Source organism: Lactuca sativa, chromosome 8, assembly GCF_002870075.4.
Source record: "Lactuca sativa cultivar Salinas chromosome 8, Lsat_Salinas_v11, whole genome shotgun sequence".
Taxonomy (NCBI): Eukaryota; Viridiplantae; Streptophyta; class Magnoliopsida; order Asterales; family Asteraceae; genus Lactuca; species Lactuca sativa.
Genome location: NC_056630.2, coordinates 98,296,523 through 98,440,701, shown reverse-complemented (window position 1 = coordinate 98,440,701; position 144,179 = coordinate 98,296,523). Strand labels below are relative to the sequence as shown.

Genomic DNA, 144,179 nt, shown 5'->3' with positions numbered 1-144,179 from the left:
AAAGTTAGTTTATAAACATACGCATGCTTTAATTACTTTAATTCATATGTTCTTATTTTGACAATAATATCTATAAGAATGATAAGTGATCATAACTTCTCAAAATTTGGAAATATTTCGTACGGATATGAAACTAAAGTTTCTAAATGGAGATTTGAAAGTATAAATCTATATAGTTTGTCTGAAGGCCATGGGAAAGAGCAAAAATGTGTAAATTTATGAAATTGATATATGACTTAAAGCAATCTTTAAGAGAATGATATCAACGGTTTGAACATGTAATGTTAGAGTAAGGATTCAAAATCAATGAATATGATGGAATAGATCCATAAAAATGACATTTTAAAGTGTCATTCCGTGTTGTGGCATAGTATCATCATGGATATACGAATCATATGATATCTTAACAATTTTACATATAGATGGTTAAAGTAAGAAATTATATGGACAAAACGATCCAAGGAGAATTGTATATGGTATACTTATTATTACAATGGTCAATGTTATAGTGAATTCATCAATACAAGTATATTACAAGTATATATGTTTATTTATCATATTATGTTAGAAAAAATTCTAGAGAGAAATGTAACATCCTGTTTCGAGAAGTTTCTTATTTTGGGATTGTGGACAATAAATGGATCAAATAAAAGCTTTGGGCTTCAAGGGAATAGGGTTTAGACCCTATTGGATGTCGATAATATTGGTTATGTGATCTAAGCCCTTGGTTTGTGTCTTGGAGTCAAAGGGTAAAATAGGAAAAGTGATGGTTCAAACTCCTTTCATAAATTAAAGATTTTAGTTTAGTGTGTTTTAAGTCAAATGTAATTAGATAGAGTTGTGGGGCTCCTCAATATATTTTCATGCATATAAAGATCGTCAAAAACGAAGTTGAAACGAAGAAGTTATGATTGTTTGAAATTGGAGTGAAATTTGGTGAAAACCCGTTCTCACGAGGTGATAAATAATTCCCACGGCGTGAGGAACATGTTCTCACGAGGTGAGAAGTAATTCTCACGACGTGAAAACTATGCATCCCAAACCCACGATTTTTAAGGGTTTTCAAGGTATTTAAAGGTAAGGAACTAAAGATTCATGCTTTTGAGTATGTTCTTAGCCTCCATCATATCTAGAACCTCTTGGAAGAAACCCTAGCCTCCATTTTCAAAATTTAAGCCTCCCATCTCCTCTCTCATCCATTTTTGGAGTTTTTGGTGGTTTTGGAGCAATGTTTCTTGTAAGATTGATCCTTGAAGCTTGGAAATTGAAAATCTTAACTTTCATCTACCTTTTAGACCTTTGTAAGTTATAAAGTTCTAAGCTTTATTGCATTTCATCTTGGATCTGAGCGGATTTGGTGTTTTGGTCCATTTTTATGAGTTTTGAGTGAGAGTTGGGAATAAAGTTTGCAACTTTATTACTATCCTTGGTCCCAAGAATGTTGTATGCTTCAGATCTGGATTCCAACACCTTTTGACTAGTTTTGAATATTTTCTTGGGCCTCACGGACTAGGAAAGTTTTGATCTTTTGCCTTCCCTTTCATCCATGCAATTTATCTTGGTCATTTAGGTCATTTTGGTGTATTAAAGTTTAGATCTTGAAAGCTTGAGACATTATTATGGATAAACTTTATACATCTAAACATCATGTTGATTTAGATATGAAGGTTTGAGCCTTGGACTTAATGGATTTAGAAAGATGCATCATTGGCCTCTTTGAGACTTAAATACTAGATCTTGGTTGTTTGGACCATCCTAATAGATAAAGCTAGAAACTTTATCCATTATGAAGCTATGTAGGAACTAGATCTGAGTTTATGGGCCTTGGGCTGAAGAAATTAAGCACTTCATGAAGATGTTAGCCTTCTGACCAGAAGTCACGACATGATATAGGATGTCTCACGACGTAACGGTGCCAAGAATCGCAATTGTTTTGTCATTGCATTCTCACGACGTGACGTTGACTTTGACTAAGCTAATCGTTGACTTTTTGACTAGTTTGACTATTGGTCAAACTTGGGTAGAATTGAGTATCTGACTAAGAATTTAGTCTCGGTTTGGTTTTAGGAAGCTTGGGTTGGCTGTATTGTTGCTGAGGTAGCTGTTGAGTTTCTGTTGAGTGGTTCAGGTGAGTTTTCCTCACTGTACTCGTGTGTCGAAGACACCAATGTTGACCCATTAAGTTGTATGATGTATCATGGCATATAGGATGTTGTTATGCTGTAGTGATTTGTTAGATTGATAGATTTACTTGATTATTTGTTTGGTGGTTATATGTTTATATGTTCCATACGTCAACATAGTGAGGTTGGGTTGAGGCGATACTGCTTTGTGTAGAAGCCAACAAACTCGGGAGCAAACCAAACATAAGTTGATGACTTTATGATGTAGCTCGGGAGTAATCCAAACATAAGTTGAGGGCTGGGAGGGCAATCTAGACTTATGATGTGGGTTCGGGAGCAATCCATACATAAGTTGAGGATTGAGAGGGCAATCTAGACTTATGATGTGGGCTCAGAGGTAATGCATTTCGATAACTGTGGACCCAACATGCATGTTTGTATATTAACTGTTGTTTGGGGTATTTGGGTGGGGGGGGGGGGGGGGGGGGGACTCACTAAGCTTTGTGCTTACGGTTTTCTGTTTAAATGTTTCCAAGTACTTTTAGTTTCAAAAGGAGTAGTCCGACTTGATGGCACTGCATCCCCTGAATATTTATTCCACAATGATTGTTTATGATTTTAGTCTAATGTTTAGAATATTTTTACTCTCATTGTATTTTGGGATAATGAACGAATGGTTTTGACTTATTTAAAAATAAAAATTTTACTAAGTATTTTTGGAATATTATAGGAAATCAATAGTGATTTATATATGGAGTGTTTGTTTATATGTAATTTTATATTATGATAATAAACTATATTTATAAAGAAAAAACTTGTATCTTGGTTTCTAATTTAATCTCAATAAATAATAAAAGTATCATTAGACAGAGAGGATGGATAAAAAGGTTACAAATCATCAATTAAAATTTCTTTGAATGCAAAATTTTAAAAGAAAAATGTTTTGGGTACCTTTAGATGCTCCCATCATCGTCAATCTAAAAACTGAAAACAGTAATTAATAGTCACTACATAGAAATTTACAAAAAAACAAGAATATTCAATGTCACAACGTATCTTCTATGACATGATTAGATACATAGAATATGAACTTTCAACAACTATTCGTATATTTTACCATCCGAATTAGATGTTAACCGTTTTGAGACCAAAAGGTGAAAAAAGATGATGAACCAGAACCATCATTCCATACGGCATCCGAATAATTTTTATATGATAACTTTTTTAGATCTCAACTATTTCTAGAAATCCATTTAATAATAAAAATATTTAATTTTTTAGATCTTGATTTTAAGCAATGCGTTAATGTACAACTAAACAAGCACAAACACAATAGACTTTTAGCAATTTTACGTTTGAATTTTTGGATCTGATTTTTGAATGCTTTTGTTGTATTTATGATTAGAATGTAATCTATAGTTGTTATCTATCAAAGAATTAGCATTATTCAACATTTATTCTAGAGATATAGCTAATATTATGATACAAAATAATCAGAGAACATACAAAAATCAAACTATCCAAGCGATATGGAGTCTATCAAGTACTATATATCAATTAATTAATTTACTAAAATCTTTGAAATAAAGAAACCATATATAAAAGTAGTTGAAGAAAAACGAGAGGGAAACTTAACTTAAAGGCAACGGAGACCCTGCAACAAACCTATAGGTACATGAGGGACACCTCGAATCTAAAACGAAAACAACACCCCTCGTTCTTTCCATTAAAAGGAACCCTTCACCTCTCTCCATCTCCACCTCCACCTCCACCACCACCACCACCCTGTGTTCTCCACCATGCAAGCCAGCGCCGGCCTAGTCGCCGGATCTCACAACCGGAACGAGCTCGTAGTCATCCATGGCCACGAAGAACACAAGCCTTTGAAGGATTTGACTGGTCAAGTCTGTGAGATATGTGGTGACGAGATCGGCGTCACAGTCGCCGGAGATTTGTTTGTAGCATGTAACGAGTGTGGTTTTCCGGTGTGTCGACCATGCTACGAGTATGAGAGAAGAGAAGGTAGCCAGAACTGCCCTCAATGCAAAACCCGATACAAACGTCTCAAAGGTTTGACTTTGACCTCAAAAAACTCAAAATCTTATCCAGGTTTGTTTTTCTTACGAATGGATTAAGTATTAAATATTAATTATACATTTATAGGAAGTCCTAGGGTTGAAGGAGACGACGATGAGGAAGATGTGGATGACATTGAACATGAATTCAATATTGATGATGATCAAAACAAGAACAACACTATTGCAGAAGCAATGCTTCAAGGAAAGATGAGTTATGGTCGAGGACATGAAGATGATGACAATGCTCAATATCCACCTGTCATTGCTGGCCGTTCGAAACCCGTAAGGAACAACTTTTGATTTTATAAAGATCGAGACAGATAAGATTGTGTCTAGCTGATATAATGTTAGTAAGAAATGTTGAATCATGGAATCTCCCTCTAGTCTCTAATATATACAAAGACAGAGTAGACTGTGTTTAGCTGATGTGGGACACTAACAAGCGACGGAAACTAACTAGATTAAGTGCCATGGATGTAGGTAAGTGGCGAGTTCCCAATATCGAGCCAACCTCATGGAGAGCAAACGTTGTCCTCACTTCATAAACGTGTGCATCCTTATTCGGCTCATGAGCTTGGTACATTTTTTAACTTTTTTTTATGTCATTTGAAAGAATTAATAGTTATGAAATAATAATTGGATGAATTCCTTTCATAGGAAGTGGAAGATGGGATGAAAAGAAAGATGGAGGGTGGAAAGAAAGAATGGATGACTGGAAAATGCAGCAAGGAAATCTTGGTACTGAAGTTGATGATTCAGCTGATCCTGATATGGCCATGTATGTTTAATTTTGTCCTCAATGTAATAAAGTTTCAAACTTTTATCTGACTCATATAAAATTCAATCTTTTCATATGATACAGGTTAGATGAAGCAAGACAACCACTTTCAAGGAAAGTACCGATTGCATCCAGCAAGATCAATCCTTACAGAATGGTGATTGTGGCTCGTCTTTTTATCTTGGCAATCTTTCTTCGTTACAGAATCATGAACCCTGTGCATGATGCATTCGGGTTATGGTTGACATCTGTTATCTGTGAGATCTGGTTCGCTTTCTCATGGATCCTCGATCAGTTCCCGAAATGGTTCCCAATCGATCGTGAAACTTATCTAGATCGCCTTTCTCTCAGGTAGTGATCATGATCACAGACTAATAACTGGCTCTGATACCACGTTCAAATTTGTGAGCTCATTGGTTTTGTGATGCACAGGTATGAGAGGGAAGGTGAGCCGAATATGTTATGTCCGGTGGATATATTTGTGAGTACAGTGGATCCATTGAAGGAGCCTCCACTTGTTACAGCTAACACCGTTTTATCGATTCTAGCTATGGACTACCCGGTTGATAAAATCTCATGTTACATATCTGATGATGGGGCTTCGATGCTTACCTTCGAATCACTATCGGAAACCGCGGAATTCGCACGAAAATGGGTTCCGTTTTGTAAGAAATTTACCATTGAGCCGCGAGCTCCTGAAATGTACTTTTCGGATAAAATCGATTACCTTAAGGATAAAGTTCAACCCACGTTTGTCAAGGAAAGACGCGCCATGAAGGTATTTATTATTTAATATTTTTTCTATGATGTTTTAGTGTAATCAGGCTCTGATACCATGTTAAAAATTGTTTTTTTTTAGAGAGAATATGAAGAATTTAAGGTACGAGTTAATGCGCTTGTAGCGAAAGCTATAAAAGTACCTGCGGAAGGTTGGATCATGCAAGATGGGACACCGTGGCCGGGGAATAACACGAAAGATCACCCGGGAATGATTCAAGTGTTTCTTGGTCAAAGTGGAGGGACTGATGTCGAAGGAAACGAACTTCCTCGTCTTGTTTATGTTTCTCGTGAAAAGAGACCTGGTTTTCAACATCACAAGAAAGCCGGTGCCATGAATGCCCTGGTAATGATCACATCAGCTTGACACAGTCTCATCTGACTATTCATCTTGTAGTCTACCCTTTTTTAAGGGCTATTTTGAAGAGAAATATAATTGTAACGAATATGTGATTGTTGTGGGTGTTTTTTGGATTTACAGGTGAGAGTTTCCGCGGTTTTGACGAATGCTCCTTTTATGCTGAACTTGGATTGTGATCATTACTTAAACAATAGCAAGGCTGCACGAGAGGCGATGTGTTTCTTGATGGATCCACAAATAGGAAGAAAGGTTTGCTACGTTCAGTTTCCACAAAGGTTCGATGGCATAGACAGGCACGATCGATATGCCAATAGGAACACCGTCTTCTTCGATGTAAACATACAAAAACTATTAGTTTTTATTTAATGATATTGAAATTTGGTGTTTAATCGATGTATGTTTTTGTCTTTTTTCAGATTAACATGAAGGGTTTAGATGGAATTCAAGGCCCGGTATATGTCGGAACAGGATGTGTGTTCAGAAGACAAGCATTATACGGGTATGACCCACCAAAGGGTCCCAAGAGGCCGAAAATGGTGAGTTGTGACTGCTGCCCTTGTTTTGGACGCCGTAAGAAGCTTCCCAAGTATGAAAAACATGGACCGGGTGGCGATTTGGAAAACATCCAAGGATACGATGATGATAAAGAACTTTTGAAATCTCAAATGAACTTTGAAAAGAAGTTTGGACAATCGGCTATCTTTGTCACCTCCACTTTAATGGTGGATGGTGGAGTTCCACCATCTTCAAGCCCCGCATCGCTTCTCAAAGAAGCCATTCATGTCATCAGTTGTGGGTATGAAGACAAAACCGAATGGGGTTTGGAGGTAAAAACACATTATTTGTATGTTAGTTGATTGAATCTCATATTCAACTCCTCTCACAAATTCCCTTTATCATATAGTTGGGCTGGATTTATGGGTCGATCACGGAAGACATTCTAACAGGATTCAAGATGCATTGTCGTGGATGGAGGTCGATATACTGTATGCCAAAACGACCCGCTTTCAAAGGATCGGCTCCGATCAATCTCTCGGATCGTCTAAATCAAGTACTCCGGTGGGCCCTCGGCTCAGTCGAGATCTTTTTCAGTCGGCACAGCCCCGTTTGGTATGGCTACAAAGGCGGTAACCTAAAATGGCTCGAGCGGTTATCCTATGTCAACACCACCGTCTACCCCTTCACCTCCCTCCCCCTTCTCGCATACTGCACCCTCCCCGCCGTCTGCCTCCTCACCGGAAAGTTCATTATGCCGGAGATTAGCACCTTAGCAAGTCTCTTCTTCATTTCTCTTTTTCTCTCCATTTTCACCACTGGAATCCTCGAGCTCCGGTGGAGCGGTGTCAGCATTGAGGAGTGGTGGAGGAACGAGCAATTTTGGGTGATTGGTGGTGTATCGGCTCATTTGTTTGCGGTTGTACAAGGTTTGTTAAAGATTTTGGCGGGAATAGATACGAATTTCACAGTGACATCGAAAGCTTCGGATGATGAGGATTTCGGGGAGTTGTACGCATTTAAATGGACAACTTTACTCATTCCTCCGACTACTATTTTGATCATTAACATGGTTGGGGTTGTGGCGGGGATTTCTGATGCGATTAACAACGGGTACCAATCGTGGGGCCCACTATTCGGGAAGTTGTTCTTTGCGTTTTGGGTGATTGTTCATCTTTACCCGTTTCTTAAAGGTCTCATGGGAAAGCAGAATAGAACCCCGACTATTGTGGTTATATGGTCTATTCTTCTTGCTTCTATCTTCTCGTTGCTTTGGGTCAGGATTGACCCGTTTGTGTTGAAAACTAAAGGACCCGATGTCAAGCAATGTGGACTCAATTGCTGAACATGAACATGAAATACCTCCTCCTTCAAGTGAAAAGTTTTGTTCATTGTACTCGATGAAAAAAGTTTGTTTCTGTTAAGATTGTAATCTAATGCCGATCAAAGAAAGTTTGTTTCTATTGAGAGTGCTTTCTGATGATATATTTTGAATTTCTGTGTTGTGACGTTTAAGCATACAACAAAGTTTAAATTCTAGAGTAAATTACACATTTCATCCATATGTTTGGTTTGTGGCACTATGGTCCTTAAAGCATGGTATCATTGCATGTTTGGTCCCCCGACAGTAACTTTTTTTTTTTTTTTGAGTTTTGATTTTCCTTTGTTTTTACTTTAATCTTAGATTTGAACTTTTATGGGTTAGTTAAAATGTGTTTTTTTAATAGGATTTTTTTTGAAGATGAGATGAAGAATATGAAGAAGACAAGGACATATTTGTCATTTAACATAGACATAAGAGATACCGTGTTGACAAAAGCTCTAATTTACTCTAACTTGTAATTTCTTTTTTGCATTTCTTTTCTAGTAAAGATGTTAAAAATGACAATAAGAAGAGGAATAAAGCTAGAACCATTGCATTACCATTGATATGGATACATAAACCGGTAACATTTTTTTGCTATAATTACCCCCAACACCTCTCCTAAAGTGATGGGAGAAAAAGAAGCACTCACACACACACACAAAAGAAAACTGTACACACACTATATGTTGTCGTTGACGTATTTTCTTTTTTTTCTTAAGAATATAAAGTGAAGTTAGTGTAGAACATGGATGGAGTCATTTATGGGCGAAATCATAGACTCTTCAAATCTTGTTTCAACTGTATGAGATGTGTCCTAAGGGTGTATTCCTCTACCTGTATATATCCAAAAAAAATCAACATCAAGATAATCCAAACATTTCTACAAAAGTCTTATTCTTGTTACATTGTAGCTGCTAAAACTCGAACTCTTGACCTATTTCACAGAAATACAAGAGGCCCATACTTAGGTCCCCATGTTTGTGGGACAAAAGACATTATGTTTGTGGCATTTATAACAACCATGTTCATTAATAAGCTTCTTAATGGGCAAGTGGTCCACAATCTCTAAAAGCATGAAAACGAATTACCTAATTTGCTAACCTAACTAATTTCTATACACACTACATAATTACGTTTCTAAGAATAGAAAGATCGCATTTTTTATACAACCGAAAATGTAGAATGTTGCCAAAAGTTTCAATACGCAACTACACGCGTGAACGCTATTATTGTATAAATGAGAAGAAAGAAAATTACCCAATTAAAAGAGACATATCATAGTCATATGGCACATCACATCACACAGACACATACCATATGCTTTAATTGCATATGGCATGATGGAGGACCACTAGGCTACCTAAACTTCCTGCCCATAACTTAAACATAGAATGTTACTGTTATGCTTTACTAAAAAGTGGTGGGACTAATATGTAAATATGTTGTTCATTTAGAGTTTTAATAAACTTTTTTGACCATTTAAAATGTAAATATTTATTTACCTGCAGAGAAGATGCACAAGTTAATAAAGCTTCACATTGATCAAGAAGAGCTCTTTCTTGTGCTGCTACAGTTGCAAGTTCAGAAACCACCCAATTTGTCCCCTCCAACTGTAACAAAAGGAATTTATTTATTCACTTTTTATATAAACTTCAAGTAATAAAAAATATAGAACTTACTCTTGATAGTGTAGATTGTAAGGAGGATCCAATCGACTGCATTACTTGAATAGCTGAATAAACCGCTGACTTCACACTTTGTATATTTGCCTTGTAAATTGTAAAAACAAGTGTTATTACTTATTATTAGTTTAATATTAATATTAATACTAATATATAGGTTATTCGATTTTGTCTATGTGGACGCCACGTAGGCATCAAAAACATACCGTTGCCCATCCGGTAACAGGAAGGCGTAAAGTACTTGCTTTTAGATCTTCAATAGCACCATGTAATGCAAAGTTATGGTCTCTTTCAATTGAACACCATTGATTTAAGTAACCAGTTTGAGTCATTAAAATCAAGTAAAGCTTTAACTGCAGTTTCATCTGGTTGATGTTAACCCTCTTTGCAGTTACTGAATCTTGAAGTCGTGACGTTGTTCTCTGTGCATTAAGTAAAGATCTCTGCATCACAAAATACGATAATATCAATATCGGTTTTCAGAATACTATTTTAATTTTTAACTAATATTTACAAAACAGACAAATGAAAGAACCAAACCTCTTACCTCAGCCGTTAGTTTCTGAGAATTTAAGGTGGCTTCCGCGCCGGCGTTAACGAAACGCCACTGGACTTGCCGGTTGTAAAGTAGGCGTAGATTATGAGCGTCTTCTATTCGATTTGCAACCTTTTTCCCCTTTTTAATGTCGGCGATAAATGTGAGAACAGAGACTGTATTCGAATTGCGTAATTGGGGGGAAGGAGTAGGAGTAGATGACGTCACGCCGCGACTAGGACTGGCGCCTCTAGCGGCGGTGGGTGGTGGTGGTGGTGGTGGAGAAATTAAAACCCTTGTTCGCGATGGACTGACACCTCGTGAAATGATACCAGATGACTTATTTGGCGACTGAGATCGAATTGAGTTTTTTTCGGAAAAAAGATTGGATATTCTTTGTGGATTATAGGAAAGCGACGATGGTTTTCTTGAATTTCCGTTTGTGGATTTTGGAGTTACGGGTTCATGATCGGGTGGGTCGATGTTTTTGGTTAAAACATTAGAAGACCCGGTTCTGTTAGGCCATCTATGGTGATCAAATCGATCGAAAGGTTTAGAATTTTCTAAGTGATCGATGGTGTTTTTGCCTTTGAGAGGACTTCTATTTCTCTCCGGCGTAGCTTTCCGGTATGTCGGTTGTGGTGGTGTTACAGTCGGTTTATGGCCGACATTTGACGAAGGCTTCAATGTCCGATCAAACATGGCTTGAGGAGGAGGCTTCTCTTTCTTACTAATCGGCATTGAAAATGCTGTTGATTGGAAAGCAACATTTAGGCTTCGCATTCTTGAAGGCCATAACGACTCCGGCAATTTACTACTACCAGTCGCCTTTCTTGCGGCGAGTTCGGTGTAAATAGATGTATCGTGAACTGGGGTGGAGGGGGACGGCGGCGACGGTGGTGTTGCTGCCGCTGGCGGTTGTCTGCGTCCGGCGGATACAGCTCTCTTTGAAATCGGCGCTGACGTTGAAGTTGTGACTGTTGTTTTGGTGTTTGGAGAAGGAAAACGCCGTGGTGTAGGTGATTTGTACCTTGAATTAACGTCCCGATGAATTCTTCCATTGTTTTTGATCTTTCGGGTGTCTGATGCTTGATTTGATTCACATACGTCCATCCACTCTATTCGAATTCAACCACATTGATGTCTTCTATCACACGAACAACACATTTGCCAAAAATAATCCACGAATTTCTTGAAAAGACGATGGAATTTGCTTTCTTCTTCTTCTTCTTCTGTTCTATCCTTTCACTGTCATTATTAAACAGAAGATAATATGATGAAAAAAGAAAAAAAGTGATAAAAAGTACACATCTTTACAGGCACACAGATCTGAAAATGCGAAACCTTTTGTAACTTGGAGCCAAAATAAAGCAAATGGATATCTTTGAATCATAATAACAAACTAAATATGATCATAAACAACTAAACATCATCAAGAAAATTGCACTTTAAGAATATTACACTTACACTTACACTTACTCTTACAGCTCATAAAAAAAAGGGAAAAGTGCGTTTGTTTGATTGGAGGAATGCAACCCATTTAACTCGAATACTGGAAACAGTAGGAAGAAAGGGAAGGCGATAGGTACAAGAGATGAGATGGAGGGGTGCGTAGGATAAGATTATGAGAAGAATCCTGCTAAAAAACACAAAAACTGCCACCTGTTGTCTCTTTCACGGATTTGCCATGGTCGACAGGACTGAAAGGAAAAGGAGTTGCAGAGTAATGGCGGAAATTCACACAATATAATCTTGAAAACATTGATGAACAAAAATACAATCCCACCAGATTGTCTAATACTTTATATTTATTCTTTGTTTGTCTACATCTGAGTAAAGATTATTTAATACAATCAACATTTTGGATTTTTAAACTTTAGAAGCTTACTTTTTACATTTACAGTCAAAGGTTAACTGTAAATATTAGATTATGGTCAATAATAAGCATGTAATGATGGGATTATGGAAGCATCCATGGAGGACCATGTGCCAAACAGGATCATTGTCCCTCCTTGTGATTAATTCACTGAATCCGTTCACACAGACACAAAACATATACTATTTATCAATATAAAACTCAACCTAATTAACTAAAGGCTAAAAGATATTTAGGTAAAGATCTCATTATTACATAATGAAATGCATATTGAGATTGATTAAGCTGAAATGAAACAACATGAACACCTTTTAACCAAATACCACTTAATGATAGATGTATGAACCCTATATCATACATATTCAAAACTCAGAAGCTACATATATGATACTCTTTTGATACTTATCATAGTTATTGACTTTGTTCAAAAGATCAATATATTTATATCAATTTGATACTTTTAAGAACCAAGGAAGAAACCTCATACAAATTACAAAAATCCCAATTTTCTATAATATAACAGTAAATAATTCAGAGAACCATACATGATGTAGTGGCTGGATTCCACAGATTTCTGTCTGAAATATCAGGAACTGTGTCGAAGTAAGAGATATCAATATAAAATATACTATCATTCTACATCATATATTTTTCTATAAACTAAAACAGATCTGCATAGAGATTGATTCTATTCTTTTTCATCTCGATGCTCTCGGATACCGTAGACATGAAAATAAATATTCAATAAAAACTGATTAAACTTCTAACTCCTGATTCACCATTAATGACATTAAATTTGACCTCGAAACTGAAAGTTGACGGTGAATTAGTTAATCTAGTCAACAATTTAAACGATACTAAACGTAATTTGAAATTTTCACCGGATGCACACAAATTAAACACAGGATAGAGTGAAAAATAATCTGACCGGTGATCAATTAGACTAGATGACCGGAGATTGCTGAGAGGGCTGAATATTCCGGCGACGCAGCCGTTAAGTTTTGAATATTGAATCAGTCAATATCAGGAATTCGAAAAGCGGGAGAGAGAAAGAGAGACGGCTTCTAGTTATAAACAGGTAATCGTTCGGTTGAAGGAGAAGAGATGAGTATTTTGTCACATTTTACTAATGACCAAAATAACATTTAATATTTTTTAATTAAAATATTAATATTTTTAGTGAAATTGTAGCATACAAAATCTGATCCGGAAAAGCTTGTAGGTATAATCTGGCATGACCCTGGCCAAAAAGAAAAGAAAATACATCTTATTTTTAATATTAAAAGCTTACAAACATAAATTTAATATGTAACTTATATATTACAAATACTTTGAAGATAGTTAAAAAAAATATATATATATATATATTATAAGCATTGTAGATTTGTAGTTGTAGTATTTTGTGTGCATAGAGTAAAATGCCCGTAAAATATAGCCGTTAACATAATCAATAATAAAGTTTGAAATTTATTAAATAACAAAAAAAACCCATGAACACAAATAACCAAATCATTTCTCAATTCCAATTTTCAGGGATTCTGTTTCTCATCATATAACAACAACGGTTCTTTGTGACTAAGAAATCAATCACGTTTGATTTGAACATATAAGTGTCATAGCTTTGTGCATCTCCTATGTTTTTATATGCCGATATCACATTGTTAGATCTCCACTTCTCATACATTTGACCAATTTTAAGATAATTTTGACCCAAAAGGCCAAAACAAACAATAGTTTTTCACTTACCATTTATTTTCGAGAAGCATCCATATACAGACATAAACTAATTTAAAAACAAATAAACCCTAAAAGCCTTGTATATAATGGTTAAAAAACCTTCAAAGTTTGTATAACGATTAGACCATGTTAATGAGAAAATTTTACTTGATGAATAAGACACCTCCATCTTTCAACATAAGAATTAATTTTATTTGGTTCATATAAAAAGATATGTTATACATCAGCTTCTTATAATTAGGAAATTGGAATACAACATGCTAACAAAAACCCCAATTAGGACCACTAGAACCAAGCACGATGTATCGATTACAATTCTCTCGATATGTCTCTGCCTTGTGGGGCTCAAGATCTGTTCATTCATTCGCCAATTTATACTTTTCTGAAAATTACACTATATTAGAAAAGAGAAAAGAAATTAGCAGTTTTTATATTTTTAAGTTAGATACTAAAATTTAGGGGGTGTTTGGATTAGATTTTTAGCTTATTGTTTATAGTTTATTTGTGGTGGGAATAAGCAATAAGCATGGGGAAGGATGCTTATTAAAATTAGCTTATTTAGCCTAATAAGCTGAATTTTATCCAAACACCTAAATTAGCTTATTGTAGGAATAAGCAATAAGCACCTCTTTTTTTCCTATCGAAACACCCCCTTAGATTTTCATCCTAAACACAATACATTGGATTTTCTAAAATTTGAAACCTACATAGTCCCCCCCCCCCCCCCCCCCCCCTCTCCCTTGGGTCTCGCGTCGGATTTTATAATTTTTTGAAAAAATATACAGTTCGTCTTTAGTTTAAATGTCAAATTATGTGTTTAATCTATATTTTTAAAACATAACTCAGATTATATATATATATATATATATATATATATATATATATATATATATATATATATATATATATATATATATATATATATATATATATATATATATATATAGAAGTGAGATCGGTTATGAACTCATAGTTTCCCGAGAACTTAAAGTGGACCGTTAGATCAAAAGTAATTCATTAAGGACATGATTGTTATCTTACCAATCTCATTTTTTTAGAACGACAATCCTATCTACACCTAAACTACTCTTAATTTCACCTATGTTTCTAATGAGACTTGAACCCTCAACCTCTATAATGGAGGGCAACACCCGATACCACCGGGCTAGAAGCCCTTTGGTTATCAATCTCATTTAATATTTAATTTTTTGTGTTACTGAAAATATTAATAGAAATGTCTAAAAATTTACATAATAAATCAAATTTTCGGATTATTTTAAAAATAGTATTTTTCGATTTTTTTTAAAAAAGTGCAGATTTTTAAGGAAAAATATTTTTTTTTAAACAAACTATAATTTTTTTAAAAGCATTAAAAAATCAATAAAAAAACTAAAATATTTAAAAAATACAATAATTTTTAACCAAAAAAACCAACATTTTAGATACATATGTGCATATTTTTTACAAATGCATATATGCATATTTCATATACTGGAATATTTGTAATGAAATCATATGAAAACTCAATTTATTTACTAATCTATAAACAAAATAGAATAAGTATTCTATTCGATACAAAATAAAATATAAAAAACAAAAAAAAATGATACAATTTTTCAAAGCATTTTCATGTCTATGTCAATATTTCCATATTTTCTTCAATTTATCATTTTCCACCTCTTCAATATTCAACACAATTTCTACCAAATATACAAAATAAATTAAAATAATAATAATAATAATAATTTATTGATGCAAAAACAATACCAAAAATACATATGTGATTTACATATGATTAACATATGAATCACATGCGATTCACATATGAATCACATTTACAAATGACATTATATGTGAATTACATAAGACTTTTCATATGAATCACATTTGATTCATATGTGAATCACTTGTGATTTACATGTGAACAAAAATTAGAAAAAAAAATGGTTTGTAGTTTATATCTATTGAAAGCAATTTATTTCGTGTGAAATGAATCCAAAATCAAATCGGAAACTAAGAGCTAACTGTCACACCCCAAAATCGGAACGGCGGAAACGTTCTGGGGCGGAGGATATCATGTAATGTATCACAACAATGCAAAGTAGTAAACAAACAACAACATCATCCATTGCATTAATAGTATAATTTTAGTTACACGTGTGTTCTTTCATAGTATAAGACAACAAAATGCACAATAAAAATAAAAGACGAGTCTGAACTGCTCCATCTTCACAAAACCTGGTCGTCGTACCTGTCTATTTGTGACCTGAGAATACAAGTTATTTTGAAAGCAAGTATCAGCCAAAAAGCTGGTGAATTCATAAGTATTAATGTGTCTTTGATTTGTAAAACTTGTAATGAAAGTCTTGACATTGTTTTGAAAGAAAGTTCGTACAAGTGTGGAAATGTTTGTAAGTAAAGGAAAGCGTTTGAAAAACCCTAGAAATCCCTATGATTTCTATTAGTATAGATGAAATCTTCTACCAAGACCTAAGTGTTTTGAAAGTAACAAAGATGGTTTTTCCCTTGTATGACTACTATTAACAATATATATATATATATATATATATATATATATATATATATATATATATATATATATATATATTCTACCTCATCATTCATGTGAATGTAACACAAAATAAAAGTAATAGGAAAAATATAGCCATGTAAGTGTTTATCCTTTTGTATTAGGATCAACCCGACATCGCGACTACCGAAATAGTAATAACCTTAGACGTCTGTAGATGTTCATTTTCCTCTGTAGCATATAGCAGGGCGTAGGACTGGTTAGTCCCGTAAAGGTACCCTGATATAAGTATTAACCGTAGGCATCCGTAGATGTTCATTACCTCTGTTGCTAACAGTTGGGTGCCGGAATGGTTAGTCCCGTCTAGTAAGTAAGTAGTCTTCTCACGAGACCCGCTGTAGGTAAGTAATAATATGATTGGTAGTCCCTATTCTACATTTGGAACTAAAGGTGACTTCCGCAACGAATCGCTAGGTCGAAATACATATTTATTACCAAATCATATAGGCCCAAACTATACATATAATAGCTTACTAGGGATATATGAACGTATACCTTTGCTACCCAAAGGTACTGAACTGACTGACTAGAACTATTATGTTCATATATGTAAGTGTATTCAAGTAAGTGTATCCCTTCATATATCATTTAGTATAGACTCATGAATGAACTAACTCTGGTGTATTCCTTGTACTTGGAATAGTAAGTAGTATCTCCTAACTATACCTATAATAGTTACTAGTAAGGTACAAGTATACTGAAGGTATACCTTTGCTAGCCAAAGGTATTGAACTGACTGAGGGTACTTTTATGTCTATATATGTATACATTATATATAACTAATAGTTGAATGACCTTCGGACGGGTACTCGATACCCTACCAGACCACATCCCAACGAGGAAAAGGAAATAAAGCGGGATAGCCTTCCTAAGTCCTTCAAGCATTACTTATATAACCATACATATACAGGCATGTATTTGATAATATAAAAGCATAAAAGGAGTTTTATAAAGCCTTTGAAAAAGATTAATATCTAAGAAAAGTTCGACTTGATGTTGGTTTATAAAGCGGTTTGATAAAGAGTTTTGAACATATAAAACCTTTAATGAAACATTTGAAGAAATTTGTTTAGTAAAACAACTAACGTATAGTAAATCTTATCGCATGTTAGTTATTAATCACATGTGATTGATATAATAACTAGCATGATTCAACCTGTATTCTCCCCCATAAACTATTTAAAGTCATTTAGAAACATTTAAAAGGTTAATTCAAGGGGTATGAACTCACCTGTAGCAAGTGGTTTGAATGAACTGAAGATGTAGGATTACTAGGTGTCAAGTGAAGTCTTGAACACACTCTATGATCCTAGTTATTATATAATAGACATATGTGTAATCTAATTAGTCAATTAATAACTAATTAATCAAGTTAAGACACTCTAGGACATGGGAACACTTTGTTTCAAGTGTTAAAGATCACAAGGGTTGCAACCAAGTGTTGTAGGGCATGGCTAGTGAGTGTAGGGTTCAAGGAAAACTCCCTAAGGGAGTTTACGGTTTTGTGGTCACAACTAAAAGAGTTTACGGCCGTAAACCCTTGAGTTTACAGCCGAAAGCTCCTACTCTTTTGACCATTTGTTGGTTTGAAGTCTAAAAAGTCCCTATAAGCTTTTCTACTTGAAGTATAAGCCTATGGAAGAAGTTAGGGCACCAATTCAATCCTAATTGGAGTTTACGGTCCCTAAACCATTTTCATTTGAGTTTACTACCGTAAACTCAAAAGGTTTATGGTATTTTGGGGTTTTTTCAAGTCCTTAGCTCAACAAAGAATGGATCCATGCTAGCTTCTACGGCATAGGAAGGAAAATGGGGCATTTATACTTACTTTGGGGTGTTTACGGTTTTGGGAGCTCCCCACACCGTAAACACATATAAAAGATGGATTTTTGTGTCTTTTTATGTGTTAAAAACATCAAGGAAGGATCTAGGCATGTCCCTAAGGCATTGTGAAGGACTAAGGCACCCTTTGGCACCTTTACTTGGTGTTTACGGTTCAAGGACTTCTTGAGCTGTGAACACCTTGTTCTTGGTGTTCTTGGGACATTTTCTTGATGCTTGGAAAGGTAATAAGCTGTACAATACACTAGGGTAGAAGCACTTACTATTTAGAAGCTTGAAAATGTGCTAAGGACCCAAGAACACTAGTGTGTGTTCTTGGTGTTCTTGGTGTTTTGGAAATCTAAACAAAACACGAAATTTGATGGATGAAAAGATGTATAATCACTAGTTGTTATGATATAACAACAAATCAAGCCAAGATGTACTTACGTTTTCGGGAAATCGAGTGAAAGACGGGATGGTAGTTGAGAGTGTTTAGAGTTTGCTCTTGAGATTGCAAGTAAGAAGTGAGGTGCTTTGGGGAGTAAACTCTTGCTTAAGGCATGAGTTTACGGTTTTGGAAGAATTTACGGCCCAAACATAAAAGTTTGGCCGTGAATTTCTTAACTACGTGGTACTTGCGGTTTTGGAATTTCAAGACTCGAGACGGCACTTCCTTTCACCCGTTCGGTTAAAGAATAATTATTATTATAATCAAACGAACGTTAAATTTACTTTTAAATAAATAAAAATAAACTTGACTTATAATTTGAAGTGATTGACTTTAGGGTTTGACCAAACGAAAATTTTCGGGTTATCACACTAACCAAATCAAACTATTTCGTTATGTTGTGAAAAGGAGTTTAGTTTGTGGACACCACCTAAGCATAACCATACCAACCTGATGGTGTTAGGTGTTTTCAATTCAGAATTAGATGAACTTAATAAATAGAATTAAACAATAAACTAATGAAATTAAACGCAATGGAAGCACAAGTATATATAGAAAATTCAAACTATGAAAACCTAGAGTGGAATAATGATAATCAAAGAATGACACAAAGCAATTTAATAATACACATCACAAACATATATACAAATCAAAGATGTCAAACATATGTTTATAATGATTCATCACAAAGGCAATTTGTCATATTAACATTGCAATAATTTTAAACGAATGAAAAACAAAAATAAACCTTATCGGCACACTTCTTCCATAAATTGATTTAGCGTCATCGGAAAATCTGACTGGAAATCGAAACTTACGCTCGCAATTGCTAACATCCAAATATTGAATTGCATCATTGAAGGATCATAATAAAGATTAATCTCGACATTTCATCTCAATATTCATCAATGAACGTAAAAAAAGTCGATGAAGGAGCGGTTATTCATTACAGATCTAGGAGGCAGTGTGGTGTAGTTTTAGGGGAGGCGATAGTCGTGTACGTATCGAAGGAGGCAATAATGGTGCTTTAAGTGGAGATCGGTGGACTTGATGATTTGGCATTTTTTTAGTTAAAAAAATAATAAAGCTTGGGGCCCACCCATCTCTCTCTATCTCTCTCACTCTCTCTCTTTCTCTCTCATACCAGATCTGAACACAACTTGGGTGTTTGGGTATGTTTATAATCATGGTATGCAACTTTTATTGAATCATTGCTACAATGATATCCTAATTCCTAAATACATATAGAAGAGATGAATATTGTATCTAGCTTTTCACCAAAAGAAACTACAAAAATCTACAATTATTGTTCATATCCAACACTACCATTGCAGATACTAGTAAAAGAAACCAAAAACCTGCAAAAAAAAAAACAAACAACGATCGACTGTCTGCTTCTCTCTTTCTCTCTCTCTCTCTCGCTCTCTCTCTCTCTCTCTCCTCCCTCCCTCTCCAACAATAGATTTCTTCACAATGGTTCTTAAGAACAAACACAAGTGTGTTTGGATTTTTGGTTCATCTTTTCTGTAACCACACAAACATACACACAAACACCACCGCCACATTCACCACCATCACTGGAAACTCACAACTCCCTCCATAGATCCCTCATGGTTAATTTTGGTTCCCTAATCATCATATGAACAATATGGTAACAGAAATTGACATGCTTTTGAGCCATATATCTTGCAGTATATTCTCAATTTCATATCATTATCCTCCATGGTGAAGTCCAACGCAACTTTCACCGAGAAAAGAGGTTGAGGCAGCGAGGCTACAATTTTTAATTTGGCTTTGGTTGCAGGTTGCATTACACTTTTACTCTCTGTCATTTGGGGGTTGAGGAAACCTCGAGTTCTATTTTCTAGTTCAAGAAACCCTAACTCGATCATTAAATCCAATAATAAAGCCCTTCTCTCTCTCTATCTTGTTCTCTTTCCCATCATTGTTTTCAACTCCAACAACCACCACCTATTACTACCTGCACCTCTTATAAGGCCGCAAGCACCATTAGTCACCACCCAAACCAAAAAGAAACCAAAATCTAAAACCCTAACCCAAATGAACACAAAATCTAAAGATTGATACTAGAACCAAACCCAAACTAGAATCTAAAACCCAAACCATAATATGAAATTGATACTAGAACCAAACCATAATATGACAATAGAGCAAACATCTGAGAAGGTAAAAAGGGTGGGATTTTATTCGATGGACACACATCTTCATATTCAAGTTTGGATATGAGTGGATCGATGGGGATGCAAAGAATAAGATTTTCATATATGAGACGATGAGGTGTGGCTTTAGGCGGCGTTCAGTCGTGATGTCAGAGACGGTGATGCAACGCTTAGTGGTGTTCGATAGCCTTCAGTAGTGATGTGACTTTCAATTGGTGTTATTATTCCATTATTTATAGATTTCGGGTTATTCTAGGAGACGTAAATTTACGGTTTTAGATGGGATATATGAGGGTAGAGAGCAAAGGGTGGTGGTATGTAATGGTGGTGTGTAGTGTTCTAGGAGTTGTGTGAGTATGAGAGAAAGAGATGATGGTTGAGGTTGGTGTTCCTGGAAATGGGTGTCAAATTTTATAACTATTAGGTGTAATTTTGAGAATAATAACAAAGTCCTTTTAGGGTATCCCTCAAGAGCTAAACGACTTAGATTTGATATATATATATATATATATATATATATATATATATATATATAAAGAAGGAGGGAGAGAGAAAGAGAGAGAGAGAGAGAGAGAGAGAGAGAGAGGTAGTTTATTAATTTATCATAGCTTGGTAAATTAATTAGAAACTAGTTATAACAAATTTAGTATTAATTGGAACTAATTAGAATTATTTTGGTATTCATTAAAAGTATATTGACTAAATTGTAGTTATTCAAAAGTTGAATAGTTGGAACATTCTGACACCCATGCTATGGTTGGACAAAAATTCCTTAGGATAATCCTATGAATTTTCGTCCATAGGGTATGGATAAGCATGATATTTGAATTTGGATTAAATTGGATTATTTAATTATTCAAACATCTTTTATCTACAAGTAACCTCCAGCTATAAATACCCCCTCCTGGCTCCCAGAATTTTTGTCCCTTGCTCCAAGCCTTCTCAAGTTCAAGATTTTGACTCTCCTTCACTTTCTCCTATTTTCTAGTAATTATCCTTTTGGGTGTGATTCTTTATAGACATTAAACTTTAGGTACTAGTTATTCCAAGAGCATAAAGGAATTTAATTTTCAACAAAGGTATCTTCAAGTTAGATGTACACTTTCCTTGGAACAAATTTTGTTGTTTCTGATGCCTATGTATTTACTATTTATTTGGATTAGTAAAAACCTAATAGTTATGTGTGTGAGAGAGAAAGAGATGATGGTTGAGGTTGGTGTTGTTGGAAATGGGTGTCTAATTCTATAAGTAATTGGTGTAATTTTGAGAATAATAACAAAGTCTTTTTAGGGTTGCTCTCAAGAGCTAAAGGACTTAGATTTGATATATATATATATATATATATATATATATATATATATATATATATATATATATATATATATATATACAGGGAAATGATCAAATGAGAACGCCTAAAAGGTTGAGAACGCGAGAACAAGTATATTCATTTGTGATTTCATTATTCATTTGTGGAGAAATAATAATTTTTAACGCAAAATCAACATGAATATGCTTTTTCTCTTCAATTGAAATTAAAGGCGTGAAAATTTATCATTTCTCCACAACTGCATACATGGAATCACAAATGAATATATTTTGTTCTCGTGTTCTCAACCTTTTTGGTGTTCTCATTTATATATATATATATATATATATATATATATATATATATATATATATATATATATATATATATATATATATATATATATATATATATATATATATATATATATATATATATATAGAGAGAGAGAGAGAGAGAGAGAGAGAGAGAGAGAGAGAAAGAAAGAGGTAGATTCAAATGTTTCTCATATATATCGTGTGCTAAAATGCACCAATAAGAATTTAGTAATAATTATATATATATATATATATATATATATATATATATATATATATATATATATATATATATTAAATATTATCCATACTTATAACTTAATTTTATGGAAACTAATTAAATTCGTCATTAATGTCAACAATAATATTATTTCATAATGATTTCGTATATAGAAGAATAAGAGTGTATTACAGCAAAATGAGAGTGTATTCTAGTAGAATACACTCCTATTCTTGATATTCTATACAGCTTTATTGTATTTTAAGTAAGTTCTGAAACAAAAAACGAACTCATATATAAAAACCTATATGCGAATTCATTCTGAAAGAATGTTATTGCTCACATTAATGATGGATTTAATTAGTTTTCATAAAAAAGAATTATAATTATGGATATCATTTAATATACACAAACTATAGAAATTACTTAATATCTATATTTATTTAATTAAATAATTATTTACTTTACTAAATTTCTATAGGTGCATTGTAGCACACAATAAATGTAAAAAACAAAATAAAGAAGGGGAGAGAGAGAGAGAGAGAGAGAGAGAGAGAGAGAGAGGTAGTTTATTAATTTATCATAGAATGATAAATTAATTAGAAACTAGTTATAATTAATTTAGTATTAACTGGAATTAATTAGAATTATTTTGGTATGAATTAAAAGTATATGGACTGAATTGTAGTTATTCAAAACCTGAATAGTTGGAACCTTCTAACACCCTTTGCTAGGGTTGGACGAAAATTTTCTAGGATAATCCTATGAATTTCGTCCATAGGGTATGGATAAGCATGATATTTGAATTTGGATTAAACTGGATTATTTAATTATTCAAACATGTTTTATCTACAAGTAATGTCCAGCTATAAATACCCCGTCCTGGCTCCCAGAATTTTCGTCGCTTGCTCCACGCCTTCTCAAGTTCGAGATTTTAACTCTCCCCCACTTTCTCCTATTTTCTAGTAATTAGTCTTTTAGGTGTGATTCTTTAGAGGCATTATACTTTAGGTACTAGTTCTTCCAATAGCATAAAGGAACTTAAATTTCGACAAAGGTATCTTCAAGTTTGATCTACACTTTCCTTGGAACAAATTTTGTTGTTTCCGATGCCTATGTATTTACTATTTATTAGGATTAGTAAAAACCTAATAGTTGTGTGTGTGAGAGAGAAAGAGATGATGATTGAGGTTGGTGTTGCTGGAAATGGGTATCTAATTTTATAACTAATTGGTGTAATTTTGAGAATAATAACAAAGTCCTTTTAGGGTTGCCCTCAAGAGGTAAACGACTTAGATTTGATATATATATATATATATATATATATATATATATATATATATATATATATATATATATATATATATATATATAAAGAGGGAGAGAGAGTTTATTAATTTATCATTGCTTGATAAATAAATTAGAAAATAGTTATAATTAATTTAGTATTAACTGGAATTAATTATAATTATTTTGGTATTAATTAAAAGTATGTGGATTGAATTGTAGTTATTCAAAAGTTGAATAGTTGGAACATTCTAACACCCTTGCTAGGGTTAGACGAAAATTCCCTAGGATAATCCTATGAATTTTCGTCCATAGGGTACGGATGAGCATAATATTTGAATTTGGATTAAATTGGATTATTTAATTATTCAAACATGTTTTATCTACAAGTAGCCTCCAACTATAAATACCCCCTCCTGGCTCCCAGAATTTTCGTCCCTTTGCTCCAAGCCTTCTCAAGTTCGAGATTTTGACTCTCCATCACTTTCTCCTATTTTCTAGTAATTAGTCTTTTAGGTGTGATTCTTTAGAGACATTCTACTTTAGGTACCAGTTCTTCCAAGAGCATAAAAGAATTCAAATTTCAACAAAGGTATCTTCAAGTTAGATCTACACTTTCCTTGGAACAAATTTTGTTGTTTCCGATACCTGTGTATTTACTATTTATTAGGATTACTAAAAACCTAATAGTGGTAACAGAGCCTTAGTCTATGATATTTGCATTATAGTTTGAATTTCTTAAAGTTTAGAAGCTTAACTTCAAAGGTTTTCAAGAACATCAAATCCCACTAGAATTTTCGATCAACCCTGCTTTTAGGAGTTTTGTAAAATTTAAACTTGTTAAGGATTTTAATTTTTTATCTGATTTAGTTTCATAAGTTATCGGATTTGAAAGATTCACATAATAATTAGATTAATTCATATTTGGTAAGTTTGAATTTAATTCATACTAGATTTAGTTAAAAGGTCAAATTATATATATATATATATATATATATATATATATATATATATATATATATATATATATATAAGGATATAATTGGTTCAAATTTAATTAATTAAAAGTTAATTTATATTAAACCTTGTAATTTAAATTTTTTTAAAATACACCTTACATAAATATTATAATTGTTTATATGTAGTATATGTAAAACTAAAATATTAAATACATTGTTAGTCTAATCAAGATTATGCCTCACTCATGAGACCATGCTATAACCAACATATAAGGAAACGTCTTATAAAATAACCATTGAATGACTGACATTTTCACCCAACACTTTTTTATGTGGTTAATTATCATTAGCAAGAAGGGTTTGATACGATGATGTCGATAAAAGCATAACATATAAAGTACTAAAACAAAATTCTCGTTATAGTAATATTAGGAAATATGAATAGTTGCTAATTTGTGAAAACCACACATTCTTCCTTATTTTCTATTTACAGAGCGTATGTGGGTAATCGTGTAACATCCCAAAAACCATGATAAATTTTTTTATTTTTAAAAGGTATTTTCATAAAACTCATAAGATAATCAAACATTGTTTTCAAGACAAAACCATAGAAATTAGAGTATCAAAATAATCTCTCAAAACATAAATCAGCAAGAGGATGTGTACGATCACGCCTTCGACTGTCCCGACCATCTGAAGTACTTGAAAACATTTAAACCCATAATTGTACGTAAGTCTAAGCTTAGTGGGTTCCCCCAAAATATCTCACACAATAATACACATACAATGCACGCACATACATTTAAACCCATAATTGTACGTAAGTCTAAGCTATACCGCCTACTCTGATATATATATATATATATATATATATATATATATATATATATATATATATATATATATATATATATAAAATTAGCTTTAAATTAAATCATTAAGAGTTAATTTAATTTAATATGCTTAAATCGTGTAATTTTAAATTGTTTAAAATACACCATACATATCATTATAATTGTTTATATATAGTATATGCATAACTAAAATATTAAATACATTGTTAGTCTAATTAGGAGTATGTCTCATTCCTGAGACCATGCTATAAGCGAGGTATATGGAAACGGCATATAAAATGACCGTTGAATGAATGACATTTTCACCCACCACTTTTTTGTGTGGTTAATTGTCATTAGCTAGAAGGGTTTAATAGGATGCTGTCATGATAAAAGTATAACGTATAAAGTACTAAAACAAAATTCACGTCTTAGGTATATTAGGAAATGTGAATTGTTGCTAATTTATGAAAACCACACATTATTCCTTATTGTCTTTTTACAAAGCATGTTTGTGTAATCGTGTAACATCCCAAAAACCACAATAAAAATTTTCATTTTTAAAATACATTTTCATAAAACTCATAAGATAATCAAACACTGTTTTCAAGACAAAACCATAGAAATCAGAGTATCAAAATAATCTATCAAAACATAAATCAGCAGGAGGATGTGTACGATCACGCATTTGTCTTCCCGGTCATCTGAAATACCTGAAAACATTTAAATCCACAACTGTAAGTCAAAGCTTAGTGAGTTCCCTCAAAATACCTCACACAATAATACACATACAATGCATGCACACCAGACCTACAACATAGGGTTAGACTGTCTCCTGTGCCTACATCATAAAGTTGGAGACTGAAAATCGACTTCTCTTCTTGGAATGCAAGCAGTGGTCAATTTTAGGGCTTAAAATAACATATTTATATGTGTAGAAATCCAAGAGTCATGTGTAACCCTAATCCACACATATAAGCTTATGATCCATGCATTTGATTTGGACTAACACTTCATGGACTATCCATAAGCTTAACCCATCACAAATCAATTATGGATCATTAGCCCAATCTATATGTATCAATTTAATTAGTCTCTTTTAATCATTAAATTATTTCTAAATTAATTCTTGATCAATACTAATTAAATAATATGATTCCTCAATTAATATATTATACTTATAATATATTAATAAATCATAAATAACCTCTTACTCAAATATTCATCTATCAAATTGTTCTGGTGAAGGCAAACTGAAATGGATCATGCTACTATCGGGTCAAGTACATATCAATTATAGTTATAGGCTTAGACACCTCATCTAACACGTAGGGGACATCACCGCTTCGCACATACATAGGAGTCTGCCATGCGTACCTTGTGTACGCCCAACATACTCAAGTCTGGTACATGGATATATATATATATATATATATATATATATATATACATATATATATATATATATATATATATATATATATACATATATATATATATATATATATATATCGACATATCTTGTGTTGTGTTGAGGTGGTCCTGCTTTGTGCAGTATCCCAAGATACCAGGCAAACTGGCGTAGCGCTGAAAGCCAGGTGCAAACCACCTTTATGTTGCAGGCGAGTAAGGCGAACCAGTCATGGACTAAAGGATAATGTCTATATGCTTGTATGTATATTGTGGTGTGTGGTATTTTGGAGGAACTCACTAAGATTTAACTCATAATTGTGGATTAAATGTTGCAGATACTTTTATAGACCGTGAGAATGCGAAAGCATGACTATACACACACATTGGCAGCTTTCGTTATTTGTGATTTCGCACTTCTAAACATACTCTGATTTTGGAATGTAAATTTTTGGAACAAATGTTTTTTATGATGTTGCTTAACAAATGGATTCGCTTATATGAGTTACAAAATTGAAAATTTTATCGTGGGAATTGGGACATTACAACAACCCTCTACCTCCCCTGAAGAATTGACATCAAGATTACTCATTATGCTTTACAATCATAACACTTGTATTTTGACATATAATCAGATACATAAGCTAGTGATGGATGCTTGGAAGTAGTAAGGAAATTTAGAAGATTTTGGTTTTGTAATAATATTTACTTTACTTTAGTTATGTTTTGGATTAATTGTAACAAGTTGCTTAACTAACCTTGTTTTGGGACTCTGGGACCTAAACTTCGCAACATTAATATTTTCAACTTGAATTTTTATTATTAAAATGGCTATTCATATATGTAAACGAATCAAACGTTTAACAAACCGTTCGTGAATCATTCGTTTATGTTTTTTATTGACAAATGAATGAAGATGAACAAGATTTTTTTGTTCATTTAGATAAACGAACAAATATGAACAATAGTCTCATTCTTTATTGAACACATTAATGATTGTTTATGTTCGTTTGTGTTTGTAAGTTTTCTTATTTCTCTAATCATTTCTAGCAATGTCTATTTAATGATTTTTTTTTATAAATGTTCATTTACGTTAACTTTTGTTTATTCTTGATTTGGATGTTTATTGTTCATTTACTTATGGTTCTTGATTTGAATGTTTTTACTCATGTATTTCTGTTTTTGTTTACATACATTTGTTTATGTTCATTTGTTCTCTTTTGTTTATGTTTCTTCATTTACGACCTTTTATGTTAATTCGTTTATATTCATTTAGCATCTCAATGAATATAAACGAACTAACAGCAACAAAGAAATTTGTTACATGAACAAGAAAACTCGTTCATTTATGTTTTCGTATTGGTTCATTTGTTCAATTAACTTAAACGTTCATGTTCATTAGATTTGTTAACAACCATACTTATTCAATATGTCCAAAGTGAGGAGTGTTAGAATTGTTTTTTCATCTTTGTAAAGTACTTTTTTATTCTACAACCCTACTATATTAAAATTTCTTTTCGTTTAAAACAAAATATATTACTTGTATTTAAATTTAATTAGTTTTATCATGAATAATAAGTGAAATAAATAACATATATTGAAGAGTGAATTCTATGTTTATCTTATGTTGTGCCGACTGCCGATGAATGTTTCCCATCATCACAAGCAAAGAAACTATGTGGAGGCTTGGGGATAGATTAGTTGACCATCCACAAACGAGGGGGATTTGTCTCGATTGGTCCCTAAAGTGTTCCGAAATTTGAATGGGTCCAAATGTGGCTTTACATGCCTAACTTTTTTTAAGAAAACAATGGCTTTTGGTCTTTTGCTTTTTCTTGCTTGCTTGCAAGGCTGTATGTTATGGTCCACCATTATCATCCCATATTCCCGTTGTCCATGCATCTCTCATTTATTACAACTTAAAATCGCAATTTTATATGATAATTCTTTAACATGTTCAATTGATAGGTATAACAAGTTTATAGTCTTATAATCAATCTTTAAAAATTTAAAATTTATTTTAATTTATATGTTACAACTTACAAATACAATAACCATATATATAATATCCAAAAGACTCTACGAAAGCTTTCTATATTATAATTGGAATATACAACTAGCTATTAATAACTATTATAGTTGGAATATATAACTAGATGCTATAAGATAATTCTTAAATATCTTATGTTCAATTGTTCATAGTTTATTTTTGAAAATAATATGACATTTTTTAGATGGCACACTTTGTTTTTGAGCTTAGACGTGTTACGGGAGTAAACCAATAAACCATATCCAATGCATAAAAGCCCTAATTTAGAAAGATGGGCTAAGAAAAAAGGGGGAAAAGAAATTAGTAATGATATATCTTCTATTGAAATTAATAAAAATTATGTATGTTACAAGATCCACCGTGAAAACTGACACGTGCAACTTCTGCAATAAAGTTGACAAATAAATATTTGCCCAACAAAATATATGATCAATTTATGAATGATTGTGTGGAATCATATATCGAAAAATATGTGTTGGATAATATTTCTAATGATACACTTATAGATTCTTTTCATAACATTAAAACTCGTCGAAAACAGTTATAATATACTGACTAGTATTTTTAAGATTACATTTGATTTTTTGTATTATTGTTAAACCGACCTTATAACCAAACATTTTTTACTCTTTTAAGTTGGACAAAAAAATGGGTTTGAATCATGAATTCACCACACGGCACAAACCTTTCCTACATAACCCTAAATGGTGTATTATGTTCATTTAATGACGATTTTCTAGAGTTTAACCCTATATAACATTATTACAAAGAAATTATAAATTGGTAATAACTGATAAATACCCTTAAGTTGATGATGGAAAGTTAAGATATATAATAAGAGTGGCATAGAAAACTAAACCTTAATTGCAAAGAAAAGAACTCACTAATGGCCTTGTGGTTTTAGACTTTAGAGTCGCGCATGGAAGGTTTATGTCACCACATGTGGGACGTAAATAAGGTAAAAACTGATATTTCTTTGATGAGATAGTATAATGTAATATATTGAATGTATACAGAGACTTTTCAATATACTATTTGGACGTTTCCTGATACTTGCCATGAGAAATACAAACTGTTCTCAGCCATAAATTCTTGGAATCATTGTCGAACCTTGACGACCGAAGAAAGCCAAAGATATGTATTTTGGAGAGTATCTTTATTATTTCATAGCCAAAATCATGTAATGATAAGTATGTCACTTTCTAAAAAAAAAAAGAAAAAAAAAATACAATTTAATTGTTTACAGTTTTAAACTTTTAATACTTGTCCGTTACTTAAATCGTCTTTAATCACTTTTGTTTCAAAATCCTTTCATCATGACATTTTTTGTTTATGTATTCTTTTTCTATCAATTTGTTTAATTATAGAAAAACATATTTATAAAAAAACCATTAAAATACAATAATCAGTAAAGAACTTTTGTCACATCTCATAGGCTAATATGCTATGTATCTTCAATATTGTTGATATCTCAAATTGAAACATCATTTATTGAATTATGGAGTTTTGTCCTACTTCTCTATTGTTCCCAAAAAAAATGTATTATACGTTGAAGATCACAAAACTAAATGCTATGTATTTATATTGTTTCTAAATACTTCCCACGAACAAAAATCTAATAATGAATTAATCTTTGGTTTGAATATAATTGTTTCTATCAAATTATTTAATTTATATACTTATTTGTTGCTTCAAAATTACGTCCTTATAGGCAATTACGGGGAAAATATTTATTTAGATAATAATAATAATAATAATAATAATAATAATAATAATAATAATAATATCTAAAGATTCATGATTGAAATTGCGGATTTACAACGACTTGTAAAAATCTTATTTAAACTATTATTATTTTTATTTTTTATAACAACGAATTATTCTAAAGCAGAGGAAATTATTTTGATTTGACTAAGTCGATATTTGATTTTCTCTAATACTCATGAACGTCAGACGCTATCCTCAAATACCAAACGATATTTAAATGTCTTAAACATACCCAAAGGTAGTGTAAAATATGTGTTTATTATTATTTTTTATTTTATAATGGCGCAAATATATTAACAAGTAGCTCCACCAAAGGACTAGATAAAAATTATTTACATAAGAGTTAAACCTAAAATAGGATTATACAACCAACTATCCTAATGCATTTTGTATTTTAGTCTCTTATTACCAATCCAAAAGAAAGACATCGGTACAATATCACATAAAATGTCTTTTTTTTCTTCAATTTAGCTTTTCATAAAAGGAAGGTGTTCCGATATTTCCACAAAGTTCAAAATGTTGTGATAACTAACGCATCAAGACACTTCTTTTGCAAAACATCTAAAGAAGTCATTTCCACAAAGTTCAAAATGTTGTGATAACTAACGCATCAAGACACTTCTTTTGCAAAACATCTAAAGAAGTCATTTCGGACGAAGAGACAAAACTAGAAACGGAGGACACCGCAGGGCATGAGACGTTTCACCAAACACCTATCTAAATCCACAAAAGATATAATTGGGCGATAAGTAGTAAATGTGTGATCTATACTCTCCCGAATTCCGTCACACAAAAAGGAAAATAATATAATGAAAACCAATATCTTTATTGCGAAGATTTAGCCACGTGAAAATCTGATTTAAAGAAAAAGTGCTACTGGAAGACATTTACTTTAATGGGCCTGAAATTGTTCCATCTAGTAGGAACTCCATTAGTTGTCAAAGTACCACCATCCGGGAAAAGACGTACTGACGACACGGGAAAAACACCGAAAGTGTTTAAATCTCAAACCAACTAGTCTTGCTCCACTAAAGCATTTAATCATGAATCTGGACAGCCAACACTTGCCACTGGGATGCCTCTTATCTCCTCTCAACTCTCTCCTCAATGACCCCAAAAAGCGAGTCGCATCGAATCGACCCACAACAATGACACCCTTATCCAGATCTAAAATGTAGTTTTTCAGAAACTTATCTTTAAACCGAACATTTCCAAGTCATGTATCCATCCAGAACTCAGTATTCTGCATATTTCCAACTCTAATGATACATAATCCTTGTAGGTCTATCCTTTTTTAGTGAAGTTGTCTAATGACTCAAGAAATATATACCTAAGGCCCTTGAGAACCCAAAGTAGCCTCGGATTAGTGAAGGTATGCATCTCAGGCCATGTACAACTTTGATTACATGAACCAAAGAACATCTTGTTGCTAAAAAAAACCTACACGTCTATTTAAAAAAAAAAGAGCTCTATTAAAAGAAAAAAGACTCCTCACTTTGATACCACCCATTTCTGTCCTGGAGCCTAACACCTTCAAATTTGACATGTGGTAGAATACCCAAACTTCTCATCTCCACTTTCAATAAGGTAAGTATCCTACCGAGCATACGACCAGTGGAACTGGACGGGACAAAACCGGATTATCATATTAGTGGGCCGCTTTTCGAGTTTGATTTTTATCAATAATCGGGTTTCGGGTTTGGACCGAACCATACCCGAATTAAAAGATTAAACCTGTGTTGGTGATTTTATATCACTAGTATTATTTAAGTGTAATGGGGTTAATTTGTTGATCAATGTCACTTTGACAATTATCGAACAAATTAATATGGTGCGGAGTGCACATTTGTTTGTTTTTGTCATTGTTGAAAGTATACTGCTATTTAGAGGTGAAGCCCCTGAACTGACGGGGGTCCGGGGGCGGCAGCCCCTGGCTGGGGTCGTGCTTAAGTCACGCCTTACAAATGTTTCAGAAATTTTTTTTATTAGTTATGTTACTATATAAAAAATGTTTCAGAAATCCGTATTTTGTTAAAAACACCCGGTTTTGTGATCCTTTTAATAGACTCGGTTTTATGGTAGTTTATGACAGGTAATATGACCGTTTTTGGACAGGAAGTTATTTAGATATATAACTACCATATGGCAGTTTTAAGACAAAAAGTTAGTTTTCTGTTATATATGATCAATTTCGGATTCTCCTTTGGGTACAGATTCATAACATCTTCTTCATTCTATATTCTAGAAAATTAGTGAGTTTCATCCGATTAGAGATTTTGAGTGTACCCTCGAAATGCTTTAATCTGAAAGTGTTTCACAACTCTCACTGATCCAAGTATATCTATACCCCGAAATTCTAACAACCCGGACCGGACCAGAAAACCAAAAGTTATTTTGTTTTTTTTTATCGACGAACAGTAAGCGAGTATTACTGAAATTAAAAAAAAATGTTATCCGATTGAATTGATTCGACCTCTCATATGGATCCCATTATAATGTCAATTTTTTTTGTTTCGGCCTCTTGTTTTGATCGCGTTATGGTGTTGATTTTTTTTTCTCGAAAAACCAAAAATTATTTCCTAGTATAGTTTTTTTTTTAATAAAAATATTGCAGTCTTTTTTAATAATGCGATATTTTTCAAGGTTCTAAAAAGCTCGTCATGGCTCCAAGGCTTGTATGTGCCGCCAAGCTTTACCAAAACGTCGCCTTGACTCATATATGTGTATAAAAATAAATAATAGTTGAAAATACATATAAAAATATGAATTATATACAAAATTGCCGCCTTAAGTCACGCCTTACAAACGACGTGACTCGTCAAGGCTCAGAAAAGATTGAGGCTTGACATTGCCGCCAAGTCACGCCTTACGTTATTTAGAACTTTGATATTTTTTAATAAAAATAATGTTGTTAAGTGCAATTTTTTTATAAAAATAGTGCGGTTTTGTTTTAAAAAAATAGTACAATTTTATTATTATTATTATTATTATTATTATTATTATTATTAAAATAGTGATGTTAAGTGCAAATTTTTTATATAGAAATAGTGCAGTTTTTTTTTATAAAAATAATGTAGTTTTTTAATAGCGTTTGTATTTGTTTGCATACACTTCATTTGCAAGTGTTCTAATTAGAGTCTCGCAACGTATCGTTGTATTCATCTACTTTTATGTATTTTTTTAATCGAATTGTGTAAACAACAAATATAAGAATGATGGATATTACGTAATAAAATTAAAATTTTTGAAATAGTATGCTAAAGAGTAAAATGACAAACAAAACCTGAAAAGGTAAACAACAAACATACGAAACTCAGTTTGTTATCAAAAACAAGATTGGACCGAAACCGTAAAGAACACTACTAAAGTCTAATTGGTCCAAAACGCGAAACTCGGTTTAGTACCCGGAATCGGACCCGTTACACCAAAAAACGGTCTGATTTTCGAGTAAGATAATTCACAATTTTTGGTCTTCGGGTTTTCGATCTTCGGGCCGGTCCGGTCCTGGTTCGGCCCGTTGCTCATCCCTAATTGTAACCCGAGCAAAGTATCCTTAAAAGAAGAAAAATGGTCATCTAAGAATCGAATTGAGGCTTGTGATAATTGAACCCGAGTCAAATTAACTATCCGCAAAAGAAGCCAACTTTATTTTTGATGCGCTTCTTCTTAATTTATGGAACAGTTAAACCAATCAAACCTTCTTTGTTTGATAAGGTTGTCACAATTTTTTTTTCTTTTTGCTTTTCTCATAAGAGCACAAAGTTAAAAGTTAACCGGATTGGTTTGATTCACGAAACGTTTGTTGCTATTTGCTTCTTTTAGTTCTTAATATCTTGCTAAAATTTCTACCATTCCAAAAATAATCCCCGGTAAGCAGATTCGTCAATAATTAACCTAAAAGATAATTAATATGATATTTTCTCTATTTTTAACGTGCCTTTGGAACAAGAGAAAATTCAGTGCCAAAATTTTAATGTAGAGGTTGGACAAGCTAACTATTTATGAAATCGTTTTACGCAAGTTCTTTGGTCGGAAATTTTGAAAGTATTTTACCAATAACTTCAAGATCTGATGGCTTTTAACCACGCAAAATATAAATTTGTATGACTTTTTGTTTTTGAAAAAACAGTGTTTTGTTTGGAAGGAAAAATATAATATGGAAGTTCAAAAAGTTTAATAGGCTTGTGTGCAAGGGGTGGGCTTGAGTCGGATTATCGAATGTAAACACAAATTTGGCCCAAGTTTGATATTTTTCTATTATCATGTACTATTGAACCGAAGCCCAAATAATATACGTTTACTTTTCTTGTAAACAGTAAAACCCTGACAATCTAGGTGTCTTCGCTATCTTTCAAATTTTAAGAATTTTTAAATATTGTCAAGAAAACCAAAAGATAGTCGTAAAATCAGCGGAATTTTTCACTTTGGTTCTTCGGGTTTTGATTCATCTGATCTTCCACTTCTTCGAAAAATGAAGATAATCATGATCAGTGTTATCTTCAACAATGAATGTCCGATAAGATTTTCGCTCATTATTTCTTAATGACTGTTGAGTTGAAAAAATGATATAATTGGTTTCCTTTTATAGATAATATGTAAGCTTATTCGTTACACAAGAGGCCAAGTTTTGCAAATGAGGTAGGTAAAGCTTTTATCGCTTTTAAGCTTGCAATTACTTAGAAGATGCTTCCTAGTTCCTACATGATGACTTATCATCGGCTTATTGTTCATCATATGGCCCTTTTGATTATCCCTTAGTCTTTGATAAGTGTAGAATTGGCTCTTCTTTCCTGGTAGGTCGTAGAGGGGATTCTTAAAGTCAAACAAGAACTTGAAACTGAATTCTTTTGTGATAATGAAATAGATAAAAGTAGAAGAAAATGTGAATATTATAAATGATATTTAGTATATATAACCGTTTATAGGATATATAAAGAATTCACGCCTAGTCCTTCGGATGAGGTTTTTATATTATTAAAAGAGATGATAAATTTTTAATTGTGTTGCAAGTCCTTTTAAGTTGTTGGTTTTTATAAGTTAATACAAAATTACTAAAATGGAAAGTATTGAGTTATGGATATATTTTGAAATTTTTTTTAACGTATCCACTTGATATTTTCCACAGCAAGTGAAGAACATGTGGGAATATTATGTTTAAAATACAATAAGATTTCTTAGAGACGTGTTTGGTAGGTTCACACACAATTAACAAAATTGCTCTATAATATAATGTATAATATGATAATTGATAAAAATAATCCGAAAATTATCATCCGATGTATTATGATTAACTAGGTTAAACCCATGAAAACTACAATTGATAGTTTTAAATAAAATTAAAATTTTGATTGTATAATAATAACATAAGATATCATTAGTTTAGAAAAAATTATGAATTATGATATTGTATTTTTTTTTATTAACTTTGTAATTTCTAAGTATTTAATAAGTATGTAAATCCAATTTTTTGATAAAAATCATAAGTTTGTATAATGCAACATATAATTAAGTAAAACGAAATAAACACAAAATATCATTGAAATTGAATTGCAATAAAACAAACAAAAATTTCAGTAATGTAATTAACATAAGAAATACAATACATATTTATAGATAAATTAATTCATATGATGGATGAAGTGTGATTTACTTAAAATGACTAAAAGATACTATAAAAAAGTTTCTTATAAATTTCGAAAAACTTCTCTATAAACAACATTGTAACTTTTAATCGTGATTCTATCATCTTTATCTATGATTAATAATTTTAATTCATCTCTGTTTTGAACTCTAAATAAGGCAACATACAATTGGCTATGTGAAAAAACGAGGTCTTTGAGAAACAAACCAACATTGGATAGCGATTGTCCATGACTCTTATTACTAGTCATTTCAAAACATACGGCCAAAGGAAACTGTATTCTTTGGAATTTGAAGGGAATTTTTTTCCTTGATGGACTTAAAGACATTCTAGGAATAAAAGTTCGGTTTCTAATATTAGTTTCAGATATTATACGTGCCTCAATAACACATTTGCCCAATAATATCACCTGGAGTCTTGTGTCATTACATAAGTCGTTTTTCTTATCAATATTTCTCAATAACTTTGTGTGAACACCAATTCTTAAAACTAACTTATGATTTGCTAGACTCAATACTTTAAGAGCATTTAATATACCAGACGAATATAAATTTGCATCAAACTGTTCATGTGACAAATTCGGATTCATATATACTATCTAAACTTAAATATTCAATGGAAACTTCTCAAGCAAATAGTCGTTTATTAAAAGATATGATAAATTTTTAATTGTGTTGCAAGTCCTTTAATTTGTGAGTTTTTATAAGTTAATACAAAATTACTAAAATGGATAGCATTTAGTTATGGATATACAGTATTTTGTAATTTTTTTTAAGCGTATCCACTTGATATTTTCCAAAGCAAGTGAAGAACATGTGGGAATATTATGTTTAAAATACAATAAGATTTCTTAGAGACGTGTTTGGTAGGTTCATACACAATTAACAAAATGGCTTTATAATAATGTATCATATGATAATTGATAAAAATTATCCAAAAATTATCATCAGATGTATTATAACTAATTTGTTGATTGTAAACGATATTAGTTTTAGGAAAATGGGTTTTGGTTTTTTTATGAAAGAACTAGGCTATCACCAACAGACATATCAGATGTTCCGCGGTAACACGAACAACCTCTTAAATTTTATCGTTAAGTTCAAACTTTAATGTAACTTCGTCAAAAATTATCACAAATCTATTGGAAATTCGTCATAAAGTCCTAATAACTGTAAATTTAGTGTAAATCTATCGGTGAAACCCTTTCAGTGACGGAATTTATGACGGAAACTGCTGTCAGAAATGAGTTTTCTAATATTGCACCCCTAAAAAAATTGTGAAACTCATTTTATTTCTTTCCGCGTCTGTTACCGGTTATAACACGGTTGACAAAGTAAAACAACATTGAAAGTTTAAAAAGTGTAAAAATAATCTTATTTGCAAGGAGTTATTTATAAATATAGGTAAATGTTTTGTACGTAACTCTATAATCCTTATATGTAAAATGGTTTGAATAAATAAGCAACATTTTTTATATCTAGATTAATGATATAAAAAATAATTTGTAACACCTTTCTTTACAAATACAACTTTGTAACACCTTTCTTTACAAATACAACTTCCAATGTTTGATAAAAAAATATATCTTCTTATATTCATGTATGAATATAATATAGACAATCATGAATGTAACATTGTTTTCTTTAAAATAAGAAAGTAAGGTAATATAACAAACATACATGAATATAAGAAGATATATTTTTTACCAAACATTAGAAGTTGAATTTGTAAAGAAAGGTGTTACGAATCAATTTAAAAAAAACAATGTACTTTTTTTTCATATATTTAAAAACTTCTTTATATACATTAAAAGTTGTATTTGTAAGTTTACGATGTTTATTTAAAATTAACAATTCTAATCATTATTTACTTTGAACTCTACTTATGACAATATAGAATTAGTCATGTGTAAAAACATGTTGTCTGAAAAACAAATGAAAATGTGATAAAAGATTGTCACTGACTCTTATAAGGAGTTTGTATATAAAAAAGAGACTAGATGACAACACCGAGGAAGAAGGACCAAAAATTGCATACACTAAATTGATAAAATTGTATTTTTCTGTAGTTATCGAGTTTAAATGATGAACACATGAAAATCAAACCGTCAAAGGTGAGAAGCTTAATCTAGGATGAGACGTATTTATATTATATTAAATAACTATGTGTAAGACTCATGTATTACATTGGTTTATCAAAAAAATTAAATATGAAATTTTAACAATTTGAAAATTTTGAATGTATAAGAAAAATAAGAAAAATTTTGAATTATTAAAATTAATGAGACTTTAATGTAATGAATATTATATATATATATATATATATATATATATATATATATATATATATATATATATATATATATATATATATATATATATATACTCTTTCTAATAAATACCTTACATATTAAATGTGGAATTTTAATTTAATAAAATGAAAAATACAATAAAATGATAAGTGGAAAAAAAATCAAAAATTCTAGAAAATGTCATGTGTCCAAATAAAAGAGAAGAAGACGTGTGACAAAAAGTTTTTTTTTATCAGGGAGGATGATAATAAGAAAAAATAATTGTTCAAAATTCATTCCAAATTTAGAGATAATGGTTTACCAATTAAAACGAATTATCTGCTGATTTTGGGGATAAAGACATCTTGCTTTTTAGTTAATAACATGAATAAATGCTTCCTTATTGCGAGATTCTATGACAAAAAAAAAAAAATAAGAAAATGATATATTAGTAGGGTTTTTTTTTTTTTTGGTTATGTTTAATTGGGTGCTGGATTTTGGGGATAAAAGTGTAATGTTTATTTTGTTTCATAAAATATGAATAATTAATGTATATTTTAACGGGATTGACATAGTAAATTAAATTGCATTCAAAATGGAAAATATGAATAATTAAAGTGTAATGTTTAGAACATTGGCTTTTCTCGGGTTCCAAACCCAAAAATTCTAGGTTTAGAGAGATAAATTTTTATTATGAGGAAGGGAAGAAGGTAGTCCAATTAGTAGAATAAAATAAACATCAAGGCTACCTTGAAGACAATCTCTTCAAATTTTATGCAATTTGCATGATAAGTTTGATTCAAAAAAATCTTTTAAGTGATGTCAACTTGTGAAATTGTCCGAGCACTAAGAGAGCGAATTTGAAATCCTTTTCTTTTGGCACAAATTTAAAGACAAGAAAATCATGACCATATAGTTTAATAGCAAGTACGTGACTATTTATTAAATATAAAAAAATATCCTTATAAAATCAAAATAGAGGAAATCTTATGGATCAAAATCAATACGACGAATATTTTGCAATCACTATGTGCATACATATGTTCTTAGCTTGAAAGTTTTCAAAAGAACACTAAAAAGACATCCCAAAATGGAAACTGTTGCTATTTTTACTGGGGATTAAGAGGGTGTAATGCTTAAGATGAATAACAACTCAAATTTTACGAAGACATCACACCATTAGTATGTTTCATATACACATAAAAAGACAATTTACAAGTTATTAAAAGATTCAAAAGGAAAATGAATTGTAGAATAAACTTTGATAACAGAAAGAAAAGATATATCTTAGGCCAATATATGACCATTCTGTTCAAACCAAATGCACAAAATGTATAAGTTTTCAAACCACAAGTCAACAAATGTTTGATAATATCCCAGAACCCTCAAAAACATAATCTCTAACTGGTGTGTACAATCAAGCTGGCGTCTTCCCACAATCCTGAGAGGTACCTGAAACACATATCACACAAAAGGGTAAGCACGAAGCTTACTGAGTTCCCCAAAATACCACATACACAAATAATAAGCCTATCATGGCTATAGATCGGCATGGACCGTCCGGTCATGCTTCTCGATGAGGACCCTCCGGTCTCACAGCCCGGTGTAAACCCTCGGCTCATGTGTCTCAGTGAAGACCCTCCAGTCTCACAGCTCGGGTTGGAACCTCCAGTCTTGTATCTTAGTGAAGACCCTCCGGTCCTAACTCAGTAAGGCACGTAATAATATATAACATAAATCACAAAGATAAAATGCATAATATCACATAAATCAGTATACGTACATAAGACCCTCCAGTCAATAAGTCAATAAGACCCTCTGGTCACACAGTATTACCATTCGGGTAACTACAGTGAGAACACTCACCTCGTAAGTAAGCAAGTAAGTCTCGTGCCCTCGATCGGTCTAGACTTCGCCTACATATCATAATCATCTCTAATTAACATTTTATAACCACAACTCTAAAAAGTTAGGCTAACCCCTTCTCTAACTCTTGGAAAGGGTAAAAGACCATTTTACCCCTCCATGGTCTCCATAGTTCATGTCTTGACCAAACCCTAAAAATCAACGGAAGTCAACACTCGAGTCAACAATCCATGTTGACCCAACTCATCGAGTGCATCTATGCGATTCGTCGAGTTCCTTCGTTTTCTCTGAAGTAACGGGAAAATCCGTCTCAATTTGTTGAGTTGTAACACGTCCAGACTATCAGGGAAAACCCTAGCCAATTCGTCGAGTTGGCTCATCAACTCGTCGAGTCCCCTTAGTCTATTCTCTCATTCAGACGTTTTTAAGCAAAACTAAGCCTCATACTCTAGATCTAGCCTTCTAAGGCTGAAGTATCACGTAAAGCTGCAAGCTTTACGTCCATGCATGGCATCAAGAGCTCAAAATGCCAAAACAAGCTCTATAGAGGGTTCAATGCATGAAAGTTGGCCAATAGCCTGATAAAGCTTGAATCTTTAAACCCAATGGACCTTATACTGTCCAGATCTGAATTCTCAACTCCATGGCAAGCTCAAACAACTTAAGGACCCAAAGAAAAAGATAGAAATGGTCATAAACTTCCTAGTGAAGAGATCTAACCAAGCAATGATCAATGTGATAGCTTTTTACCTCCAAATAACAGCTAGCACTAAAATAACACCGGATCCAAGGGCTTCTTCTCGTTCCAATCCTTTTGCTCTTCAATCTCCTTCCAAAAATGCACTAGAACATACAATCTTAGCCTTTCTCTATCTCACAGATGAATACAACTCAATTAGGGTTTCTCTTAGTGTGTCAAGATGATAAAGGAGGCGGAAATGAAGGCTTAAGGTCCTTTAAATAGGACACAAACCCTGAAAATTAGGGTTTTCACACTCAGCTCCTACTCGTCGAGTTGGGGTCCTCCAACTCGTCGAGTAGACTCTACAAATCATGCGTCCATTTTAATTCTTTACTCGGCGAGTTGGGGTCTCCAACTCGTCGATTTGCTCTGACAACATGAATATAAATTAATTAAATATTATACCTGGGAGTCGGGATGTTACAGTATATATATTCAATTTGTTGTTTATGATTCTCTTATATATATATATATATATATATATATATATATATATATATATATATATATATATATATATATATATATATACATACATGCATAAAAGTAGGTACATATACTTTAATGCACATATATGCATTATGAAAGTTCTCAATGGTTAATTTTATGCATTTATATGTATGTTTGTGTAGATTTGCAAAAAAATGTTGATGAATGAAAGATAAAAAATGTCATAAATTAAAACAAAAAAAGTAAAGTAAAGAAAACTAGAATTTGATCTAATGCTCCTCATTTTGTTCTCGGTTTTTTTAGAAAATATGGGGTTTTTTTTTTTTTTTTTGAAACGACAAACGAATTAAGCAGAAGTCAACTCGAAATATTTCAGCAAACATCCCTTATTCGAACTTATTTAGAGAGCAAACTCAACACCATAGGGATTTCCAAGTAAATTTTCTTACATATAACATCACAAAAGGTAGTTTAAAGGAATTGAACACATCACGATGCATAATCTAGCTAAGTTGGATATCAATTGTATGGATTTACTTATTAAAATATATTATTAATATGTAAGTATAAAAAAATCTATATTTCTGAATAAAAACTCAATTTGATTTTATATCTATTTACTTCAAAATTTTGAAGACACGCCGATAAAAGAAAACTAATGAAAAGAATGTTCTATTAAAAGTCAACGTTATTAATCTTTATAAGTATTAATAAATAAATTATAGATAAATACATAACTTGAAAATATATTTTGTAAAGAAACAAAAAGTAAAAATATTATAATAACCAAATTTAAAAATTGTATAATACCATTGTGGTGGAAAATGGATAACCAATATTTTGTTTGTGTCCACGGTTATGTTTGGAGCTTCTAGTTCTAGGTGACACGTCTTTCCAACAGCGGTGGAGCTTCTAGCTGATGCGACGGCACCATACACGGTCGGATGGACCCTCATCCTTTTCCTCCGGTTATCAGAGGATTTAAAATTCAGTATCCCATTTTTTTTTCACTATGAAAGATATAGTCATATAGACATGTCGGTATTAAGTAGTTAGTAGTGGATCCATAAAAATATTAAAAAAATCATACAAAATTTTAGGGAAAGGTGGTTGGAAAATTTACACTACACTAAAATATTTACATTTTGCTCAAAATTTTGAGAAGCCGTGGGCCCGCCCCTGTACTACATTACTGGTATTGAATCTTTACTAACAAATTGATTTTTTTTTTACCAAAACATCAAACGAATCAAAAAATTTAGATTTCCACATTTTATTAACATTCCCATTGAAGAAAATCGAATGTTGTAAATAAATGTAGAGTGTAATTTCACGTTTTAGAATGAAGAACGATCAGGAATTGTAGAGCACTATTTCAAATTTCGAACTACCCCATAAAGAAAAATCGAGAATTAATAAGCAATTAGATAAGGAAAAATCAAGAGTGGAATGCATAATTTAATCTTAAAATCTCTCAAAACGTTCATCGACTTCAATTATATTAGAGATTCGTTTAACCAAAAAAAAAGATTTAATTTAAGTTTGATCGAAAATTATTAAAGTGATACATGTGAGTCACTATCTCTACATTAATTTTTGACACATCATCTTGTCATGTTATTCTCCATACATTTTCATTTTTATTAAAAAAATATCCACCACACCACTATATAGAGACAAGAAATGAATAAAAAACAATTAAAAAAAATTGATTATTGCTTCTTCTTAATCAGCGTGGAGATCCCTTGAAAACTCCACTTAACATCATATAAAATATGAAAGTTACCTCAAAACCCTACTTAGGAAAGTTCTTTTGCGAAAATAAATTAAATAAATAATACTTTGAATAGATCAAAATATATGTAATTATAAAAAAAATGCTTTAAAAAGCCTTTGCACCGAAGATGAGATATAAGAATATGTTTTTTTTTAAATCAATAAAATTTTTATTTTATAGTAATAACAACTACAAAGTAACCTCTTATTGTAGATTGTGTATGTCATTAAGAATTTAAAAGACTATTATGTTTTATCTATAACACTAGCAACATTCTGTTGCAGAACATTTCCTTCCTTCATATGTGTCAGGCTATACGATGCACCCGTATCATGAATACATGGGTGCACCATAACTCCACGCATACGGTCCTATATTTGATCTAAAAAATCGGTACTTCATGCATAAAAACCGTACCAAAGTGTAACAATATGTAAAAATCACAATATTACAACATCAACAACTCATTTTTATTAATGAATTAAGTGAGTGAGAGAGTTTAAATAGAACTTACAAAATAAGTCTCATTATAATAGTCATAATATACTCTTGACTAACCAAATCACACAGATTGATCAAATTACAACACAAGATTACAAAGAATATGAAAACCCTAATATTTCTAACAGAATGAGAGAGAGAGTTTGAGAGTTGTGTGTGTGAGTGTGTGTATGTGAGAGAGAGAGAGAGAGATAGATGATCTGAATGACCCATGGATCATAAAATTCGCCCATGTATAATAAAATCCGCATGTTTTGTAACTTCCCAAAAACAAGACACAAAAATATCATTTTTAATTTATAAAAACAGTAATCCAAAACATTGTCATACAACCCAAAAGACCAAAGTATGTCATTACATCATATCATATCAGAGTAAATCTCAAAATGCGGAAAAAGGTGGTGTATTGTAACACCCAGAATCAGAAAGACTAAGAAAGGAAAGGAAAACCCTAAGTCAAGGGGTCACCTTGCCTTTGTTGCTTTTTGATCTTCTCATGGATGATGTATTGGGGCCATTTTGGTATGATAAGGAGCCTTTTCGAGTTAGAAGTCCAGATCTGAGGTTGTTACTTCAGATATATGTGTGTCTTGGCCTAGAGACCCATAAAGTATCAGTTTTTGGTGTGTTGGTAAAGCATGTTTGCCCCAAACCCTAGCCCGTAGAGTGTTTTAAGCCTATAGCTCCTTGGTTTCACGTAAAGTTTGCAACTTTACGTGAGGAATAGACTTTGGAGTAGTGGATCTACAAGATGGAGCCCATGCATGGCTCGAAAAGCCACTGTATGGATTAAGAACTGAAGCTACTCGACGAGTCACATGGGTGGACTCGGCGAGTTGGATGAAGATAGGTAGGAACTCGACCAGTTGGAAGAATAACTCAGCGAGTCTGTTGAAGATCGCCATGGACTCGGCGAGTATGTTCTTGGACTCGACGAGTTGGATCGCAGAACCTCAACCTTTTCTGGTTAATACTTAGATCGGTGAGTTGAGTTGTGACTCAGTGAGTTGGACAGGATGGGACCCAGAGATCGTTGAACTCGGCAAGTCGGCGGGGTGACTCGACGAGTTGAGGTGTATTGTGAGAGTTTCAGAGTATAAGGACTCGACGATTCAACGGGTTGACTCGGCGAGTGGAGTCAGTCAAGAAGTTGACTTTTGACCAGGATTTTGACTTTGACAAGAGTGGGTTTAGTTGGCTTCTAGAGTTTTGTTTGGATCTAACTGATATGTATATTGATATTGGTAGCTCGGGGAGCTAGTGGAGCAGCGGTTCAGAGAATTGTCGGTCAGCAGCCAAAGGGTTATCAGCAAAAGTTCAGTAGTGCAGGTGAGTTTCCCTTTGTGTGAATGGGTCTACGGCCACAATGCTGGCCCGTGTAGCTATGAGTAGGAAGACCCGGGGGTTAGCCCTAGGCACTGTTTGCTTGTATGATATTCAGGACCAAGGTCCAATGTTAGGCGGGTGCCCAAGGAATGGTTTGCATAATAGAGTATACTTGTTGTCTGTGTGATGCATGTATGTGCCTGGTAGGGAGGTGAGTGTGGGCGAGGTCCCATATCTCACCAATAGCAGAGTATGGACGGTGTTCCATATCTCATTAGTAGCAAAGCAGGGGCGAGGCCCGATATAGGTATGGAGTGAGTGTGGGCGGGAGCCCGTATCTCACTTACAGTAGGAGCTTGGATGGGGTTCCATGACTCGCTAGTAATAGGATAGGGGTGAGGCCCAAGACAGGCGAGGCCTTAGGACAGGAATACAATAGGGTATGTTCAGTTATGTGTTATATGCTATTTAGTATTATGAGGTTAGCGGGCGGGGCCCAGAGACAGGCGGGGCCCAGAGACAGGCGGGGCCTAAAATAAATAGATATGTATCCGAGCGGGGCTCGAATCCAGGCGGGGCCCAGAGCGGTGGGGCCGTTGTAGCGGGCGAGGCCCGAAGCAGCGGGCGAGGCCCGAAATAGCGGGTGTGGCCTAATATGTGCAGTATATGTTTATGCAAGGTATGTGGTAGGTTAGGGGAACTCACTAAGCTTCGTGCTTACGATTTTCAGTTTTGGTTTCAGGTACTTCCGGTAGCGGAGGGAAGAGCTCAGGGTGATCGGATGGCACACACCACTGATTAGTCCGCCTGGGATGTTTTACTCTGATAATGAAAATATGTTTTGGAAATGATACTCTGAATTTATGTTATGACTTATGATATGTTTTTATGAATATGGCTTTGGTAATGATTTAAAGAAAAAATTCTGGTACGGATTTTTGGGACGTTACATATATGCTCTACAATCATCACAGGCTCTTCTCATTCGATCCTAAAGTAACTGAAACATAAACTGAAAACCGTAAGCCAAAGATTAGTGAGTTCCCCAAAATACCATAAAATATACATAAGTAAACACATATTGGGCCCCCGGCCTACATCGGGCCTCGCTCGACATTGAGTCCTACTCGGCCTCGGGCCCCACCCGACATCAAGCCTCGCTCGGATTACAGATTTGTCATTCATTAGGGCCCGCCTGATAGCGGGCCCTGCTCGGTACACATAATAAACATATTATCATGATATGATAACACATGCGATAATCACAAAAACAATAGCATACAATACAATCATCGGTCCTCGCCCGACATTAAGCCTCACTCGGTATACATAACAACACATAGCACATGCAAGAGTCACACATATATCTAGCATCCCATCATAATAATCATGGACCGACATTGGTGCCTTCGATTCGTAAAACATAGTGAGGAAACTCATCTCAGACTACTGAATCTCACAGATAAATCGCTAGCTGCTGGCTCGTTAAAGTCTCGCGCTATCAATTACAAAATAACATCCAATTAATGATTGGATCCCGACTCACACTAAGAGTCCAAACTACGGTAAAATACCTTTTTACCCATTACCTAACTTGGTCCAAGGATAAGGCCCAATCCAACTATCCAAAAGGCCCAACTTCCAAAATAATCACCCAAAGCCCAAATATGGTCAAAATTTCCAAATTGGGCCCAAATCCCTTCATGGGACTTCAACCAAAAGAGTCCAATAAAATACAATTAGCCCAAAAATAGAATTTCGATGTCCCAAAAAGGCCCTAGACTCTTAAGGTCAAACATGGGCCCAATATCAAAATGCCCAAAGTTCTGAAGCCCATTGTTGAGTACGTGGGGCGTACTCAGCTTGTACATGCAGCGTACCAGCTTGTACGCCCATCGTACTCCCCAGTTTGCCCAACTTCCGTCATTAAGCTCTTATTCGGTTAAGACTTCAACCCAACACTCAGATGTGACTTCCTTAAGTTGGTTTATTATAACACCCCTGAAATTTTCAAACTTTAAAATGTTATGGTTTTGAAAACATTCAAGTATTAACCCACATTTAACAAAAACCGGTCCCACAAAAACCTTTATAAATTAAAACGTTGGGTGTTACCATTAAGCATCAATAAATCCACAGCAGGTAAATAAGAATTACATCAATGCAAAATAATAAGGAACTTAACAAGTTCCACTCCATTTTCTATCTCTTAATCTTCTAACTTCCATCTATCAATTTTCTCCTTAATTGCAACCCGAAATACATGACATTTAAAAGAGATACGTAAGACGGAAATGTCTCGTGATCTACGTGGGTTTGTGACCCAAAACATTTGCCACATTTTTAACAAAACATTTCATCTTTGCAAAACATAGTTTTAGACTACAAAACATTTTCAAGCATTTCAAAAGCCATATTTCCATATTTCATTTTCTTTTATCATTAAGGGCTAATTTCGGTATTAAATTGTTGCCATTTTATACTAAGGGTCTACGTCCAATAAAGGAATCACTCCCAAGTCTAGACCAAGGTGGAAAGAACAAATCAATCCACCAAGACATCATTTCCATTAGGAGATCTATCTCGCGAAGGGGAGGCGCCACCCCGATAGATTCCTCTAGTGCCTCTTATGAGGTATCAAGGCCCAGGCAATTTTCATTTCATTACTTTCCGGTTTCTTTCATTACTTTCCATTCCTTTTTATTACTTTACATTTCTTGTCATTACTTTCCATGCTTTACACATTTCATACATTAGTATTATAATACTCTTTTCAAAACATTTTAAACACATTATCAAAATATTTGTTCTTCTTAAACGTTCTTTGCTTTCAAAAACATTCTTCCCAAAAGCATTTACCACTTTCACTTCCAAACGTTTCATATATCAAAACATTAGTATTTCATTATTATAAAAATCATTTTGCCATGTACCCCAAAGTGGGAAAATGCCAACACGTACTCACCTCAATCACATGTAGGATAGCTAGTCTTCTTCTAGTTCCTTTCCTTATTGAAGCACTCTCAATCACACTATAAGAAAAAGACCCTTTTACGACGTGCAAACCACGACACTCATTGATTTATGTTACGCAAAAGAGAGTGACATTAAAAAAGTGTCATCTCTTCAAAAAAAATTCAGGATTTAGGTCGCGCATTATTGAGTGCCCTTAAATTAGTGTCATAAGAAAAAAAACTTAAAAAGACGGAGGGCGCTGTATCTTAAATGCGCGTCCTCTATGGGTGTCACTTTATAATTTTAATGAACGCGCGTTTAGTAGAGATAGGGGGGGGGGGGAATGAAATCCCCAAAAAAGTTAATACCCTGCTTCTCACTCTCTCCTTCTCCTTTTCTCTATAAACCCTAATCCGCCTCCACCACTACTTTATCCTTAAGGAATAACACAACCAAGCTGGTATCTCAGATCAACTACTCCGGCATGAAATCCCCAAAAAAATTAAAACCCCACTTCTCACTCTCTCCTTCTCCTTTTCTCTGCAAACCCTAATCCGCCTCCACCACTACTTTATCCTTAAGGAATAACACAACCAAGACGGTATCTCAGATCAACTACTCAGGCATGGAGTTAACCCCAACATGTATGGTTGTTGCGGAAGATGGAGAAGGTCGACAAATAAGATATCGAGGTTTTTACACAGCCCTCTTCGGGCTCAAGTCCTCGCTGACGTGCATCATGTGAGATTCGAGACCACCGAGTGGTTTGATCGACTTGAGGGCTCCACTCGGAGGCTGGAGTGGTGGATCGGCTCCATGAAAATCGGAGGAGGCGGTGAAGGATGGTGGTTGGAGGAGGCGATGAATAAGATGAACGAGGAGCAATATGAGGGTGGCTTGGAAAAGGTTGGAATGGAGCTGGGGAAAAGGAAAGTTAAAGTTATGCTTTGTCCTAAATTCATTTTCCTTTTTATTGTTGCCTCTAAAGTGTTCAAAGAAATGCTTCTGTATAGTTTCTGTTCCAGGCTACTTTAATAATGAGATCTTGTTTCTGACTGTATCTCATCTCTGAATGTACAACAACTAAGGCAATATATTTGGGGGTTTCTTTCAAGAAGCAAACTCAATGGGAGTTATGAGACTGGGATTTACCTATTAGGTACACACGTCACATAACTTTATATAGTTATGAACATGTAGAATAATTCAAGAAGCCTACTTGTATTTTATTCCATATTTCTTCTACCTTATTTGTAAAACCACAGCTCCTTTGTAGATTATCGTTGAACTGGGAGTCATTGGGGTTTCTCTTGTGGACCATAGACCAAAAGAGCTTGCGTACTTTTACCTGGAGAGGGTTTTTGTATCTTATTCAACTGGTTACGATAGTAGGACCACAAGCAGGTTCAAGCTGATACTCGACCATTTGCAGCTTGACAACCAACTTCCTTTGACATATATGCATGTGCTTTTGGCACCTGAAGAAGCCTCTGATATGAATCACCCTGTTTTCAAAATGACAATTACAACATGCAATGAGACCCCTGATGGTATCCAGGTTTACCCATACATCTACATACGGGTAATGCAATGATTGAGGTTCTTTTCATTCCAACAATCTTTTTTAACAACTTGATCCCTAATATCTGAAATATTTACCCTTTTGAAAGTTAAAAAATGCCATTACTTTGGAAATTTCCCAGGTTGCTTTACTGTATGTGCAGCGTGAGCCATGTTTCTTTCGCCCAATATCTCGGGCTATTCAGATCAAAAGCTAGGGATCTTGTTGATGATCTGGAATAAAGATTATCTTATCCTCTTCCTGGAAGTATTACACATCCACATCAAAAGCTGCGGATGGTGTTGAGTAACCTAGGATTTTGCAAAGATGACCTTTCTCGTGAAATGCATGATAAATGCAAACACATTTGGATGCAATCCAGGTATGTTTAATTTTGTTTGATGTGGTCTCTTAAGTCACATATTTAATTGCAAGTTTGCCAAAAATAGCAACATGCCTTACTCTGGCTACGAGTATATACACAATCTGTGTCACACCCCCAAACCAAGGATGGCGGATATGTCCGGGGGTGGAGGACTTCATGTACAGTATCACAACAACGTATATAATAGTGATCAAAGTAAATACAACCATCATAAATATAATTGAAAAAGTTACACCAAAGTATATGTTTACATGTTTCAAAATCAATTACATTATGATGACAAAAGTAAATTGTTAACGGTTTAACGTCCCATCCTCAAGGCGCTAAAGTTTTTCCTGTTTCACTGATTTCCTGAGAATACAATTAGTTTTGAAAAAGTGTCAACAATTAAGTTGGTGAGTTCATAAGAGTTTTGTTTGAAGTAGAAACCGTTTTCCTTGTAAAATCGATAGAGTTTGATTTCCAGAAAATCCAATATTTTCTTAGTTAAGTGTGAATAGAATATTCCTATATGATGCATTAATGAACCCTAGAATAACCCGTAGATTTCCCCTGTAATCGTCCAACGTATATAAGTTATATAAGATTTAAGTTAGATAAAATGTTGAATATAGTGGGTCTGCCCTAGGTCCACAACCCAACGAGGAACAGGAGATGAGGCGGGCCCCACCAATTCTAAGCCAATCAAGACCAAATTCTTGTATGACTCAAGCATATACGCTCAACGATTATAGTTGAATTCTAACAATTCTAGACGAAATATAGTTTTAATATCATAATAACTATTTTATGTGAACCCGGTACTTTGTATCTGTACCCCTTTTTGTAATAAAAACCCGGTACTTTGTATCTGTACCCCTTTTTGTATAAAACCCGATACTTTGTATCTGTACCCCTTTTTGTATAAAAACCCAGTACTTTGTATCTGTACCCCTTTTTGTATAAAAACCCGGTACTTTGTATCTGTACCCCTTTTTGTATGGAAACCCGGTACTTTGTATCTGTACCTCTTTTTGTATAAAAACCCGGTACTTTGTATCTGTACCCCTTTTTGTATGGAAACCCGGTACTTTGTATCTGTACCTCTTTTTGTATAAAAATCCGGTACTTTGTATCTGTACCCCTTTTTGTATAAAAACCCGGTATTTTGGAATGTACCCCATTCGTGTGAAAACCTTATATAATGTAAATGATCATAAACTATACCTATTATAGTTTATCAAAATGTTTGAAATGTATATGAAACCTAACTATACTCATTATAGTTTAGTGTGTTTATTTGTGGTGTACAACACCCCTTTCTATGTAAGTCAAAAGTATAGTACAATATAGCTATGTTTATCTTGCTTTGTTTTGTACTAATGGTTATGATGGAGGATTCTTATAAATTCAGTAATTGTTTTCTATTATATAATTATACCACTACTAGAAATACATGTAATATATGAAGTTATCAAAGATTTAACACTTTGCTCAACATGTTACAAAGTGTTTTGAAAGTTATAAGCTGATAGCTAGTTTTTAACCTTTCTGCGCTGTTTTAGAAAAGTCAAAGAAAAATCATACAAAGTCAAAAACTAAATCCGTAAATTCTGAGAGTTCCTAAAATGAGTCTAGTTTACTCATAATTTTTATCATAATTTTTGGAAGCCTTTAACTTGTATTAAAATGCTCATATTCACAGACTGGTCCGGATTTGTGTTTGAAAAGACAGACTGTTTTGTAAAAATCACCATAAATTGTAGAAAAATCGTATGGAGATGTGAAAGTAGTCATTTTAAAGCTAAGAAGTGGAACTACTTGAACCTAAAACATTTTTGAAAACTAAAATGTTTAAGTTGTCCAAAACAGTCCGCGAATGGAGTTGAACTTTTCTGATGAAGGCTGTTAGAAAAGTTTAGTTATGTTCTTGGTGTTTTAACTTGTATCCCCCCCTCCCCCCTAAAAACTTGAGAAAACATGAAAATGTAGGGGTATGAACTCACATTGAGTGATTTCAGTAGATGGATGGTGGAGAAAAGAAGTGTTCAACTCAAGAACACTTGGGAGATGCTCGAAGATTTGAGGAGCTAACAACAAATATGACGATATTTGTGTAAGCAACCTATGATTTGAGTAGAAGGAAGTGAAATAATCATAAGTAGGATGAATTATACTTACCAAGAGAAGAATAAAGCTTGATAATCAGCCTTGGAGTCTTGAAATAGAGAGAAAAAGTTTTAGAGAAAAGTTGTGTTGTATTTTTGGTGAAATGAGAGCAAGTGGAAGAAACGAGGAGAGAGTGTAACGCCCGCAGATCCGGGCTAGTCAATTTAGAGGCAATAGGGGTCGAAAACGACTTTTCGACAAAAAGATTATTTAGAATAAATAATCTTAACTAAGTCGTATAATATGTCACAGGGTTTCCGTACATATAAAGAACGCCGAAATCCGAGTTATAACGAAGAAGTTATGACCCGTCGAAGTTTCGCGTCGGAACCGGCACGGCGCCGGGAAGCGTAAATAGTAAATATATGATAGAGCGAGATTTAGATTTAGCGCTCTAAACGAAAGTCGTAGAATATGTTAAACTAAGAACTTCGATAAAAAGAACGCCCAAATCTGACTTTGTATGAAGAAGTTATGATTTTTCGAAGTTTCGGATTAGCAGTATACAGTCCGAAATTTGAATATTAGATCGAGCGATTTTTAGCCGACACAACCTAAACGAGAATTGAAGATCTCATTATTAGTAGCGTAACAATAAAAAGACAAACGAAAATGGACATCGGATGAAGAAGTTATGAGATTATAACGGACCAATCCTGTCCCGGCCTGTTAAAAATGTAACTTTAAAAATAAATTCAAAATTAGCCGAAGGAGTCTAAACGAAAGTTGTAGAGTGCGTCTCCACCTACGCATGGATATAAAGAACGTCAAAAACGGAGTTCGTATGAATGAGTTACAAATTATAATAGCATATTTACGTATTAAAATAAAGTATAAATCATATATACGTACACATATATATGCATATGTATATATCATTAGAAAGGTATCGACGATGCGGTCATTATAAGACTAATGTTGAGTTCTTTCGACATTAGTTTAGTACAAATATCTTTAAATCTATTTAAAATAGTATTATAAAGGGGTGTTTAGTTGTTTATATAACTATAAGATCATTAAGTAATTATGGGGGGTAGTTTTTGTAAATTCAATTACTATAAATAAGAGGCTTGGGCTCTCATATTTCTTGCACCATTCTCTTGATTCAAGAGTCTTTCTCTCCTTATCCCCCGAGCATTTCGGTCCCTCGTGATTCGACTTCTCTTTCTGTAGTTTTAGTATAGTAAGGTGAGCGCTGAAGCGCTGCACGAATCTTTCTTAGAAAGATTCAGTGACGAAGTTCTGCCCCTACAGAGCCCGACTCCTAGCTAAAATCCCCTTGTAAGTAAGTTATGTTTACCCTATTTTAAATATAATTTATATTTAAAATTAGTATTGTTATTATAAATTTATAATAAATATTTGAGCTATTATTATGACTTATATAAGTGTCGTTATAATATTTTTTTAACTACTCGCGGTACGGGGAATCTGGTTTAAAGGGCCGCATAGGGTTGTTGGATTTCAGAAGTGCTATATGCCAAAATGGTCCTGCCCTCCGGTGTTTTATGTCTGGCCCCTGTCTGTACATAGTGGTTGGAAAGTATTGTTTAAACGCTTATATAATAATAATAATAAGACTAATAATTAGTCACGGTAAATATTAGACTAAAATCTAGTGGTAATAATACTAGGTTTCGTCGAAGGAAATTATTTTAAAGTAAACGAAGGGCTGTCCGAGTACCGAGTCACCACCTTCTCAAGTGAGTGCATAGTCCCTTTCATCTTACACATAGATATGAAGTATTTTATATAAACTACGTGCTATGTGTGCACATTATCTGAATACTTGTTGTCTATGCTGGTTGAACGTTTTATACACGTTTTAAAGGACTTAAACTGTATACGTATTTTATATATACGAAAATGTTGGGTATGAGATGGGTAGATGAATGATGAGAGATAGAAGATGACGTGAGTATACATTGGCAGCTATAGACTTAGTGCCTATGGGACAAACACCGGTAGCTATGGACTTAGTATCTTTTAGACGTTGGTAGCTATGGATTTAGTACCTGTTGGGAATTGGTAGCTATGGACTTAGTACCTATTAGTTAGACGCTGGTAGCTAAGGATTTAGTACCTGTAGGAATTGGTAGCTATGGACTTAGTACCTGTTGAACATTGGTAGCTATGGACTTAGTACCTATTAGATAAAGATTGGTAGCTATGGATTTAGTACCCGATGAATAGACTATAGCAACTATAGAATTAGTGCTTTATGAACGAACATTGGCAGCTATAGATTTAGTGCCAATCCCATAACCCTGGAAGTAAGGGACTTCGGAATAAACGAATGCAGGATAGATGACTCTTAGGTTAAATCCTTAAAGAGTAAAGAAGATAATGGGGATGGGTAATTGGGTTGATTGTTTGATTGAACATAATAATTATATTATTGTGGGTTGAAAACCCTATGTACTCACCAGGTTTCCCAACATGACCCACTCAGTTTATGTATATCACAGGTGACGAAGTGAAGTGACATTACACTGAGAGATTTAAAAGAGATGTAAATCACTAGTGTAAATCATTGTAAGTCTGTTTATGCTTATGTTTCGGTATTAACGATGACATCCCAAACATTTTAAAATGAAATAAATACGTTTCTTCGAAAATGTTTTAATAACGTATTTACCATGTTTTTCTGGGAACAAATTCCGCAACCTTTTTATAAAATGAAGTACTCTGATTTTTATAAAGCATAAACAAAATCGGTCTTTTTTGGCCGTGATTTTGGGGATGTCACAGAGAGGATGAATGTCCAGCTCTCAAAACGTGGGAATGACTTGTGAGTGAGGTAAAAAGGACAAGGATGTGACAAGTTATGGTGGGGAGGAGTGTGGGTTAGTCATGGAGTAGGTATGGTGGTTGCTTATGTCATAAAATAAAGGAAAGTTAACACTCCACCTCTTGTACTTCACCCACTCTTTTGGATAAGGTTTTATCCTTAAAAACATGATAATTTAATAATTATGGGTCCTTATATGTTAAAATAAAGTTTTGGGTGAAAATCCCGCGTTAAAACAATTAAAAACGGGCCTAAAACGCAAAATTAGACGAAAACCGGGAGAAAAGAAGCTTCCCAGCGAGGTTTGGTCCTGGCCGAGGTTCGGTCCTCCTGATGCTAGGCGCGAAGCGAGGCAAAGCAGATCAGCAAGCGAGGGTCAGGCTCGGACCGAAGGCATCATGGAGCGAAATGGACCGAGGCTTCGGGTTCGGGTCTTGTGCGAGGTTCGGGCCCGAGAGGACCCTTTGGGTTCGGTTCAGCAGCCTTCGGCTCAGAAGGGTTCGGTCCCTAAGAGGACTTTCGGCCCTAAGAGGGGTTTCGGGTCCTTAAGAGGGGTTTTGGGTCCTTAAGCCCTTTTTGTTCGTTTTTGCCCCGTTTTAAGCCGTTTTCGACCCGGTCAAGGGTCGGAATGACCCGAATGACTTCAAAAAGTTACGGAAACTTTTGAGAGAGATTTGGGAGAGATTTCACATTCTTGGAGAGATTTGTCATACAAGGAGAGATTTGAGAGAGATTTCACATACAAAGAGAGATTTGGGAGAGATTTCACATGCTTGGAGAGATTCGGGAGAGATTCTTGATTAAAGTGAGATAGAGTGAAAACGACTGAGAGTCGTTTCGTTCGTGACCATTTTGAGTGTCCAGCTTCGCAGTGCAAGGTCCGTAAACCCCGTTAAGCCTTGTTTAAGGATCTTACATACTCCCGATGAGTATGCAACATTGTTTTATCAGTTTGGCTCGCCACGTACCACAGTTTTAGGTTAAGGAGATCTAGATGTACTTACTTTTCGATTTATGATCTCTCGTTAGAATAGCGAGTTGTTTAGTAAATACATAACGTAAGCCCTAGTACACAAGGGTTAGTTGAGTTGACCGGTTTGACTTGTTGACTTTATTTGACTTTGAATTGACTAGAATTTGACGGTTGTCACAATCTGCTTTATTTTTTTACCTTATAGTAACATGTTTTTCTTTCTTTACTAATAATAATAAAAAAATATGTAACCCGAAACATTTGTTAATAAAAAGAAGAATATGAGAAATGAATGCAAACATTTAACCCTGTTTAAAGATGATAACATGTTTGACTTTTTTTTTTTTTACCATCAAACACCTTTACCTTTTGAACTCAATAGATTGTATAGAATAAGGAAAACAATGATGGAGATGTTAAAGAATAGGAGGTTCACATGTCGGAATGGATTTTAATCAAATGGGAATCCCTTCACAACAACAACTAGAAAGGGGATTGAATTGGATGCTTGAAAAAGTAGTGGGACCCACTGCCACATCATCCTTTCTTCCTGCTCATATGACCTCAGCCACTCAGCCTCCACGACCTACATCAGTAAATTCTTTTTTTCTTTTTACTTAACTTTTTATTTATTTATTTATTTATTTACTTATTTACATGTGTGCAGTTAAGTCCAGATATGGAGAAGGCATTACTTCAGCAAGTAATGAGTCTGACACCAGATCAAGTTAATCAGCTACCATCTGATCAAAGAAACCAAGTGCTTCAACTTCAACAGATGTAGCGTCTGATCAGTAACATATATACCTTAGGTAAAATTACTTATATACCCTTCAAGTTGTAACCCCATCAAACCTAACTTCAAGAAATTATAGCTTGAGATTCTAATTTTGATATAACAAACATATGCATATAATCACTTTCAAACACCCCCATAGCTTGTAAAAATGTCTTGAGTTGAGTGTTGATTTAATGACTAAAATGCCCTTTCATTTATGGTTTTGTTTGCTCACTTTCTTTCAGGTACTACAGAGATGGATTAGAGAGTTGAGGACTTGTTTTGATGTCTGTGTTTGTATTACATTTTGGTTTGGTGATCTTAAGATTAGTTGTTTTAGAATTAAAGTTTCTAATTCTGGAAGTATTTTTTTTCTTAATATTTTATGCAGTCTCTTTTCTGAAAATCGGATCCGTTGTTGGTTTTCATGTTTTGTTTGCGGATTATCTACTTTTGCGGGGTTTTGCAACTTTGTAGTTGAATTCAAGGTAAAGTTGTTTTAAGGTAACCAATTGTTTAAAATTTTAATTTTTAGTTTTTTTCAAGTAATCAAAACCAAACAGATCACAGGTAAAATTCGACTGGAAATTAATTTTGGTTGCAATTAATTGTTTGTATTGCAATTAATTTTGGTTGATTGATTTTTGGACTGGAAATTCAGTTTCTTAAAAATCTGTAGAGCATGTAAAATTCGGAAATGTATGATTGAGAATTAGAGTTTTCCCTTTTTTCTATAACACTTTATACTTTGGTTGAAAGATGAGCGTTGGTCGGTTAAAGCTCCCTAACTATGTCATTATTTAGTTGTCACTAATGTTTTTATTTTTATTTTTTATACAGGTAATTTGGATGAGCGAGTAAGCGATGGGGTTTTGTACGATATACTTATTCAAGCTGGTCGTGTAGTTGATTTGCACATTCCTCGAGATAAAGAAACTGATAAACCAAAAGGCTTTGCGTTTGCAGAATATGAAACAAAGGAGATTGATGATTATGCTGTCAGGCTTTTCACTAAGCTTTTCACTAAGCTTTTCACCCTTTACAATAAAACCTTGAGATTTGGGGTAACATATCTTACTTTCCTCTTTAAACTCAATGAGTGAATTTCATACATTTTTTTCTTCATATTCATATGATGATTGATAGATGAAGTTGAACAGATAACTGGACAAGACAAGGCCACCCTGAACTTGCAAGCACCATCCATGTCCATGCTCACATATACTTCTACTTTTAAATCAAGCCTCCATGAAGATGTTGTTATGAGCCTTTTATATTATGACTTTCTATTATCTCTTGTTATTTTATGCATTCAATATGTTCTTGTTATATATAAACATTAAATATTTGTTGTTTTTTCAAGTTTTTGGCAAATATACAAGTTGATGATGAGAACATTGTTCCAAGACCATCTACTAAAGCAAGGTTGGTGTAAGAGTTGATGACGAGAACATTGTTACAAGACCTTCAGTGAGTTATGATGATGTCCCTTAATAGCAATGTAGTATTAGGTTATATAATTATGGATGATTATTTGTATTTGACATGTTAGTGCAATGAATTATCTTTCTTATTTATTGTATTTTATTTTGTATTTTATATGACATTAACTTTTGTACATTGGATTTTATTTTTTGCATATGGTATTTTATTTTCTATTATGAGACATGAAATGCAAATTTAATTTGAAAATTAGTAAATCTATAAATAATTTAAAAAAATAATAATAAAATTTACGATACACAAAAATGTGTGTCATCTTCATTTATGACATGGCCTTTCTTGACAGCGGCTTTAATGATACACATTGCGTGTCATAAATGCGCATCGTCTCTAGATGACGCGTAAAAGCGCGTCGTCTCTCGTTATGACAGGGCCTTCCTTGACGCACATTTGCGCGTCGTCTGAGCGTTTTACGACGCGCAATGAGCGTCGTAAAAGGTTGTTTTTCTAGTAGTGTCAACACCTATATAACATGGACACAAGTCATTAAAACGACCAAAATACCCCTAAAATGTTCCATTACTAAATTTTATTGTTTCATCTCATTCGTTATGCAAAAATATGAATGTAGGCGAAACTGCGCGTAAATCCAAGTCCGTATGCAAAAGTTATGAAGAAAAAAAGATAATCTCCAAATTAGGGATTTACGCGGGCCATGTAAATTAAAGCATGCATTTACACGGGCGATGTTTTTATGTCTGCTCACACATAAAACTCTATTTTTCTCAAAGTAATACAATACTTTGCATAGTTCTTGAATACCCTTTTTCAGTTCACTTTGTACCATTTGTTTAGGTCCTCACACATGATTATGAGGTGTTTTATCATCCAAGCATGCCCCACTTAATCCATTAAGTGCTTGTTGAAACCATTAAGGATATGATGATCCTTAAGTTCAATTGAAAGTTTAACTAGTCCAATTTCCAATTTTACATTCTAAAATTCACATAGTTTGTTCCTAACTCATTCAACAGTCATATGAAAGTTTTCAAGTACATCAAACCATATTAATCTCATTGTAAATACATAAACTAACAATAGAATCCTCAATTCCATTCCAATATTCCATGTTTCCCAAATTTCCCTTTTAGCCAAACCATCACTAGAACCATTTATAGATCAAGAGATCCTTCATGTTTATGTTTGAATATCATCTCTAGAGTGTCAATTCATGTTCATTAATGTCATTCACTTCTTATATGTCAATCAACATATAATTATCCCTAGATTTCCTAAAATACCCTTATGACTAGTTAGTCCATATATCAATCTAGGAATCAAGCAACACCTTATATTTTGATTTAAAATCATTCCAAGAGTATCCATTCATAATTATGGACTTCCATTACCCATCAATATCTCAACTACAAAGGACTCCATTGGTTTCATCATATTGTCTCTAAAACTATTTCAACCCTAACTTATACATTATTCTACCATCATCGATTTGTTTCAGCATTCTAACTGGATTCAATGTCATCAAACAACATCTAGGTCATAGAATAAAATATCATTTAATCATCAATTACAATATCCCCAATTTTGGTTTCTAGGGTTCATGAGGGTTTTCACCTAAATCCTCAAATCCATCAGTGGGATGATTGGATTGAGGTTGGGATCATCAAAACAACTCAAGGGAGGTTAGAAAACCAAGCCCTATTCAAGGAATCATACTAATTTCGATATTAGGGTCAAACCCACTTCACAAATCCGATATCTAAGTGAAAACGAGAAGAAATTGTACCTTGAACCACTTAATTTCTTCACAGCTTGCACCAAATGAACCAAGAAGGATTGAGATCGGCCCCTAGGGTTTCTATTAAGCTTGAATCGCCATCCAAACTCCTCTCTTCTCCTACCATCGTTCTTGTTTGGATGAAATGAAGAGGAAGCATTCTTATTTTCGAATTTGTCATATTTCGTCCTTCTAGTTTACATCTTTTGCCAAATTTACCATTTCTTCATTTATTTTCACATTTTCTTACAAGGTTGACATAATGAGTCCTTGACAATCCCATTATTAACATTCCTCATACATTTAACCTTGGTTACTTAAACCTTGGTTAAACATACTTTTCCCAAATTAACACTTTAGGTCCCTTAACTTTGAAATGTTAACATCTCAACCTTTAACTTTGCAAGCTTCATATCGACTAATGATATGATTATCATTTAAATGATTTAATTATGCAAATCATCCTTTGTTTAAATATCTTAATTAATTTAAGAACATTATCATAAATTTTAGGATGTTACAAATATCTACCCCTTAAAAGGATTTCGTCCTCGGAATTATTTCGTGATCCACCTCATTAGGATTTCATCCCATCACTTTTCAATTTCCTTGATGGTCGCATCACTTTGGTCATTTGTCATAATTGTAGTACGCCTAATAATCAATAATACATAATTAGGGGTTATCCACCCTCTTGGACATTTTACCCTTTTGTCCCCTTTTTGAACTTTTAATAACATCATACAATAAGGTTATCCAACTTTAACTCACACATCCTAATATTTACCAACAAGCTTTAAGCCATTTATGAATCTTTATCAGGTCCTTCCAACCCATCAATCATGATTGGACCATTTGTTCATTTCCTTACTTAGGTATTCCTTATTACCATGTTATACCTTTTCGTGCCCAAGCACACCACTATTATTTCTCTATTTTCTTTACTTATCATTCACAATACATTACACTTAATTATGTCCTTAAGCATAAAACTATCCTTTAAACTTTCATGTAATTATGATTTATCAATTTAGCTCCTACTAATACATGTACCTTTCTTCCCAAAGGCCTTACTTTAAAGTCAAAAGGATGACACTTTACACTCAACTAGGTCTGCAATTCAATTTATACAATTCATCAAAATAATCCAATAATGTATATCATTCATTTGTTTATGTAACGACGTAAATTTTCAAACAAAATTTTCAATTTTAAATTAGCAACATCACATATGATAATTCACAAAATCTCAAGTGTCGATGTCATAACATATTTCAAAATAGTTTTCAAAAGTAATTATCAAAATCCATGATCCTCATTCATGAATCTTTTCTCTTGTGTGTACAATCGAGCCGTCGCCTTTCCGCGATCCTGATAAGAACCTGAAACACATAACACATAACACATAACACGATAAGCACGAAGCTTAGTGAGTTCCCCAAAATACCACATACACATATTAGCCACTCGAGGCTATAACTCTATAGGACCCTCCGGTCCGATGTGTCTTAGTGGGACCCTCCGGTCCCATAGCTCGTTGGACCCTCTGGTCCCATAGCTCGTTGGACCCTCTGGTCCGGTCTAGCTCGTTGGACCCTCTGGTCCGGTCTGGTTGAGCCTTCCGGCCTTATAAATCGTTGGACCTTCCGTCCGGTCTAAATATCTCAATTAAGCACATAAGACCTTACGGTCACACATAAATGCCACTCTAGGTAACGTATAGTGAGAAGACTCACCTCAGATGATGAACAACCCCTATAAACGTTGCTGCTACGCACCGACCTCTAACTCTGTGCCAAACCTACAATGATCCCAATTAGGAACTAATTCCAATGTAACGACCCAAAAATCACGACTAAAAATTTATTTTAAAACATTACTAAAAATGGATTTATAAACAACGTATCATAAGTCAAACATAACTTTTGAGTATTAAATTTAAAACATAATAGCATTATCAGAGTCAAACATTCCCAGGCTAACTGACTATGGTGTGTGCTCTGCAATCTCCCCGAGCTCCTCTTTTGAAAACCGAGTACCTGAAACCAAAACTGAAAACCGTAAGCACGAAGCTTAGTGAGCTCCCCCAATCTATCACATATCGCACAAAAACATATAAAGCACATATTGGGCCTTGCCCACTACATCGGACCGAAGTCCGGACTAACGGGGCCTTGCCCCCTACATCGAACCGAAGTCCGAAGCTAACATCGGACCGAAGTCCAAAGCTGACTATCTGGGACCTTGTCCCTTCCATCGGACCGAAGTCCGAAGCTGACATCGGACCGAAGTCCGAAGCTAACTGACTGGGGCCTTGCCCCCTCCATCGGACCGAAGTCCGAAGCTGACTATCTGGGACCTTGTCCCCTCCATCGGACCGAAGTCCGAAGCTGACATTGGACCGAAGTCCAAAGCTAACTGTCTGGGACCTTGTCCCCTCCATCGGACCGAAGTCCGAAGCTAACTGAACACAGCATATCATAACATATCAACTGGCATAAACTCACATATATTGCATACTACATCGGCCGTAGCCCGGAACACATAACACATAAATCCTGTTTGAGCCACGAAGGCATCAAACATACTAACTACTGTATCAGATCAACATCCGAAACTACTGCTAGCTAAACGGGCCGGCATTGTGGCCTTAGACCCGTGCCTACTGGAAGGAAACTCACCTGAACTGCTGAGCCCTGCTGATAAACCTCTGGCTGCTACTCGACAATCCCCTGAACCACTGCTCCTCTAGCTCTCCGAGCTATCAATATACATATAACACTTAGTCTGACAGTCAACTAGGTCAACTCTGGTCAAAGTCAACCTTCCAGGTCAACCCTACTCGCCAAGTCTTCCTAAAGACTCGCCGAGTTCATAAGCTCAGGGTCTTTCTTATTCGCGACCCGACTCGCCGAGTCAGTCCATGACTCGCCGAGTCCAACTAGTTCCAAGTCCTGTCCTGTCCAACTCGCTGAGTCACCACCGACTCACTGATTCGAGTCTCAACTCAAACGGTTTAAGGTTTCACGATCTGACTCGCCGAGTCCAAGAACAGACTCGCCGAGTCCTAGACAATCTTCAACCAACTCGTCGAGTTGTTCATCCAACTCGCCGAGTCCATGCCTAACTTCTTCCGACTCGACGAGTTGTTCATCCTACTCGTCGAGTTCCTCCTCATCTTCAAGCTACTCGCCGAGTCCACTAGAAGGACTCGCCGAGTCTATCCAGTCCTCAATCCATGCAGTGGCTTTTCGAGCCAAACATAACTTCCAACTCATAGATCCATACTTCTAGGGCCTATCCCCCACGTAAAGTGGCAAACTTTACGTGTAGATTAAGAGATCTATGCTCAAAACACACTAAACTAGGGTTTATGGCAAACGTGCTTCTTCAACATACCAAGGGCTGATACTTTAGGGGATTCAAGACCAAAACCAACATGGATCTGAGGTAGCAACCTCAGATCTGAACCTCCAACTCGAATTGGTTACAAATCATACCAATAATGACCAAAACTCACACATAAGAATAGATCTAGATGCAAAGGGAGTCCAATCAACAGCTTATTACCTCCAATTGATCTGAAATGTCTTCTCAATCTCGGATCTACAGTCCCTTCTTGCACTTCCAAGGCTTTTCTTCCTTCTCCAAGCTTTTAGTGCTCGCTTCAATGCAAGATCTAGCTCAAAAACGGATATGGCGGCTAGGGTTGATGTTCTGGGGGGTAAAGAGGCACTAAAGGAACCCTAGGAAAGAGAATGAGACGCTTAAATAGGCTCCAAGTCCCGGATTTAGGGTTTTCCTCGTTCAGACCCAACTCGTCGAGTCTCCTTGGCCGACTCGCCGAGTCGGTCGCTAACACCTCATCCCGGATCCCGCTCGGACTCGCCGAGTCCCTCCTTGGACTCGCCGAGTCTCTCCTTAAAATTGAGGTCTTCTTTCTTTTCTTGACTTTCCAAACCTTGGGGTTTTACATCCAAACTCTCGCTCATTTAGTTTAAAGGTCGCTCACTGACAAGCCCATTAATGATCTAAAACCCATTGGGCCCACCAAGGCCCAATTATCAATCTAAATGGTAGGTCCAACATTTAAAAAACTCTCCAAGCTCACTAAAGGCCCACTCTGCTAAACTGGGCCCACTCCCTCTAATGGGCCCCACCCAAGCCCCAAATATATCATTGTCCCATAGCTTCAGACTACTGATGACGCAACAACCCAAAGCATGGCCTAAAACACAAAGTCCAACACATACAAGTTACGCGGGGCATACACCCATGTACGCTAAGTGTGCCGACTCGATGGCAAGTACGTTGGGCGTACCTGCACGTACGCTCAGCGTAACCTTCCTGTTAAGCCCTTTTCCATTAAGTGCTTATTACTTCATTTCAGAGGCTACAAATTCAGATCTAGGTCCTTATTATCCTCTTAATCCTTAAAGTCATAATCTTGGTGATTTGCAATCCACCAAATAAGCTCAAACTTAAAAGGCATCAACATACTTCCATACACAAGGGCTAGATATCATGCATGAACTCATTAGGACCATCAAGATTGACACTTTACTGCTTATGGGACCCTTTTAGCTCTGATGGTGGCAACCCTAAGCTCAAAAACGAGATTCCAACATAAAGGTCCAAACTTGGGACCAAAACAACTCCAAAACTTCACTACACAAGATCTATGCATTCTTAAGTAAAGTTATGAACTTTATACCTCAGAAGAGCTCCAAATGATGATGATATTCCAAATCTATGAGCTCCAAACTCCCAAGTTCTTCCTTGCCAACTTCTTCTTTTGAAAAACCCAAGCTTACATCACCAAAATAACCCTCTTGAAGACCAAATCACCCAAGGTTGAAGATATGAGATGTTCCAGGGATTCTCTAAGGTTGGGGGAACAACATGGAGGCTAGGATTTGAACTATAGTGTTCTATAGATAGTGGCACACCCTAAATTTAGGGTTTATGGGCTCTGTACGTACACTAAAGAGCACCAACGACCATTTCCCTTATATGATGGGCGTACCCACACGCTTCCATTTCACATGCATGGCCTTCCATGCCAACTTTTCTCCTTAAGGGACCATTTATGCCAAAAACTTCCAAGCATCATATCTTCCTCACCTGATGTCCGTTTTCGACGAACTTTATATCCACGAAAAGGTAACGCGAAGTTCTACACTTTTATCAACTTTATTTCTCCTAGAGCCCACTCGAACTCAGATCCAAAATTCATGAAAAGTCCAAACCAACACTTGTCGATACCCTTGGGACCTAAAGAACAATCTAAAACCCTTTCTCACACAATACACATTATCCATATCCAAGAATGCCTAAACATTTCTCCTTCAAAATCTCTAAACATTCTCATATTCAGATTACGACCCACGAGTCTTGAATCGCAAACAATCTGAAACAGGATGTTACAGTTTACAACCGTTATACCAACATGTACTATACTATCCAAGTCTATATATACTTCCCATACATTGTCCTTGTCCTTCTTCATTCACTTTAACTTACATTTCAAACAAAGATCTCATCATGAGTTAGCACATTTCTTAGGTCCACAAGTCTAATCATACGATGACAAGAATTTCTAAATCACTTGGCGTTGCTTCAACTCAACTCTCAAAATTTTGTTGGTTCCAAATTATCTCGTCACATGTAATTTGGTTCTTCCCAGCTATCTACCCATAAAAGATATGAAGGCATTTCTTTTAAGGTTAAATCACAGGATGATCCTCATCATGTAGCAGGATGTTTATTTTATCTCCTTGCATAAAGTCCGTTGCCTCACATTTACTCATTGCGGTATTCAAATTCCACCTTCTCTTTACACGATTAATCACCTATAGCTTCTATCTAAATTTCAACATTCGTGTGTCCTTCAATAAATTTGTTCGAGTACTTGGATCTTCCATTCATCACTTAGCCAGTTTAACTTCTCAACTATCATTATACTTTACTTCTTTCTATTTCTTGTCCTTTTTTATGAATACACAACCAACTTTTATATCAGTTGATTTTCACGTCCTTTGGTCATAGTTATAGTGACCCATAGTGCTCTAAGGCAAAGTCGTGTCTCTTATATTTACTCATAATATAAGATCCCATTATCATAAATCTATTCGCCCTTTGCCTGATTGTCAATTCCAATTAGCAGAAATACTCAAACCTAGTACTCAGTTGTACTTGAGAATGCTTGGTTCGATCCATCAAGTTGTATCATTTGGAAGCTCTAAATCTTGTAACCATGATTTATTCATTTCACTCGTAGTTCCAAGAACTATGTGTTGTTCTTACTTAGTCTTCAAAGTGTTGTGATCTCTTGTAACATACCATCATCACACTTTCATCTCCTTCTTAATATCTAACCCTTAAAAGAAATGAGGGCATTTCTTTTAAGGTCCAAGTCACTCTTTTATTCTTACACTGTAGTTATTCATTTCTATAACTTGTCCATGGAAATTTCAAAATTTCCTTACTCATCATCGTCTCCTTGACAGTCCTTTTATACAGACTTCAGGTGTTCATTCTTGTCCACACCTCCTCAGTACTGTAATTCTTCTGATGTTTAATTTGCATCCTTTGATATTCCATCATGTGGAAACGTCTTCTTACTTTATCGATCATGGAACACCTTTGTAACACCCAAAGTTTTGAAGGCCAAGAAAGGAAAGAAAAACCCTAATTTTAAGGGGAGACTCGGCGAGTCTGAGCGGGATCCGGGTCGAGGAGTAAGTGACCGACTCGGCGAGTCGGCCAAGGAGACTCGGCGAGTCGGCCAAGGAGACTCGGCGAGTCTGGTCTGTGTGAGGAAAGCCCTAATTCCGGGAGTTGTATCCTATATAAAGGGTGTTATGTCCCTCCCTCAGCCTCCATATCATCCCAGAGAACCTGTAAACCCTAGATTTCGTGTGAGCTTCCATCATTTGAGAGAAATAGCTTTGGAGGAAGGAAATTTTGGAGAGGAACTTGAAGATCAAGAAGGTTGCTTCAAAGGAGAGGTGTATATCCGAGATCTACTTCAGTTTGTGTTCATCTTGGAGGTATTAAGCTGCCATTTTCCCTTCTTTGCATCTAGATCTATTTTTGTTATGAGATTTGGGGGTTTTATGGTTGATTGAGACCCAATTCGAGTTAGGGGCTTAGATATGTTGTTGCCACTTATGATCTAGTGTTGGGATGGTCCATTATGTCATAAAGCATCAGGAGATGAGTAGTTGGTGAAGCCCTTTTGTCCTTAAACCAAACCCTAGTATGTTTTAAGCCTAGATCTCTTTAGTTATACGTAAAGTTTGCAACTTTACGTGGGGATTGAGCTTTGGAAGTATGGATCTATGGTTTGGAGTCCCTGCATGACTCAAAATTCCTCTGCATGTTTGGAGATCTGAATGGACTCGGCGAGTCCTTTGAGTGGACTCGGCGAGTAGCATGAGGATTTGGAGAAACTCGACGAGTGGGATGAACAGCTCGTCGAGTCAGATGATGTTGGGCAGGAACTCGGCGAGTTGGATGAACAACTCGGCGAGTCTATTGAAGGTTGTCTTGGACTCGGCGAGTCAGGTTGCGAAACCCCAAATCCTTCGAGTTGAGACACGAATCAGTGAGTCGAGTGGAGACTCGGTGAGTTGGTCAGGTCAGGACTCGGAAATCGGTAGACTCGGCGAGTCGAGTCGCGATTGGAAGGACTTTGAGCATATGAACTCGGCGAGTCAGTGGGTGGACTCGGCGAGTAGGGTTGACCTGGAAGGTTGACTTTGACCAGGACTTTGACTTTGGCCAGAGCTGATTTGGTTGTCTTTCGGGGGTCAGTTAGACTAAGTGTTGCATTGATATTGATAGCTCGGGGAGCTAGTGGAGCAGGAGTTCAGTGAGTTGTTGGGCAGCAGCTAGTGGGATCATCAGCGAGTTCAGCCAGTGCAGGTGAGTTTCCCTTTGTGTGAATGGGTCTACGGCCACAATGCCGGCCCATGTAGTTATGAGTAGAAGACCCGGGGGTTAACCCTAGGCACAGTATGCTAGTATGATATTCAGGACAAGGTCTAATGATAGCGGGTGGGTGCCAAAGGAATGGTTTATGTGATAGTTTATACTTGTTGTCTGTGTGATACTTGTATGTGCCTGGTAGGGTGGTGAGTGTGGGCGAGGTCCCGTACCTCACCAATAGCAGAGTGTGGAGGGTGTTCCACATCTCATTAGCAGCAGATCAGGGGCGAGGCCCAAGATAGGGAAAGAGTGAGGGAGGGATGGTCCCGTATCTCACTATCAGTAGGAGCATGGACGGGGCTCCCTGGCTCATCAGTAGAGTTCGGTTGTTAGGACCGGAGGGTAGTCAGACACCCCAGATACGTCTGACAGTATGTGATGTTATGTTTATGTGCTAGCATGATATGATGTTATGTGATAGTGGTAGTAGGGGGTGAAATAGTCCCCACTTACCGGTCGACAGGACCGAAGGGGTAGGCCAACACCCAGATATGCTAGGCAGTATATGACTTATGTGTTTATGCTATGATTTTATGTGGTAGTGTAGGGGGTGAAATAGTCCCCGGTTACCGGTTGAAAGATGCCGAAGGGGAGGCCAACATCCAGATATGCTAGGCAGTATCCGGTCGAGAGGACCGAAGGGGAGCCCAGAACCCAGATATGCTAGGCAGTATCCGGTCGAGAGGACCGAAGGGGAGCCAGCACCCAGATATGCTAGGCAATATCCGGTCGAGAGGACCGAAGGGGAGGCTAGCACCCAGATATTCCTGACAGTATATGTATGTTATATGATTGTATGGTATGATGGGGGAACTCACTAAGCTTCGTGCTTACGATTTTCAGTTTGGTTTCAGGTACTTCCGGTAGCGGAGGGAAGAGCTCGGGGTGATCGCATGGCACACACCATAGTTTAGACAGCCTGGGAATGTTTACTCTGATAACGAACATGTATTTTGGAAAACTAATACTCTGTTTTTGTTTTGAAATGATGAATTTGCTTAAAGTAATGTTTTATTAAAAGAAATTTTTAGTCTTGGATTTTGGGACGTTACAACCTTCTAGATACCACTCTTTCATCGTCAAACTACCACACTTTAGAGTCTTGTTTCTTTTGTCGCCTTCATCATGTTCTCTATGTAATCTTAACATTTTATCACACGTCACACAACTTGTAAGTAGGGCTTACAAAGTTGCTCCCATAAAATTGTTTATCACATTAGTCTAGTACGTTTGGGTAAGGTACTCTCATAGACTCGACATCATCACTTTTAGTTTCCATTATTTGCATGCTTCGAGGCAGGCTTCATTTTAGTTGTCTTCCTTTCTAGCCCGATAATTACATCATCACTGGACCTTCACAAACTCAACAACCTTGTTCCTCAAGGTTTTCGTCTTCCGATCAAGAATCGCCACCGGTCTCTCAATATAATTCAGGTGGTCATCCACCTGAATATCCTCTAACGGTACCACTGCGGAATCATCCACTAAGCACTTCCGCAACTAAGAGACATGGAACGTGCTATGAATCTGACTGAGCTTATTTAGAAGATCCAAGCGATATGCAACCCGGCCCACCCGAGGAAAAACCCTGAAAAAGGGTCGATATACCTAGGGCCCAACTTTCCCCTCTTTCTGGTTTTTTGGTTCTCGACCCATTCAACCCGGTTCCACCCTACCCACTTTGATATTTCTAGGTTTTCTAGGTTTTGGCCCACTTTACCCGGTACCTTACGCAGAATCGAACCGAAATAGGTTCCTATATACTGGTCCGATTTTCGGCCCTACAAAACCCCATTAATCGGTTTCTGGGTCTGGGGCCATCAGGGTTGAGGTTGTACCCACTTTCATCCTTACCGTGAAGACTCAGTAGTTCAGATGGATACCATAATTGATTCGGCGCCCAAGACTATCCAACCACAATGTCAATAAAACCAAAGCAGCAATAACATAAGTAGATAGAACAAGCAAATGGTTATCAACAAGTAATTAGTATACTCAATACAACCAGGATATTCCACATCTATAAACTAAGAAACAGAAGGAGAATGGAACAAGATATGGCTCACAAAGGTCCTTTAGACATTTTTAGAGTTACCGACTCTAATGGGCTTTTAGCCGCAAACTGAGGTGCATATTGGTTCTCTTGGTTCCATTTCTTACTAGAGTTAATCATAACGAAGTGTGTGTTAATTAAAACTTCTATTGAGATTAGACTGATGTTGACTGCGAGAACCAACATTTTTAATAGGGATCAAGAACCTTCAAGATAACAAGGAAGGTAGTCGAAGACCTACAAATCACAAAAACACTCGCAGTAACTGAGAGCTTTAAATGAGAAAAAAAGAATCTCGATCTAAGCAACCGAGAACCATAGAAACCCTAGATCAACACTATCTATGTCAAATAATCACAGAGTTTTACTAAAAAAAACTAGTTCGACACAGAGAAAGTTAGATGTATAGGAATCGAACAAAGGAAAGGTGAGATCAAACCTTACCTTATGAACGAATGAGCCATCGAAACATTGTCACTTAACGAAGAAGATAATCGGAGCAATCTAGCTTTGATGTCATGTAAAACTCACAAGCTTACAACATCAACAACTCACTTTTATTAATAAAACCAGTTGGTTTACATAGATTGATCAGATTACAACACATGATTATGAAGAACATGAAAACCTAAATACTTTTGAGAAAGTGAGAGAGAGTTTGAGAGTTTTGTGTGTGTAAGAAATGAACCACAACCTATTACTTTCAATGACTTTACATTTCTTACCCACACACCTGCATTCCTTCACTAATAAACCCATAACAACCTGCATATAGAACCCTACAAAATACCAACATGTACAAAACCTATCCAATGCTTATTAAATATTAAATATGATAATCTTTTCAAAAAAAAATATACTATGATAAGTTTCTACAATAAAACAACCATATATTTTGACATAAAGTATCTTTTTTTAATTAGTTGTGTACGTTTTTAATATTTTATGAAGTAGTTTTGTACTTTTTTAATTGGTTTGTTTTTATTTTAAAATTAAAAAATTAAACATGATGGGGGAACTAAAAAAAATAAGTTTCCTTATCTTGTGGGATGGAAGAAAGAAAATGAGGCAAAAGAAAAATTGATACGTCAAATAGATTGAAAGGGGTGAAAAAAATAAATTCTTCCCAACTTGATTTGTGTTTTTTTATTAACAACAAAATAACAATAATAGACGAATCAATATGAAAAAACGAAAACAATATTTTTTATTAACAACAAAATAACAATAAACGTCAAATCAATATAAAAAAAAGGATCATATTTATATCTTATCTTATCATCTAGAAAAATAGAAAAATAAAGTAGGAAAGCAATAATTGATGTACGGATGGGTTGTTTATGTGAAAACTATGTGGCATATTGGCATGTTCATCAATCATGGTGCTAGGCTACAACTACAAGGCATAAATCCATTTCACATTTTAACTTTTGACGCCACGGTGTTTTTGCAATCCTTTTTTTACATGAGTAAATTACACGAATAGTCTCTTGTGCAACTTCAAAAATGCAGCTTTAGTATATATTTTTAAAATTTAACTTGGATCATTCTTTGTTTAGTGAAAAGTTGCACATGTCATCCCTTGTTAATTTAAATTTGTATGTTTGATCCTTTGTGAAACATAAAATGACTATTCTACCTTTTTTTTTTTTTTTTTTACAATTTTATAATATACAACATAAAATAAAAAACCCCAACCCCCTCCCCCTCCATCTCAACCCTTTCTTCCCTAAATTTACTGACTGAAAATCATCACGAGGGACCATCACCATCGTCGTTCAAAATCTATACCAGAACAACCATTCTCTATCTATAAACTACAAATAACCAGAGACCTTCATCCTCACCCAAAATATATTACCAGTACAACCAACCTTATATCCACCCACCAACAGCCAATGTCAACACCTACACATATTCTGCCATCATCACCTCCTTTTCTTTCTGTAATCACATCCAACCACAAGCTTAACCATCACAGCCCTACCAAGCCAACACCTTTTATGCAAATCGTGATAACACACAAACAAAAACAAAAGGAAAAGGGAAATCACATGTTCATCAATTTCTTACCCCTACCCTCCAATCGTTGTCTGCTTCATTGAGATAAACAACCCACACATTACCGAGGGATGCTATATTCCTGATATGTACATGAGTGATTTCTCGATTAAGGAAAGAAAAGAAGAAAAGACTGTGATTTTAATTTTTCTTGTTGGTGATTGTCGATTGAATCAAGATCATGAAGAAGAAGACGCATATGGTGATCGATTGGAGGGAGAAGAAGAAGACGTTGTTTGTGTCGAGACTTATTTTGGGGATAAACATGCAAAATTAGAACAACAAGTTGCAGGTATGCTGGTGGTGGTTCCGACTTGCAGAGAAAACCCCAAGCGGTGTCAAATGAGGAAGAACGATGTGGTGGTAGCCCCAGAAGTTCCACACACACTCTAAATACCACACGCGGATGATCGGTGGAGACTAAATAGATGAGAAATAGGTTGTTGGATTCGATGGTGAGGAAGAGGACATAGTGAAAATGGGGAAGACGAATTTGGGGAAAAGGAAGGGGAGGGGTGGGCGTGTTGAGTGTGAATATTTATTTTATTTTTTCTTTTTCTTTTAATCTGAAGTTTATAAACAAATAGAAGAAAATTAAAAAAGAAATTATCAAGGGTAAAATAGTATTTTTATGTCCGGAGGGATGACATGTACAACTTTTAATCAAACAAGGGACGGTACGAGTTAATTTTTGAAAATAGGGACTCAACGTGCATTTTAGCACCTGCATGAGGGACGATTCGTGTAATTTACTCTTTAAAAAATACTAAAAAAAATTTAAAAAGAGAAATGTTTACTAGTGTCCCTATTGTAAGTTTTAATCTTTTTCTTCCGATCGTAAGGGCATTAGGTACACTCCCCACGTCAACACACACCACACCACATCACCACCATCTTTCCACAACCTTTGGTGGTATACCTGCAACATGAGACCACACATCGTGGTCCATAGAAAGAAAGGGAGGAACAAAGGAACATAGAAGAAGAACAATTTGATTGGATGCAGTCTTCCGTGTTAAACACGAAATGTGGCCACGATCAAGGAGGTGGGAGCAGTGTGCACAACCAAGATGGCTTTGTCCCTTGGCCAGAGAGCCCTATCATGTCTAATATATCTGAGGGCCTAAATTGCTCGATTTTGAAGTCAACACCTTCCCAATACCAGTAGATATAAGAATAATTACAAGCTAAACTCACTTGTTAATAAGATATGAACATGTGCTTTTTTTTAATGTATATGCAAAAATATATCTATCATATTGCAACATGAGCGGCACATTATCAGCAACATCCTTATCAAATTTAAGTGATAGTTGGATCTCATAAGTCAACATATAGTTTCTTTTGTTGTAATGGATGGAGTTCACACTTACTTAATCACAAAATAAAATAAGCGTTTGGTTTAACACATATTTTAGTAAATGTTTTTATAAAATACTGGAATTTGGTTTTGCTATTTGTCAAATGTCTAAATCTTTATACAAAACAGAGGAATCTCAATTCTGGGAACAAATAAATAAAAATTGAAATGTTAGCATATATTTTCTGATGAGTGTATAATTGAACTTCTAGACTTATAGTAGATAACTAAATTCTTAATATATATTTCAATGGACAATTACTAATCTAGCCAAATTAAAAAAGTGATTAACAATTTTTAGAAAAAATTAGGATTTGTCCCAAACTAGCCCATGAAATCGTAGGTGGTTAAAATGGTCTATTGTTTCACATATTTATCTACTGTTTTGATTTTAGTATATAAAGATTTTTTTTTCATTTTTCACACGAAACCGTAGACGAAAAAATGGTCTACTGTTTCCTCTGAAAAGTCTATTAAAAATGATCTATTGTTTTTTTTCATGTTTCCCAAATAGTATATTAAAAATGATCTATTAAAGTATATAAAGATTTTAGTATATATAAGATTTTTTTTTTCATGTTTCCCAAATAGTATATTAAAAATGATCTACTGTTTCGTCCGAAACCTACGATTTTTTTTAATGAAAAAAAAACACTAAATTTTAGTGTAAAAGAGATTTTTATTTTAATATATAGTAGGTAGGATATAGTATTCAAAAAGTTAGTGTTTTTTTTCAGTAAAAAAAAAACCCAAAACCGTAGGTTTTTAGACGAAACAGTAGATCATTTTTAATCTACTATTTGAGAAACAATAGACATCTTAGAGGAAACAGTAGACCATTATTTCGTCTACGGTTTCGTAGTGAATAATGAAAAAGAAAAATCTTTATATTGTAAAATCAAAACAGTAGATAAATGGGCGAAACAATAGACCATTTTAACAACCTATAGTTTCGTAAGCTAATCTGGGACAAATCCTAATTTTTGGCTAAAATATGAAATCCCGTATTTCAAATATAAAGGGTTAATGACTTATCTTATGCAAATAATAAATTTTGGTAAGAAATTGAAATTTGGACTTTATGAATCGGTGAAAACCCACCTTTTGATGAGTAGTTTCATCGTATACATAAGTTATTAAGTTGTGTAATACATCACAATTCAAATCAACAAATAAATAAGTTATGTTTTTTATATTTTATACTATATTATAAAATATATTAGTCATATTTTAAATTTTAAAAGGTATAAGTTATAAGTTTTTTATACGAATCAATTATACAAAAATATCATTAATACTTGTCAAAAATTTGAAAACTTGAATTAAGGAATGTTATTAAGAAATTAAATTTAGAACAAAATTATCATTTTAAAATATATATATATATATATATATATATATATATATATATATATATATATATATTAATTTAATTTTCTTAAAATAGACACCAATATTAATTAATTTATATTAAATGTAAAAACATAAAATATAAATATAAGGTGTAAACATAAATATTTTATTTAAAAATGATTATTTTTTAACACAATAGCAAATAATAAAATCTAATAATTATTTCTTTGTAAGAAAAAATTATTCGCCAAAAGAGCTATTTATCGTCTCCGTTTTGCACGAACATACATCTAGATATTATAATAAATATATTTATCAAAGTATAATGTCATGACAAAGTTAATTTGAGACTTACTCCATATGCTTTTCATTCTTTTTAAAATGTGGATATATATTAAATACATCAAATATTGATAATACAAAAAATAGTCATTGACTTACTAACCAACACATTCTCTTCAAAAAAAAAATCGTAGTTTCGACTCTTCTCTTCAATGTCTCTTCCTTTTTTATTGTAAGTTATCATGTTTTAAAATACATATTGGTAACATGCCAATGTTTAAGAATGAAAAAAAAAATCCAAAAGACAATGTCAATTGGGAAACAAAAAAAATGTTAGGGCAAACACAAATTGAGACATAAATTTGAGACTAAAAGAAAATAAAAATGTTATGACAAACGGACATGTAGTTATAACCGATTGGTGAGCGACTAAGAGCTCAAAAATAAAAAATTTTCAAACTATAACAATGTGTAATAAAAAAAATTGGGTTGAAAGAGAACAACGTTAAATATATTAACGGCTTTTGTGACCAAATTAAAAAAGTTATAAAAAATAATAATTTAAATGGTTTTATTTACGATTTTCATGTGCATCCATGAATACTTTAATAGATTTTGTTAAAAAGAAGAATTGTGTTTTTTTTCCAAGATTTATAACGCATTTTTCAATCTTTAATTAAAATCTATTTTATTTAGAACAACTTAGAAACGTGATAACTTATTTAGTATTATTCAAATAAGTAACTTCATTGTTACATGTCGATGATAACTATTTGATTAACTTACGTCACATGATTGTTTATTAATGTTGTCTCCATTAAACTGTATTTTCAAATTTTAATTAATAATCACTTATTCTTGTAAATACATATATGCGCAGTCGAGCATTACATATTTGAAACAAAAATTATTTCCTAAAATTTTACTTAAATAACATATAAAATTTTATAATCCTCGTCAAAGACATACGTACGAACTACGAAGTGATATCCCCCACCCCTCATACAAAAGTATTGTTACATCTTTATATCTATTATACTTATATTTATAAAAAAAACAATTTATTCGATCGGAGCCATTAATTTAATTACATATTATTAAAAAGAATTAGTAATCAACTTTGTTTTAGGTTATTATTAGGCCATTGAACTTGGAAAATCAACAATAATGAGTATAATTCAAGTCAACGGTCATTATTTTACAAAAGAAGATAAAAATGACTCTAGAAACAACTTGATCAATCCTATTATTCTAATGGAACCTTTTAACTCTATTATTTAAGATTTTCAAACTTTGAAAACTATGTTAGACTTTAGATTTGGCCTAAAGATCACACTTTATTCTTTTATCAATCTTAATATTATTAATAAATTTGATTTTTTTTTTTGAAACAGAGAAATAAAAATAAAAGTTGAGGGTGGGGATATATAAACTATCATCGAAATCAACAAAGAGACTTACTTTAAAAGAATGAAGTAAAATCAGGACTCAGGAGTCAAACAGGGACAGCAAGGACTAAACTTAACCAAACCAACCATTTCACGAATTACTGGCACGAGAACAAGTAATACTATCCACCAAACTAATTGTTTGTTTATATATTCCAGTTTCCAGTTTTAGTAAGGGGTTAGTTATTCATAGACTTCTTACAATATTTAAAAATAAAAAGGTTTTAGTATGACACTAGTTGTTTGGTTCTATTAAGTAGGTTTTATATTATTTCAACTTGCAATAATATATTAGCTTGATTAATAGATCATTTGGTTGTATTAAGAAAACCCCGTGTTTAGAATGCTTCATCAAGTGCCAATCCACTTAACTTAGGCCCCGTTTGATACGCATCTTTCCAGGTCCAAGCAGATTTTTCTGGCTGAATGGACCGGAAAGACTGTTTAATTTGCACAAAAGAGGGGGGTTTTCCCAGTAAGATATTTCTTTCCCAAAAAGCTCCAAAATCATATCTTTCTGGTTGAATGGGCTGGAAAGACAATTATACACCAAACCCCGCCTCTTTCTTTGTTTATTAGATTATTAACTTTTTTAAATAACATTTTTTAAATTTATTTTTTATTGAATTATTTCTTTTTTTCATCATTCAGCACAATCAATAAGATGTACAATCAAACAACATAGTTTCTTTCCCAATCAGAAAACTTTTCCAGACAACATTTTTCGAGACAAAAATTATCAAACGAGACCTTAGATTAGTATGGGTTGTTGTGGATGGATAGGTTAATATTGGGTTAGCAATGTTGGACAATGGATCCCTTTTTGGTTTGGATTTTTAATAGGTTTTTTTTTTTTTTTTTTTTTTTTTTTTTTTTTTTTTTTTTTTTTTTTTGGAATTATTAATCATCTGTATATACAAGGATACAAACTATCCATGGTTTTTATAGGGTTTTATGGTGACTATATCAAACTACATATTAATTACACTATCATATAAGTACAAATTATGTATAATTTTTGTGGGTAACCTTGTCTATAAACTATATTGTCTAACTTGGTAACATTCCAGGTTTGTTGTGGAGGGATAGATCTAATTTGGTAACTTCGTCATTAAAGTAATTGCCGATTTTTTTAAACATTTTCATTTGCTTCAAAATCGTTTTAGCATAATATAAAAAAGAATGACAACAAAACTTATCATATTTTCCTTTCCCTTAAAAGCTTTATTATGATAATATAATAATATGTTTCTTTAACCATGGAAAATGAAATTAAGTAATCACTTTGAACATTGCCTCATTGTCAACAAAAACACAATTTTAATACATTCATTTGACAATGAAATAAGACAAGATGAAAAAACACGGCCTCCCAAACAACACATTGTATACTTTGTTGCCTCCTTTTTGCTTCTTAAATAGTGACTTGATCCTAATATATTGCCCTCAACAAACTTGATATGATCACCATGTATCTAGGGCACATGGGTGGTCAATTCATGAGGTTAGTACCATTACCACGACCACAACTTTAAAACGTGATTTTCGTTTCTTTTGTATTTCACAATCATACATAACTAATGCGCATGTATTTCCAAATAAGAAATACAATTATAAGAAGAAATAATCAAGAGTTGTATTTGCAAATACATTGATTCAAATGCTAAAAGGGGATAGCCACAAAATATTGGATCACGTGCAGGCCATGTGTTGAGTGTTAATGGACTAGTTTTGCAAGAAATACCCAACTTAAGGACTATTGGTACCAAAGAAAAGAAACTCCTTGGACTCAATTTGTCCGATTGGTCAAACGACAGGGATCATTTTTGTATTTTAGTTTATTGGTCTTTATTTTATATAGAAGATTGTAAAATATACATTTTAATAATATAATAAAATCAAATCTAAAATTCTGTCAAATAATAGGCTAGTTATAAATTGGCATGTTGCAAAACGTACCTACCCCTTCAATTCAATATATATACACGCATCCCAAACAGGCCTCTGTGTGTCCTCAACTCTCAATTCTCAAGTTTCTCTTTCTCAATCTCATACTCCATTCTCCAATCCCTAGATACATTATCCTCCTCAGTGAGTCGACCATGGGGAGCGATTACAAGACGATAAAGATCAATATAAAACAATCTTCCTTGGTACAACCCTCAAAAGCCACAGTACCTTCTAATCAGAAGTTATGGACGTCTAATTTGGATTTGGTTGTTGGAAGAATCCATATTTTGACTGTCTACTTCTATCGCCCAAATGGCTGCCCCAATTTCTTCGATCCTGTCGTCATGAAGAAGGCGCTTGCGGATGCGCTTGTTTCCTTCTATCCCTTTGCTGGTCGATTAAGCAGAGATCAGAATGGTAGACCTGAAATTAACTGCAATGGTGAAGGTGTTTTGTTCGTCGAGGCAGAGTCGGATTCCACTTTGGATGACTTCGGTGACTTCACGCCCTCTCCGGAGCTCCGTCTTCTTACACCCACAGTTGACTACTCTGGCGACATTTCTTCCTATCCGCTATTTTTTGCACAGGTATATTCTTCAATATGCTTCATAGTCTTGCTTAAGATCTCTGTTTTATCAAAAGAGTGAATTACATAAATAGTCCTTCAACATGCCTAGATCTTCAACTTACTCCAATAACCTATATTCAAAAATGTATGGTCCCTAGTTTTAACAATCTCATGTTCTAGGGTTCTTCGATTTTTAAGCACAATGCTTACATAAAATCGGATCTAACTCTTCGCTCCTTACGATTAAGGGTTTGATAGCTCCACAGACCCCGAATGTGATTAGATCTAACATCCCCAAATAGATCTTAGTTCAATCTTATGGCAATGCACAAATTACCAATGTTCTGGTTTTTGTGTCCATGTTTATTCCAGCGGATACTGTTGATTTCTTTGTATAAACTGATGATACGTGACGTAACAAAATCAAGATCATGTTGGTCAAACGAAATCTTTTCAGTTGACTTTTTTCTCATGAATTGAGTAACAAATTTGATCAACCATAATGTTCAATATTCATTGTGCAAAATCTGAATATTGTGAACAAAATGACAACAAATTGGTCAAGAATATATTCTAAATTTCTAGTCTCATGTTTCAATAAAGCAAGAAAAATACAAGAAGGTGAACAAATCAGATTGGGTATCCCAACTATCCTCCACGACGACAAATAAGTCATTTCACATGTTTATATTATATGTCATGTGGGCCCATACCATAATTAAACATTTTATAGTATATTTTATCTAACATTTGTTATTTGTTATTTAATAAATCGAAATCAGGTTACCCATTTCAAATGCGGAGGAGTTGGACTCGGTTGTGGTGTGTTTCATACTCTCGCCGATGGATTATCGTCGATCCATTTCATCAACATATGGTCTGACATGACACGTGGCCTCTCCATCGCCGTTCCACCTTTCACCGACCGGACACTCCTCCGATCACGTGAACCACCGACTCCCACTTTCGACCATGTCGAATACCACCTCCCTCCGACCATGAAAACCACCACCGGAAGCTCAACCCGGAAAGCCTCCACCACCGTTCTAAAGCTCACCCTCGACCAACTCAACGCCCTCAAAGCCGCCGCCAAGAACGACGGCGGAAACACCGCGTACAGCACATACGAAATCCTCGCAGCCCATCTATGGCGGTGCGCGTGCAAGGCACGTGGACTCCCAAACGACCAGTTGACCAAATTGTACGTGGCAACAGATGGACGGTCAAGATTGAGCCCGCAACTCCCACCGGGATACCTTGGCAACGTTGTGTTCACCGCCACCCCAATGGCGGAATCCGGCGAGCTCACGAGTCAACCTCTGTCAACTTCAGCATCGTTGATCCGATCCACGTTGAGTAAAATGGATAACGAGTATTTAAGATCGGCAATTGATTACCTTGAAGTGCAACCGGATTTATCGGCTTTGATACGTGGACCGAGTTATTTTGCGAGCCCTAATCTTAACATAAATACGTGGACCCGGTTGCCGGTGCATGATGCGGATTTTGGCTGGGGGCGGCCGGTGTTTATGGGACCGGCGGTGATTTTGTACGAGGGGACGATTTATGTGTTGCCGAGCCCTAATAATGATCGGAGTATGTCGTTGGCTGTGTGTTTAGGTGCTGATGAACAGCCGTTGTTTGAGAAATTCTTGTATGAATTTTAGGATTTTTTTTTTCTTAGTGTTTGTTACTATGTAATGAACTTATTCGATGTTGTTTGGGTTTTCGTGTGACGAGTATTATTATGAAACCAATCTCTTTAACCAAAAGGAAAATGAGTTATCTTTTTTTTTTTTTTTTCATTCATATATGTATGTAGATTTCATCACAGTTATGAATAGGAACGGGAGGTGGAACCGGAACTAAATCAGACCGGTTCGGAATTGGAATTGGTATTGCAATATTATAATAACCGGTAACTGGACTATCGGTTCCAGTTTTTGGTCCTGATTTTTTAGTTATTTTTTGAGTAAATTACTGAAATCGTCCCTGTGGTTTGGTCAAAATTGCACGTTTGGTCTATAATTTTTTTTTTTGCACTTGGATCATCCCTGTGGTTTGATTTTGTTGCGTTTTTCGTCTCTATGGTTTGGTAAAAATTGCATGTTTGGTCCTTAACTTTATGTATGTAAGGGACGAAAAATACAACAAAATCAAATCACAGGGACGAAAAACGCAACAAAATCAAACCACAGGGACGATCCGAGTGCAAAAAAAAAGTTAAGGACCAAACGTGCAATTTTGACCAAACCACAGGGACGATTTCAGTAATTTACTCTTATTTTTTCATACAAAAAGCGGTTATAAATTAGGTAAAACTAATGACAATGCAATTCATAAATCATAATACTACATGTTAAATTGGCTTCCTAAAAAACATAGATAAAATTGAAAAAATGGTCCTGGGGTATACAAATTTTTGGAGTTTTAGTCCAAACCACGAGTTTTTTGGATTTATAGTTCTTTTGGAGTGGTTGTATGTGAAAATAGTCCATCTGAAAATTGAAATGACTATAATACCCTTGGAGTATTATTTTTCATTTATTCTTTAATTTTTTTAATTTAATATTTATTTATTTATTTTAACAATTAAAAATAATAATAGAGGACTCACCCTCTCTCTCTCTCTCTCTCATCGTCTTCTACATAATAACTAAACCCATCGTCTTCTACATTGTAACTCATACATACACATATACATACTCTGAAAATCAATTATGCAACAATTGGTAAAAACTAAACACCTCGACAAATCATTTTCGATTTTGTATCTGGGCCAGACTAACACCAACCACATCAGTTGGACTTCCCTGACACAATTGAGAAGGTAATCTTCCCTTCTTCTCGTTCTCCTCACGGAAATGGCGAATCGGAGGGCAACCATGTAGTGGATATACTGGAGACGCCCAAGGAACTGATTATATACATGGACATACCTTGGTTTATCTAAATCCGACAACCAGGTAAATGATTAGTTGATGTAATTTGAAGAAAATTAGGGATTTAGAGAGATCGACCGAAGTTGTGTGATTGTTTGTTGTATGTGACAGTGGAGGATGAAAAATTACTGGAGGTAAAAAGAAACGAGAAGAGGGAGCGTGACGAAAATGAGGTGGAACCAACCCTAAACCCATAAAGAAAATTGATTTGCCATTTGTATGTAATAGTGGAAAATGAAATATTCTCGTTGATGGAAAATTAGTGAATCAAACCTGGGATGTTGGAAAAACAAGACGACGGCCATGGTGCTCTTGGCTTACCCATCTCTATCACCGGAATCAATTATGACGCCTACGAACCCACTGCAATCTCATCCCTTCCTCCTGATGTTTCCTGCATCGCCACCGGTCACTACCAATATCCCGACGTTACTTTTCAAGGCCACGTTTAGTGTTAGGGCTGTAATGTTGAATCACAACTTGGTCGTAACCTTGATTCCCCTAGGTATAATTTCACTTTGCAACAGAGACTGCAGCTATCGGAATCGATGGTTCTATATGGATTTTAGGGAAATCAAACAGGGTCAGTTATGTGTGGTTTTGGAATCGGAATTACAAAATTATTTGTGTGATATATGTGTTTTTTCTAAATTTTTAGTGTTTATGTAAATGAAATGGGTACAGATGAAGAATATGTGATGAAGATGACAAGAGAGAGAGAGAGAGAGAGAGAGATATGGGGCCCTAAATTAGGTAATTATTTTACTTTTCATTTAAATTAAATAGAAAAAACATAAAAAAAATATATCAGAAGGGCATAATAGTCTTTTCAATTTACTGAGGGACCAAAAATGCAAAGAAATTAGCTCAAAAGTACCACCAATCCAAAAAAATCATGGTTTGAACTAACCCCCCCCCCCCCCCCCCCCCCCTCCAAAAAAAAAAAAATGCATACCACAGGAACCATTTTTGCAATTTTGTCAAAAATATAATATTCAATAATCAAGCTTTTAGAAAAATATTTAAAAAAAAAGAACTCTATGTAGATCCTTCTTATTAGATTTTTCTATTAATTTCAAAAATAAAAACCAATTAAGCTTTCATATATAAAAAATAAAAAAAAATATTGCATTGATACGTTGTCTTTCTGGGATTGCATCTAATTCAATAATTAAGCAAAATATGATTTTTTAAAGTCTAATCTAAAATACAAACACTAAATTATATGTTAGAAAAAAAATTATGTAATTTCGACTTCATATAAATGAGTTATGTTATTTTAAAAATTGGGACAACAAAAAAAATATACTGGAAAAAAAAATTAAATTGATATATTGTCTTTCCAGACTTGTATCTAATTCAATATTTAATTAAAAATATGATTTTTTTAAGTCTAAACTGAAGTACAAACACTAGTTTATGTTAGAAAAAAAATCAGGTAACTTTGACTTTATATGAGTGAGTTATGTTGTTTTAAAATCAAGTACAAAAACTCTTACATTTTCGGGTCGGTTCTGATTTTATATGTAACACTCGTGTTTCTAGCCTAGGCATTTACATTGAGTTGATAGTCTAGGTTAACCTTTGTAACTCATTTTGAAGAAATGAAAAGGAATTATGTAAATATTATGTGAATTATGTCTTTTTATGCTTAATTATTAGGGATTAATTAATTAAGAATAAAAATAAGCATCAAAATTAAAGTGTGAGATAATCCCGATATCTTTACATAAAGTTGTAGTAGTCGAAACAAGGATTTCAGGGATATAAAGATTACCAAAATCCGAGTTATAACGAAGAAGTAATGACCTTTAGAAGTTTCGCGACAAAACCGACACGGTGCTGAATGTCATAAAAAGTGAGTTTTTGATAAAATACTTTTTAGCCTTAGTAATCTAAACGAAAATCGTAGTATTCGTTAAACCGAGAAGTTCGATAAAAAGAACGCCCAAATCTGACTCCGTATGAGGAAGTTATGATTTTTCGAAGTTTTAGCTTAGCAGTAGACAGCTAAAAACTCGAATTTTTGATCGAACGATTTTTAGCCGACAGAACCTAAACAAGAATTGAAGGTCTCTTCATTAGGAGCACAACGGTAAAAAGTCTGACGAAAACGGACGTCGGATGAAGAAGTTATGAATTTTTAACGGATTTCCTGTCCCGGTCTGTTAAAAATAATAATATAAAATTTAAAGTCAAAATTAGCCGACGAAGTCTAAATGGAAGTTGTAGAGCGTAGTTGTAGCTACACGTGCATATAAAGAAAGTCAAAAACGGAGCTCGTATGCGCAAGTTATGGATTTTAGAAGTTTTGGCGCGAAAATCGAGAAAATTCGCATAGTCACGAGTTGCCACGTCACCCTCGCTGAAAAAGTGCCATGTGTCCTGCTGAGTCATCCGAGCACATGGCCTAATCCGAAGTGGTCCAATAGCGGTGCGACACGTACCCTCTTAGCACATGTCCGAACCCTCGCAGCATGCCACGAACCCCTTACTTCGGACCCTAGACCTCGATCCAAGCACAGACTGCCAGCGAGCCCCTCGCATGCGCAGACCATGTGCGAGTCATGCGCAACCCACGTGCGAGCCCTCCCCTACGAGCCTTCGGATCTTCGCTACCAGGAGACTTCTCAGCCGTCCGATCAGAAGCTTCACCCTATAAATAGAAGACTGCGAGCCTTCTCGGATATTTTTAAGAAATTGCCATATTTAGCCCCCTTCTTCATATTTACTTCAACTTAACATCCCACAAAGCCCTGGTATCGATTGTAAAGCCCGGAATACTCCACGAAATGCCCGAGAAGCCCGGAAAATTTATCTTTTCGGTTTCGAAGACCGACTTTTGCAGAACTCGGTTTCTCAATAAAACTCCCGATTTTATTAGAAACGATCGTTTTAGGAAATGAATTGCTGCCCGATTTTCATCAAAATAAGTGAGTGTGTAGTTACTTTCAATTTACACATAGATATGAAGTCTTTACCTTGAAATACGTGTTATGTGTAAATATATTAATTGTTAAATTGAGGTGACTGTTGAATTGATGTTTTATACAAGTTTTAAATTGTATATGCTTTTTATCTACAAAATATGTTGGGTAGAACATGGGTAGATGGCATAGTTGATGTGTGTTAAAAAGGTGAGAGGCCTCGATGTTGTTGTTGTTGTTGTTGTTGTTGTAGTCATCTAGCGGAGTATAGATGACGACCACAGACTTTCTAGACAGTCCAGTGGAACCCGAGAATAGTCGGAGGACGACGAGAGATTTTTGGATTATAGGCCAGTAGTTGTAAATAACTGTTGAAAGGCTTATAATGTCTTGTTTATGCTTTTGATCTGTATCGGAACATGACATCCTAAGGTTTTGATATATATGGAAAAATATATACCTTCTTAATGAAGGATTTTGATATACTTTTATCATATGTTGTTTGGGGACCAATTCCACAACATCTTTTAAAAACATTTCTTTGATTTTATTTTAAAAAACATAAATTAAATCGGTCTTTTCTGGCCGAGAAATTAGGGGATGTCACAGTTGGTATCAAAGCATTAGTTTAGGCGAACTAAGAAATTTTAGAATTTATAGACTTGAAGAAGGGCATATTATGTGGGATTGCTCGAAGAAGAAGAACGCAACAAAACCCAATCTACCACCAAAGCCGAAGGCGAGATCCTTTCAGATGACACTCGAAGCTGCTAAAGAAGAAGCCGATGTCGCTTCAGGTACCTTTCTCGTAAACGAATTGCCTGCCCAAATTTTGTTTGATTCTGGAGCCAATTACTCCTTTATATCGCATGAATTTGGTAGAAAGCTAGCTTTGCCTGTAGATATGCTAGTTAATGCTATAATAGTCGAGATTGATAGTGGCAAGTTTGTACCTGTTAGCCATCGTATGAAAAACATCCTCATTGACTTGGATGGGAATAAGTTCCAAGAGGAATTATTGTCTATTGAGTTAAATGGATTCGACATAGTTTTAGGAATGGATTGGCTTAGCGCCAATGATGCAGAAATACTATGTAGAAAGAAGATAGTAAAAGTAAACCCGCCAGGGAAAGAGTCGTTTATGGTGTATGGAGACAAACGTAGAGTAAATTCTGGAATCATTTCCCTAATGAAAGCCAGAACGTGTTTGGCCAAGGGATGTACATCATATCTAGCGTTCGTGATCGATGCCAAGATGGAAAAAAAAGGAGGTGCAGAATATTCCGGTGGTGTGTGATTATCCGGAAGTCTTTCCCGAAGATCTTCCTGGATTGCCCCCTGATCGACAAGTAGAATTTCGTATCGACTTGTTACCAGGAACGACGCCGATAGCAAAAACACCTTATCGATTAGCGCCAACCGAAATGAAAGAGCTTATGACACAACTTCAGGAGTTAATGGACAAAGGTTCATTCGACCTAGTTCATCACCCTGGGGAGCCCCTGTGTTATTTGTAAAGAAGAAAGACGGAAGCATGAGAATGTGCATCGATTACAGAGAGCTGAACAAAGCGAGGATAAAGAACAAGTACCCGTTGCCAAGGATCGATGACCTATACGACCAGTTACAGGGTTCGAGCTATTTCCCGAAGATCGATCTTAGGTCGGGATACCATCAACTAAAGGTGAGAGAGCAGGATATCGAAAAGACTGCGTTTAGAACGAGATATGGACACTATGAATTTTTGGTTATGTCGTTCGGACTAACCAATGCCCCAGCAGATTTCATGGATTTGATGAATAGGGTTTGTAAACCATTCTTAGATAAATCCGTGATAGTATTCATAAACGATATCTTGATTTATTCGAAAATCAAGCAGGAACATGAAAAGCATCTACGTGAAGTGCTAGAAGTCCTGAAAAAGGAGAAGCTGTATGCAAAGTTCTCCAAATGTGAATTTTGGATTCAAGAAGTCCAATTTTTAGGTTATGTGGTTAACCAAGAAGGAATAATGGTTGACCCAGCAAAGATTGAAGTTGTAATGAAGTGGGAACAACCAAAAAGTCCTACGGAAAATCGAAGCTTTTTAGGATTAGCTGGATATTACCAAAGGTTTATCCAAGGCTTTTCTTCGATTGCTACTCCATTAACAACTTTGACCCACAAAGGAGCTACTTATGCTTGGAATGTGAAGCATAAGGAAGCCTTTGAGAAGTTGAAGAAGAGATTGTGTGAAGCACCGATTCTTTCATTGCCTGAAGGAGTTGATGACTTCGCAGTTTATAGCGATGCATCTGGAGTTGGGTTAGGTTGTGTTCTGACCCAAAGGGATAAAGTGATCGTGTATGCATCGAGGCAATTGAAGGAACATGAAAAGAACTACCCCACTCATGATCTGGAGTTGGCAGCGGTAGTATTTGCCTTAAAGATATGGAGGGATTATCTTTATGGCACAAAGTGTAAACTTTTCACTGATCATAAGAGTCTCCAATATCTCTTTAATCAGAAGGAATTGAACATGAGGCAACGACGCTGGCTAGAGTTACTCAAGGACTACGACTGTGAGATACTTTACCACCCTGGTAAAGCAAATGTTGTTGCTGCTGCTCTCAGTTGGAAGGTAAACCTTGAAAAGAAAAAGGCCAAGAGCGTTGAGAAATGAAGTTGTCTCGACAATTATGGAAAGTATAAAGAAAGCTCAAGAGGAAGCTTTAGAGAAAAATGACCGAAAGGAAGAACGTTTGGGCAAAACGTTAGTGTTCGGTACAAACAACCAAGGGTTGAAGGTATTCCAAAATAGGATTTGGGTACCTAAGACGGGTGGAATAAGAGATCTTCTGATGGAAGAAGCTCACAAGACCATGTACTTGATTCATCCCGGCAGTACAAAAATGTATAGGGATTTAAAACCCTATTATTGGTGGCCGACGATGAAGCTCGATGTTGCTAAGTATGTGGCCGAGTGTGTAACTTGTGCTATGGTTAAGGTACAACATCAGAAACCATATGGGAGTTTAGAACCTTTACCCGTACCCATGGGTAAATGGGAAGACATCACCATGGATTTTGTGATTAAACTGCCCAGAACAAGGAACGGTCACGACATGATTTGGGTGGTCATTGATCGCTTCACTAAGAGTGCGCATTTCATAGCAGCCAAAGAGAAATGGTCTATGGATAAACTTGCAAATTCTTACATGAAGGAAATTGTGAGGCTTCACGATGTTCCGCTAACGATTGTGTCCGATCGTGATAGCCGTTTTACCTCGAGATTTTGGAGGAGTCTACAAGAGGAATTGGGTACCAAGTTGTGTTTGAGTACAACTTACCATCCGCAAACCGATGGTCAGAGCGAACGAACGATTCAAACATTGGAGGATATGCTGAGAGCATGTACCCTAGAATTCCAAGGTAACTGGGATGAACACTTACCTTTAGTAGAATTCTCCTATAATAATAGTTTCCACTCAAGCATTAAGATGGCACCTTATCACGCTTTGTATGGGGAAAAGTGTCGAACGCCATCATGTTGGCTGGAAGCTGGGGAAAAGCAGTTTATGGGACCTGAAATAGTCCATGAGACTGCTTAAAAGTTGAAAGTGATAAGGGAAAGGATGTTAGCTGCTCAAGATCGACAAAAGAGTTATGCTGACAAGAAAAGACAACCGATAACCTTTGAAGTTGGAGATTCAGTTTTACTTAAAGTCTCACCGTGGAAGGGACTTATAAGATTTGGGAAACGAGGAAAGTTGAGTCCAAGGTTTATTGGACCATTTAAAGTTCTTCAGAGGATCGGGAATCAAGCTTACAAGCTAGAATTACTGGAAGAACTGGAAGGTATTCATAACACTTTTCATGTATGTTATTTGAGAAAGTTCACAGGAGATATGCCCGACATAATTCCGATTTCTGAGTTAAGGTTGGATGAAAACAAGAGGTTGATCGAGGAACCTGAGGCAATCGTTGACCGTAAGACTATGAAGTTGCGATGCAAGATGGTCGATTTAGTGCTTGTGCGTTAGAAACATACGAATAGACCAAATCTCACTTGGGAAACGGAGAGTGACATGAGGAGTCGCTACCCGCAGTTGTTTGGTGATATGTGATTCCGGGGACGGAATCATCCTAAGGGGGAGAGAATTGTAACACTTGTGTTTCTAGCCTAGGCATTTATATTGAGTTGATAGTCTAGGTTAACCTTTGTAACTCATTTGGAAGAAATGAAAAGGAATTATGTGTTTTATGCTTAATTATTAGGGCTTAATTAATTAAGAATAAAAATAAGCGTCCAAATATTTACATAAAGTGTGAGATAATACCGATATCTTTACATAAAGCTGTAGTGGTTGAAACAAGGATTTCGGGGATATAAAGAATACCAAAATCCGAGTTATAACGAAGAAGTTATGACCTGTCGAAGTTTCGCGACAAAACCGGCACGGTACTGAATGTCGTAAAAAGTGAGTTTTTGATAAACTACTTTTTAGCCTTAGTAATCTAAACGAAATTCGTAGTATTCGTTAAACCGAGAAGTTAGATAAAAAGAACGCCCAAATCTGACTTCGTATGAGGAAGTTATGATTTTTCGAAGTTTTAGCTTAGCAGTAGATAGCTAAAAACTCGAATTTTAGATCGAGCGATTTTTAGCCGACACACCCTAAACGAGAATTGAAGTTCTCATCATTAGGAGCACAACGGTAAAAAGTCTAACGAAAACGGACGTCGGATGAAGAAGTTATGAATTTTTAACGGATTTCCTGTCCCGGTCTGTTAAAAATAATAATATAAAATTTAAAGTCAAAATTAGCCGACGAAGTCTAAATGGAAGTTGTAGAGCGTAATTTTAGCTACACGTGCATATAAAGAAAGTCAAAAACGGAGCTCGTATGCGCAAGTTATGGATTTGAGAAGTTTTGGCGCGAAAATCGAGAAAATTCGCATAGTTATGAGTTGCCACGTCACCCTCGCTGAAAAAGTGCCATGTGTCCTGCTGAGTCATCTGAGCTGCTGAGTCACCCGAGCTGCTGAGTCATCCGAACACATGGCCTAATCCGAAGTGGTCCAATAGCGGTGCGACACGTACCCTCTTAGCACATGTTCGAACCCTCGCAGCATGCCACGAACCCCCTACTTCGGACCCTAGACCTCGGTCCAATCACAGACTGCCAGCGAGCCCCTCGCATGCGCAGACCATGTGCGAGCCATGCGCAGCCCACGTGCGAGCCCTCCCCTGCGAGCCTTCGGATCTTCGCCACCTGGAGACTTGTCAGCCGTCCGATCAGAAGCTTCACCCTATAAATAGAAGGTTGCGAGCCTTCTCGGATATTTTTAAGAAATTGCCATATTTAGCCCATTTCTTCATATTTTCTTCATCTTAACATCCCGCAAAGCCCCGGTATCGATTGTAAAGCCTGGAATACTCCACGAAGTGCCCGAGAAGCCCGAAATATTTATCTTTTTGGTTTCGAAGCCCGACTTTTGCAGAGTCCGGTTTTTCAATAAAACTCCCGGTTTTATTAGAAACGATCGTTTTAGGAAACGAATTGCTGCCCGATTTTCATCAAAATAAGTGAGTGTGTAGTTACTTTCAATTTACACATAGATATGAAGTGTTTACCTTAAAATACGTGTTATGTGTAAATATATTAATTGTTAAATTGAGGTGACTGTTGAATTGATGTTTTATACAAGTTTTAAACTGTATATGCTTTTTATCTACAAAATATGTTGGGTAGAACATGGGTAGATGACATAGTTGATGTGTGTTAAAAAGGTGAGAGGCCTCGATGTTGTTGTTGTTGTAGTCATCTAGCGGAGTAAAGATGACGACCACGGACTTTCTAGACAGTCCAGTGGAACACTAGCAGACTCACAACTTGTAGGTGTTGATGAATTAAATGTTCATTGTCGTACTCCATCCCCCTCATGGTTGCCTTAAGGACATGTATGGCTGAGGAAACCCCTTAGCAGTAGTGTCCATCTCGATGATAATCCTTAGGCTAGGTCCTTTGTGATAGGTGTTTAGGGACGTAAAGTGAGGACAACGGAAATGGGTAATCAGGGTTATTGTTGATTGGTGAACTTAATAAGTATATTATTATTCTGGGTTGAAAACCCTATATGCTCACCAGGCTCCCAAGCCTGACCCCACTTAGTTTTTATGATTACAGGTAGTGGACCTCGAGCATAGTCGGAGGACGACGAGAGATTTTTGGATTATAGGCCAATAGTTGTAAATAACTATTGAAAGGCTTATAATGTCTTGTTTATGCTTTTGATCTGTATCGGAACATGACATCCCGAGGTTTTGATATATATGGAAAATATATACCTTCTTAATGAAGGATTTTGATAAACTTTTATCATATGTTGTTTGGGGACCAATTCCGCAACATCTTTTAAAAAGATTTCTCTGATTTTATTTAAAAAAAACATAAATTAAATCGGTCTTTTCTGACCGCGAAATTAGGGGATGTCACATTATAACTGGTTTTTGTTAGAACCGCGACCCGTTTGGCTATAAGTCGAGAACCGGTAACCGAACTGTTCTATTAATTTATGACCGGTTCAGGTTCCAACGGTTCAAAAGCTCATCCCTAGTTATGAATAGTAATATTTGGGTTCTTCATATTTTTGCCACACTTTTTTCAACCATTACCATTTTTAATCCCTTGTTTTAGTTTATTACTATTGAGGAACGCTTGTCAGCAGGGCTAACCCCTATTTTTAGCTGATGATCGGATTATGCCTTATCGGATCCTTTCCTACCGCCTCTCTCATCCAATATATTCCTGACTGTTCTAATCTTTTCAACTATTTTCTTTTACTTCATCTTACGTGTTGCAGATAGATATCTCATTGCCCCGATCAACAACTCCTAACATCGGTACACTGCAGCATGGTTTTCATTTGGTGTTGCTTCAAGTTACTGATTCAATCTATCTTTTATGCTTCCTGATGGGTTTTATAGATAGCAAATATGTACAATGCAGAAAACAATCAATAATTAATAGGATACATGCATCATATAAAAGATCTACATCATAAACCTTGATAGCAACATACTATGAACAACTAAACTAACCAACCCTATTATAAATCTAAAATTACAAAGTTTACATTACATACCTTTTTATTTGTTATAGTAAATGTAACGCACGCATTTCTGGTTAAGCATGATTATGATGATGTAATAGTTAGAGTCAACAACTGTAAATTATTTTGAGGTAATGAAAAAGAATTATTTGAGTATTATGTGATTTATGTGCAACATATGTGCATATAACGACATAATAAAATAATAATAAAATATCCGTCAAAAATAGAATGAAAAATTGACCGAATATCTTTGAAGAAAGTTGAAGTAGTCGTAACAAGGATTTCGAGGATATAAGGAACGCTGAAATCCGACTTATAACGAAAAAGTTATGACCCGTCAAGTTTTGCGACAAAAGTGGCACGACGTCGCGTATCGTAAAAAGTGAATTATTGATAAGCTACTTTTTAGCACTACCGACCTCAACGAAAGTTGTAGTATATGTTAAACCAAGAGCGTGCATATAAAGAACGTCCACATATGACTTCTTTTGAGGAAGTTATGATTTTTCTAAGATTTTGCACAATAGTATACAGCTCGGAAATCGAATTTTAGATCGATTGATTTTTAGTCGACGCAACCTACATGAGAATTAAAGATCTCATTAATAGGAGCTCAACGATATAAAGACAGTCGAAAACGAACGTCGGTTGACAAAATTATGAATTTTTAACGGACTTTAACTGTCTAAGCTTGTTAAAATATAACTTTAAAAATGAAGTTAAAATTAGCCAACGGAGTCTAAGTGAAAGTTGTAGATCACGTCGCTATCTACATGTGGATATAAAGAACATAAAAAACGAAGCTCGTATGCGAAGTTTACGGATTTTAGAAGATAATTAAGTTTGGGCTAAACCTACGAGTGACGTGGCACAATCTAAGCCGCACTTTCTTCCCCACGGCTTGGAACGAGGTGAAGACACGTGGCAAGCGAACCTGGGGCGTTCAGCTCTTGAACGTCCCACGTTCGTGGGCTCCTCCATCCTATAAATGGGAAGCATTTTTCACTCAATTATTCACACCTCTTCACCCATTTCTCTCTCAAACACCCCCAAAGCATCAAGGCTTTTCTCTAGCCTTTCTTAGGAGTTAGAAGCAATTCACGGAGCGCCAGAAGGCACCGAGAAGAAGAACTTTTGGCCCAGAAGTTGTGCTCGTGTAGAGCCCGGTTCCTCGCTAAACTCCCTTGTAAGTGAGTTATGTCTACCCTATTTTAAGTATAACTTATGTTTAAGTTCATCATCGTTATTATTAACCTATAAACAAGATTTATTAGTGATTTAAAGTCGTTATACTGATTGATCTACTTACGAGAGATGTGTCGAGAATGGTCACGTTGGCTTGGATGTTGGATTTTAGCAAGGCTATATGCTGAAATGGCCATGCCTCCCAACTGTCATGTCTGACTGATCCTTACTTGATAAATCATGAAAGTAGACTTTGAGTTAATGACAAATCTAGACTAATAATTAGTCTCAATAAATATTAGATTAAAACTTAGTGATAATAATACTTGGTTTCGTCAACAGAAAAGACAATTGTTAGAAGCGAAGCGAAGCGCTGCCCAAATTTTGAGTCATCACTTTAACAAGTGAGTGCATAGTTACTTTCATCTTACACATAGATATGTAGTATTTAATATAAATTACATGATATACATTCATATTACCTGTGTTATTGATATCTATGCTGGATGAATGATTTATTCATGATTTACTTGATTTAAACTATATATGTAGTTTATAACTATCAATATGTTGGTTAAAGATGAGTAGATGATATAGATGATGAAAGATGAAATAAATGATGAGAGGCCTCGATGATATATCGAAGTATAGATGACGACCACAGACTATTCTAGATAGTCTAGTGGAACGCTGGCAGACTCGCAACATGTAGGTGTCTATGAACGACGTGTCCATTAGGAGTACTCCATCCCCCTCATAGTTGATTTTTTAATGTTTTCTGATATAATCTACCATTTTTTTAATTAGTTATAAATAATTGACTAATAACTTCTTATTCATACCCTCATGAAATATGAGCTTTATGCTCAAAATGTAACAAGATACTTCTTTCTCTATAATAATCATTGCTATCATAGTTGCATATAACATTTCTAAATGGATTAAAAAAACAAAACAAACCAATTCTTCATTTTAAGTCTTTTGAGCTAATTCTATGTCATTGTACCAAATTAATGTCGTCTTTTTTAGTAGTAAAATTTTACTTTTATTCCAGAGGTTTAACCGGTTTTTATCAACTATGTTGCCTTTCATTTGTACAAATATGGTTCCATAGTCACATATATTTTTATGAAAAAGATTAGTAACTTTATGTTATTATAAGTTTTGTTTTTTGTACACTAGTTTTAGGCATTGGAACGTTAGAGATGTGTTCACCAAATTGTAAATGATCAAGAACAAGTGCTCAACCTATCATACGTCTTTGGCCTGTCTTGATTTTTATATTAAGAGATTGATGTGATATATATATATATATATATATATATATATATATATATATATATATATATATATATATATATATATATATATATATATATATATATATATATATATATATATATATAAGCTTTTGATATGCTTTAATTAAAAGTTTTTTATTGTCGATGTAAAGATGGTTCATATGGCTTCCTGGGAGTCTGAATCAGTAATTTCAATTCCGATAAACATTCGGACAGCCATATAATGTTTAAGCATAATCATATGAAATTTCTTCTTTACATTTATGTAAATATCATCCCATTCTATTTTACTTGAATATTCAGAGTTGCTTTGGATCACCTTGTAACGATTTTACACAAATTAATTTCCATTGGTGAGCCCCAATGGTAAGTGTACCATACATGGGGATATTGAACTAGCAAGCTAGCAGAATGCAGTTTCTAAGAGATTAAAGGCAAGAAATAACGCAATGAAAGCAATCCCATATGCGACACTGTACTTTGAAAAATTTAGTCTTTTACTTGGTATTGCTATAATTAGGTTGTTTTTTAAAAATATAATGTTGTAATAAGAAGAAATGAAGATATGTTGCTATTTCTTGCGTTTGATCTTTATGTTTATAGCTATGAAGGTTGCTTATTAAACATATTTAATATAAAACGAAAATCCATATTGTTTAACAGTATTGAAATTCAACTTTTATCATGTTGCTTTAATATGCTCAGGGAAGTAAATATCAATTTATTGATATTATAGCACAATAACAAAAATAAATAAATAAATAAAAATAAAAGAAAATCTTGGGCAATGCCCGAGATCACATACTAGTTTCAGTTTACGTTAACAGAATTCATAGCATGATTTCCTCATGTGAAATATACAATGGAAACCTAAAAAATATACATTGGAAACCTAATAAATGAGGTGTATGACTTCGACATAGACAGCCCATAATTTATGGCTTATTTCTTTTTTTTAAATAGTTTAAATATTTAACTCTATTATAATAAATAAATAGTTTTAATCTCTTTTTGTCGAGTGTCATTATAATATAATTTATTATTAATATTATGTCATGTGTCATTTGTAGATATATTAGACAATTCATTTCAAAATTCAAATTTATATTTCTAATTATATGTTTAATTTGAAGTTATAATAACTTTAAAATTTTGATATATCTCTTAATTAATAATTTATTTAAAATGACTTATTTAAAATAATTATAAATTTTTATTATAGAAGTTTAATTAATTTTATAAACGTGATTCTCACGGGTTATAAACTATTAATTTATATAGTAAATCATATCATATAAAATAATATCTTAATAATTTAATTACAAAATTATATTTTTATCCCGAAAATCCATGTGAAGCCATTATCTAATATAAGTGTGTCATAGCTATCCATACAACGGATTCTGAATAACAAAAAGTACATCTATTTTGGAAATGTTTTTAAATTTTGTAATGAGTTTCCATTTCAAACAATTTTATTTATTTATAAGACCATTCGGAATACCGAGGACGAAGGGTCTTGTGGTCTAGTTGGCCACGAACCACGACCGTACACACCATTATGGTGCCTCGTCGTGGGTCGTATTGGTTCATGTTGGCTAAAACAAGCGAAAACTATCAATGAGAGAACGAGTCTCTCTCAACCGTCTTCTTCTTCTTCTTCTTCTTCTTTTCTCTCTCTCTCTCTCTCTCTCTCTCTCTCTCTCTCTCTCTCATGATATGTATACCAAAGTTGGTTGGTGATGGCTAGGTGGAGCTGGAGGTGGTTCATGATCCGTGAGAAGTACTGCAGATGACCTAACTTATCTAAAAAACCAGACACAACTCGTATAATCTAAATGTTATCAAAAACTTACATAATACCCATTTTAATCCAAAGAAAACATTCCAATTTGAAAATGCTCTTCGGCTTTTGGATTAGGATTGACATTTCGGACATCCTTTCTTAATATTTTTAACTACAAATTGTGAAAATTAAAACTATGACATTAAGGTGGTTCATCATAAGTTTCTTAGACAACGAATCCATACTTTGTCGTTTCATAAGAGTATCTAAAATATTGTTTTTAGATGTGACGTGTACCATATTTTAGTACCATATTTCATTTTTACGGATAGAAAATTTAAAAATCCCAAAAACATATGATATTTTTTATGGATGCCCTTAAAATGAAAACATGACAAGAGAGGAATATGGTCCATGTATATTCGACATCATATGATGGGACCATCCAAATTTATGTAATGGTTTGCAGTTTTCGAGTTGTCCATGCCACCATGTCAACCATGATTATTGCATCGCCATCACAAAAACGTGGGCCAATTTTCTGAATTTATAGACCTCTATAATTTTGCATAATAAAATGAATGCTCTCAGCCACAGTGGTTAGTTTTTTTTTTTTTTTTTTTTTTTTTGTACAATATTAAATCCCACTAGTTTATTAGTGTATTTCCTAGGCCTTGGTAGACCATCCTCATCCATGAATGAGTTGGTTGGTATAGAAATACAGTATTAAAGAAAACAAAGTCTCTCAAAATACTACACAAACTTGGTTTGGCCTATTTTTTTTTATTAGTAATTGTTATATATATATATATATATATATATATATATATATATATATATATATATATATATATATATATATATATATATAATAAATGTAAAAATATCCTTTTTCAATACAATTTAAGTTTAAAAAACCAATAAATTATATCAAGATAAGAATTCTTATTTACAATATAAAAATATTATTAAAAATTATAGTTTTGTTTCTTATAAATAGACTATAATATCGACATACTTCTATATTCCGATTTCCTATTTATAATATCTTTCGATTTTGTATTTTCTATTAATAATTTAGTTGTTTTAAAAAAGAATTAAAATAATAAAAAGGAATTATAAATTTTATTTACTAAGTATTTTTTTAAACGGAAAATATAAATATATAGTTTACTCCTAAACTAACATATAATTCTACTTATGTCCACGACAACACTTGAACTCTTAACCTCAAAGAGGAAGGATACCACCTTGAACTCTTAACCTCAAAGAGGAAGGATACCACCTGATGCAAATATAGATTTTATTTACTAAATATAAAAATGTTTTTGGATTTGTTGTTAAAGAGAGTGAAAAATTTTGATTTAGTTAGGTTGTATAGATGAAAGAAAATAAAATTAGTTCTTTTAATGAATAATTTAGTTGGGCTTCGACTCACACTCATATTTCTACAAACATAAGACACATAACGATTTTGATTTGGTGTTCCATTTGATGATAATGTAATTACCTGATGGATATAATTATATATTTGTTTACTAAAACATAGTAAGATATTATAGATCTCATTATCATTTATTTAACATTTAATAAAATCCACCGATTAGTTCGTTATTCATGTCTTTTCTTTATTTTTTTTTTTCAATGGCTGAATAATGAGCTAGACAAAATTATAATAAAGGAATAATTTGTATTGAAATTTTAAGCCAACCACTCCACTTTATACCAAATGACTTTTAGTTTAGCAATATCAGATTTTGTTTTTCTTTCTTAAAATTGAAGATCTAAGTTTCATCCGAAATATAATGTAAAACTATAAATAATTTAGAAATAAATTAAATTTGTTGTTAAAAAAAAAAAAGACAGAACCAATCTCAATTTATGAAGCGGTGTGTAGTTTTGAGGTGTCATCTAATTAAACATGGATCCAGGCATCCAGCCCAGACTATGTTGTCACCATTAAAAAATGGACTCATTTTTTATTTTTATTTTTTGAATAAAATTTATGAATGTTTTTAATGTGCTCTCACTTCTCAGCGGATGCATCAACATTTATGGATGTTATTAAAGTACATTAAAATATAGTAAAGTATTCAGATCTCATCATTAATTATACAAAAATAAATAAACACCCCATGAATTTAGTTTATCCTCCAAGTCTTTTCTTCTTGAGTCTCTCAACTTCTTGATTTCTTCCTTCCTCAAACCTCACTAGTTATCCCCCAGAGGACCTTAAAGCCGACCCCACAATCATTTAATTTAGTATTCTGTTCCAAACCAAATTAAACCGATAATTTCTTTTCCAGTTCAATAAAACAATGGAGTTTTCGCTTAATCTAAAGATAAATATGGTGCAAGTTTATATGAATACAACATTCAGTTGGTGAAATCGCAAAAGGAATATACTGTTTCCATGAACATGAACTCCGGTTTAGATATGTCAACAACAATTCGCAAAAAAGTTTTTGGGGGGAAATGGCATTTGGTTTTCTCATTCTTATTCAATCATTATTCATAATCAAAGAAAACCATTTGAGTTTGGAAGCTTTGTGTCGTATCTTGTTTTCCTCCTTTTTAATTTATAAATTTATTGTTGCATCGTTTGTCCATCTATTCTATCTATGTCGATACTCGTTTGATACTAGTAAGAGAGAGTTTAAGTTAAGGTGGAATCAATTTCAAGATCATTCGGTTTATTGGATCATTTGATATAATAAGACGTGTTTGACATACTAGCTAATAGTTAATAACTTAAATGATAAAATAATAGTATTTGTCTAAAACTAGTTGATAAATTAGATGAAAAATGTAAAACAATACAAACTATACTAGTACTTATTTCTCATTTGAAATTATATTATAATAATAATAATAATAATAATAATAATAATAATAATAATAATAATAATAATAATAATAATAATTCTTTAGATTTATTGTTTCAAGATTATTTATTATTTTTAAAAGCAAAAAAGAAAAAAATATATATCAATGGTGTTGAATTACAACCACATGACTGCAAGCAAATAACCAGCTTGCATCATAATAGCATTCATAATGTTTGATCTTTTTGAAGACTTTTTCTTTATTCATATCACCTTATCATTAACAAAACCTATGTTTACGAACCTTAACAGCCTTTTTAAAAGGCCAAAGATTGTGGTGGAGCTTTTCTCTTTAAGAAAAACAAGGGGAGTCATGATGTGAAAATTTTACATGCGTATATTAGTCATTAGGTAAGATATGACTTACAAAAGGGTATTTTCATTGGTCGTTAGGTAAGACATGACTTATAAGTAATTTATTTTTATTTTCCAAAAGGGTATTTTCGTTTAGAATTGACTTCCTTAGAGACAATTCAACATTTTGGTGAAGATTGTAAACGTTTTGTATTGCTTTCGCAAGCGACGTTGGATTACCCCTCCTAGCCACCTGATTCAAGCCCTACAGATTACAACTTGAGACATTTTCTATAACCCTCCTAGCCATACATGATTGAAGCCCTAAGGATTAGAACTTGAGACATTTTCTAAAGATCATAAACATTTTGAATTGTTTTGCGAGATGTTGGATTACCCCCTACTAACCACCCCTGAACGAAGCCCTAAAGATTAGAACTTGAGACATTTTCAATAACCTTCCTAGCCACCCATGATTGAAGCCCTAAGGATTTGAACTTGAGACATTTTCTAAAGATCATAAACATTTTGTATCGTTTTCGCAAGATGTTGAATTACCCCTTCCTAGCCACCCTCGAATTGTAACGTCCACGTTTCTTGCTTGACATAATTATAAATTTTGTATTTACGTCGGTCGACGATTGTAACATTTTATGAATAAGTGAAAGGGGATTATTAAAATATATGTGTTTATATATTATATGCTTGAAAACTAAACAATATTATGTTTATATAATATTCGTGTAAAAAATTATTTTAAAAAATAGGGCTAAATAAACGTTTAAAAATAAAAGATTATTTATGATAAACAATCTAAACGAAGTGGAAGAAACCGTAATTACGATCCCGTCGATATAGAGAACATCGAGAACAGAGCTCGTATACAAAAGATGTGAGCGAAACCTGGTCCTTAAGTTTCGAAACACGGCGGAATCAGTGCACATTTTTAAATTTGAGATATATTGAGAATTTGCCGACGAAGTCTAAATGAAAGTTGTAGTACTCATCGATACAAAGTCAAGAATACACATACATATCTAGTTAGTTAATCATAAAATGTTTGGATAGGAACAAATTAAATGATTTTGATAAGATTTTATTATAAAGGGTATAATGATTTTATTAATAAATAGTTAAGGGACCATAGGGTAACTTGAATGATATATTGTATTAATACAAGAATAACTGAGGGACATAAATGTAATTATAATTGATTTGTGAATTGCAAATGATCCGACCAACATACATGTAAGAAATATAAGAAATGTCGTACATATTTTATTAATTAAAAATAAGACGTGTTGTTTAAACATGTGATCATACAACTCCATTTAATAAAAATGTATACGTGTTAGTTTTACAAGATGACTAAGATAATTATAATCGTACATACGTGTCCAAATTTATGCTAGGTGTTGATTTTGAAAAGATTGGGGATCATGTTTCATCATGGGTATAAATAAGATGTTTTTTTTATATATATTTTGCAACATACAATTCACATAAATTTAGAAAGAAAGACTAGAATATATTTTGAAAAAGGGAAATTTCAGCTAATAGAGATCAAGAAGTTACTCTCAGAACTAATTACGATCTGTAATATACACTTGTTATATCAGGTGAGTGCATAGTTATTTTCATCTTACATATAGATATGAATTATTTAATATAAATTACGTTTTATATGTGCACATTATCTGTGTTCTTGATATTTATGATGAATGAGCAATATATACATGATTTATTTGATTTAAACTATATATATATATATATATATATATATATATATATATATATATATATATATATATATATATATTTTATACATATAATTATGATGGGTAAAGATTGGTAGATAATATAGATGCTGAAATAAATGACGAGAGGTCTCGATGTTTAAGATGATTCAGTCATGCAGCGGAGTATAAATGACGACCACAAACTATTTTAGACAGCCTAGGGGAAGGCTGGCAGGCTCGCAACCTGTTGGTGTTTTTGAACTACGTGTTCACCAGGTGTACCCCATCCCCCTCATGATTGCCTTTTGACATATATTGTTGAGGAATCCCCTACGCAGTGTTGTCATCCCAATGAAAAATCCTTAGGCTAGATTCCTTAATTTAGATGTTTTAGGGACAAAAAGTGAGGATAACGAGAACGTGTAATCAGGTCGATTGATTGATGAAAATTAATAAACTTAATTATTGTGCGTTGAAAACCCTATGTGCTCACTAGGCTTTCACAAGCCTGACCTACTCAGTTTTTTTTGTATAACAGGTAGCGACATAAAAGCACAGATGTGATGAATTTAAATCTGGAGAGAGATTTAAAGGAGCATAGGTAATTAGAATAATAATCTATTGTAAGGCCTGTAATATTACGTTTATGCTTATGTTGCTGTATTGATCATGACATTCCAATGTTTTTAAATATAAATGAAATACATTTCGTTAGAAATGCTTTGATAATGATATTGTCATATTTTTTGGAACAAATTTTGCATTATTACCCTTTTGAAAAAAAATACTCTGATTTAAATAAGCATAAACAAATCATTCTTTTCTTGTCGTGAAATTGGGGATGTCACATGAATGAAGCCCTAAGGATTAGAATTTGAGACATTTTCTACAACCCTCCAAGCCTGTCACACCCATAATCAGAAAGACCAAGAAAGGAAAGGAAAGACCCTAAGTCAAGGGGGTCAACTCGTCGAGTCCAGGGTGGAACTCGACGAGTCCGAGCGAGATCCGGGTCGAGGAGTAAGTGACCAACTCGGCGAGTCGGCTAGTGGACTCGGCGAGTCCGGTCTGGTTGAGGAAAACCCTAATCCTGGGGGTTGTGCCCTATTTAAAGAACATCACATCCTTTCCCTAGCCTCTCTACTCCCCTTTTGAGATCCAGAAACCCTAAATCGTGAGTGAGAGTCCTTGGGAGCAAATTGGAGCTTAGATAAGGGATTTTGTGAAGAGAGATTGAAGATCAAAAGGCTTGGAGCAAGGGGCTTTGTAGAGAGTTGGATTATTCTTCAGTGTGAAGTCATCTTTGAGGTATTAAGCTGTTGCTTTGGCTTTATTACAATTAAATCTATTCTTGAATGCGATTTTGGGGCTATTTTGGTAAGATTGGGATCTATTTCGGGTTTGGGACTTAGATCTGAGGTTGCTACTTCAGATCTAGGTTTGTGATGGTCCAGAATGTCTTAAAGCTGAAGTCAATAAGCTGTTGGTGAAGCCCCTTTGTCACAAACCCTAGCCCTAGAGTGTTTTAAGGCCATAACTCTTTGGTTTCACGTAAAGTTTGCAACTTTATGTGAGAAATAGACTTGGGAAGAGTAGATCTATGAGTTGGAGCCCCTGCATGGCTCGAAAAGCCACTATATGGATTAAGAACTGGAGCGACTCGGCGAGTCACAAGGGTGAATTCGGCGAGTTGGATGAAGGTGGGCATGGACTCGACGAGTTGGAAGAATAACTCGGCGAGTCTGTTGAAGATTGCCATAGACTCGGCGAGTCAGGTCGCGAAACACTAACCCCTTCGAATTAGGACTCGGATCAGTGAGTTGAGTAGGGACTCAGTGAGTTGGGCAGGACAGGACTCGGAAATCGGTAGACTCGGCGAGCAGAGGCTGACTTGGCGAGTCGAGTCGCGAATGAAAGGATTCTGAGCGTATGAACTCAGCGAGTCAGTAGTCAGACTCGGCGAGTAGGGTTGACCTGGAAGGTTGACTTTGACCAGGACGGACTTAGTTGACTTTCGGAGGACAATTAGACTAAGTGCTATATCGATATTGGTAGCTCGGGGAGCTAGTGGAGCAGCAGTTCAGAGAGAGTTGTCAGGCAGCGACAAGAGGGATCACCAGCAAGTTCAGCAGTACCAGGTGAGTCTGCTCACTGTTTATATGGGTCTAAGGCACCAATGTCGACCTATTTAGTTTATGTATGATAGGAAGACCCGGGGGTTAGCCCTAGGCATTATGCATGAAAGACAAGGAGGCAGCTCCTGGCACACAGTATGTTATTATGTATGATAGGAAGACCCGGGGGTTAGCCCTAGGCAATATGTATGAAAGACCATGTAACGCCCGTAGATCAGGGCTAGTCAATTTAGAGACGATAAGCGTCAAAAATGACTTTTTGATAAAAGATTATTTAGAATGAATAATCTTAACTAAGTTGTAGTATATGTTACAAGGATTCCGTACATATAAAGAACGCCGAAATCCGAGTTATAACGAAGAAGTTATGACCTGTCGAAGTTTCGCGACAGAACCGGCACGACACAGCGCGACGTAAAAAATGAATTTATGTTAGAGCAATAATTAGCTTTAGCAATCTAAATGAAAGTCATAGAATACATTAAACCGTGAGTGTGCATAAAAAGAACGTCCAAATCTGACTTCGTATGAGGAAGTTATGATTGTTCTAAGTTTTGACTTAGCAGTATGCAGCCCGAATACTCGATTTGAGACCGAGCGGTTTTTAGCCGAAACAATCTAAACGAGAATCGAAGATCTCATTAATTGTAGTGAAACGATAAAAAGATAGGCGAAAACGGACGTTGGATGAAGAACTTATGAATTTATAACGGAGTTTTCCTGTCCCGGCCTACTAAAAATAAATAATAAAAATAAAGTCAAAATTAGCCGACGGAGTCTAAACAAAAGTTGTAGAGCGCAGTCTCACCTACGCGGGGATATAAAGAACGTTGAAAACGGAGTTCGTATGAGGAAGACATGAATTTTTGAAGTTTATTAAATATTTTCGATATTAAATTTAAATATAAATTTTCGATATTATCCAAGGGGGGAGTCAGCGAGCTGATCCACATTACGCCCAGCGTAAATCGTGAATCCAGACCCTATAAAAGGGAGTCGAGTGCAGCCGATTCATTTGCTCATTTCTCTTCTTTCTCTCGCGTTTTTGCATCGTTTTTCGTGCAAGAATTATCCCGAAGCCCCGGTATCATTCCCGAGCCCCGAAGCAAGTCCTGAGGCCCCGAAGATCCCAAGAAGTGCAATTCCCGAGCCGAAGCTCTGCCCGCGAGGAGTCCGGTTTTTGTGAAGATCTTCCAGATCTGCCGAAGAATACTACTTTTACAAACCGCAGTGTTGTCCGATCATCTTCTGATCAAGTGAGTGTATAGCTACTTTCTTCTAACACATAAATATAAAGTATTAGCTATGAAATACGTGCTATGTGTTATATATTATTTGTCTATTTGAGATGGGCTTGGAATTGATGTTTTTATACGGGTGTTAAATGGTTTAAATTGTGCTTGTATTTATATCTACAAAAATGTTGGATAGAACATGGGTAGATGGAATAGTTGGTGACGATGCGACTTCGTGCCTATTAAGTAAAGCTTTGGTGACGATGCGACTTCGTGCCTGTTAAGTAAATTTTTGGTGACGATGCGACTTCGTGCCTATTTGATAAACCTTGGTGACGATGTGACTTCGTGCCTGTTGTGTAAACCCTGGTGATTATGAGACGTAGTGCCTGTTGTGTAAACCTTGGTGACTATGAGACGTAGTGCCTATTGTATGAACCCTGGTGACTATGTGACGTAGTGCCTGTTGTATAAATCGTGGTAGCAAATGGACCTTGTGCCAATTCCTTAGGTAAATCCTTAGGAATGAATGAATGAAGGATAGTGGATTCTTAGGGTAAACCCTTGAGAAAATAAAAGAGATATGGGGATGGGTATTTGGGTTGATTGTTTGATAATTGAATATAATAAATGTATTATTGTGGATTGAAAACCCTATATGCTCACCAGGCTCCCAAGCCTGACCCACTCAGTTTTCTTTGCATTAAAGGTAATGTCACAAGAGTATAAGTTGGTGGACATGACGAAAGATTTTGGATTATAGATCAGTAGTTATAAATAACTGTTGTAAGGTCTATTTTATATTGTTTATGTTTTTGGTCTGTATCGAACATGACATCCCGATGTTTTATTATTTAATAAAAATACATTCTCTTTGAGAAATGTTTTGATAAATGGTTATCATATTTTTGTTTTTGGGAACAAATTCCGCAACAGTTTTCTATAATCAAATGATTACTCTGATTTTATAAAAACAAAGCATAAACAAATCGGTCTTTTCTGGCCGTGAAATTGGGGATGTCACAGACCATGAGGTGGCTCCTGGCGCACTGTATGCCATTGTGTATGAAAGACCAGGAGGTGGCTCCTGGCACACTATATGCGAAGTAGCCTAGTAGAGTAGTATGTATAGTTGTCTTTGTGATACTTGCATGAAAGACCAGGGGGTGGCCCTTGACACCTGTCTGTAAGACCCAGGGAGTGGCCCCAGGCTTGACCAGGAAGACCACGTGCGGCCCGTGGCATAACCACAAGACTACATTTGGCACATAGCACCTTAGTAAGATTATGTTTGGCACATAGCACCTTAGCAAGACTACATTTGGCACATAGCACCTTACTTGATTATGGATATGTTGGTTATGTATGGCTCTTGGCTATGTATGGCATGCATGGATCAGTTGGGTCGTATGTTATGTGGTGTCTGGGGAACTCACTAAGCTTCGTGCTTACGGTTTTCAGTTTTGGTTTCAGGTACTTTGCTTTCAAGGAAAGGAGTCGGCTCGATCGCAGCGCATCACACTATATTTTCCGCAAATGAGATCTTTGGGATTAGACTCTGATATGGTTTATGATAATATGTTTTGATTACCAACATTGTGGTTTGTCATGAGATATTATAATGAATGTTTTTATACTGATGGTTTTATGTAATAACTTATTTAAAAATGAAATTTTTGGCCTGAAATTTTGGGATGTTACAAAGCCACCCCTGATTGAAGACCTAAGGATTAGAACTTGAGATATTTTCTATAGGAAGTCACTGCCCTCACTAGATGTGTGACCATGTGATTGTTACATAACTAACAAAAAAGATTATATTTAATTATATGTAATGATACATTTTTGGTTTGTAAAAACGAATGTACACATGTTTTTGGAAACCTATGAAAATAAATATGTAAAAGAAAGTTCTTGTTCATCTTCGACGCAAGAGCGTTTGATCATTGAGTTATTACACACTCTTTCAAAGGCCTAGACTGTATCTCCAGGACTCCCCTAATAATATCCATAAATGACTTGTTTTTGGTAAGAAATGAATATTAACATATGTAAATTTAGGTGCATGGTACACATCAGTATTCAAGTGCATTTCGCCTATTTCGCCTTCTGAGGAATACAAACTAAAAGAAAAAAAAAACTAATTTAAATGAAAAAAAATCTTTAAAAACATGTCTAAAACGAATATGTAAATTGATTTTGAAGAAAACACAATGGTGAAAATACCGTTAGGCTACATAGTGTTATTGTTTAAAAACCAAACTTATTAGGATTAGCAACAAGAGTTAGAAAGAAATCAAACCCTTACGCTTAACCGATGGACCGAACATTATTTACGTTCAAAATGCCATAAAATTCTTTTAAAAAGTATCTTAAATTATTGAGAAAAAAATGAAATTATTGTCCTCATTGCAAATTGTTACTAATAAAATAATAACATTGTGTAAAATATGTTGTATTAAAACGTTACTAATAAAATAATAATATTGTGTAATATATTGTTGAATCAAAACGAGTAAAGTTGGAAACATGCTCAACTTTGACTCAAAGACTGTAAGTTAAACTCAATCTTAGACTAGGTAGCTCAAAGAGTAGTCACCTTAAACTCAACCTTAGACACGCGGGGTAACTCAAAAAGTCTTTCCTGTAATTATATTTTTAAGAGACCAATTCAAGTTGTGTTTAACCACAAGCTGTCCAATTCTTAAAGAAGACCTACAAATTCCTAATACAAAGAGTCCAAACCAATGATGGATATAAAAGAAAAATATGTTGTGCTACCTCTTAAGACCATTTCCAACCTTTAGCACTATCTTTTATACTAAATTTATAATTATAATTATAGTTTAAAAGATAATGCAACAACTAAATTCTCTCCAAACTCATTACATTATACATAACACTAAAAAGAATATTATATGTATATTCTATTTTATACAACTTTTATATAGTAAAATATAGTATGGATGAATTGTGTAACACTATATTTAATGTTATACAATCACCAACACTATATAGTGTTAGATTTAGGGTGTGATGGACAATTTAATGTAAAAATGAGTTTAGTATAGAGTTGGAGATGCTCTAAGCCGCTTGTTTTACTATCAAAGTGGACAGAGTTTCAGACCACTTCTCCACTCTTTTGTATTCAGATATCTCATCCGACTGCTATGGAATTTGATCAATGGACTGCTATGGAATTGGATCAATGTTGCTTTATTATCAAAGTGGAAAGAGTTCCACACCACTTCTCCACTCTTGTGTATGCACGAACAAACCCAGATCCAGATATCCCATCCGACTGCTATGGATCTGGATCAATGTTCCGCCGTATAGCTTTTATTTTTTATTTTTTTTTGCCAATTTTAGCATAACATTTGTTTTTATAAATCTAGTCCAAATGTTTTTCACAAATTGTCCACAAAGCTTTTCTTTTTAAGTACATCCCATCTAGCTTATTCTTTTTTTGCAATTTTGGCCCAACTTTATTCATTTTATAAATTTCGTCCAAATTATATTTACCAACTTTCCTTAACTTTTATGTTCAACTCTGTTTTTATACATTCTTAAAGCTTTTTATTTTTTATTTTTTATATTTTGCTAACATCTTTCACATCTCATTGTTTTTTTTTTTTTCAAAAATCCTACTACATTTTTCTTTTTTTTTTATAATTACTTTATGTAAAACTATTTTTCAGTGCTCTAACTATTCTTTTTTTTTTCATGTATACAAGGTAGTAAATATATATATAAAATAATTTTTACATATTCATAGATTCTTATGTATGAATCAAGGCTATCAGTAGGATCATAAGATCCTACGATTATACCTATGAAAATTTTGTTAGATCGTAATATGATCTTTTTGTATGTAAGATCATAAACATGATTATAATTGATGGGTTTTGATAACTAAAAATGATATTTTTTATAAACAATTTTAAGATAGCAAACATAAGACTTTTCTAATAACTAGTTTATTTGTAAATCATTTTAACAAAACCACCAAGAGGATTCAAATACACGAACTAAAAAGATAATAACAACCATAGGATGTTTAAAAGATAACCTTTGAAGCCTTTAATTCCACTTGGAAGTGAGAAGTTGATGAAGATAACAAAAATTCAATAATACTAGAATTTATCTACAATGTATCCAACATCAAGACTAAAACACTTGGAATGTTAGTTCTCATCTTATATAAAGTATTAAAGAAGAAGAACTTTATATCACCAACATTTGCAAGTGACCTTCAAAAGAAAGCCAAGAAGAAGAGCTTAAAGAAGTTACGGTTTTGGTAAAGAAAGAATAGAGAAAATAAGTAAAAGACTAGCAAAAAATGCAATCCCCATGCATTCTTTTATACTCCATGTAAGTCAAAATTTCTTCATTTAATAATCAAAAGTATTATCTACACTTTAAAGGCATGAGGAACATAAATTGAAAGATGGACAAACAACATCTATGCTTGAATAAAATAGTTCGTCATGTCCTTTTAAAAGAAGAACAAAAGGTTAGGCTAGTTTACCAAAGTGTCCAAAACCTTGTACATGACTTATTAAACCATATTATATGATATAATAACTAGTTTTTCTCTTTTTAATTATTATTTTCACAAAAACAATAATTATTAATTAAATGCAAGAGTTAATTATTTATTAATAATCATATTAATAACAAATATTCAAATTGTGTCAACTTGATAAAAATGTGCCACTATATGACGATAATTTATTAGCAATATTATTCAATAATGATTATTGATCATATAGATCCAACAATAGAATCGGGATCTAATCCGATCATACCAATCCATAAAAATTGCCAAAATTTAATCTGGGTTTTATTATTTTTACATGTTTACTAGTTGACTCGTCTCCTTATCCAAAGGGCGATCGAGAATATCCTCATTCTTGTACTGTTTTGTGAACCAAACATGACCAACAACCCTAGAATTCATTTTCTCCTTTTATGTTTTACGTTCACCGATGACAAAATTTGAGATTTAGCTTCAGGTTGTTATTAATTTCTTCCTGCAACAATTCAAGCTCAACAATAGAGGTGAACATTTTTTTCTTTTAGTGCTCAAGACATTTTTATGGAGATCTTGAGAAATTGTGGTTTTTAATTGAGCTACAAAAATTGATATTCTTAATTTTTCCTTATAGTTAGAGCAAATAACATGAAAGATGTGAGTTGTTATTGTATTGTATGATAAATGACAATTCTTAATACTCTTTTAAGCTATTTAACCATGTCATTAACTACCTACATGAATAGTTACCTTTTGAGCTATTTAACCACAACATATGGGATAAAAAGTGTTATATATAATCAATTACCTTTTTATATTATTTTTTGTGGGAATTTAGGATCCTAATTTTGCAAACTTGAAAATGATCATACGTATGATCCCAATCTTAACAACCGTTGTATAAATCTAATTAAACATATCCTAATATAAATTTTGCATGTTCTACGTATACAAATTTTCCCTAGCATTGTGCAGGATGCTATCTCTAAGTTTAATGTTATTACATAAGTAATTGTATATCAACAAAATTGTTTTTCAATGTTGACCTTTCGATCATGTAAACCTATTTATGTTGTTTCCTTTGTAGTTAAGTTTTGTTATTTTTACGGTTTTTAATTTCAACCATATTATTATATATGATAAAAAAACAACTATGCTATGAAAAGTATATTTTGTGGGTTTTAGATTTTGGCTATATGTCCGCAAGTTTGGTTCCTATATAAAAAAAAAATTACACAAGTTGTCACTTTAATTTACAGTAAAGATCCCTATGTTTTTTTTTTTTTACGTTTGGGTTTTGGATTTTTGCCACGATACTTTCATATGCTGCCATGTTTGGTCCCTATATAGAAAATAAATTACAAAAACTCTCCTTATAGTATACAAAAAAGGTCCCTACACATTTTTTTAAATGGTTCATGTATTTAAATAGTATACTCTTTAGTCCATGTGTTTAAAAAAATATAAAAATGATCCCCACCTAATAGAAAATTTACAGATTACGTCCACTGCAAAGCAGACTTAAGTAGACTCCTGCCTGCGTCTTCCGTGACGCGGGGAGGGGTAGTTTCTATGTAAAACACAATCTAGATCCGCTTATTTCATTATTAAAGTGGTTAAAATTATAAGTCTTGCTCAAGTCCTAGGCATCCATTTGAAAGTGTTTTATTAAGGAACAAATGGTGCTAGTATTCAACTTCCAACCTCAAACAAAGCCCCTATCCTATGGGGTTTCATTTTAGTTACGTTTCAGTTTGAAATTGATACATTTCATAAGCATCTTTTACACAAAACAACAACATCATCAAAAGATATATGATCAAACAAATCAGATACTACAGATTAAGCAAGAACTGAGTAAAGAGTAAAGACAACATGATTATACTTCAAAAACTCATAGCTACCTTAACATTTTACTTTAATACGTATCAATAACATATTCATACATAACTACAGGTGTCGTCATGAAACAAGTCCCAATAACCTTATTAACTATACTACTTAAAGATCGCAGAACTCAAATCGCAAGCAAATGAAGACAACAATTTGTTGATGATGATCGTTTCATATGTGTTGATGTAATAGCATCAAATAGGTTTTTGTAAATACCCCCAAGAATCACTGAAACATGTTAAAAATTCTGTCATTCACCCTAAATTTCCAATCTTGATTCGACCAATCAACAGAACTCTCAATTGGGTAATCATCGAGATCAAAATTGAACGAACTAATAACACATAGCTTAGATTGCTAAAAGATAGAAAAACCATCAATAGATTTAGAATTAAACGCATGAAAGCAGTGCCAAAGTATACAAGTCAACACGTAACTATCTAAAAAGATAAATCATCGACAGATAGATCAATAAATCACACATAATTGCAGAAATACAGATCCAGATTGGAAGATTAGGGCACGAACATACTCGTTAAGCAAGTGTATAGTAGCGGTCGCGGTAATCGTCACGATCTGGATTGACCAGTACGATCGCATAGAGGGCATAGATTATCCCGGGAAGATAACCCAGAAGAGTCAACAATAAGCATACAAAGAACTCCGCCTGAAACAACAATAGATTATTCAGTCAGACATTTTCACGAACAGGTTGCGTGCATAAAACGGGGTTTTGTTTTGGTGGTTGGACTTACGGTGCAGCAACCGTATCGGAGACAAACTCCGAGAGGAGGAAGAAGAAGTGCAAATATGATTTCGCACAACAGAGCACAACCTGACGACATTTTTGTGGGGAAGGTAGATGTTTGGGATGGAGTTGATTGCGATTGAATTTCTGGATTCAAATCGGCGTGAGATATGTCAGATGGAAAGCGACGACGACCGGTTTTCACCCTTAAATTTTTATCATTTGACATTTCGTGATATTATATTTTTTCTACAAATCTTAACAGTTAAGATTTGGCAAACAACTAAATAATATAATGTTAATCATAATGATATTGTTTTTGTCATTTATCGTCGGGGTTATCCAAAAATAGCCTGAACAAAAATTGAACTAATCCATAAAATAAACCGTAACAAATCGAAACTTGAAAACCAAAACCGACAATGTGGTTTTCAATATGGAAAAATCGATGTTTTGCATTTTTGTGCGGTGTTAGAAACCGAACTCAAAAACCAAACCGCATTGATATCATTTTACATATATAAAATATTAATTATTATATATAAATTGTTGTATAAAATATTTTGGTTTAATCATACTAAGATTCTTGTTTAAAAATCAATGTTTTTTTGGTGAATCTGAATTAAATGCAACATGGATGTTTAAAACTAAGTTATATCGGGTGTTGTCCTTCCTCTTAAAGGTTGAAGGTTCAGTTTCATTGGAGACATTTGTTGCAATATTGATCATTTACCAGGTGAATCAGTTGTTACTAGTGACTTATCATGACATTATTTAGTTATATGATGTTGATGTGCCATAGTTACTTGTCAAATTCGAAAAAAAACAAAAAACATAAAAACATTATGTTTTATTTTTATTTTTTAATTTTTATACTAATTTCTTGATTTTTTTAAGTTTAACGTTAATAAACCAAGATCACATAAAAAGATATTTAAACAAATCACTTTCATTTACTCATTAACTTTAAAAGAGCTAGTAATTATAAGTAGTGTTTAAACATTTTAACCTAGTGAAAATGTCAAAAAGATAGAATACTTTACAAAATTGATTAATTTTCAATAAAGATGTATAATTAAAAATAAATAAATAAATGAAAATGAAAATAAATAGATAAATAACTTTACACCAACGCCTTTTTGTCCCAAAGATTCCGGATCAAGACGAAATCGCCTATCCAAGACCCTCTTTTGTTTCTTCATTTGGCCTTCACATCTACATTCTTTAGTCTTTTTCAAGCATCCCCATGTTTGTACAAACTTCACTCATCTCGTATACACTCTTGTTTTTTCTTTTATATATTAGTTTTTCAAACCCTATATTCAAGACTCCAATAAGATGGCTATCATGGGACGTGAGAGGTTAGCATGGCATAAACGGGAACACAAGTTTCTACATAAGTAGCAAGATGCTTCCAATACCCTTTAACTTAACCTTGAACCCTCATGTAACATTATGTATGGAATCACGACCCTCTGGTTTCTTTTCTTTCCCTTTATTTTTTGTTTCTTTCCTTTATTTTTTGTTTCTTTCACTAGACATGATATTAGGTGGTTCACATGCAGCTTGCTAGGGTCTTTAGGACCTATTTTTTAGTGATTAAACATGTAAAAATTCAATAGCAAGGACTCCTAACAACTTCAAAGACAATTGTGTGTTTGTGTTTCTAAAACTGTCGAGAGACAAGCAAATGAAAATGTGATCCATGTGTCAAAATTAAAAGAAAAAAAAAAGTAATAACTTAGTGTCAGAATTGAAAACACTTAAGCTTAGTATCATAATTAAAAAAAATCAAAACTTAATTTCAAAAAAGGAAAAATTGAAAATTTGGTGTCTGTTGTACCATTTTTTTCGAGTTTAATATGTATTCATATCACGTCAACGTCACCTAACAAATTAACAACACGTCTGCAATGACAATTGGACGACCACGTAAATGGTCAACATTGCAAAACATTGTGTTTAAAAATTGCAACATTAAATCATGTTTCTAGACTAAGGCATGTTGGGTAAAGAAACAAAAGCTAAAACTTTAATCAAAAAATTGTTTCACTTGTGGCTCCTATAGTTTTAGAACCACACCTATTAATTTTGTGGTTTAAAATCGAAATTGTATTGCCATAAAAAACCACACCACTTCAAAAATGGTTAATGTGTTAGGAGGTTAATAAAGTTTTAACTTTGTTCATGTTAAGTTCTTAAGATTTGTTTTTGTACGTATTACACCAATATGGTTGTATATAACCGTTTAAAAAAGGTAGTAAGGTTTTAATTTTGTCTACATTAGGTCTCGAGATCTTTTTTTGTACATATTACACCAACATGATTTTTATAACTTTTAAAGAGGGATAATAAGTTTTAATTGTGTCCATATTATGTCCCTATTTTTAATATTTTTATCATTTCATCTAACTCTTTTACAATTTATATTAGTATCTAATTAGATGACTTCATTATTTCATCTTCTTATTTTAATCGCACATTCACCACAACTACGGTTTCAATTGAAAGGTTACATAACAATTTTTTATCATTTTTACAAAAAAAAAATAATGATAATAATAATAATAATAATAATCAAAGTCTTAGTGATTAAGGTTATGTTTGGTGCGCCACAGCTAGCTGATAAGCTAGTTTATTTTCCAATCTTTTTAAAGTTGTCATGTTTGGCAAACCAAAAAATAACTTATAAGCTAGCGTTTTAAAAAACTACTTAGACTAGTTTTTTAAAAGTTTTTTTTTTTTTTAATTTTCAAATATACCCCTTAATTAAGCTACTTTTTTGTTTGTCAAACATGACAACTTAAAAAATATCATAAAATAAACTAGCTTATCAGCTAGTTGTGGCGCACCAAACATAGCCTTAATGCTTAATCACTAAGACTTGGATTATTATTATGTTTTTTTTTTTGTAAAAATTACAAAAGATTGTTATGTAACATTTCAATTGAAATCATGGTTGTGGTGAATGTGCGACTAAAATGAGAAGATGAAATAATAAAATCATCTAACTAGATACTAATATAAATTATAAACGAGTTAGATGAAATGATAAAAATATTAAAAATAAGGACCTAATGTCGACAAAATTAAAACCTTATTGTTCCTCTTTAAACGATTATAAAAACCATGTTGGTGTAATATGTAAAAAAAGACCTTAGGGACCTGATGTGTACAAAATTAAAACTTTATTACCTTTTTTAAACGATTATATATAAACATATTGATGTAATATGTTCAAATAAAACCTTAAGAATTTAATATGAACAAAATTAAAACCTTCTTACCCTCCTAGCTAGGTCATTAACTACTTCAAAAATCCCACATCATGGTTTTAAGATTACAAAAACGGATATATTACATTTTGGCTAAAAACCACTTCAAAACGCACGCAACGGCAATGCTCACAATTCACACCTATCCAAAATGTATAAGTTTCATACCCAAATCCTAAATGCATTATTGATTTCATGAAGGCCGCTCCTGATGACAGCAAAAGTGTATGGTTTTTGTGAATATAACTTTTTACATGAATCATGTTGATTAGTTTTACAATTGCCAAATATCAAGAGAGTTTTTAGTTAGTTTGAAAAAGTAATTACTGAGTGTCTTGTAGATATCTTAAAATATGAAGAATTACTCTCCGGTAAACAGTAGTAGGAGCGGTAATATAAACTAATTAATCACATAAAAACACATGCACTTAGAGCCAGCCAATGGGTTTTTCATGCCTAAAACGAGCTAATAAAATAATGCACATATGAAGATTAAACATCAGTTACTTTAATTAAACAAAATTTGTATTAATGCCAAGAAAAACCTACAAAATACCTTAAACAACTTTTTTGTGCATTATTTGAAGATTAAACATCAATTATTTTCTAATAGTCAAAAGTAAGTTGAAACTGATTTTCATTACTTAAAAATGTGAACATATTCGATCTTTCCTAAAGTGAAGATAGTTTGGAGATACAATTTCAGCATCCTTTAATTTAAAAAAGATTATTTTCGCTAATGCTACGGTAAATGATATTGTCAATAAGATCTTATATGCAAGCAACACATTTTGGAATAAATCCATATTTGCAAATTTCATATTTAAGTATCTCTCAAATGACTTTCTCTTTCATATGTTTCGTACTTAATTTTCTTTGGAGCATTTGCTTTCAAGTTAGGAAATTTAGGAAATTAGATAGCGTGTTCCGTTAATCGAACTATTTTCTCCTTTGGAGTATGTTATGTTCTAAATAGTTTAACAACAATTCAAGCCATATAAGTGAACTCTTATATACATTTAGAAATGAAAATAAAATAAAACAAGGTAAAACAATATTCATCAAATTCTCTTCATACACAAATATTTCATTATTTTCCATTGGAAACTTCATATATTTCCTACGTTTCAACATAGTTTGCATGCGGCAATACGAAACGATATTCATGCTCACAAATTTTCCTCCACGACTTTCTTATTTTATTATAAGACTGAATTTAGCTTCCAACCCTAGTCAGCAAGCTTCAAAAGTCTGAACCCCAGATAGAGAAAGCAGACCAAGGGGAGATTCCCCTTTCGATTAGAGTTCTACGGTGGGAAAGAAAGTAAGGAGTTAGAGCTCGGAAGTGAGAACTAGCTTATAGGAGCGAAGCCACTCGACCTACGAGAGAGGAATGAGTACTCTCTCTCCTCATTCAAAGAAGATAGAGGAATTCCCCATGACCAATAAAGGATAGCCGTATACGTATAGTATACGTAAGTTTACCTATATCTATGTATTTACCTTATATGCCTAAAATTGACAGATGAGTCGGGATCCTAATCTTACTATTACAATTAGAGGATCAGCTTTTATTTGCAATCTTCCTTAAAGGATGGATGATATGATAATTGCAACTTTACAAACATTTGATTTTTCGAATACATGTCATAATTTAAAAGTCCGTTGTAGTAACATAAACAGAAACACATATAAGATACAATATTTACTCTTAATATCCTATAAATGTTGGAAATTTAAGAGGTTAGTTTACAAGTTGGTAATTATGCCTTGGAATACTTTAGTGGAGGTTAAGGGGTGAGCCAAGACCACACTCGCAAGTATTCGGTTCGTCAACAAGAGACGCAAGGTTTGTAAATTGGCATGATTTAGGCGTATTTCACATCGGTTGCGAGGAACTTATATTTTTAGCAGGGATTTGGTTAGAACAACCCGATTAACATTGAGAAAATGTGTTGCTTGTAGAGCATTAGGGTTTGACCTAGTCAAATCCGCATGCCACATGACAAGCTATTGTCATTGGGAAAGTCTCCAATCTCCAAATGTTTTGGTGGCTATATATATATATATATATATATATATATATATATATATATATATATATATATATATATATATATATATATATATATATAGTTCGTATGGAGTCGTATTCCACACCCTAAAATCGATATATTATGTGGTTATTGTTTACAACCATTGGAGTGCGTAAAAGCCTTTAAGGACAAGAGTCATTTTGTGTAGTTATTGGGCCAAATGATATACCGAGCACGAGGACGTTCGTGGTCGAGCTGGCCACGAACAACGGGCGTGCACACCGCCCCGTTGTTTCGTGGTGGCTCGTTTTCGTGATCACTCGTGTTCGGGACAATGGACTCGCACGACCAATTGGATTGCAACTCACGATTTGAACGTTACACTAGCCGCTGAACGGCTAGTTTCTTTAAAAAAAACTATTTATTTACCTATAAATACAACCTTTTTACTCCTTATTTTTTACACCATTCTTTTCTATCTCTATACACAATCTACATATTAAACCTTCACAACCAAAAACCATGGATCCCAACCAAAATACCCCTCCAAATTACAGAAATCGCAAACCCGATAACACTTTTGCGTTAGATACAACACCTCCTCAATTCCGACTATGGAGTCACCTCAAGGCGGTTTTCTCAATCTACTTCAAACCGGTTCCCCTATCCAACAAACATCACTTTTCCAACAACAACATCAACATTTTCCGTCTTTCCAACAACAAAAAATTTCACAACAATACCAACAATTTCAACAATTTAAACAACTCCAAAAACAATCATCACAACAACAACAACCTCCAATTTCACAAACACCAAGCTCACAACTACCACTTTCGCCGGATTTTGTTGCGGAAACGCAACGTTCACCACCACCTCAACCAAAAAAGAAAAAAAGGGAAAAAATCGGCCCGACTCACTACCGCCCAAGAAAGGGTTCCATGGACAAAAGAAGAAGAATAAAAGTTAGCGGAGGCAATGGTGGCGGCTTCCGAAGATCCAATTGTAGTCGATAGTCAGCCTTACGGAAGTTTTTGGGAAAAAGTCCGAGCCATTTTCTACGAGTTAATGGAAAATGAAACTCGAAACGCCGATCAAATTACTTTGAAATGGCGAGATATTCGACTAAAATACACCGAGTTTGGAGGAATCTACAACAACCTCCTAAACATACGCAAAAGCGGTTCGAACGATTTTGATGTTTTCAAGGCGGCCATGGAGCAATTTGAAAAAACAACGCCAACATGCAAAGTTTTTCTGTATATGAAACCGTGGCTAAAACTGAAAGACGCCCCAAAATGGAAAGAGCAAACGGAAGGAACTTCGCAATCTTCCGGTTCAAAGCGTTCGAGAAACCCCAATGCAACTTCCCAACAATCGAACGGCCGAACACACATTGACATCAATGACGATCCGCTAGATCTTGAAAACGACCAACCTCTTCGCCGGCCCGTTGGAAGAAGTAAAACAAAAAAAAAAGCGGCGTCAACATCTTCGAATTCTAGTGTTATGGATATGTTTGGCGATAAATTTGATCAATATGTGCAACTTCAAGAAACGAAGGCCGAGGTGATGACTCGGGTGGAAATCTTGAAACTAAAAGCGGACGACCTCAAGGGCGAAGACTTTGAACTTTTCCAAGCGATGAAAGAGTCGGTTCGAGCCCGACGTAGGCGTATGGAGTAGTTTATTTTATTTATGGTTGGAATTTTTAGTTTTTTTATTTTTTTTATTTAAGTAATGTAATTTTTATTTTTATTGTTAGTTTTTTTTTTTATTTCAATTAATGTAGTTTTTATTTAATGTAATTTGGTATTTTAATTTAATGGAAAAACTAGTATTAAAAAAATGATTTTAATGTACTTTTGAATTAGATTTAAATAAAATAAAAAATAAGGTAGAGTGGTGTGTTAGTGGTAGGTATCCAATGCTAGTGGTAGGAGAATGTGGTGTTGATGTGGCACCCACCACATATGTGGTATGTGGTGGGTATAACGGACGGTCTTAGTCAAAGAATCTATACTCTTCTGGCTAGTTTTACTTTTTTAGTCTTATTTATTAAATTCTTTTGATAACCGAACAATCTCATTCTATCTTTCTTATAATCATTCTTATAATCAGATATAATCAAGAAGTGTTAATCTTGTGTATGGACGAACTTTGTTAATCTAATAATAATAGTTAGATTTATTATTTCGGCCAAGTTGACCTTTTAATTCTTAATATTAAATTGTCGGCTTATCTGTGTCACTTATATGGATTGGAAGCCACCATAGCAATCCCACACAGGGCCGACTCTATGTAGAGGTTTTTTAAGGTAGGGCTTAGGGCCCCCAATTCTAAGGGGCCTCATATTCTCCAAAGTCCAAACGTTTAGTTTATTAAAAAATTCAATCCGGTAACCACAAAATAAATGAAGCAGAAAAGTAAGTCAACGATTGCTGCACTCAAGAAACTTAAACAACTTTGCATTATTCTACCGATTCTAATTTCTGCAAAATATTAATCTCATTCGTTTTCGATTTCCAAGTATAGTAAAGGCCAAAGAGCCCCAAACTTTTGGCTCGTTTAGAGCCCCAAAATGATTGAGCCGCCCATGATCCCACAATCAACATCTCTTTGCATCATTACATATCCCTCTAGACCCCCAACTCGTTCTTCACCAACCAATACTTAGTTCCATCATCACTTGTTCCATAACCAACTACAGTAACACCATGGTCAAGTTCAGTACCACACTCTCCTTTAAAGTTTAAACACATGCACCACTAGAGTAAAACTGGAAGTCGGACCCACTAGCATCAATGGCAACAGACACCGGCTGACTAACTACAGCTTTCAACAGTGAACTTTCGCTATTAGCAGGAACATCTTCATAACCCGTAATTGTTGCATGCACCATGGTTAGATGACTAGCTTCTTGTTGTTGCAGATTCTATCGGCTCCTTTGTATGGGTAGTTGATCTCCAAAGTAAGCTAGCTAAGACCTTAATTTGTTTTTTAGGATGAAATCAAAGGCATCATCCATAATACCACCTTCACATCCCTGATCTACACCACTGGTGTCGCAATCAACAAGCTCTTGTTCTGATATTAAAGAAACTAATTTACATGTTTTGATTTGAGTTATTCCTTCCATAGCTGAAAACGCCCAACAACACCCTACAAATGATCATGCATGACAAAATATTAATGGGTGTTACAGATCCTTTCTTTCTCCAATCCCTTGATGATGGCCACTTCTATGACATTTGCATACCTGAAAGCGGAAGTGGATGGGGAATTACATTCGTGTGCCTTAAATCGGTTCCTTGTGCTTGTCAACTCTTGGTTTGTAAGGTCTGTAAACTCATTGACTGCTAGTTTGTAACCTTTGTTCTTGACATTGTTGGATGATTCTATGTAGTGAACGTTCTCTTGAAAAAATTTTGAACGTTGTTCTTTCTCATTAGCATCCATAACGAGCCATCCATTGGTTGTGGCTCTCATAACTTGAAGTTTCAGGGAGAAAACGGGATTCAGTGTGTGAAAGCAAAGTCGCTGAGAACAAGATTATAACCAAAAAAGCCATGGATCGATGTCTGGTTTGTGAATGACTTTCGTGGAGATATTGGGACTATGCTATTTGTATTTTTCTCTTTGACTCTACTGCTTGTTTGTTTTTTAAACATAGGCGATAGATCATGGGGTGTGTAACAACCTTGGAAAATTAACTTAACTTGGCCATTATTTTGGAATTTAGTTGTGTTTGTGTCCTGTATCCAATAAATTTTTTAAGGATCTTATAATGTATTTGTAATTAGTAACCTTTTCTTATTCCTTGTCGCTTAAAATCAATAGGAGGTTTAAGAACACACAAAAGATGCTAAAAACACCATAGGAGGTTTAAGAAGAAAAATAAATATGTTATACATATTGGGTAAGTACAAGAAATAACATGCATGCTTTTAGTTAGTTGGATATTTATGCATGATACTCTTATTTATATGTGTATTATAGCATTATATTTTCAGTTTTTTCTATCACATCTTTGACCTTTGTAATTTTTTTTCTTGATTAGATATTATATTTCAAAAAATGTACCAGTCATTTTTTTAGGATATTAACTACATTTTGGAAAATCTATCCAATTATAAAAGTGAAAATTGGTTTATAGTTGAGTGATATTGCTATAATTAGAGATTTTTTGGTAGAATGTTTATTAAAAAGAAATGAATGTATATACATACTCATGTGCAATAAAACTCAAACCGAACAAGATATGAAAAAAACCGAACCATTTTAAAAAATTCATTGGTGCGATTTTTAGTTACATACGTACATATATATATACTTGAGTGTGTAAAAATCATAAACAAGAACCTCAAATATATTTGACGGTTTGGTTTTTAGTTTAAAAAATAAAAATAAAAACTAAAATTATAAATGATAAAAAAACCAAAATCCATAGTTAGTTCTCTAAAAATATCGTTTTGTTTAATTATTTTTTTTTTTTTTTTAATATATAAACAATTTTAGGTGTAGAACTAGAACCATAAAACGACTACATTTCCGCTGGAAGATTAGAGGGTTCTAATTCTGAAGATTAGAGACGTTTTGTTGGAGTAAATTAAAGTGTGACTTCTACCATTTTAAAGATATAATGTTATAAAAGACTATAGAGGATTCTTTAATAAGAAACTAAGCATAGATACATTACATCAATCATTCTCCATCTCTTCTACATCATCATCATCCTCTTCACTCTCAATTTCACTTTCACTCAATTTATAATCACCCGAATTCAAACCACGTCTACCCAACACCACAAGATCAAGAAGCTTCCTCCTCACACAATACACAGGATTTGGATCAATCAAACCCCCTCTCTCATACCCTTCTCTTAAAAAAACCGTATGCCTCTTCCCTTTAGTCGACAAATAAAACATTCCCGGATGATCCAAGAACAAATCCCTCACATTCAAATCAATCCCAAACCACTTCCTAAAATGACTTATCTTCTCCACTTCCACTGTCTTCTCCACAGTCAAACTCAAAAACTCATGAACTATTCCAACCGCACGTTTCTCAACCTCCATAACTCCACTCTTACTCCTCTTCTTAACACCTCTCACCTCCTCATATGGCCCTATGTAAGGCAACTTTTGCCATTCTTTAACTTTAGCCCTAAAATTCTTCTTTAATTTCATACTTGGAGGATAACTATGTTTAAAACTAAACCTAATTTCCGTTCTATCAACACTACAATCGTCTTTACAACACTCCATAACCCTCCAATTTTCGACAGCTGTCGTCAGATCATGACCATGATTAGTATCGATAAGTTTAATGAGATGTGTATTGGGTTCATGGGCATCAAGAACAAGAAAAAGATTTGGGTTTTGAGATATTATCGAATCTTCAAAATCATCTGGAAGACCGAGTTCCCTCCACACTTTGAATATAGCTCGAAGTGGAAGCGTTTTGGATAATGACATTGACAAAAGCCGAACCAAACGGTTGATAACAAGAGGGTGAGTTTTTGTAATAGCTTCGTGTTCTTCTTTTGATATTTGCATTGCTAAAGGGGTGAGTTTACAGTAGGGTTGAGAGAGGGAGGTGTCGTAGAAGATTTCGAATATTCGAGGGTATTTTCGTAAAAACGCGGTGGCGCCACGGTTGAGGTGGAGTTTTTGAGAGAGGCGGTTGAGGAAATCGACTGAGACGGATGGTGGGTTGTTAGGGTTTGCAAGGATTAGGTCTTGAATGGAGATAACTTTTAGGAGGTTTTTGTATTTGTCCATGAACTTTTCAAATGTGGCATCTCGGATTCTAGAAGCTACGTATTGAGAGGAGGTTGTTTTGAGGCGAAGGGAAAAGGGTGAATGGGAAGGGTTTGAAGTTATTCTTTTTATAAGATGAGTTGCCATTTGTGTTTGATTTGGAGTCACTTTTGTTGTAATGCTAATGCCTCTTTGGATCAATCAAGTTTTGCAACTGTAAATATGTCATAAGGAATGTTACAAAGTTATTTTTGACTTATTTTTCTTATTGTAACTAACAATTTTTTTTAACTAATAATAATTGTTTTTAAGTAACAAAAAACATGCATCTATTGTTCATTCCAAAGTTACCAACATCAAAATTGATATGTTAAAAGTTAAAACATGTAATTGATTAGTGAAAATATGCATATAAGGAAAGTAATCCCTTTCAGGCATTTGATCAAACAGCTTGCGTGCAATCTGATTTCTAATCGTTTGGTCATTCTAATTTCTATGCAATCTGATTTCAAACCTTTCTATTAACTTTGAGCAGTTTTTTTAATCATCTAAACTTTAGTTCCTCAGAAATACAAGCCATAAGACTAAACAAATCAAGTCACTTCATAATCAGCAAAACTAGATGAACATGGTTATTAACTTCAATCGATGAACCCAGACAACAAACAATTAGAAACATGAACAAAAAACACGAGTTCTGTAAACCAACAATCAAAATAAGCAAAAGGCGCCATCACTAACAAGATTGGTAACCTTGAAATCAATATTTTCGGTTTCAACATAAAGCAGGGAAAAAAAAGAAGAAGAACCAAAGCAGAGAAAATGGTAGAAAAATGGAACCTGTAGCTGTGGAGTGCGAAGGAGGACGTTGGTTCACATGGGAGGCGATGGCATACGGCGACGAGGGGAGGAATCGCCTGTCAAAAATAACCGAAACCCGAATTACCAGCGCCCGATCCGTTCTGAATTCGGATTATATTTTGTTTGGAATGCGTTGGAGTATATTTGGACTTTATTTTGTTTGATGGAGGGTTCATTTGAGATATATATGAAAAATAAGGACTGTTTTGTAAATTCTTGTAACTGTCTTAAATCTCAAGTCTCAAGTCTCGACTTCGTATAGAGGGACCCACATTTTCCTCGAATGTCTAATCCCATATCCTATACAGCTGGTAACTTGTAGAAGAATACATCAAATTAATAGCGAAAAATTCCATTTTCTTAAATTGTGTATAACCTATATTTAGTAGAATTACACAATAATGTTAATTTATACATTGTTGGGAATTCGAGAATTTCAAATTTAAACGTAATTCTAACCTTACCTAAGTGTCAGCCTTATATAAAGTTTTTATCCCGAATGTAACATTACCAAGTATCAAACTTATATATAGTTTGTGTTTTAAAAAAATATTTTCAAATGTATTTAACAGAAAGTATGATAGTCAAAATATTTACCAGAAACAGTGTTTTTTAATTTTTCTAAAGTTTTCAGATATTGTTTTAACTTTTACAACTTTTAAATATAAATTTTGATTTTTTTAACTCTTTGCTGTTAAGTTTTATCAAAAAAAACAAAATACAAACATATAATATCTTACTTGATCGTCACAATAAATTTATTTGAATCTCAATAAATGTCTTGGGTTGTTAATATGATTCATTTATAAACGACCATAAGGCTTCTTGCTCAGTAGTATCAGGTGTTGTCTTCCATCCTTGAGGTTGAGAGCTCAAGTCTCATCCGGAACATAGGTAGTATTAGGATTATTTTAGGAGTATGTTAGAATTGCAGCACCCAAAAAAAATCAACTTGAATTAAAGCCAACATCAAACCTACATTGATTTTTTGGGTACAAGTTCAACAATGTTTTCTATTAGTTTGATCTGACTAGCTTAAAGGTCTCCTCATTTACCTTTGCTTAGACATACATTTTTTTCCGATTATGACCACTTTGTTTACAAATTCCACAAATGTACCTTTTTTCCTTCTTTACGGTCCATTCTATTTTATAGTCTCGTTGAACAAGGACAACCTTTTTTATTCCGTAAAAGCTTTAAATTTGGAAGCAATTCTCTAGATGATTATTGTGGTCAATACGCTTCATTAGGAAGTAGGGGAAACCCATATGCCTAAGTAGAACAATACTCTATAATTGAGTAACATTTATAAACATATTGCCAATTCTTTAAGGAAAGTTTGGCACATGCACTCAAAACATGAGAAACAAGATATTTCAATTTACCACATATATATGTTTTTTGGTCCAAATACTTGCACATTACCTTATCTTTGAGTTATCAACTCCAAAAACATTTCTTTTGATTAAAACGTCTCACCTAGTGTGCACTTGTTTTGATATCAAAACTACATGGTTTGCAACAATATAAGGTTTATATGCACATCCATTAGCTCGGGGATTATGTCCTAAATGACACCTTACATCAAAATAATGCACAAATCTATAGAAGATAACTTGGACACAAGTTATGATTGGTAAAAAAAATCGAGCACATTTAGATACACTGTTAAAAATCTCTGAAAAAATTATAGTAAGGAACCCATATCTCCTACTACCATCATATACAAGTGTCCATCTTTCAAGTGGATGTCTCTATTGTTAAATGTTTATACTTAGAAGCCATATTTGTGTGTTGAATTTAAACATTGTCTTCAACCTGTAAATATAGATCAAGGTTACTTGTTGATGGAGAAGAATCATATCAAACATGATGCCAATGTCATCATTATCTTCGATGGGAAGAGTAATGTATGACATAATCTTTTCCAGTATTAACTAATGGATATTTGCAGGTTAAGTTAATTCGGTATTGATGTTTATCAAAAGATATAGTTGTAACACCCGATTCAAAGTACTTTTCAGTTTAGACCCTTTGTGTGTTAATATGATGCAGAATTGGTCCCTAGGGGGCAGATTTGCCAACTTCAGGAAAGTTGGAGTACAATGGGCGTACTGGTGCAATTCGGGATCGCGAGTCTTAACCACGTATGCAGGGCGTACATGGAGTACGCATGGCGTACGTGAGCATGAGTGAAACCCTATTTTTAGAGTTTGCACCCTATTTAAACCTTATGATATCCTCATTTGGTCATGTTTAGCCAACCCCTACCTTCCTTTGTCTAAAAATCGAACCCCTAGTGTGTTCTTGTGAGTTTTGAACCTTAAAAGTGTTTGTCAGTGGTTTGTGAAGGAGAGGAAGAAGAGGATCAATTAGAGAGGTGTCTTGAGCTTGAAGATTCGGGGTTAGCTCATAATTTGCAAGTTTTTGAGGTAAAAAGCTCACATATTGATGATTTATGATGCTACATCTAGTTATGTTGTTATTTTATGCTTTTTGAGTCTTTGGAGTGATTGATGAGCTTCTTGACTCACTCCAGAAGTATTGGTGTTAGATATAGGCTTCTTTTGGCCCCATTGTTCATAAAAATGCAAGCTTTATGGTGTATCTTGAACCATGCATGTGCTAAGACCTTTTTTAAGTCTTTTTTTAGCTCTTGAACCCCATTAAGATATGCATGTGTGTAAAGTTGCCAACTTTACGTGATAAGTGGTCTTATAGAATCAGATCTGAGAGTCTGGCTTGAAGTCTCAATGGATTAAGTGCTTAATGAAGTGGGTTGGTCAACTACGGAGTACGTTGGGCGTACCAAGCTTGTACGTTGCGCGTACTAGCCCCAGAGGGTGTACGCTAAGTGTACGAGCTGAGTACTCCCCCGCAAAGTCAGCAGGTGGGCTTCGAATTTGGGCTTCTCGGTTTTGTGCCCATGTTTGGACCTTAGGAGATTATGGTCTTGTTGGGCCATTAGATTTATATTTTTGGGTTCTTTTGGCTGAAGGACCATAAAGGGATTTGGCCCCAATTTGGATGATTGGGCCATTATTGGGCTTTGGGTGACCATTTTTAAAATTGGGCCTTTTGTGTAGTTGGTTTGGACCTTGGCCTTGGGCCAAGTTAGGTAAAAGGTAAAATGGTCTTTTACCCTATTATAGACTCTTATTTATGGGTCAGAATCCAATTATTAATTGGATGTCATTTTATGATGATAGTGTGAGGATTTTATCGGACTAGCAGACAGAGATTTATCTTAGAGACTCAACAGCTTGAGGTGAGTTTCCTTAATGTGTTTAACGGGTCGAATGCACCAATGCCGACCTATCACATTTATTCCCCAATTTTGGGGGAAATGAATAGTATAACACCAAATATGATGTTATACTATTCGTTTCTCCTAAAATGTTGATGAAATTTGAGTTGTCTATTTTAGTCCCGCTTTTTATATATTTATACATTTCTGTTTTTTTATCTAATTATAATTTAAATGTAATATTTAATACTTATAATATTGTGTTATATATTAAATTATATTAATTAATTATAAATATAAAGTTTATTTTTTGTTTATCAAATTCATATTAAAATTTAAATACATATTGAAATTTTAAAACACGATAACGTAGTTTACAAAAAACTTATAATTAAGTGTTATAAATATAATCTTATTTATATAATATTATTGTAATGAAAAAATATAGATTGTACATTTGTTAAAACTAAATCAATAGAAAGGGTGTGTTTTACAATTTATATAAGTTAGAAGAATATAATATGTTTTTTGAGAGTAAAAAACTAAAAATAAGGTAAAAATGAAATATGCTTGGAGATAAAACATTATTTACCTCATTTTTTATTCTATTTTTGAGGAAAAAAAATAGAAGTTGGGTGGAGATGGTTTTAGCTATAAAAAAATTGGTATATTGGTAATTTTAGTTCTTATAAGTTTTAGGTTTTATATTTTGACCACATAACAATTTTGTATAATGATAGGTTTGGTCCTTAAATTTTTTGCGTTTAAGGCTTTGGCCATAAAAATTTTTTATGTTGTCAGGTTTGGTTATGTATAAAATAAATTACAAAACTATCTTTGTAATTTACAGAAAACATCAATGTACATTTTCGTTACAAAAACGGTCCAATATGTTTGAAAAAATAAGAAAAATGCTCTATATCTAATTAGAAAATTCACAGATTAGGGTGATTGTTTGACACATAATCCATGTTAGGAGTATCACTTTCTTTAAAGTGTTAATGAAGGAATTTTATTTATAAGGAAAAGAACAAAAAAAAAAAAGGCTTTTTATATATCTAATCTATGAGATCCATAATTTTTAATTTTCTTAAATGCCATTTGCGAAATAAACTGTTGAATGAAATTCACCAAGACGTGATTTGAATGATTTCGCGAATAGCTTGCCTATTTTGCAGATTTCAACTACAAAATTGTAAATGTTATTGATAATTTTCTATAAACTTTTATTAAATTTTAGTAAATGATAATAAGATTTGAAATATTTTTCTTTTCGAGATTCCCTTTATTAATTTTCGACCAAGACGATGAGCGTGAGCACACCTGCTCATTAGGCGCGTGTCCCAACTAAGAGTCTTTTTAAACCCAAAGCAGAGTATGAGTCTCGGTCATTGTCTCTCTGTATCACACTTATATGCATATCTCTGTATCTATTGCTCTCGCCTGTTGGAACCCTAACTTTCTCTCCGTTAACAATGAAGTTCAAGCGTCGGGTGGTGGATGCAGACGCGCAAGGCCAGCAAAATCCATTTTATCATTCGCAGTCTTCATCATCCTCTTCGCCTTATACTTACTACACAAAACAAGGGATTCGAGGTTTGTGATCGCTAATTGATTTTGTTTGTTCAATGTTTTTGCTGAGAATATTTAGTAACTTCGTGATTTTATGCCTCATATTTTGTGAACGAGTGAAGTGTAGCGGAGTTGATTTCTTGGACATTGAATGTTTGCTTCTTTTGATGTTTTGAGTTGCAGCAGGTTTTCCCACCGGAGATTTTAGAGGACGCCACGGAGGACCGGAGATTTTTCGAGGACGTCTTGACATGAGAGATGCGATCCAGCGGGAGATTGAGAAGGAGAGGATCAGAGAGGAGTTAATAGCAGAGGAGATGGCTCGTAAGCGTATGTTGAAGGAGGAAGTGCGGCATGACTTGATGATGGAGCGGGAGATGGCTATGAGGAGCGGCGGAGGTTTTCCCTCGCCGTATATGCCGTTTCCACTGCCGGGGAGCCACAATAACCTATTTGACGCAGGAATTTTGCATCGGCAACCGATTGGACTCGAGGAGAGAATCATAATTTCTCTTGATGAAAAGTTTTCCCGCGGCGATGGCGGTGGCGGCTATCCATTGGAAATTAGGGATTTTAACGTTCACCCATATCAGCGATTTGTCGATTCACCGATAATTCAGGAGATTCCTACGCCTCTCCCAGAGAGCAGCCAAAAGGAAGTCATCGTTCTGGTTAGTATCTTCTTCTATGTGTCCATGCTTCATGAATCATTATAATATTTCTGATTATTCCTCTAAAATACAAATCCTTCTAAACCCCTAGACTTGTGTTTCTTATTGTAGCGTAAGCCCAAAGGTGAGACCCTCACCGGAGCAAAACGGAAATCAACACCACCAGTTGCCGGAGACTCAAGCGGGTCCTATTCAGATACTTCAAAGAAGAAGATCAGAGAAGAGTGGAACTGCGCCATCTGTCATGTCACTGCCACTAGCGAGCGTGGTCTAAACGAACACCTTCAAGGCAAGAAACACCAACTGAAAGAAGCATCTCTGATAGCCCAGAAAACCGGTGCTAACTGTGGTCTCGGGGTTGCAACCAAAAAACCAGTGGTCAAGTCGGTCAAACTTGATGTCACAAGAGTCAACCTGAGCTCCGGGGAGAAAAACTCCAAACCCAGAAAGCGTTCACGTTCAGGTAATCAAACACCATCAATGGATAGCAGTAAATCAAGCACAAATTCAAAGAAAGAAGATGAGATGAAGGGGGGGAAGAACAGAGATAAATTCCAGTTTTGGTGTGAGATGTGTAAAGTGGGGGCCTTTTCTGAAAAAGTTATGAATAATCATAAAGAAGGGAAGAAACATTCTGTCCAACTTGTTGAACTTCTTCAAAAGGGTAAATCTGTCATTCCTTGTGACATTGAGAAGAAAACTGGAAGTGAAACAAAGGAGACAGAGGTCAAACTGGTTGAAGAAGAAGAAGATGTAAGTACCTAATTATTTATGTTGTACAGAAGTAGATGTTAGGTTTTTTAATGGTAATTTTATGAGTTAAAAGCCTTCAAATTTTCACGTTATGAGGAAGGTTTCCCAACATTTCAAGTTAATAGCTTAAAAGAACTTCAACAAATGATGTTTTTTTTTGTTTCATTGTCATGTTAATTGGGAACGACTTTAAGCCCTTGACCCTTCTCTTTTTGCTAGGTATGTTATCTCATATTTCCCACATTAGACAATTTCACCATCTTTATTCTCAAATGTATATAAAGAATGTACATATTGCTATGTAATTCAATCCATAAGGCTAGAATACTTCTGATATACATGGCAATTCAAAAGTTATAAAAAAAATCTTAGTAACAACTTACTTTGCCAAAATGCTCATTTAAGCAATCTATCAACGTCGAATCATATTTTTTTTTCACGTGAACATATCTGATATCTCATTTTAGATTACTCCAACTTTGTACCTCATCATGGATTCATATATTCTTAGGAATCTAAGGGTGCTTCTGGCTGTTGAAAACTGATTTCATTTTCTAAGAAAACATTTTCAGAAAATAGAGTTGCATTTTCATTTTCAGTTTTCAATGAAAATTTTGAAAAGACGTTTGGTTGAAAGCGGTGGAGTTTTCATTTTCCATTTTGGAAAATTAGAGAATGCCTTTGGTTGTGCATTTTTCTATCACTTTTCATTTTCCATTTTTCAGTTTTTCAAATATTACAATATTAGACATATTTTAACATAAAATTAAACATTTTCCAATAACATAAAATCAAACATATTTTAACATAAAATCAAACACAATTTTAATATAGGAATATCAAACATAAATCTTAATGTATACTTCAACATAAAAGTAAACATAAAAAAGAAGCATTTTCCAATAAGACATTTCTAATACTATAACGGTATCAAGCTCGCAAGTGTCTCTGGCGCCGTTGTGTATACTTTTCCCACAATATATCCGCAGTCGAATCTCTAACTTGAAGCATCTCATCTTGACTTGTGAAACCCCTCTTGAACCACTTGCAAACTCTCTTCAAAGTTTTGAATATTTTCATCATCATATCTAGTAAATAAAGTGTCTGCCCTATCTTCCATTCGTATGTAATTATGCAATGCACAACATGCATGCGGAATCAACATTTGTCGTCTCAACGGATAATTTGGTATATTTTGCAAAATATGAAATCTTTTCTTAAGAACACTAAATGTTCGTTCAATGACATTACGAACGGATGAATGCATAAAGTTTAATAATTCTTTCTTTCCCCTAACTCCACTAACATGTTGCCAATCTGAACGATGATACCGTTCACCACGATAGGGTGCAAAAAATCCCTTCAAATTCGGATATCCACCAGTTGGTATTCGAAATTTGTTTTCGGGTCTAATAACAACATCGTAAAATACATGAGAGTCATTTGTTGTTCCCTCCCAGCCAGCATACACAAAAGTGAACATCATTCATGGGAGCAGATTGCCATCGCATTTTGTGTTATAAGAACTACTTTTCTACCTCGAAATGATTTTTGCTTTGATGATGGAGCCCAAGCTGCTACATCTGTGCCATAAATAGCACTGATACAATTCTGCATAGAAATTATATATATTTGTGAGAGAGAGATATATAGAGAAATAGAGCTTATATGTGTAAAGATTAACAAGAGGAGATCAATGAATACCTTAAAGAATGGATACCATCTTGAATTTGCTCGAATTTCTGGTTGAACTTCACCTCTATCAACTGTTTTAACTACTGAAAGAGCAAACGCCTTCAAAGCTCTTAATACATTCTTAAACCAATAATGAACGGTCGAAGTCGAATGTTGAAAACGATCAGAAATCAAACGTTGTGTTGTGCCATGACAAAGAATCCGCAAACTCATTGACAAACCTTCTTCTACACTTACTTCCTTACGATCTTGCAACAAACCCATCATCTTTAGTTTATCACACAAGTTAAAAAAAAAACATGTGGCTTCATCCTAATTGCTTCATAACACTGAATAGGATTCACGCATAATATCTCTCTAATATATTCTTTTCCACTTAGCATAGATGTCCTACAAGGAATTAGATCAATAAAATTCTTCTCGTGCTTTTTTATGAAAAAGAACATCATCATATCATCCATATCATCATCATCATCATCTTCATCTAAGTAAGAGCTACTATATGAGGAATCTGACATTGTAGCACTTTATATGCATAATAAATCATTCATAATTACTGCTCGTCAAGTAAAATAACACATCAAGTTCCATATATATATATATATATATATATATATATATATATATATATATATATATCATCAAAATGTACAATAAATGACATCAAGTTCATACATAAACATCAAACACACGACACACCAAATTCAAATACCAAATAAACTAGTGTAATAATATGTATCAAATTTCATACAACATCCCTACATTGTAAAACAACTACTCTTCCAAAGAATCAAGCCAATCTTTCCTCCTATTCTCAGACATCATTAGGAACATTTTTCTCCAATTAATATCAGGAAAGAATGAAAATTCCTTGTTGTAAGATCTAGAACTAACACCGTTTGTAGCTTCCAAGGTAGCCATGCAATCACCAACAGAGTATTACTCTACAAACAAGCTTGTTGTGTCTCCATACTTTGACTTATATCTTTCTGCTTTTGCTAATTCCCTTTCCTTTCTAGTAATCATTGAGTCTGACCATGCATCTAAAAGGATATCATACTTGGAGTTTCCATCACTTTTTTTCTCTCTTCTTGTACCGGGTAGACCCTCAATGTCCCCTTCCGTCTTACGTTTTCCTTTCCGGTTACTCCTATCAAACGCACTCTCGCCAACACTACCCACATCTAGGTACCCATCCTCAATTCTACGCTCTTCTTCTGGTGTTTGAGAAGCACAAGTGGATGTATTATGAAAAGCACCAGAAGCTGTAGAACTGTAACACCCATAAAATTCAAGCCAAATTTAAACTTTTTAATACATTTTAAAACCATTAAGTTATTACAATTTGTTTTCAAAATGGTTCAAAAATCAGAGTATCCCCAGAATCAATCATGAAAATATGAGGAGGTGCACGATCACGCCTTCGCCTTCCCGCGATCATCAGAAATACCTAAAATGAAATTAACAACTGTAAGCCCGAAGCTTAGTGAGTTTCCCCAAAATACCAACGCCATACAAACATAACCATATCATATAACCAATACATAACAACAGGCATAATGAGTTATCAGCCTGACTGGACCGCCTCACAGGCCTTCAGTCTATTTGGACTGCTCTTCGAGCCTTCAGCACGTCTGTACCGCCACGCAAGGCCTACAGCCTATGTTGGCCAACAACACAAAGCATGACCACCTCAACCCAACCCCCAATCAAACAAACATGTGCACATAAATATCGTACGCTAGCACATTTCATATAACAGTCAAAATGATCTAACAGATCACCAATCATAGCAACATCCCAATAACCGGGATACAGACCTAACTAGTCACTAAAATAGCATCATCCTATAACCAGGACAATCATGTGCACATAGACATCATATAACACTAGCATGCATATATAACAGTCAAACCGATCTAACAGATCACAAAGCATAGCAACAATCCTATAACAAGGATATCGACCTAACAGGTCACTAACATAGCGTCATCCTATATACCAGGATACCGACCCAACCGGGTCACTAAAGCATAGCATATCACCATCCTAACTACGAGGATATAAATCAGTAAGCATAACATGCAATAATCTGAATACAATCCATAAAGGGCCGACCTTGGTGCCTTAGACCCTGTTGATATAGTGAGGAGAACTCACCTAGCACTGCTGAAGTCCCGCATGTACGCTCCAGCTGCTGATTGACAGATTCCCGAACTGTCAACATCAAACAATACCCAATTAATTATTGGGTTCCAAGCTCAAAGTCCAACTCACACTACAAAAGCCCAAAGGTTAAGTAATGGGCCTAGGCCCAACATATGGCCCAATCTTCCAAATTTGGCCCAAGTCCTCACTTGGGCCTTATCCTAAAGCCCATCTAATTACTTTGGTCCATTAACTTGTTCTTGGATGGTCCATCAATAGTCTAACCATCAAAACCCTATAGGAAGGCCCAACTCAAGGCCCAAGTGAAATTAGGGTTTCACATAAAATGACAACTAGGGTTAAGTGTTTCTCACTTAACCCATTAAGGACTTAATCCATTAAGTCCCTCACTTTACTAAATAAGTCATATGGTGTGTTTGGGCTTAATACACAATTCCTTTCCAATCGCCCAAATGTGGGTCCCGATAAGTCCAAGCCCATAATCCCAAAATTAGGGTTTTCACATGAATTGATGATTAGGGTTAAGTGTTTCTTACTTAACCCATTAAGGACTTAATCCAATAATGACTCAATCCAATAAGGACTTAATCCATTAAGTCCATTATTGTCATAGATTAATTTTCCAATGATTATTATTTAATATTTCAAGTTATTAAATAATTCCCGCGTGTGTGTGTGCCGATCGATTTCCACAATTTAGGGTTTTATGCTATTAGGGTTTTCCAACCCAATACTAGTTCATTAGTCCATTGGTTGGGCCTTATTGGGCCCATTAGGGTTTTAGTAGATCAATTATGGTTTCCTTGGGCCCATTAGGGCTTCATTGGGCCCACTTTGGCCAAGCATTCCCCAAACGAGTCAATCACAACAAAGCAAGCACACCGCCACCCGACACGGCGGCCGGTGGCGGCAGCCACCACCTCACGGTGGTGGTTACGGTTTCTTTTCATTAACACAAATTCTAGTTACACTTTACAAAGGCTGAATTTCAAATAAACACACACAACCACTAAGAAACACACACCCATGGTGGTGCATGGCGGCAGCCACCACCTTACGGAGGTGGTGGTGGTTGTTCTTGGTTTTTCCTAGCCAACAAATCCTTACACAACAAAAACATACACCTACATGCTCTTTATTTTCTCAAAAGGTCCATCCACCATCCCCCCCGGCGGCTCACGGCGGCGACAGCAACACCAAAACGACAGTAGCGGCGGCGGCGTTTCCACCTGATCCCAACCCAGCAGGACATCCACTTATACGATTACACGCCGGACTTGAGTCCAAACACAGCCACCTCCACGGTGGTGCCTGAAAATCGGGCAAAATGAAGAAGCAACCCCTCCCGATGGCGAAACCCGACTCCCGTCGTCTTTCACGACGACCTTCTGTTTACCCTCGACCTCCGGCAACGAGGTGGTGATGGCGATGCTCGAACCCAACCGGCAGAGACGCAATCCTCCCTACTCGCGACTGAAATGGCGCACCCCATCGATTTCCGTCTTCAGCCTCCACTAAAAGATGACGACGGTGGCTGTTGACATAGCGGTGTCTACAGTGGTTCTGAATTCGACGCCACCAATGCAGCAATGGATCCGTGCTTGCGGTGGTTCACCATTAACGGCGACTAGAGAGGGGGTGTAAGTATGGTGAAGTTGGCGGCTGAAGTATTAAGGTAGGGTTAGGGTTTAGGTGGTGACGGGTAAAGAGATTAAATACCCGATCCATTGAACAAATTTCCATAATAACACATATAGTCCCTCTCTTCCTTTTTCTTTCAAAACAAAACCCTAATTTACCCTTTAAACCCTTGTTTCCAATAATCCTTTTCATTACAAGTCCAACATTTACAAGACAACCCCTCCCTCTAAAAATATTCTCAATTAAGATCCGTAAATTACCATTTAACCCCTCCTTATGAAGATCCTTACAATACAAGTCCAAAATGTTACCAATCAGCCCTTGACTTATGAAAATCTTTACAAATTAAGTCCCAGAATCACACTTTAACCCCTAGAGATTCAAATCTTGTCGTTTGGCTTCCCGAAACCAACTCTCAGCTAATTATTATTTCTCGTGGTTCCCGAGTTTATTATTTAAATCCCTATATTTTAAACGAGATGTTACAACTCTCCCCCACTTAAATTTGATTTCGTCCTCGAAACCGTCTCTTATCATTTACTACCCACCAGACAACTTGACTTACATGGCCACCACTACAAGAATACCCTAGCCTTCCCACGGCAACCGAATCCAACCCTCGAAGGGTTTCGAAACGTGAAGATAAACGAATTCCTTGTAAATGATCACATCTACCCAATCTAAAATCTGAAGTCTGGGGATGGTCTAGCTCCCTGGCAGACTGCTCATACTGAATCATCTATAACATCCCCCTCTGGCACATATCACAATATTGTCCGCTTTGTGTCCCCGGTGTGAAAACTGAAATCATAGACCCAATTATCCCTGCAGGTCACTTAGCATCACCCAAGCAATCTATTATTTCGTCTGTATTTGCAACCCAACACAAATACCAATACTGCCCAAAAGCGGAAAGTGCCCGCACACTGATCTGCCTGAAGCAATATGCTGCCACTTGACTGATTTCCAAAATCTACCGAGACCTGCTTGGCCTCGTCTCGTTCGCCAATCATCTGAAATACCGGGCCCCGACTCGGTCGCGGATCTAAAGGACTCCCACATAGTTTCCTCACACGACCTCCGAACGAAATCCTTCCCTAGAGCTAGTCACGACTAGTTATCATGTCACTGCAACTCTAACAACCTCCTGATCCAACAGATCGGATCCATGTGTCAAATCTCGTTGCTACCAACCCGTGGCTAAAAGTGATTGCTACATGACCAATGGTAGCCTTACATCACACGCAAACTTAAGCAATCCATTGCTTCCTTGGTCTCATGACTGTAGTGGCGTTCCTACAGTCTTATCACTAGCTTAACCAGGTTTAACCCGGTTCCCAAAACCTGAACGACAAAACATTCTAAACCCAAGCCTTCCTGAAATTTAAGGATACCCATTCATATCTACTCTCGGTCCCCAACTGGAGTATTACCCGATCTAAGCAGATTAATCCTATGAAACACTCCGAACTGATGAGATCACCAAGATCCTCTGTACCCCCATCCAATTTCTAATGATAACTTCCGATTAAACCAAAAATACACCGGAGTCTTCAGCCTACTCCAGAAACATGTTCAATACTTGGGAACATACCCACTGGTTGATACATCATAGTAGCATACTCAGTACTCGCATATAAATCTAGAAACACATACAAAGTCTTCAGCATGACTGGACCGCCTCACTAGGCCTTCAGTCATCTGGACCACTCTAAACTGTTTAGCATCTCCTTGGGACCACCCCTGGTGATCTTTCCCATGCAAACTGTTCTCACCCACTTACGGTTCCGAACTACTGACCCATTTCGTGGACTCTAACCCCGGCCTAACCCTAGGCCTCATGTCAATCATCCATCCTCTTGGAAATCCGTGATCTGTTCCCTGACCCGCATGTCTACCATGTATGCTAATAACCAGCACACCCGTGCTGAATGTACTACCAAGCCCTGGCCGCTAACAAAACCCTCAATCTATCAATCAAAAACCTTCAGAGTCGAGCACACCCTCGACCGAATACATCAAACTGAACTCGATTCATGACTAGAACTCCAACCTGGTTTCCCGACTTCTGCTATCAAGCACTAGGAAAACGTGATACACATGCTCGGGAGTTTTACCGAACTCCCAATTCACACAACCCACAAACCAAACAACTACTTAGGTTGTCCTCCTTCATGACAATGATGCGAAACTTATCCTATTTCCAAAACCAATCCTGCCTCTATATCAGGAGACAATTCCCCCCCACTTAGATTTGACCAAGTCTTCACAATACCTGAAAATTGGAAAATTTCCAATCTTTCTCACTACCAACGATTGATCCAAATACAACCACCATCTTACCAATTAGTGCTCCATTACTAGCCAATCCCCAGTGATCACACACTTCTAGTAACTAGCTAAACACTTTCTGAATCCCAGGGACACCAACAGTCCCCAATGCTCGAATTATCCCACTTCCAAATCTTAAAGTCCAAAGATAGATACTCCAACTAATGTCTCAACAACGAGCTACTTCCTTTGTGGTTTCCTCCGCCAATCAATAACGCTTACTAAAACCACTAAATCCTGACAATGTTGGATAATCATCATGTGGGACCCTATCCGCAGACCTCCCATATAATACCCTTCTTCCCAAGGTGCTCCAACAAATCTCCCGCTCTCAGCTCTAGAAATCATATCATTCAGGGTCTCACACCCTGACTCACTCACCAGCTCGATCATCCACCTCTGAACTGCAGTAATTGAAACAACCTTTTCCCTAAACCGGGCCACAACTACACCCAAGACATAGTCTCTAATCTCGAAAGTGCAATAGATTGGACAATCAATCCTTACCATCCGAAGAGATCCAAGGCGAAATGGACCTCCAAAATACTTATGCCACATCGACCCACCCGCGCTTACCAATGCTAAACTACTGTCGCCAATCCCGACGACCAATTTAACCCAAAGCTGGAATACAACATGATCCTAGGGTCATAAGCCTGCTCAATCCTTCGAGCTCGTAAACTTAAAGGGCACATTCCTTGCCCTAGAAAACAACATTCCAACCATATCAATTAACCATTCTAATTCCATATGCATAACTCCAGCTGAACATAATCATTACTCCTTTCCGGAGTCCCGGGACTCATATTCCGGCCTCGAGTAAAACCCCCAAAGCCTCAATCTAGAACGCATGTGCCAGACTCTCCCGCTTAACCCGTGGAATGTAACAAGTACAGAACATCTCCCTGATCCCAGATAATTGCAGTCCTCTGCTCATTAGAATATGTGCCAATAACAAGTCCCGATACTGGAATGCTCGACCAGCTCCTCCTCCTGCCGTCGTTACAGCTGTTGAAGCTGTTGCAGCAGCCGTCTCAACAATGGCTACATAGCACTCATCAAGGTATTCAACCATGGCGGTCTTGATAGACCCAACATCTCCGGAATCTGATCCCGGACAAATCTCGATCACCTCCTCCCAGATGATCTCACCGACACGATCCACTGACAATGCTGGCCTATCCTGGCTGCCAGCTCCCGATCCTAACTCGAATCCGCTCTCAAGACGTCTCGTAACCACCATTCTGTAACACACCGGAAAGGTCTCTGATAACCCATATAATGAAAAAGAGCCAATTCCCAACCAAACCCTAGGGGTTGTGACTTCCTTGCTACGCGTATGGGTCCTGTGCTTTCAGTAGTACGGGCCCATACTACCTTCCACACCTACCCATATTTGTCTCAAGTATCATCACAACGCCCTAACAATATACATAAACATAGCGAGCGCTCAATCCTCACTCCTAAAGGAATGCTAAATATTTCATAACTGGCCTCCCGGCCTCACACAACCCACCCATCCATGAAACTTCCATCAACCCTGTAGCACTAGTGTATGCTAGCCATACATAACGCTGGACCCCATAGACTTTTGAATATTCGATCCTACCCTAAGCCCTAATCAAAAGAATAGAACATAAGGCCAAATCAAACATTCTCAGGCTATAAGATCTTAATTATATACAGTCGTGATGCATACACAAGTAACTACAGTAATGATGTCAATCTCATATAAGGAAACCCTAGGCTAGCAGGCATCATGTAATCAGGCAATTCTATCATGCATTTCCTGAAGATCCGTAGCCTAGTAATAGCATGTTGTTCTAACATATCACATAATCAAATAAACTGTATGGTATTTTGGGGTCTACTTACTGGCTCTGGCTGATCGTACACCCTGCATCCTCCTTTACTTATTTTGAAAACCATTTAAAAATTCATTTTAAAATCCTTTCCTTGATTTGAGACTGGATTCACACGAGTGTTCCTCCAATTCACTCAAACCAAGACTCTGATACCAACTTGTAACACCCATAAAATTCAAGCAAAATTTAAACTTTTTAATACATTTTAAAACCATTAAGTTATTACAGTTTGTTTTCAAAATGGTTCAGAAATCAGAGTATCCCCAGAATCAATCATGAAAATATTAGGAGGTGCACGGTCACGCCTTCGCCTTCCCGTGATCATCAGAAATACCTGAAATGAAATCAACAACTGTAAGCCCAAAGCTTAGTGAGTTTCCCCAAAATACCAACGCCATACAAACATAACCATATCATATAACCAATACATAACAACATGCATAATGAGTTATCAGCCTGACTGGACCGCCTCACAGGCCTTCAGTCTATCTGGACTGCTCTTCGAGCCTTGGGTACGTCTGTATCGCCACGCAGGGCCTACAACCTATCCGGACCGCTCGTCGGGTATGTTGGCCTATAGCATAAAGCAGGACCACCTCAACCCAACCCCCAATCAAACAAACATGTGCACATAAATATCGTACGCTAGCACATTTCATATAACAGTCAAACCAATCTAACAGATCACCAATCATAGCAACATCCCAATAACCGGGATACAGACCTAACTAGTCACTAAAATAGCATCATCCTATAATCAGGACAATCATGTGCACATAGACATCATGTAACACTAGCATGCATATATAACAGTCAAACCGATCTAACAGATCACAAAGCATAGCAACAATCCTATAACAAGGATATCGACCTCAGGTCACTAACATAGCGCCATCCTATATACCATGATACCGACCCAACCGGGTCACTAAAGCATAGCACTGCTGAAGTCCCGCATGTACGCTCCAGCTGCTGATTGACAGATTCCCGAACTGTCAACATCAAACAATACCCAATTAATTATTGGGTTCCAAGCTCAAAGTCCAACTCACACTACAAAAGCCCAAAGGTTAAGTAATGGGCCTAGGCCCAACATATGACCCAATCTTCCAAATTTGGCCCAAGTCCTCACATGGGCCTTATCCTAAAGCCCATCTAATTACTTTGGTCCATTAACTTGTTCTTGGATGGTCCATCAATAGTCTAACCATCAAAACCCTATAGGAAGGCCCAACTCAAGGCCCAAGTGAAATTAGGGTTTCACATAAAATGACAACTAGGGTTAAGTGTTTCTCACTTAACCCATTAAGGACTTAATCCATTAAGTCCCTCACTTTACTAAGTAAGTCATATGGTGTGTTTGGGCTTAATACACAATTCCTTTCCAATCGCCCAAATGTGGGTCCTGATAAGTCCAAGCCCATAATCCCAAAATTAGGGTTTTCACATGAAATGATGATTAGGGTTAAGTGTTTCTTACTTAACCCATTAAGGACTTAATCCAATAAGGATTAATCCATTAAGTCCATTATTGTCATAGATTAATTTTCCAATGATTATTATTTAATATCTCAAGTTATTAAATAATTCCCACGTGTGTGTGTGTGCCGATCGATTTCCATAATTTAGGGTTTTATGCTATTAGGGTTTTCCAACCAATACTAGTTCATTAGTCCATTGGTTGGGCCTTATTGGGCCCATTAGGGTTTTAGTAGATCAATTATGGTTTCCTTGGGCCCATTAGGGCTTCATTGGGCCCACTTTGGCCAAGCATTCCCCAAACGAGTCAATCACAACAAAGCAAGCACAACACCACCCGACACGGCGGCCGGTGGTGGCAGGAGGCGGCAGCCACCACCTCATGGTGGTGGTTAGGGTTTCTTTTCATTAACACAAATTCTAGTTACCCTTTACAAAGGCTGAATTTCAAATAAACACACACACACAACAACTAAGAAACACACACCTATGGTGGTGCATGGCGGCAGCCACCACCTCACGGAGGTGGTGGTGGTTGTTCTTGGTTTTTCCCAGCCAACAAATCCTTACACAACAAAACCATACACCTACATGCCATTTATTTGCTCAAAAGGTCCATCCACCATTCCCTCGGCGGCTCACGGCGGCGACAGAAACACCAAAACGACAGTACCGGCGAAGGCGACGACGATAGCCACCACCTCGTTGTGGTGGCGGCATTTCCACCTGATCCCAATCCAGCAACACATCCTCTCACACAATTACACGTCAGACTTGAGTCCAAACACAACCACCTTCATGGTGGTGCCTGAAAATCGAGCAAAATAAAGAAGCAACCCCTCCCGATGGCGAAACCCGACTCCCGTTGTCTTTCACGACGGCCTTCTGTTTACCCTCGACCTCCGGCAACGAGGTGGTGATGGCAATGCTCGAACCCAATCCTCCCTACTCTCGACTGAAATGGCGCACCCCATCGATTTCCGTCTTCATCCTCCACTAAAAGATGACAATAGTGGCTGTTGACATAGCGGTGTCTACGGTGGTTCTGACTTCGACGCCACCAATGCAGCAATGGATCCGTGCTTGCGGTGGTTCACCATTAACGGCGGATAGAGAGGGGGTGTAAGTATGGTGAAGTTGGCGGCTGAAGTATTAAGGTATGGTTAGGGTTTAGGTGGTGACGGGTAAAGAGATTAAATACCCGATCCATTAAACAAATTTCCATAATAACACATTTAGACCCTCTCTTCCTTTTTCTTTAAAAACAAAACCCTAATTTACCCTTTAAACCCTTGTTTCCAATAATCCTTTTCATTATAAGTCCAACATTTACAAGATAACCCCTCCCTCTAAAAATATTCTCAATTAAGATCCGTAAATTACCATTTAACCCCTCCTTCTGAAGATCCTTACAATCCAAGTCCAAAATGTTACCAATCAGCCCTTGACTTATGAAAATCTTTACAAATTAAGTCCCACAATCACACTTTAACCCCTAGAGATTCCAATCTTGTCGTTTGGATTCCCGAAACCAACTCTCAGCTAATTATTATTTCTCGGGGTTCCCGAGTTTATTATTTAAATCCCTATATTTTAAACGGGATGTTACAAGAACCACTGAACACAAGACTCAACAATGGATAGATCTTGCAACCCTTTTTCTTGAATGTTTTAAAAACTTTATCTCGCTGCAATATTTGGCATAACAATACCTTACTAGTTAGTATAGTAAGCCAAAATTAACAAATTATCAAGCTTAAAAAAGTTTATACCTTAAAATAATCATCCCAAACAGTGTCATTAGCAAATACTTTTCTTGATGTAGCATCCCATGTGACACCTATATGGTTGATCAACTCACTAAACTTCGTATGCACAGATCTCATACGGTGGTATTTTCCTTTCAACTTCTCAGGGCCATATCTTATAGAAAATTTCATAATAATTTGTTCACCCATTTCTACCTAATCAGTTCCTTTGAAGATTGGAGCCCCATTAGGATCTCTTTTAACTCTTTCGTGTAGAATATCTAAGAAATACTTTTCACATTCTTCGGTCCAATCCATAGCATCACCGCTATGTCCACCCATCTATGTATCACACAAATTTAAACCAATTCCCCACAACCCGATAATGACACAAAATCCATATGACATCCCCATTTTCACGGCCAGAAAAGATCGATTTTGTTTATGCTTGTTATAAATCAGAGTACTTCTTTTCATAAAATGTTGCGGAATTTGTTCCCAGAAAAACATGATAAATACGTTATTAAAACATTTTCGAAGGAACGTATTTTATTCATTTCAAAACATTTGGGATGTCATCGTCAATACAGAAACATAAGCATAAACAGAACTTACTTTTATTTACACTAGTGATCTACATCTCTTTAATCTCTCAGTGTAATGTGACTTCATATAAACATCTGAGATATAAATAAACTGGAGTGGGTCAGGTTGGGAAACCTGGTGAGTACATATGGTTTTTAACCCACAATAATATTATTATTATGTTTAAACATCAAACAATCAACCCAATTACCCATTCCCGTTATCCTCACATTACGTCCCTAAAACATCTAACACAAGGGACTTAGTCTAAGGACTATCATCGGGATGGACACTAC

At 34.9% G+C, this 144,179-nt stretch overlaps 7 protein-coding genes across 13 annotated transcripts; 4 read left to right on the top strand and 3 right to left on the bottom strand.

Moving 5' to 3' along the window:
- Nucleotides 1-3,847: 3,847 nt before the first annotated feature.
- Nucleotides 3,848-8,174, top strand: LOC111878057 (cellulose synthase A catalytic subunit 7 [UDP-forming]). Its single transcript, XM_023874569.3, has 10 exons — nt 3,848-4,193; nt 4,287-4,483; nt 4,682-4,778; nt 4,859-4,979; nt 5,064-5,330; nt 5,412-5,757; nt 5,839-6,102; nt 6,238-6,450; nt 6,534-6,944; nt 7,022-8,174. Exons 1-10 carry the CDS (start codon nt 3,923-3,925, stop codon nt 7,955-7,957), a joined length of 3,123 nt encoding a protein of 1,040 aa, XP_023730337.1. The 5' UTR covers nt 3,848-3,922; the 3' UTR covers nt 7,958-8,174.
- A 334-nt stretch (nt 8,175-8,508) lies between these two features.
- On the bottom strand, nt 8,509-13,164 carry LOC111878059 (QWRF motif-containing protein 4). Of its 6 annotated transcripts, none has more exons than XM_023874570.3 (6): nt 13,000-13,164; nt 10,208-11,443; nt 9,867-10,103; nt 9,658-9,747; nt 9,481-9,588; nt 8,509-8,812 (listed from the first exon to the last, which is right to left on the bottom strand). In XM_023874570.3, the coding sequence occupies exons 2-6, from the start codon at nt 11,306-11,308 to the stop codon at nt 8,750-8,752; spliced, it is 1,599 nt and encodes a 532-aa protein (XP_023730338.1). In that variant the 5' UTR covers nt 11,309-11,443; nt 13,000-13,164; the 3' UTR covers nt 8,509-8,749. The 6 variants fall into 6 exon arrangements, with proteins under 6 accessions (XP_023730338.1, XP_042752916.1, XP_023730340.1 ...); XM_042896982.1 differs by lacking the exon at nt 13,000-13,164 and adding an exon at nt 12,617-12,635; XM_023874572.3 differs by lacking the exon at nt 13,000-13,164 and adding an exon at nt 11,663-12,501.
- A 65,805-nt stretch (nt 13,165-78,969) lies between these two features.
- On the top strand, nt 78,970-81,269 carry LOC111878060 (shikimate O-hydroxycinnamoyltransferase). The gene is made up of 2 exons (XM_023874576.3): nt 78,970-79,510; nt 80,274-81,269. Exons 1-2 carry the CDS (start codon nt 79,076-79,078, stop codon nt 81,156-81,158), a joined length of 1,320 nt encoding a protein of 439 aa, XP_023730344.1. The 5' UTR covers nt 78,970-79,075; the 3' UTR covers nt 81,159-81,269.
- A 30,084-nt stretch (nt 81,270-111,353) lies between these two features.
- Nucleotides 111,354-112,438, bottom strand: LOC111878074 (UPF0057 membrane protein At2g24040). Its single transcript, XM_023874591.3, has 3 exons — nt 112,201-112,438; nt 111,978-112,112; nt 111,354-111,673 (listed from the first exon to the last, which is right to left on the bottom strand). The coding sequence occupies exons 1-2, from the start codon at nt 112,420-112,422 to the stop codon at nt 111,981-111,983; spliced, it is 354 nt and encodes a 117-aa protein (XP_023730359.1). The 5' UTR covers nt 112,423-112,438; the 3' UTR covers nt 111,354-111,673; nt 111,978-111,980.
- Nucleotides 112,439-118,482: 6,044 nt separating this feature from the next.
- On the top strand, nt 118,483-119,190 carry LOC111878050 (glutathione S-transferase T3-like). Its single transcript, XM_023874563.2, has one exon. The coding sequence runs from the start codon at nt 118,483-118,485 to the stop codon at nt 119,188-119,190; it is 708 nt and encodes a 235-aa protein (XP_023730331.1).
- Nucleotides 119,191-122,098: 2,908 nt separating this feature from the next.
- Nucleotides 122,099-124,268, bottom strand: LOC111878071 (protein ROOT PRIMORDIUM DEFECTIVE 1). The gene is made up of 2 exons (XM_023874589.3): nt 124,107-124,268; nt 122,099-123,480 (listed from the first exon to the last, which is right to left on the bottom strand). The coding sequence occupies exon 2, from the start codon at nt 123,411-123,413 to the stop codon at nt 122,205-122,207; it is 1,209 nt and encodes a 402-aa protein (XP_023730357.1). The 5' UTR covers nt 123,414-123,480; nt 124,107-124,268; the 3' UTR covers nt 122,099-122,204.
- Nucleotides 124,269-128,762: 4,494 nt separating this feature from the next.
- LOC111878070 (uncharacterized) lies at nt 128,763-130,575 on the top strand. Of its 2 annotated transcripts, none has more exons than XM_023874588.3 (3): nt 128,763-128,970; nt 129,133-129,617; nt 129,729-130,575. In XM_023874588.3, the coding sequence occupies exons 1-3, from the start codon at nt 128,850-128,852 to the stop codon at nt 130,380-130,382; spliced, it is 1,260 nt and encodes a 419-aa protein (XP_023730356.1). In that variant the 5' UTR covers nt 128,763-128,849; the 3' UTR covers nt 130,383-130,575. The 2 variants fall into 2 exon arrangements, with proteins under 2 accessions (XP_023730356.1, XP_023730355.1); XM_023874587.3 differs by having other exon boundaries at nt 129,130-129,617.
- Nucleotides 130,576-144,179: the final 13,604 nt, after the last annotated feature.

Excerpts from the sequence above, each read along its gene's own strand:
- LOC111878057 (XM_023874569.3), top strand. The coding sequence starts at position 3,923 with ATGCAAGCCAGCGCCGGCCTAGTCGCCGGATCTCACAACCGGAACGAG. Across the intron at positions 5,758-5,838 it reads AGGAAAGACGCGCCATGAAG|AGAGAATATGAAGAATTTAA; the intron begins GTATTTATTATT and ends GTTTTTTTTTAG. Across the intron at positions 6,451-6,533 it reads GGAACACCGTCTTCTTCGAT|ATTAACATGAAGGGTTTAGA; the intron begins GTAAACATACAA and ends GTCTTTTTTCAG.
- LOC111878059 (XM_023874570.3), bottom strand. The coding sequence starts at position 11,308 with ATGGACGTATGTGAATCAAATCAAGCATCAGACACCCGAAAGATCAAA. Across the intron at positions 9,748-9,866 it reads CTGTTACCGGATGGGCAACG|GCAAATATACAAAGTGTGAA; the intron begins GTATGTTTTTGA and ends ACAATTTACAAG. Across the intron at positions 9,589-9,657 it reads TACAATCTACACTATCAAGA|TTGGAGGGGACAAATTGGGT; the intron begins GTAAGTTCTATA and ends CTTTTGTTACAG.
- LOC111878060 (XM_023874576.3), top strand. The coding sequence starts at position 79,076 with ATGGGGAGCGATTACAAGACGATAAAGATCAATATAAAACAATCTTCC. Across the intron at positions 79,511-80,273 it reads ATCCGCTATTTTTTGCACAG|GTTACCCATTTCAAATGCGG; the intron begins GTATATTCTTCA and ends AATCGAAATCAG.
- LOC111878074 (XM_023874591.3), bottom strand. The coding sequence starts at position 112,422 with ATGTCAAATGATAAAAATTTAAGGGTGAAAACCGGTCGTCGTCGCTTT. Across the intron at positions 112,113-112,200 it reads TCCGATACGGTTGCTGCACC|GCGGAGTTCTTTGTATGCTT; the intron begins GTAAGTCCAACC and ends TTGTTGTTTCAG.
- LOC111878050 (XM_023874563.2), top strand. The coding sequence starts at position 118,483 with ATGGTGGCGGCTTCCGAAGATCCAATTGTAGTCGATAGTCAGCCTTAC.
- LOC111878071 (XM_023874589.3), bottom strand. The coding sequence starts at position 123,413 with ATGGCAACTCATCTTATAAAAAGAATAACTTCAAACCCTTCCCATTCA.
- LOC111878070 (XM_023874587.3), top strand. The coding sequence starts at position 128,850 with ATGAAGTTCAAGCGTCGGGTGGTGGATGCAGACGCGCAAGGCCAGCAA. Across the intron at positions 128,971-129,129 it reads CACAAAACAAGGGATTCGAG|CAGGTTTTCCCACCGGAGAT; the intron begins GTTTGTGATCGC and ends TTTGAGTTGCAG. Across the intron at positions 129,618-129,728 it reads AAAAGGAAGTCATCGTTCTG|CGTAAGCCCAAAGGTGAGAC; the intron begins GTTAGTATCTTC and ends TTCTTATTGTAG.